This window comes from Amyelois transitella, chromosome 21 (genome assembly GCF_032362555.1).
Source record: "Amyelois transitella isolate CPQ chromosome 21, ilAmyTran1.1, whole genome shotgun sequence".
Lineage (NCBI taxonomy): Eukaryota > Metazoa > Arthropoda > Insecta > Lepidoptera > Pyralidae > Amyelois > Amyelois transitella.
The window spans coordinates 8220038-8345025 of NC_083524.1; the positions used below are offsets into that span (position 1 = coordinate 8220038).

At 36.7% G+C, this 124988-nt stretch overlaps 2 protein-coding genes across 13 annotated transcripts; one reads left to right on the forward strand and one right to left on the reverse strand.

Moving 5' to 3' along the window:
• Positions 1 to 57434: 57434 nt before the first annotated feature.
• LOC106138390 (yemanuclein) lies at positions 57435 to 79879 on the forward strand. Of its 5 annotated transcripts, none has more exons than XM_060950317.1 (18): positions 57435 to 57683; positions 61125 to 61226; positions 62615 to 62725; positions 65867 to 66001; positions 66373 to 66501; positions 67069 to 67159; positions 67862 to 67973; positions 68806 to 68955; positions 69857 to 69975; positions 70681 to 70837; positions 71181 to 71261; positions 72188 to 72317; positions 72784 to 72872; positions 73512 to 74481; positions 74959 to 75016; positions 75501 to 75561; positions 77737 to 77786; positions 78411 to 79879. In XM_060950317.1, the coding sequence occupies exons 1-18, from the start codon at positions 57525 to 57527 to the stop codon at positions 78413 to 78415; spliced, it is 2709 nt and encodes a 902-aa protein (XP_060806300.1). In that variant the 5' UTR covers positions 57435 to 57524; the 3' UTR covers positions 78416 to 79879. The 5 variants fall into 5 exon arrangements, with proteins under 5 accessions (XP_060806300.1, XP_060806301.1, XP_060806302.1 ...); XM_060950318.1 differs by having other exon boundaries at positions 77742 to 77786; XM_060950319.1 differs by lacking the exon at positions 77737 to 77786.
• A 7135-nt stretch (positions 79880 to 87014) lies between these two features.
• LOC106138389 (protein Fe65 homolog) lies at positions 87015 to 121494 on the reverse strand. 8 transcript variants are annotated; one of them, XM_013339523.2, is made up of 13 exons: positions 121388 to 121494; positions 112174 to 112348; positions 103110 to 103251; positions 96035 to 96073; positions 95368 to 95582; positions 94068 to 94302; positions 92452 to 92647; positions 92006 to 92133; positions 91104 to 91315; positions 90336 to 90538; positions 89695 to 89871; positions 88940 to 89098; positions 87015 to 87203 (listed from the first exon to the last, which is right to left on the reverse strand). In XM_013339523.2, exons 2-12 carry the CDS (start codon positions 112193 to 112195, stop codon positions 88961 to 88963), a joined length of 1707 nt encoding a protein of 568 aa, XP_013194977.2. In that variant the 5' UTR covers positions 112196 to 112348; positions 121388 to 121494; the 3' UTR covers positions 87015 to 87203; positions 88940 to 88960. The 8 variants fall into 8 exon arrangements, with proteins under 8 accessions (XP_013194977.2, XP_013194976.2, XP_013194978.2 ...); XM_013339522.2 differs by having other exon boundaries at positions 112174 to 112367; positions 121388 to 121487; XM_013339524.2 differs by having other exon boundaries at positions 112174 to 112451; positions 121388 to 121487.
• Positions 121495 to 124988: the final 3494 nt, after the last annotated feature.

Consider the following 124988-nt stretch of genomic DNA (forward strand, 5'->3'; position numbering starts at 1 on the left):
CGTATAAACTTGGGATTCTTCAATCAATCAAATACCATTGTAAATCCAAGACCAATAGACAAAGGAAGACAAAGCTTTTTGGATCAAAATTTTTCTAATTCAGTCCAGTAATCGATAAAAATACAGGTCATGTAAAGGTACAGTTAAATTCAGCGTTAAGTAAGTGAATGAAGTAAGGGAATGTTTCAATTTAGAAAGATCTGGATAATCAAATTGAGAAGAGAAGTTTGTTGTTGAAATTTTGGTAAGAAACTTTGGAGCTAGACTTACAAACATACATTATAGTATGTAGTCACGTCTATATCCCTTGCAGGATAGACAGAGCCTACAGTCTTGAGAAGACTGAAAGGCTAAAGAAGCTAGACTTGAATATTTATTTATACGTAATCACTTAGGCATTAACTTCGCAGCCCCCGTAGCACATCACTTAAAATTTGTCATATATTTTTGATTTACAATATTGGTTGTGCTTAAAACTAAATTTACAGCCGCTTCCGAAGCGTCAGCGCAGAAGAAGCGGCAGCAAACTGCACTGCAGCATTTTCTTCAATAACGTCACCTAGATTTAAGATAGATTTAAATTTTCATACGAGTAATTTCTCGTTAGAACTTTCCAGAACATGGATTTGGTGAACTCATGTTAGCAAGTAGAGCGCAAAGCAAATTGGCACTGTAGGAATACCAATTTGTCCAAACGATTCCTCTGCAGACGAAGTTCTATACAATTAACTGTTAAAGTATAACTTTGGAACTAGGAAGCCACGACGGCGAATCTTGGGAGATGAGATTTTATACAAATAGGTACAAGCTGTTCCGGCAAACGTTGTTTTTCCATATAAATAATTTTTAAGTAATTTCTAGTAAGTAATTTTTCATAACCCTTATCAGTGCGGGGTATGAAAAATAGATGTTGGCCGGTTCTCAAACTTACTCAATGTGCTCACAAAATTTTATACAGTTACTAGCTGTTCTGGCAAATGTTGTTTTGCCATATAAATAATTTTTAAGTAATTTCTAGTAAGTAATTTTTCATAACCCTTATCCGTGCGGGGTATGAAAAATAGATGTAGGCCGGTTCTCAGACTTACTCAATGTGCTCACAAAATTTTATACAGTTACTAGCTGTTCCGGCAAACGTTGTTTTGCCATATAAATAATTTTTAAGTAATTTCTAGTAAGTAATTTTTCATAACCCTTATCAGTGCGGTGTATGAAAAATAGATGTTGGCCGATTCTCAGACCTACTCAATGTGCTCACAAAATTTCATGAGAACCAGTCAAGCTTTTTCGGAGGAGTACGGGAACGAACATGACAATGACACGAGAATCTTATATACATATACATATAATCACGTCTATATCCTTTGCGGGGTAAACAGAGCCAACAGTCTTGAAAAACAGAATGGCCACGTTCAGCTTTTTGGCTTAATGATAGAATTGAGATTCAAACAGTGACAGGTTGCTATACCATCGCCTAAAAAAAGAATCCCAAGTTTATAAGCCTATTCCTTAGTCGCCTTTTACGACATCCGTTGGAAAGAGATGGAGTTGTTGGCTCTTTCTTCCCCGTAAGATCCCGTATTATGTATGTAAATTAAGTAGATACAAGTGAAAACCATTACCCTCCTTCCGAGATCGGGTAATTAATGTGGCCGCTATACATATGTAGAGATACGAAATCTGCATCATAACAAAGGCAGGGGAAACTACTTAAACTTTGCGACTAAAAGCCACGTGTGCGCGATCAAGGAGGTTCGTGATAGCCCGCATATATCACATGCCTTATGCTAAGGGGCGTTCACATTGTCGTGTGGTTCTCTACACTTAAGAACACTTAACAGATGAGATGAATGGATGATGTGCAAAGATTTGAAGCGATGATATAATTATGTTATGCCGTGTGGTTCCAGGCACCAATACAAAAAAGAATAGGACCACTCCATCTCTTTCCCATGGATGTCGTAAAAGGCGACTAAGGGATAGGCTTACAAACTTGGGATTCTTTTTAAGGCGATGCGCTAGCAACCTGTCAGTATTTGAATCTCAATTCTGTCATTAAGCCAAATAGCTGAACGCGGCCATTCAGTATTTTCAAGACTGTTGGCTCTGTCTACCCCGCAAGGCATATAGACGTGACCATACGTATGTATGTTAGTAAGTCAAAAGTCTCTGCCTATCTTTGGTTTGGCATCAGGTTGGCTGAAAGAGAACCCATTTAGGGATAAGCCCGCCTTTATAATGAACTACTGTTTTATATTTGTAAATTACTCGTTTAGGGAACAATAAGGCATTTAATTACTTACTTACTTTATCTTTAAGTAGGTAACTCGTCGGTTTCGGGTAGGTAGTCTTGACCTGATGTTTTACCACGATTTATTTCAGATGCGAAGGTTAGACCTCCCCGCTCCAACGTTCTACTATTGGCTCTGTCTAACCAGTAAAGGAAAAAACGTGATATGAATGATACTTAATACAGTGGCATCTATCAAGCTAGGCATTCCCCGGAGACAGTCTAAAAGGGGACCACTGAGAGTAATTCTAGTTGAAACTTTTTTTAGGTATTAACTACATTGTAGTACAGATTATATCACCCTAATCTAATAAACATGCAGTGCGGACGGCCCCTTATGAGAGGTCCCGTCCGTGCCGTAAAGCGTAATGTACAAAAGTTTAGCCAACGCCCAACGCCGCTCATGTCATAATGTTAAGGTACAAATCCGTATTCTATGCAGATCTGGTAAATAAACACACATACATACATACATATAAACATGTCTATATGCTTTGCGGGGGTAGACAGAGTCCAATCTCGAAAAGACCAATAGGCCACGTTCAGCTGTTTGGCTTAATGATAGGATTTAGAGTAAATTAGGCACAGGTTGCTAACCCATCGCCTATACCTTAGTCGCCTTTTACATCCATGGGAAAGAGATGGAGTGGTCCTATTATATTTTCTATTAGTGCCGGGAACCACACGGCACATACAACATACAAATAATCACGTCTTTATCGCTTACGGACTAGAAAGCCAACATTCTAGAAACGACTGAAAGACCATTTGTGCCATGTGGTTCCCGGCACCAACATAAAAAAGAATAGGACCACTCCATCATTTCGCATGGATGTCGTAAGAGGCGAATAAGGGATGGGCTTATAAACTTGGGATTCTCATTTTAGGCGACGGGCTAGCAACCTGTCACTATTTGAATCTCAATCTATATATATAAAAGCGAAAAACACTCACTTAGGAATCACGAAATCTCGAAATCTACTGAGCCAATAAAGATGAAATTTGGCAGGAAGGTAGATTTTTATTAGGAGGGATCCACTAAGAAAGGATTTTTGGAAATTCTATTCCTAAGGGGGTGAAATAGGGGTTGCAAGTTTGTATGAAACTTCGTCATTTTTATTGTGGGATAATTACTTGAAATTTTAGATTTAAATTTATGGTTACGTAAAAATAAAATAATAATCCGCTAATTGGATTTTGAAAATTGCATTTCTAAGGGGGTGAAAGAGGGGTTGCAAGTTTATATGAAACTTCTGCATTTTTATTGTTGGACACATGAAATTTTTGATTTTTTACGATTAGATTAAAATAACAATTCGTTAATTGGATTTTATAAATTGTATTCCTAAGGGGGTGAAATAGGGGTTGCAAGTTTGTATGAAACTTCGTCATTTTTAGTATTGGACACCAGAAAATTGTGATTTAAATTTACGGTTAGATAAAAATAATAATTCATTTATTAGATTTTGTAAATTGCATTCCTAAGGGGGTGAAATAGGGGTTGTAAGTTTGTATGAAACTTCGTCAGTTTTAGTATTGGACACCATAAAATCGTGATTTAAATTAACGGTTCGATTAAAATAATAAATCATTAATTAGATTTTGTAAATTGCATTTCTAAGGGGGTGAAATAGGGGTTGCAAGTTTGTATGAAACTTCGTCATTTTTAATGTTGGACGCATGAAATTTAAGATTAAAATTAACGGTTAGACTAAAATAATAATTAATTAATTAAATTTTGAAAATTGCATTCCTAAGGGGGTGAAATAGGGGTTGCAACTTTGTATGAAACTTCGTCATTTTTAGTGTGGACACATTAGATTTAAATTCACGGTTAGATTAAAATATTAATTCATTTATTGGATTTTGAAAATTGCATTCCTATAGGGGTGAAATAGGGGTGGTAAGTTTGTATGAAACTTTGTCATTTTTAATGTTGGACACATGAAATGTTAGATTTGTTTAGTGAAAAATTCCAATACAGTAATAAGATTTTAAGAATTGCGTTCCCATAGCTATTGCGAAATAGGGGTTGTAAATTTGTATGAAATTTCGTCAATTTTAACGTTGGGCACATGAATTTTAGAATTAAATTTTGGTTAGTATGAAATAATCATTAAAACATTGGATTTTGAAAACTGCATCTAAAGGGCAAAAAATAAGGGTTGGAAGTTTCATACAACTTCGTTTTTTGATGGGTGTCGAAGTGCGAGAAGTCTTAAATATTGGTTAGTAAAAAATACGTATCAGTTGCGGAAAGCAGGATGGCACTAAATAGGATGGGATGGGACAGGATAGGACCGGACGGGGCAGGACGGGACAAGACGGGAGAAGCCATATGAATTTCAATCAAATATAAACTTAAAACAGTCCCGCACGATACGGGATTAATAAATGGGTGAAATTTTAAGGCGTATCCTTATAATCTAAAATACATTGCGCGGGCGAAGCCGCGGGCAAAAGCTAGTTCTATTATAAAGCCATACCGAAGTCGGCCTAACATGTCATCGGAACTGACCCTTAAATAATGTTACGCTGCATATTTCATGACCGCGGCTTCATTATTATAATTCAAGAGAATGTTGAATACGAAATATAGAATTAATTGAATTTTAATTTAAGGTGGCCACATCAAAATTAACGCCTGATCTTCACAAATAAACAAAACTGACTGAACAAAAATCACATCTCTTATTTATTTTTTTTACCCTGGCAACATCGTGGTAGTTTTTTACTTTAGTGGTAGATAGTGGAGCTATCTGGCTGTAAAAGTATTATTCGTACAAAAAAAAAGAAATAATGCATGTCACTGACACTTTGTATGACTTCAATACTTCATTCTTTTACCAAACATTTATAAGTAGGTAAGTTTCTTTGTTGCGTTTAGTTTTGTGTGTGTGTGTATTTTTGTTACTCTGTAAAACTACTAAAGGGTATTTTGATAAAATTTTGTTTGCGGGTAATTAAAACTGGAATTACTTATAGGACACTCTTTATCCCGATATTCCCAAAGTAAAGAAGCCTAGGGGCGCAGCCAATTTATAAATAAAATATCACTCTCTTATAATTCACCGAAAATTCAATTCACAATTTCAACAATCTGAGTGAAAACGGGTTATAATCTGCCAATTAGTCACCCTCCCTTTCCAATTGAATGCCGGCCCGATCAAAATGGCCGCGGCATTGTCTATATTCCGCGATTATGGGGGGAGCAGTTTGTTTTAACCATGGAATTCCAAGACATTCCCATGGTTTGCATTCCAATCTGTAAAGGCTTCTTTCTTTTGAAACATTCTTCAGATTTAAACCTATTTAATTAGTTAAATGGCTCCTTTGCGAATGACGGAATTGAGATTTAAAATGACAGGTTGGTTGACCTGACAAAAGAATTCCAAGTATAAACTTGGTAACGTGTAGAAAGTGTTAGTTTGAATACAATGCTCTTATGGTGAGGGAATCGTGAGGTAACCTGCACATTCAGGCAACTGGATGTGTAACCGTGATCGATTCAATACTAGTTAAGGTCCCCTGAAAAGGTTGCAGAGGTAGCGGAACCTATGCCTTCATACGCGTATCAATAAGAGTATTTTTAAATCGGTATTTTTTTAACCTTAACCGATTAGACCATCAAGGCTTTTCGACTAAAGGTTATTACTATTACACTAACATACATATAATCACGTCTATAATCCTTGCGGGGTAGACAGAGCCAACAGTCTGGAAGAGACTGATTACCACGCTCAGATGTTTGGCTTGATGATAGAATTGAAATTCAAATTGTGATAGGTTGCTAGTCCGTCGCCTAAAAAAAAAATTCCAAGTTTACCAGCCTATCCCTAGGTCGCCTTTTACGACATCCATGGGAAAGAGATGAAGTGGTCCTATTCTTTTTTTTTCATTGGTGTCGGGAACCACACGGCAAATTAGACTAACCAAGGGCCTATATCTAGTTTTTTATTACTTAACCACTCCACATCCCGACTGACCTGTTGTAGTCAGTTAGAAAAAAAACAAAAATCCACCGCACGAACTGTGAACTCATTTTAACGTTTTAAAGTTTTTCCAGGCTGTTTAAGAATTCCACCCGCCTCTGTAGCACTTGCAATTTTCCCACAAACTTAAGTAATGTGCCATTTAACTCACTAACTTGGGGTTCATGAACTATTTTAATTGTAAGTATATGTACTATGATTTTGTACTTGGCACCGCTGTGGTATGTATGTGTATTTATATGACTCTACTATTGCTCAATGTGGCCTATCAGTCTTTTCAAGACTATTGGCTCTGTCCACCCCGCAAGGGATATAGACGTGATTATATGTATGTATGTATGTATGCACAATATTATGTCACAGCTTAGGTATCAAAAATAATTTAATCTATCATCTACGACATAAAAACTATATTTATACAAAAGAAGCACAATATTATGTTATCATTATTTACGAAACAAACGGCACCTAATCGTGCGTTAAAAACATATTGTTACAATATAGACGCCATTTTGTTTCATATTATCTCAGTCATTTCTGACTCAATAAGTTCCTTCGTGTGCCAATAGATAGTATAATATCATGCATATATCACGTCTTTATCGTTTACGGTGTTGACAGAGCCAAAGTTATAAGAATTGAAAGCTGGTTTATTGAGATTAAGAAATAATGATTCGTGGCTAAGCTAGCCCATAACTAAGACTTAGAGGCCGCCCCCGACTTCGTCCGCATGGAAACCCTATCAATCCCGCGGGAACTCTGGGATAAAAATTAGCCTATATGTTATTCTGGGTCTTCAGCTACCTACATACCAAATTTCATCGTAATCGGTTCAGTAGTTTTTGCGTGAATGGGTAACAGACATCCTTACTGACATCCCGACACACACTTTCGCATTTAAAATATTAGTAGGATTTTTGAGTTATTTTCGAAGACCACCATTGATAGACTTTCTCAAGTCTTATCACCATGAATTTTATACGATCTATATAAATAAGATTTAGAATAAATATATAGAAAATTAATAAAGTATCTATGTTTCATCGCGTCATTATAAATGAAATAGAAACCTATATTTAATCCAATAAAATTACTTTTGAAGTCTACAATACATACATATAATCACGTCTAATATCCCTTACGAGGTAGACAGATTCAATAGCCTTGAAAAGATTGATAGGCAACGTTTCGCTGATTGGCTTAATAAAATAATTAAGATTGATACAGTGATTGCTAGTCCGTCGCCTTAAAAAAATGCCGTTTATAAGCCAATCCCCTAATCGCCTTTTACGACAACCATCTCAAGTATTAAATCGAGGAGACTTTTATAGTTTTTTACATGACACACGCGCCTTACATATTGTGTTATCGTAAATATTTTCATTCCTATATGTAGTTAAATGATATCTAATCTAGATATTATAAAAATAACCTGCTCGTTCTATTAAAAAAAAAGAATTATACAACCTCTGTTTAGTCTGTTGTAACTTACCCAACTTTAAAATTGATAAAAGTTAGTTTTCACAGCGGCTACCTGATAAATTGCTTTTTAACTAGCCATTTTGTGAGCATCCCTTCGTTTTTTTCGTATAAAAAAATATAAAAAAAAATATACACCCTTTTGTTTATAGTTACCTATTCCCAAGATTATAAGCATGTCCCTTAGTCGCCTTTTACGGAATTCATGAGAAAGAGATGGATTGGTCCTATACTTTTTTCTATTATTGCCTGTGACCACGCTGTACATTATTGCATTACAAAAACAATATTTCCCAAATGCAATAAATCTTGCGATTTGCCACAATACCTATTCAGGTAGCAGCCTGCAGAATTAATTAGTGCCGGCGCGGTAACGGCATTGTGTATCCGGCTCGTAGGACCAAGTTTACACATTCTATCGAAATACGCCCCCGCTTCGTGAATATGGGACGGGATGAAACATTGTGGGAAGAATTTTGGGGTAAGATGTAGGTATCTATGTCTCTTAACCGGTTGCTACGGAAGACGAACTTGTCTTATGTATTGTAATTTACACCTATTATAATAAAGTAATACTTGATATTTCTACTTTTCATTCTAAACTTGGGAGGGTTCATGGCAAACATTTCTGTTACTTTTCATTTCATCCACTTCTTAACATACATACAAAAAAAAACAAAATTTTTATTCATTATTATAGGATACTATATATCGCTTAATAATTGTCAAAACGTATGGTTTAACAACATTGATTGACGTCAAATAAATTACTCAAAAACTAAGTTTACTGCCGCTTCCAAGGCGTCAGTGCAGAAGAAGCGGTAACAAAACATACATACATATAATCACTTCTTTATCCCTTGCGGGGTAGACAGAGCCAACAGTCTTGCAAAGACTGAAATGCCACGTTCAGCTGTTTGGCTTTATGATAGAATTGCGACTCAAACAGAGACAGGTTGCAAGCCCATCGCCTAAAATAAGAATCCCAATTTTAAAAGCCTTTCCCTTAGTCGCCTCTTACGACATCCACGGGAAATGAGATGGAGTGTTCCTATTCTTTTCTATATTGGTGCCGGGAACCCCACGGCACTGCAATAGATGAATGTACTATTTATTACCTTAGTCGCCTTCACCACATCCATGCTAAAGGTCTTATCCTAATTGCGACAACAGAACAGAACTAGTTATATAATACATTTGTATAATATTAATATTGAATCTCAATCTCATTTGAATCTCAATTATATCATATGCAGTGTGGTTCCCGGCACCAATACCAAAAAAGAATAGGACCACTCCGTCTCCTTCCCATGGATGTCGTAAAAAGCGACTAAGGGATAAGCTTACAAACTTGGGATTCTTATTTTTAGGCGATGGGCCAGCAACCTTTCGCTATTTGAATCTCAATTCTATCATTTAGCCAAATAGCTGAACTAGATATGTATGTATGTATTAATATTTGCAGTATGCGATTGTTTGCATAGTGAAATTGAGTCCATTCTTGTTTGCTATAACAGCTTACTGCGGCCGGATGTGCTTGGGAATACAGCTTTCGTTGAAAACTTAACGAGCTTATATGCAAAGCTTCTTTGTCTGTATATAGTTTAGTTTCATGCTTTATGCTTCAAGAAGGCCCGGATTCATTGCCGGTCAGGTCATGAGGAAAAGATACATACATACATACATATGGTCACGTCTATATCCCTTGTGGGGTAGACAGAGCCAACAGTCTTGAAATGACTGAATGGCCACGTTCAGCTATTTGGCTTTATGATAGAATTGAGATTCGAACAGTGACAGGTTGCTAGCCCATCGCCTAAAAAATAATCTCAAGTTTGTAAGCCTATCCCTTAGTCGCCTTTTACGACATCAATGGGAAAGAGATGGAGTGGTCCTATTCTTTTTGATTGTCCTATGATTTTGATACAAATGCAGTATTTTAAAGCCAAATAATAGTCAATTAGCGTGTGGTTCTCGGCACCAATAGAAAAAAGAATATGATTACTCCATCTCGTTCCCATGGATGTCTTAAAGGCGACTAAGGGATAGGCTTATTTACTTGGGATTCTTTTTTTAGGCGATATGCTAGCAACCTGTCACTATATGAATCTCAATTATATCATTAAGCCTAACAGCTGAACGTGGCCTATCGGTCCTTTAAGACTGCTGACTTCGTCTACCCCGCAAGGGATATAGACGTACATACATACATACATATGTTCACGTCTGTCACGTCACGCTCAGCTATTTGGATATAGACGTGATTATATGAATAAATGAAAAATAAAAGTCACTGAACGTAGCCTTTCAGTCTTTTCAAGACTTAGCTCTGTATACCCCGCGAAGGATGAAGTCGTACAAACACGCCTATCTGCATCGAAGTCACAAAACGTTACCTAGATTTCATGAAAATCTGTTAAGCGGTTTTAGTTATTTCGAAATTCCCACCAAAGCGTGGTCTCGTAAAAGATGTTATGAGAATTTAATACAAGCATTATAACGTTTACGCGGCAATATTTGTTCAACTACTTGAAAAGTTCACTTACCATTTGCTTCATGTCGAGAGCTCCCTATTTCTATAGTCGATAGCGACTATCGCAAAATAGTTGTATAATAATTTTTAAGTATCAGTAAATCTTCGGATAAATCAACGTAGGTGAATTAGGTAGGTAATTTATCCGAAGATTTACTGATTTATTCATTAACTAGCTGTGCCCGCGACTTCGTCCGCGTGGAATAGTTATTTTGGGTATCATGGAAGCTCTCAAGGATGAATAATTTGTAGAGAATTTTTTAGTTCCTGAGATTCCTAATTAGTTCCTGAGATTAGCGCGTTCAAACAAACAAACAAACTCTTCAGCTTTATAATATTAGTATAGATGTTATTAGGTATAATGCTGTCGTACAATGATAAATGACTTTGAATTTTAAATTTCGTAACGTATCTTGCCTTGAGTTCATTCAAATGACGATACCTTTTTTTAAGTGAACCGATTTTGCTGAAACAAACTTGTAATGTTTTTCTGAGTTAAAATAAAGCAAAGTTTGAAGTAAATCGGTTAAGTACTTTCGGTGATAAGCGTGATCATACATACAGACAGACAGACAGGCAGACAAAAATAAAAATAAAAAATTTTTGCTCTCTATTATTCATTCTAAGTGTCCCTCTATCCATTTCAGTCAAAAATACTTAATGTACAGACATAATATTTTTACTGTTTTATTATATATGTATATAGATATAATTGTTACATACTTGAAGTATAAATATTTTTTAAACATTAAAATACGCAGGTACCTGTGCAATACTGCGCATAGTTTGGCGTGTGGCTCCCTGCACCAATATAATAGGACCTCTCAGTCACTTTCCCACTGATGTCGTAAAACGCGACTAAGGTATAGGCTTATTAATTTGGGATTCTTCTTTTAGGCGATGGGCAAGCAACCTGTCACTATTTGAATTAAGCCTAACAGCTGAACGTGGTCTATCAGTATTTTAAGACTGCTAGCTCTGTCTACCCCGCAAGGGATAAAGAGGTAATTATATGAATGACTAAATTAATAGCTTATAAAATAACATTTTAAAAATTTAATTTACGGGATGAATGTATTTTATATACATAAATATAATAAATATTTGACCGAATAAGCAAAACGAGAGAGGTCTTCCAATCATCTTTAGGCGAATTAACATGTTTTGTATGTTTGTAACGTGATAACTTTCCAACCGCTGGTCTGATTCTGATTAAATTTAAAAGGTATTTAGAATTTATTGACAGAGTTTTTAAGTTGTTTGGGCAACTTTAACTAACTAACTTACTAACTAATTCTAACTTTTTTTTTTTTAAATTTGTGAATTTTCCAAAAATGATGTAACCGATTTGGTTACATCATTTTTGGAAAATTCACAAATTAAAAAAAAAAAAACGTCATCCCGAAGTGTACGTTCGTGGCGATCGATTGGTTTACTACAGCCGTTATCGAACATCGCTAGCTAGAACCCGTGGTACTGTTGCAGGGGTCGTGTATGAAATGCGTATTTATTTGATATTCAGCAATGTGTGTATTTCTACTCAAACAGCCCTTGACACATAGGGGTCAACGACCTTTGAAGGGTTGTTGATATTCTGTGCGAAACGGCGGTAAGAAAAATTGACGTATCTACATAATATATAGATGCGTATCTAAGCAACGCAGAAACTTCGGAGTTTTTTTAAATTTCATGGCCAAACGATTACCTTGCCAGGAATTGCTTTTAAATTTGCACTATAAAATCACGGCTCCTTTCCGGTGGGGTAGGCAGAGACTATATCTTTCCACTTACCACGATCCCTGCATACTTCTTTCGCTTCATCCACATTCACAAGTCCCTTTGTGGAAGCTCGTCGGTTTCGGGTACCCTTGCCCTTTCGCCAAGATATCCCTGATTTGATAAATTGTAAGACTACAATTATTGTCATTTTGTGACTCAGAATTACTCCTCATTATTGGCCATCACACAGACAGACTTTCCCAGGCAGTATGAAATTTTTCATAAATATATAAGGGATAGATTACACAGATTTAGTTATCCTACAAATAAGTTCGAGACGTGTTACGAGATACTAACTCAACGATACAATATTTTATATAGATAAACATCCAAGACCCAGGTCAATCACAGAACGTTAGTGTCTCGTCGTGCCCAGACCGGAATTCGAACCCAGGACTCCGGTGTCACAGACAAGCGCACTACCTCTGCGCCACAGGTGGCGATCCATCCAAATCTAAAATATAATGGTTTTATATTCTTTGGAATATACCGGTTATGTTGAAATACAAGGAGAAAGTAGAGGGAAAGGTTGGAGTGGGAAGGCCTAGACGAACGTATCTTGATCAAATTACGAATGTCCTGGCAAAGGGTCAGATCAGAGTACCCGAAACCGCCGAGCTTGCATGAATGTGAATGAAGCGAAGGAAGTATGCAGAGATCTTGGCAAGTGGAAAGATGTAGTCTCTGCCTACACCTCTGGAAAAGAGGCGTGATTTAATGTATATACATACATATGTATGTATGTGTTGAAATATTTCACAGATCAAAATATTGATAGATACTTATCGCCCAAATAGGTGTAGCTACCCATTGAACTGAACCACCGTCCGATTTGTACCCCTTAAACATTCTTTCATCCCCAAATTTCTTAGCCATTGAGGGCCGCGACCCTCAAACTTTCGAGGAAGTAAAAACGGCGTTGTTACAAAGTACACAATGCTATAGATATTCATATTCGTAAAGGACCATGCGGCTAAATCGGCCGGGGAATGTACTGTCGCGTATAAAAGAGTATTTACATACATATGGTCACGTCTATATCCCTTGCGGGGTAGACAGAGCCAACAGGCTTGAAAAGACTGAATGGCCACGTTCAGCTATTGGCTTAATGATAGAATTGAGATTCAAATAGTGATAGGTTGTTTGCCCATCGCCTAAAAAAGAATCCCAAGTTTGTAAGCCTATCCCTTAGTCGCCTTTTACGACATCCATGGGAAAGAGATGGAGTGATCCTGTTCTTTTTTGTGTTGGTGCCGGGAACCACACGGTAAAAGAGTATTTATTAATTTTATTCTATTCCAGACCAGCATGAAAGATGGTAGCAAGAGAAACATATTGAGTGCCAGCAGTTCTCTTTCTGTGCAAATTGTAAAAGTCAATCAAAGGAAATATGAATTTGAGACCCTTCTTTTAGGCAATGGGTTAGCGACCAGCTAACGTAATATAATTTTAATGTATAGAATAGGTATATAATTATATATATAGAATAGAACAGATTTATTTAAAAATTGGATACAAGGTATCACTTTTTGACGTCACATCACTTAAATCTAACTTATTATATAATAATAATCTTAATTATTTGTAGGTATATACTACAACAAAATATTACGTTGCGCATTACTGTTTTTGTCATATTATATTTTCAGGAATTCTGTTATCTATACATATAAAACTCTTCCGTTACTGAGTGACTGACTGACAGACAACGCACAGTCGAAACTACTGGTCGTAGACAGCTGAAATTTGGAATGTAGGTTCCTTGGGATATGTAGGGGAGCACTAAGAAAGGATTTTTGGAAATTCAACCCCCAAGGGGGGGAAAAGGGGTAAAAACGTTTCTATGAAAAATCTTATTCCTTGGGTTTATAAACTTGAAACTTGGCATGAACACGTACATAGGCAAGTAAATATGTTTGACATTATAAGTTTTTTCAAACTACCCTCCAATCGTGATTTAGGGGGTGCGATTGGGTGACTGATTTATTAACGCACAGCCGAAACCGCTCGGTATAGGAGTCTGAGATTTTGAACAGAGGTTCCTTTAGTAACATAAGTGAGCACTAAGAAGGGATTTTTGAAATGTCAACCCCCAAGGGGGGGAAACGGGATAAACTGAGCCGGGGCTGCGGGAAAGTTCTAACGAGATAGCGTGGCCCCGGAACGCAAGGGGCAACTGAAGGAACGAGGTGGGTTTTAGTCAGTAAAAGTCTGACACTCCCTTCCGTTCCACCCAGAGCGGGAGAGGTCATTTGATGATTTCCCATCCTTAAAAAAAAGACTTTGTATGACAACTTTCAGTCGTCTCTTTAACATACATAATAACATACATAATTAAAAAAACTAAAAATATTGTTTACAAGGAAATCCTGTAAGGCCTCTTCGTCCTATAAATCCTGTTTTTTTTTCTTTTGAGACGATGATTTTGTCTCGCTTTACTTTTTCTATATAGATTTGTATGTATACTAATATTATAAAGAGGAACAATCTATTTTTTTATATGTTTGTTTGTTTACACATGTAATCGATAAACTCCGAAACTACTGAATCGATTTCAAACATTCACCATTAGAAAGCTACATCATCCCTGAGTAACACAGGCTATATTTAATTCCAGTTGTAACAAGATTTCAGCCTGTGGAAGAAAAAGCCCTGTCGAGATCATTAAAAACGCTATATATAACCGAATTACACGTGGGCGAAGCCGCGGGCGGAAAGCTAGTCTATATATATAAAACTCTTCCGTTACTGAGTGACTGACTGACAGACAACGCACAGTCGAAACTACTGGTCGTAGACAGCTGAAATTTGGAATGTAGGTTGCTTGGGATATGTAGGGGAGCACTAAGAAAGGATTTTTGGAAATTCAACCCCCAAGGGGGGGAAAAGGGGTAAAAACGTTTCTATGAAAAATCTTATTCCTTGGGTTTATAAACTTGAAACTCGGCATGAATACGTACATAGGCAAGTAAATATGTTTGACATTATAAGTTTTTTCAAACTACCCTCCAATCGTGATTTAGGGGGTGCAATTGGGTGACTGATTTATTAACGCACAGCCGAAACCGCTCGGTATAGGAGTCTGAGATTTTGAACAGAGGTTCCTTTAGTAACATAAGTGAGCACTAAGAAGGGATTTTTGAAATGTCAACCCCCAAGGGGGGGAAACGGGATAAACTGAGCCGGGGCTGCGGGAAAGTTCTAACGAGATACCGTGGCCCCGGAACGCAAAGGGCAACTGAAGGAACGAGGTGGGTTTTAGTCAGTAAAAGTCTGACACTCCCTTCCGTTCCACCCAGAGCGGGAGAGGTCATTTGATGATTTCCCATCCTTAAAAAAAAAGACTTTGTATGATAACTTTCAGTCGTCTCTTTAACATACATAATAACATACATAATTATGTACATACATGCATAACATTGATAACATCACGCCTTTAAATCCCTATTTTGTGTTAACACTACCCATACAAACAGCTACGAAATTTGTCCGCATCCATTTTCACCTAAATTCTTAACGTTAATGAGATTTACTTTTTATTATCAGGTCAACCTAATAGCCTCACATGTACGTATAACTTCGTAAGAATTTTCTTTCAACTCCTAACCGTTGAGGAGTTGTACCTTCCATCATCAGCTCATTCACATGGGATGATGACTATCAGACGCAAATACTTAAACAGATCTATGAAATTGTCAAAAACGTAATTGCCTGTAAATTTGAGGTTTGCCCTTGATTTCCCTGGAACACCATCATCAGATCCTGACTAGGTAACAACGGGACGAACTTGAAAGTATACTCTACCGAACAAAAAAAGAATCACGTAAATCGGTCCATAAATCTCGGCGTAATCGGTATGCATAAATAAAACACACGAATTTTATTTTCTATTAACTATCATTAAAAAACGCTATATATAACCGAATTACACGTGGGCGAAGCCGCGGGCGGAAAGCTAGTCTAAGATAAAGTATTAGCAAACAAACAAACAAAAACATACACAACTGACAGCTGCAACACAGAAAAGTAAAATTTATATTTTTTTTTTTATTAAATCACTTTTTCACGCGACAGTACACACAGGAAGCCCGACCTTTCGTAGGAAGCGAGGGGTTCAGTAAGTGTTCCACTAACGATCTCCGAGAGGGACACTGCTTTGTGGAACCAGGTCACTGGGTTGGTCATTCCACGGGGGAAGATGCTTTTTAATGGGAAAAGATTGGGAGCATTTCCTTTGTTTACGCCAATAACAACATTGTCGTTTTAATTTTTTACATATATAGTCACGTCTATATCCCTTGCGGGGTCGACGGAGCTAACTGTCTCGAGAAGACTGAAAGGCCACGTTCAGCTGTAAAGCTTCATCATTGAATTGAGATTCAAATAGTGACAGGTTGCTAGCTCATCGCCTACAAAAGGAATCCCAAGTTTATAAGTCTTGCCTAATATCACGAAATTATATGCAGAGTAACTAATTTTATAGTGCCGTGTGGTTCCCGGCACCAATACAAAAAAGAATAGGACCACTCCATCTCTTTCCCATGGATGTCGTAAAAGCCGACTAAGGGGTAGGCTTATAAACTTGGGATTCTTCTTTTAGGCGATGGGCTAGCAACCTGTCACTATTTGAATCTCAATCCTATCTTAAAGCCAAATAGCTGAACGTGGCCTATTAGTCTTTACAAGACTGTAGGCTCTGTCTACCCCGCAAGGGATATAGACGTGATTATATGTATGTATGTAACTGATTTTACACTTTCGCGTTACATTATACTATTTATAAATACTACGGCCTCTGTGGCGCAGCGGTAGTACGCTTGTCTGTGACACCGGAAGTTTGAATCCCGGTCAGGGCATGATGAGAAACGAACTTTCTCTGATTGAACTGGGTCTTGGATGTTTATATATAAGTATTTATACTTTATGTATAATGCTGTAATGTTTTTTATTATTAAATTGAATATTAATGAGTTAGCATCTTAATACACAAGTTTCGAACTTCATTCGAGGCTAACGAAATCTGTATAGGTAATTTGTCCAGTATAGGTATATTTATTTAAAGAATTTAATTCATTTGTTATTGCAACATGATATTATTTTCACTTCCACTATGGTATTTATTGTGAGAAACTCCAAAGATGTATACAATAGTCAAGTTTTAAGTTTTAGTTTAATTGTTTTCAAGTGCCGGGAGAAATGTTTGCGAAAACGCCAATTGAATTTATAGCAATTCTTGTATTGTTTACAAGAAAACTTCTGTGTGTGCGCACTAGCCTCGAACTCGAAACTAGTGTGATTTGATCAGCGCCATCTAGTGGTAACGCAATGGCACTAATGCACTTCTATACTTACAAATTCGCGATTACCCGCACTAACCTCTCTGAAAGGTCACGTTCAGCTCGATGACTTAATGATAGAATTCAGATTCTGCTAGCACATCGCCTAAAAGAAAGAGGAATCATAAGTGTTTATTAGCCTTTACATACATACATCTCACTCACGTCTATATCCTCTAAGGGGTAGACAGAGCCAACGGCCTTAAAAAGAATGATAGGCTACGCTCAGCTGCTTGGCTCAATGATAGAATCGAGATCCAAATAGTGACAGGTTGCCAGCCTGTCGCCTAAAAGAAGAATCCCAAGTTTATAAGCCTATTCCTTAGTCGCCTTACGACAGCCATGGGAAAGAGATGGAGTGGTCCTTTTCTTTTTTCTATTGGTGCCGGGAACCACACGGCATTAGCCTTTACATTGATTGGCTTTTACAATCTGGATGGAAAGAGAAGCATCAATATGTGTTTTTCTTACCTTACCAGACAAGCATAGAAGCTTGCACTTGATGTGCCTATTCCCTTAATCGCCTTTTATGTAATGGTAAACGAAGTGGTCTTATTCTAGAGTCGTTATTAAATAAAAATAAGTGACGGTCGATCCAATAGACTGGAATGGTGAACAAAAAAAGGGGAAAAATCTGGTACGAAATGAATCATCTCTCGGACATTATAATTCACGGCCCAAAAGCGGTCCGGTGCTTTGCTCGACATAATATGTGTCGTATTATTTTGTCTTCAAGTGTACGTTTGAAATAATTTAAATTCAATTCAATACAAAATCTTTATTGCATAACATGAAGTATGTACATCAGTTGAATTACAGTTACTGCTTATACATACGTACATATACATCATCACGCCTGTTTCCCATTGGGGTAGGCAGATAAACATCCAAGACCCAGGCCAATCAGAAAAAGTTCTTTTCTCATCATGCCCTGGCCGGGATTTGAACCCGGGACCTCCGATGTCACAGACAAGCGTACTACCGCTGCGCCACAGAGGCCGTCAAAGGATGTAACCTCAAATTCCCAGAAGATCTTAACTAAAGCCGGAAACATTGGAAATCGATGAAGGCTTCCACTCGAATGTACCTGAACCTGTGGACTTGAGTTACAACGACTGCATACAGATTTATTGACTGTCGGGATAAGTATATATTGTCCGTTTGAAGGTAAAGGGTCAGGTCAAGAGTACCTGACCGCCGAGCTTGCATGAAGAGAGTTATGAATGTGGATGAAGCGAAGGAAGTATGCAGAGATCGTGGCAAGTGGAATGAGGTAGTCTCTGCCTACCCCTCCGGGAAAGAGGCGTGATTTTATGTATGTATGTATGTTGAAGGTAATATTTCTTGCAGTTCAGCTCATTGGACTGTTCTATCTTCTTCGTAAGTTTATTTTCATCCAATGGCAGATATAATATATGTAGTTCATTTTGGTACATAAACTTAATTTGATAGTGTAAAGAATTTAAAAAAAAATCATGATTTTCTTGTGCAAAGTTATTCTTTCGTTTTTTCCGTTTTGGTGCTGGAAACCACACGGCACTGGCTTTGTCTACCCCGTTAGAAGACATAATTATACGTATGTACGAGTAAAATACGTATGTACGAGTAAAATACGTTAAGGCTTTTCTTGCAGCATTGCACTCCATTTTTATATTTCGAGTATGGCAACCCTACGCACCATAACGTATTCAGACATTTCGCTTTAGTACTATAAACAACATAAAATCAATATTGCCTATAAATGCTCTTATATACCATTAAACCTTTAACGGCGTATCTCTTTATAGCGTATATGGTTTGCGCTTTATTCTGTGCATTTGCACAAATCAACGAAATTCCAGAACTAAAGGTGAAATATTCTACATAATAGGGGATGATGACCAGATCTTGATACAATATAAATTAGTTTATAACATGATAGAATACACGTAATTAAATACATTATGTAATACATACATTATATATATATATATATATATGTGTGTGTGTGTGTGTGTGTGTGTGTGTGTGTGTGTGTGTGTGGGTGTGTGTGTGTACTTAACATATAAATGCATGTAAGATGTCAAAATTTAAAAAGTGTTCGAACATGTTTTCCCGACATGACAGTGTGCAAATGTCAAAAAAATATGTTCATGAAGAAGTTTGATTGCTTTAACGAAAAGAAAAAAATATGACGTACCTCGGTCTCAGCTTTAGTAAACACGCAACGGGTGACTTACCTTGGAACTAATACCAAGACAATGATGATACATACATACATATGGTCACGTCTATATCCCTTGTGGGGTAGACAAAGCCAACAGTCTTGAAAAGACTGATAGGCCACGTTCAGCTGTTTGGCTTAATGATAGAATTGAGATTCAAATAGTGACAGGTTGCTTGCCCATCGCCTAAAAGAAGAATCCCAAGTTTATAAGCATATCCCTTAGTCGCCTTTTACGACATCCATGGGAAAGAGATGGAGTGGTCCTATTCTTTTTTCTATTGGTGCCGGAAACCATACGGCTAATGAATGATGATCTATACTTAAAATGTTTTTAACCATTTATTTAACGGCCATCTTTATTTCCACACGCGGGTAACGCGTACGCCAGTTATAAACGACTGCTTATTAAAATTAATATATTTGTTTTCATTACCTTTATAAAACGGATGGCGGTTAATATCAATTATTTCCGCTCCGCATTATACAGAGGATAATTCGTTCAAAACAAGCTGACTTTTGCAATTAACGCTTATCGCCGCTATTTGTAATTTTATACCCCATTTCTTTTTCTTTGTACGTGTATACTTACAATCCTAATATTATAAACGTGTGTTAATTTGTTCTTCCGTCACGTCAATACCACTGGACCGAATTCAATGAAATTTTGCATGCATGTAGTGGGGACTACGGAGAAGGCTATATGGTACTTTTCACGCGGGAGGAGCCGCGAACTTTAGGGTAGTAATAATGTTAAAGGGAAACACGCATGGTCATATTATGACCACGTCTTGTCCGGCGGTATCGAGAATAAATACTTATATACATATAATCACGTCTATATCCCTCGCGGGGTAGACAGAGCCAAAAATGTTGAAAAGACTGATAGGCCACGTTCAGCTGTTGAGCTTATTGATAGAATTGAGATTGTAATAGTGACAGATTGCTTGCCCAACGCCTAAAAGAAAATCAGGCAAACTATGTTCTCATAGTCAAAAAGGTACATTCATAAAATCGTGTACACTTAATCAACACACATACGTATGGTCACGTCTATATCCCTTGTGGGGTAGACAGAGCCAACAGTCTTGAAAAGACTGAATGGCCACGTTCAGCTATTTAGCTTAATGATAGAATTGAGATTCAAATAGTGACAGGTTACAATCCCATCGCCTAAAAAAAGAATCCCAAGTTTGTAAGCCTATTGCCTTAGTCGCCTTTTACGACATCCATGGGAAAGAGGTGGAGTGGTCCTATTCTTTTTTGTATTGGTGCCGGGAACCACACGGTACAGTTCCACACTTAATCAATAATTGATTTTGACGGTTCACCATATAATTCTTATACAGCATATATGTACTACCTACTCGTTATTAAATATGGATGTCGTAAAAAGTAGTCAAGCTTAAAAGCTCAGTATTCGCAGGCGCGTCATAGTAAAAATACAATGTACAGAAAGTGCTAAAGAGGGTAGTTTTAGTGATATAGTCATAGTATTATCATTTATTACACGTAAAAGACAATGGTACTATGTAAATGATACCGCAATGCGGCGAATATAATAATTTTCTATGTAACTTGCATTAGCTTTATTACCAATCGATGCTACTTCTTCCTATCACAACTATCATTTAATTATCACAACATTCCCTTAGTATAGGGAATGTAGTGATAAAAATTATTGTGATACAAGGTATCTGTTGCCGTTAATGTCAAATTTTACGTAAACTATACTTTGTTAGTTATGAATGTGGATGAAGCGAAGGAAATATGCAGAGATCGTGGCAAGTGGAAAGATGTTGTCTCTGCCTACCCCTCCGGGAAAAAGGCGTGATTTTATATTTGTAGACGGCCACTGTGGCGCAGCGGTAGTACGCTTGTCTGTAACACCGGAGGTCCCGGGTTCCAATCTCGGCCAGGGCATGATGAGAAAAGATCTTTTTCTGATTGGCCTGGGTCTTGGATGTTTATCTATACATACATACATACATATGGTCACGTCCATATCCCATGTGGGGTAGACAGAGCCAACAGTCTTGAAGACTAAATGGCCACGCTCAGCTATTTGGCTTAATGATAGAATTGAGATGATAGATTGAGAGGTTTATCTATATAAGTATTTATTATAAAATATAGTAAGGTTGAGTTAGTATCTCGTAACACAAGTCTCGAACTTACATCGAGGCTAACTCAATTTGTGTAATTTGTACCGTATATATTTACTTGTTTTTTATTTATCGATGCTACTTCTTACGGGTAGGAAATGTAGTGATAATGATATTATAATATATTAATTGATGCCGTCTCTCGGTGACCACAGATCATCATAACATGATTCGAAGCATCTGAGATAAAATTAATGTACCTACGTTACGTGCGCGTTTGATACCTAGTATATTATTTATAAACATACATACATACATGCATATGGTCACGTCTATATCCCTTGTGGGGTAGACAGAGCCAACAGTCTTGAAGAGACTGATAGACCACGCTCAGCTTTTTGGCTTAATGAAAGAATTGAGATTCAAATAGTGACAAGTTGCTAGCCCATCGCCTAAAAAAGAATTCCAAGTTTGTAAGCCTATCCCTTAGTCGCCTTTTACGACATCCATGGGAAAGAGATTATTTAGAAATAACAGTTGTTATATTATTGATGTGCTGATATCTGAGCCAACACTATTAAAAAGACTGAAAGGCCACGTTTAGTTTTATGTGACTTAAAAATTTAATCGTGATTCAAATAGTAGCAGGTTGCTCGCCCATCGCCTTAAAGAAGAATGCTAAATTAATTAACCCATCCCTTAGTCACCTTTTACGACATCCATGGGAAAGATATGTAGTGGTTCTAGTATTTTTTCAAACGACACAACACTTGTTAAACAAAAATGTATAAAATGTAATTTGTTTTAATTTCCGTAATGTAATCAGAATTCAAACTTTCCTTCGGAGAAACAAAATAAAGCAATCAGTTATCTGCTGTTTGTTTTGGATAAAAACGTTAAAGCGTTTACTTTGGTTTGGCCGGGATTAAATATAACGCGGTACAAAAATATGCTTCTATGGTGGACTTGTGACGTTTAGTTATTTATTTATTTAACCTTTGTTGTACAAAATACAAATTTATAGCACAATTGGCGGACTTAATACTAGAAGCATTATTGGCTCTGTCTACCCCATGGTCTATTAGCTAGGTAGGTGACGTTAAATACTTGCTGAGATTTAATGTTACTAACATACATTCATTGTAATCACGTCTTTATCCCGCAGCTTTTTGGTTCCGTGTACCCCACACGGAACCAAAAAGCTCGTCGGCCTCGTTCATCTGTATTGGCTTGTTGGTGTAGAGGGAGTAATGATTCGGCTTGACCGCCACCAAAGGTGAAGAGAGAGCCTTTTGGCTCCGTGCACCCCGGACTTTTCGCCAGGGTAGGTGATATGCCTGGGGAACCGCAGCTCAAAAGATTTTGTGTCGAAGATTGTATACATGTACTACTCTGTCAAGAAAGTAGCAGGAAAAGATCAATAATACACAAACTGTTTGTTATTCATCCAAATTTATTTTATCACCTTCAAAATATGCTCCTTTAGAAACGATACACTTACGCCAACGAATAACGACGAATAAACAAAAAAAAATAAACGACGGCCTCTGTGGCGCAGCGGTAGTACGCTTGTCTGTGTCACCGGAGGTCCCGGGTTCGAATCCCGGCCAGGGCATGATGAGAAAAGAACTTTTTCTGATTGGCCTGGGTCTTGGATGTTTATCTATATAAGTATTTATTATAAAAATATATATAGTATCGTTGAGTTAGTATCTCGTAACACAAGTCTCGAACTTACTTCGAGGCTAACTCAATCTGTGTAATTTGTCCCGTATATCTATTTATTTATTATTATTATTATTAATAATCCAATCATCAAAACATTTTTTAAACGCTGTTTCCGGAATTGAGGTCAGTTCTCGCCGCGAATTCTCTTTTATGTCTTCTACCGATTGAAAACGGGTGCCACGAAGTGGTAATTTGAGTTTAGGAAAAAGAAAAAAGTCGGCTGGAGCCATATCTGGTGAATATGGTGGTTGCTCGATGGTATTTGTTGAGTGTTTGGTTAAAAATTCGTTCACAATGATGGCCTTGTGCGAAGGTGCATTATCATGGTGCAAAATCCAAGAATTTTCTTTCCACAAATCTGGCCTTTTTCGTCGGATTTGCTCTCTTAAACGCCGCATAACACTCAAATAATATTCCTTATTTACCGTTTGACCTTCCGGCAAGAATTCCGAGTGCACAACACCGCGATAGTCAAAGAAAACAGTCAACATGACTTTGACTTTTGAACGACTTTGGCGTGGTTTTTTCGGTTTCGGTTCAGTTGGAAGGCGCCACTCCGAAGCTTGTTGACTAGTTTGCATGTCAAACTCGTAAACCCACGTCTCGTCACCAGTAACAATGCGTTTCATGAATGTTGGGTCGGAATTGACTCGTTCTAGCATGTCCTCAGCGACTCTCATGCGATTGAGTTTTTGAAAAAAATTCAGGTCTTTTGGGACTAGCCGAGCGGCAACATGTTTCATACCCAAATTATTAGTTAAAATGGTACGGATCGACTCGTGAGATACAGAAAGTTCGGTGGCTATCTCTCTCAAAGTTGAATGAGGAGTTTCAGTCACTATTTCCTTCACTTTTGCGATGTTAACTTCAGTTGCAGACGTTGATGGCCTACCAGAGCGAGGCAAATCTTCCATCACATCTCGACCGCTTTTGAACGCTTTGTACCACTCATAAGCACGAGTTTTTGATAAAGTCGATTCACCGTAAGCCTTCTGTAACATTTTCAGTAACTCCGAACACGATATTCCATTGGCAATGCAAAATTTAAGACAAACTCTTTGTTCGATGTTTTTATCCATTATGAAATTAGCAATACACACTAGATATGATATAACTAAAAATAGCACTGTATTTAATGTAAACAACAGATGCAACTCAAACTCCGCGCCAAAATGGAAAACAGTTGTGCCAATCTAACAACAACAAAAAAAACAAACATTTGAATTTGGATCCATAAATAAATAATCCATTCCCGATACTTTTCTGACTGAATGTATATCTTTGCTTGCGCGATTTAGACTCTTCACTGTTATTGGCTGAGCACATCACGTGATTGTCTGAACATTACTCTCTGTTTTTTGTAGTTCAATAGCCTTTCCCTCAATTGACTTTTACAATCTGCAATAAAAGCTGCTTCAAAAATTTTCTGCCTCAGTAAAGCCCCTTCAAAAGTTAGCTTCTAGAAATACCACAATTTTTGTACCGAGCTTTACCGCGATATCCGCTAAAGAAATTTACATTTTAATTTTGTTCCCAAGTGACTGGTAAAAACTTGGAATGATACTGTTAAGCATCAGAAAATGGGTATTCTATATTTGATTTAATCCATGCCGTTGCCGTGTGGTTCCCGGCACCAATAAAAAGAAGAATAGGACCACTCCAACTCGTTCCCATGGATGTCGTAAAAGGCGACTAAGGGATAGACTTATAAACTTGGGATTCTTCTTTTAGGCGATGGGCTAGCAACCACTGTCACTATTTGAATCTCAATTCCATCATAAAGCCAAACAGCTGAACGTGGCCTATTTAAGACTGTTGGCTCTGTCTACCCCGCAAGGAATATATAAGTTATTAGGTATATGTATGTATGTATGATTTTATCTATAACTTAGAAGGATAAACAATTATCACCACCTGAGTGCTAACGGTGCCGAGACGTGAACTCTAACTGTGGGCCTCTTAAATAGGCCACTGACCGAGCTACGGAGAGAGTCATATTGAAATAATCAGTTTTAAATTCATTCATGTTTTTTTTTAATGTACACAATGTGCATTCGTCCACGATTTAGATTTAAGATATCTATATTTGTAAACTGACGTCCGATGAAAATGCTGCAGTGTAGTTTGTTCCGCCGCATCTTCTACACATACGCTTTGGAAGCGGCAGTAGTTGTAATTAGATTTAAGTGGTGTGTCGTCAATAAGTGATACATTGTATCCCATTTTGAAAGGAAATCTATTGTATTCTATTCATACTCGATATTTCTCTGCGAGATCTACTCGAGAATGAAAAGATCCGTAGACGAACGAAAGTAATTGACATCAAACTGAAACGACAATGGGCAGGCCATATTTCACGAAGGCCAAATAGCTGAACGTGGCCTATCAGTCTTTACAAGACTGTAGGCTCTGTCTACCCCGCAAGGGATATAGACGTGATTATATGTATGTATTTCTCGAAGAGCTGATGGCCCATGAGGCCAAAAAGTTCTCGAGCGGAGACCTAAGACGGCCTACTAAACTCGCGAGACGGACTGACGATCTGATGAAGTCCGCGGGTAACGTTGAATGCAGGACTTCTTCAACAGACTCACTCTTCACAACTCAACTCAGGAATCCTTCAACAGAGCGAGTCAGTCGAGTGGAAATCATTGGAGAATGCATGTTCAGTAGTGTACGTCCTACGGCTGACATGATGATAATATGATGACGATAATTTGAAACAGGGTTGAGAGTCGTATATCGCTGCCTAATAGACATTGTTATACGAAATCCATAAATCGGCCAATATGAAGTGTGCTGGTTGTATGAAAACTATTAAGGATCATAATTTTGTAAAATGTACATCGTCTTCCTGTGAAAAAAGTTTTTGCTCTTTATGTATAAACATAACAAATCTCACAGCGGACCGTAAAAAACTATGGAAATGCCCTGAGTGTTGTGCCACTAGCAAGAAGGGTGGTGATAATAGCCTCACACCAGTTCGAGCCAACAACGAAAATGTGACGACTCGTAAGAAGTCAGACTCAGCGGGAAATGAGTTGAGTCAATTAACTGATCAACTACGCACCTTAACTCAAGAATTCTCTTCCGTAAAATTAAATCTGGAAGACCTTACCCGCTCGTTATCATACACTAACGGAAGGATGGATGAGATAATGTCCAAAATAGTTGAAACCGAGGGACGAATTAGATATTTGGAGAAAAGGGACTTAGAAGTGGACATCCTGAAGGCAAAAATTAATAATCTCCAGAACGAATTAAATTCTCAAGCGCAGTATAACCTTTCCAATGAAATGGAAATTGTGGGAATACCAGAAAACACCAATGAAAACCTGCATCACGTTGTCCTTTTGGCGGCAAGGAAGGTGGGAGTATCTTTGGAGGAAAACGACATAGACTGGATTGCCCGGGTGGGTCCCAAAAGACCCCCTGTAACCGCAGCCTTGCCTGAGGACAGGCTGCTTGCCCCTCGTCCAGTTGTGGTTAGACTTCTGCGTCGTACAAAACGCGACCAATTTCTGAAAGCCTCGAAGTCTCGGAAAAATCTTTCCAGTACTGACCTGGACGTCCTAGGAAGTACCAGAAGAGTATTTTTTAACGAGCGATTGACAAGAGAGGGCAGATTACTTTTTCGTGATGCCCGGGCCAGAGCCAAACAGCAAGGATATGCTTTTTGCTGGTGTAATCGTAGCACCATCTACATCAGACAGCGAGAGGGACAGGGGGCTGTACGCATATCATCGAAAAGCGATTTGGACCGTGTTCTTCCTGTGCAATCTCCATCCGGAACTTCAGAACATTAGGATTTTTCTTGTGCTTGTGTTGATTTTTTCTATATTGGGCTATTCTAAGAGGTTATGCTACTATCAGAGCAACGTAGTTTATGCAAACAAAGCTGTTTTGAATAAATTTGTAAAATTAAGCTTTCCAAAGGAATACTTTCTGGGTTCATACAAGGTGACACTCTCTGCAATGTATCTATGTTCAAGTAATGTTTGTGTCAATGGGTTTACTGTAAGTTTAATACTGCCAATTATGTTTTATCCATGTGTTTTTGACGCGTCAAAAAACAAAATGTTAATTTTATTCTGTTCGAAAATATATGTATGGCTTACTGGAGGTATAATAATATTCATATATTTTTTTGATACTACTAACACATCCAAAATTGGAAAATTACCATATTAAAAGGCCTGGTTAACGACGAAATCACATCGAAATTGGATTCTATAAAAGTTAACTGTGAGATATTTGACGACGTTACCAGTTGCAAACGGTCTTTTAAACCAGTTCACGATTTTAAACTTCTTGCTTTTAACATTAGAGGAATAGGAAAGAATATCGACGCTATGCTTGTGGCTCTTCAGTCTCTTGACGTATCTTTTGACGTTATGGTCTTAACAGAGTGTCAGCTTTCTGCTTCAACAATTATACCTCACATCCCTAGTTATACTCACCACAGAACAAATAGATCTCACAACAAAAATAGTGGAGTTGTAGTTTACATCAAGGATAACTGGTGCGCCACAGTATCTGAACCTCCCATAGAAGAGGCTGATAGTTTAAAAGTCCACATTCCCAATGTCATGGACATTCTTGCCATATACCGTTCGCCTTCTTTTAAACATCTTGAAAATTTCCTTTCTTCTCTCCAAAATTGTATTGTAGACCATGGTATACCCTTCTTATTGGCAGGCGATATTAATGTTAATATATTGGATAGTCTGAGTACTTCAGATGATTTGGTATACATGTGTTTCATGGCGGAACACGGTTTCCTTCCAGCTATCACAGAGAGAACTAGAGGCTCACGTTGCATTGACCACATATATATCAAAAATATACGCAATCCTGAGGTCGCGAAGGGTATTGTATGGAATAATGCTATAACTGATCACTCTATGGTAATGGTTGGTATATGCGTCCAAAATCAAAAACCGGCCAGACCAAGTCGTGTTAAGTTAAGGCGCGATTACGAAGCTATAAGATTGGAACTAGCAACTGTTGACTGGAGCTGTGTTACCGTTATAGATGATGTTAATATCGCGAATGATAAGTTTATGGAGCGACTGAATGTTATCATTAATAAACACTCTCGAGAGATAACAGTAAGCAGATCTAAATTTAACCTTAAGCCATGGATAACTCCAGGGCTTATACGTTGTATGCGGCATAGAGATAGTTTACATTTGAGTTCAAAAAATGACCCTTCTAACATAAATGCCAAGGTCATATACAAACGCTACCATAACTTCTTTGTAGACCTTTTGAGAAAGGTCAAAACAGAATATGAGGATAAGAAACTTAAAGAAAATAAAAACAACCCTAAAGGTTTATGGCGTATCATTAAGGAAATAAGTAATTTAACTAACTCTAAGAAAGAGCCAACCGAACTACTTAAACAACCAGGGTGTCGCGACGTGCAGCAGTCTCTTGATAGCATTAATTTGCATTTCTCAACGGTAGGACAAAGACTAGCAAACGACATACTTTCTATAACTAACAAGACAGAGGCGGAACTTGTGGCAAACGTTAAAATTAAAAATAATCCCGTAAATTCATTGTTTCTTACTCCAACAGATACTGAGGAAGTTCAAGGTTTTATATCTGGTCTTAAAAATGAGAAAGCCCCGGGTATCGACGGTTTGGGAAACTCTTTGATTAAATATATTAAAAATGAAATTGCTATACCTCTCGTACATATATTTAACCTAAGTCTCCAGAGTGGCGTCTTCCCAACTGCCTGGAAAGTTGCCTGTATCTCACCAATCTATAAGGATGGAGTTAGAGACTCAGTAAATAACTATAGACCTATAGCACTTTTGGTTACTTTCTCTAAATTACTAGAAAAGCTTGTCAACAAGCGGTTATTAAAGTTTATTGAATGCCACAATTTACTATCCCCAAAACAATTTGGTTTCCGAAGGGGTAAGAGTACGGAGGATGCAGTCTCTCTCTTAATAAACACGGTTGCATCTCACCTTGATGAAAAACGGAACTGTATTGGTATGTTTTTGGACTTAACCAAGGCATTCGATACCGTGTCAGTGCCTATTCTCCTTGGAAAGCTGGAGTCCATGGGAATCCGTGGCCTCTGTCTTGATTGGTTTACGAGTTACTTGACGAACAGAAATCAGTGTGTAAGGATTGGTCAGGTCTCTAGTCAAACTAAGCCGGTACGATTTGGAGTTCCACAAGGAAGTATACTTGGACCAACCTTATTCCTACTGTACGTCAACGATATATTTGATATTGAAATTCCAAACTCCGTTGTTCTGTGTTACGCAGACGATACTGCACTGATTTTTCACGGTGCTACATGGGCTGAAGTTCATGATGCCGCTGAACGTGGTATGACTCTTGTTTCTGAATGGCTTCATAATAACCTATTAACCCTGAACACAAATAAGACCATGTATCTGTGCTTTCACAGGACTGCTGCGTCTGCCCCTAACCTAGATCTAAAAATACAAATTCATAGCAGGTTATGCAATATGCAGCACTGTTCTTGTGACGTTCTTACACGCGTTGAGTACATGAAATACCTTGGTGTTCACGTAGATGAAAATCTAAATTTTAAGAAACATATTGAGATTCTCTCCGCTCGAATAAGAAAGGTGGTTAATGTAATGCGTAATCTTAGAAATGCTGCGAGTATTGATACTCTGAAATCTGTGTACTACGCGATTTGTCAATCAATAATTATGTATTGTATTTCATGTTGGGGAAATGCTGCTAAGACTACTATTATTCGAGCTGAGAGGGCTCAGCGTTCGGTGTTGAAAACCATGCTTCGTAAACCATATAGATACCCGACAGATGATATTTATAGGGTGGCTGGTGTGCTTTCCGTGCGCCAACTTTATGTATTAAAAATGTCTGTTGCTATGCATAAATCAGTTCTTTCTGCCAGTAACTACAAAAATCTTGCAAATCGAAGAGTTTTTAGAGTACCGGTTCCCCTAGTTAACACAAGATTTGCGCAAAGGTTAGGCATCTTCATTAAAATATATATTTACAACTTTGTAATCAAATTCTGCAATATTAAGAGAAAATCTATACGTGAAGCCCAGAGGCTTATTAAAAATTGGTTGTCTACTCTAAGTTATGATGAAACAGAAGAAATATTAATCATTGAAAGTTGAGTCGAAATATTCCCTACCCACTTACTATCTAGTTTTTAATTTAAGTTTAAGTAACTAATTATTTTTAAATTCCGTCTGGCTCAGAAATTGTATGTTGAATTATTGTAATTGACTTCCTCGATACAGGCTTGCCTAGTGAGGAAGTCATAGATATTAAGCATAAAAGGCAAATATTCTGCAATATACATGTAACCTTCTCTGTAAATTATGTTTATGGTCATGTTTATGTTTATTGTAGCAAATAAATGCATTTTCATTTTCATTTTTCATTTTCATAATGATGATGATATGATGATTATATGATGAGGATATGATGATGATATAATGATGGTATGATTATGATATGATGATATGATGATGATGATATGATGATGATGATATGATGATGATGATATGATGATGATGATATGATGATGAAATGATGATGATATCTGTTCCTGGTTTGAGTTGACGTGCAGTTAAGCGTCCAGTGTGGAACGGATCTGATCCACTTATCTTGTGGTTCTATAGCCTCTAAGTGTGCCATCAATCTTGGCTCTGTCTACCCCGCAAGGGATATATACGTGATTAGGTATATGTATGTATGATTGATTGTTCAAGTTTGTCACCCAATTGTCTGAAAAAACTTAATATCCTTTTTAACTTTTGCATTGCATGATTATTATACACGCATACATAAAATTCATTTCTGAGAATCACAGATCTGGTGTTCGATAATAAGACCTGATTCCAATGCCTAATTCTGATTGACCTGGTTCATGTAGCGCGTGGGAGTGGTCACTACTTGTTCATATAAGTTGGTAGAATATAGACCCAGCTCGTCTAATGAAAGATCCTGTTGGAAGTTTCTGGAAGTTTTGACTGTAGACTCTGTAAGGGAGATGGTTTATTGATAAGCGTCGGCGTGGAGCGTTTATAAAAGACACTCGGGTTATATGTGAATTTTCGTTGAAAAGTTAAAAACCAACAAGTAAGTACTAGTTAATATGAATAAGCTTGTGCCGTGTGGTTTCCGGCACCAATAGAATAAAGAATAGGAACACTCCATCTCTTTCCCATTAATGTCGTAATATGCTTATACACTTGGGATTCTTCTCTAAAGGCGATGGGCAAGCAACCTGTCATTATTTGGATCTCAAATCTATAAATAGCTGAACGTGGCCTATCAGTCTTTACAAGACTGTTGGCTCTGTCTACCCCGCAAGGGACATAGACGTGAATATATGTATGTATGTATCAATAAAGCCATACAGGTGAACGTGGCCTTTCAGTCTTTCAATACTGCTGACTCTGTCTGTCTGTAATTTATTTGACGGCAACCAATGTTGTGAAAACAAAAGAAATGCCAATTATTCAGTGAAATGAAGTGTCCCATGACAATGAATAAAAATTTTGAATTTTGCGGAACTTTATTTTTACTCTTTAAATTTGGCGCGTAGGTACTTTATGCGGAATTGTGGAAACACAAAGGGAGGATTTCCCTAAATTCCCACGCGAACGAGAATAGGCTATTTTACACCATGTAAAAAAAATATAAAAATGCACGTATCTTATAGATTTTGTAAAAAATAAAAGAAAAACATCGATCATTATTCATAAAAGTGCAATATGGATTTTATAATTCAATTTAAAAAATCCTCTTTTTTAATCTGTTCTTCAAAAGTCGAAAACGCTATCCGCCATGTTGGGTACTGACGTGACGTCATACTTTTAGTAAACAAATATCGAATCGAAAACATATTGATGATGTCAGGCTCTGTTTATTTTGAAATTTTAAAATTTCTATCACGTTTTTGGGTTTTTACTCTTTAATAATTTAATAGAATCATGGAAGACGGTTTTGTGAAAGCAGACAATATAAATCTACCGAGGATTAATACGTTGATGGTGGCGAAATTTTTTGCGTCCAATCCCGATTTCTGTTCTGCTGAGTTAAGAAATGTTAAAACAGCGATGTAAGTATTTATTGTATTAAACATTCTCTTACAATACACAATTATAATAGGTAAATTATTACACAACCAATCCAACATAACCTATTTTTTGTATTGTTTACTAAAAGTATGACGTCACGAGTCAAAACAGCATGGCGGATGGCGTTTTCGCGCGAAAATACAAAATCATAAATAATAAATCGTTTTAAGAGCACTTTTCGGCTTCAAAAAATTTTAATAAAAATTCTATAGGTATAACACAGTCTCAGGATTGATTTAAAACAGTTTTCAAAAAAGAGTGTAATAGCCTATTATGATGATATGTCGTTATACGCGGGCGTCCTCTAGTTAAATTAACTAGAAGACGCCTGTTTTTAACTAGACTACTTTTATTCATTTAATAAAACTAGTCAAGTTAAAAATAAATTAATAAAAAATACAGCTTACAAACAAGAAAATCAAATTAAATTTCACAATGTCACCACCCTTCTTAGTTCGCGATCTCACAAGAACAATCCAATCAAAATGGACATTTCTTGTTGAAATTGTTTCTTGACTAGTTTTGTTTTCTAGTTTCACTCCGATCGGTCGAAAGGGATACGCATTTTTGACCTTTGACCTTTCTGACCAAACTTCTTTACTCTTATTGATCATGACAACTATTTTTGAAGAATGTTTAATTTGATTTTGTGAAACGGATACCGATATTGTTTTCCCTTATAAAAACATTACAACATAAATACAAACGAAAACACACAACAACAACACAAATCACGTCTATATTCTTTGCGGGGTAGAGCCAACAGTCTTGAAAAGACAGTGATAGTAACAATGACAGGGTTGCTAGCCTATAGCCTAAAAGAAGAATCCCAAGTTTATAAGTGTATCCCTTAGTTGCCTTTTACGACATCCATGAGAAAGACATGGAGTGGTCCTATTCTTTTTCTATTGGTGCCGGGAACCACACGGCACTTCCAAACTTTCAAAACACACATTCTAATAAATTTTTATTCTTAACTAGAGGCCGCCCGAGACTTCGTCCGCGTGGAATCGATCCCGCGGGAACTCCGGGATAAAAACTAGTCTGTATGTTATTCTGGGTCTTCAGCTATCTACATACCAAATTTCATTGTAATCGGTTCAGTAGTTTTTGAGTGAAAGAGTAACAAACATCCATACTGACATCCTGACATGCTCACAAACTTTCGCATTTATAATAAGTACTAGAGGCCGCCCGCGACTTCGTCCAAATGGAAACCCTATCAATCCCGCGGGAACTCGGGGATAAAAAGTAGCCTATGTGTTATTCTGGGTCTTCAGCTACCTACATACCAAATTTCATGGTAATCGGTTCAGTAGTTTTTGCGTGAACGAGTAACAAACATCCATACATCCATACAAACTTTCGCCTTTATAAAAGTAGTAGGATTAGTAGAATAATTAGAATGTGACGCACAAGGCCTTATTAGCAATATGATAACTCAATTACAAAAACAACAATTTAATTCGGCAAATTGTTAATTTCTTTGGTGTAAATTGCGTTACTTGGTTATAAAGAGGCCACGTGTTCACAGCACTCAGCTCAAATGATGATTTGTTACAATGGCGCTCTAGGGCGTTAAGAGTTCCTACAATGGAGATAAATTAATAAAATACACGTTCACTAATATGATCTAACTACAACATAGGTATTTATTATAAACAAATATATTCTTATATCAGTAAAGAGTGGCGTGTCGTGTGGTTCCCGGCACCAATAAAAAAAAAGAATAGGACCACTCTATCTCGTTCCCATGGATGACGTAAAAGGCGACTAAGGGATAGGCTTATAAACTTAGGATTCTTCTTTTAGGCGACGGGCTAGCAATCTGTAGATGAAAAAGATGTTGTGTCGAAAGTAGTATTTATTACGGATTGGAGCCGTGAAATCTTTGCTTGCGCGATTTAGACTTCTCGCTGGTTTCGACTGAAAACGTCGCGTGATTTTGTTTTTTGGAACTTGAGGCGTATTGATGTTGCCACATACTCGAAGAGATATTCCGAGCATAACTCGTACCATGGCTAGTTGGGTAACCTTTAGTCAGACCTAAGTAAGTCGGATAGATCCAAGTTATTCGGATAGACCCAAGTTAGTCGGATAGACCCAAGTTAGTCTGATAGACCCAAGTTAGTCGGATAGACCCAAATTAGTCCGATAGACCCTAGTTAGTCGGATAGACCCAAGTTAGTCGGATAGACCCAAGTTAGTCGGATAGACCCAAGTTAGTCGGATAGACCCAAGTTAGTCGGATAGACCCTAGTTAGTCGGATAGACCCAAGTTAGTCGGATAGACCCAAGTTAGTCGGATAGACCCAAGTTAGTCGGATAGACCCTAGTTAGTCGGATAGACCCAAGTTAGTCGGATAGACCCAAGTTAGTCGGATAGACCCAAGTTAGTCTGATAGACCTAAGTTAGTCGGATAGACCCAAATTAGTCCGATAGACCCTAGTTAGTCGGATAGACCCAAGTTAGTCGGATAGACCCAAGTTAGTCGGATAGACCCAAGTTAGTCGGATAGACCCAAGATAGTCGGATAGACCCAAGTTAGTCGAATTGACGCAAGTTATTCAGATAGACTCAAATGACTCGTACGAGTATACATGCTTCATACTTAAACACTTGTTCCTAACAAGTGTTTTAGTGTGAAGTACAAAGTGCGCTCTCACAAATACTACCAAGGGATTATAACATGTAATACGTCACCTAACCCGAGATACAAGAGCACAAACCCACATCAAATAGAGCGCAATAAAATACTGTTCACGCAACACCCCTTTCTGTATTGCATCTTGCCTAAGAGTTCATAATAAATGATGTGGCATACAATAGAAGCCATACAGCCGAACATTTAAGTCTGTTTAAGACTGTTGGCTCTATCTACCCTGTAAGGGATAAATATACAAACATATTAACACGTCCCCTTTCCCTTGCGGGGTAGACAGAGCCAACAGTCTTGAAAAGACTGAAAGGAATTGAGATTCAAATAGTGACAGGTTGCTAGCCTGTCGCCTAAAAGAAGAATCCCAAGTTTATAAGAGTATCCCTTAGTCGCCTTTTACGACATCGAACGACGAGTTAGAGATTACATTAATCTATAATTACAGTAACAGATTGCCAGCCCATCGTCTACAAGAAGAATTCCAAGTTTATTACCTTATCCCTTAGTCGCCGCTTTAACGACATCTATCGGAAAGAGATGGAGTGGTCCTATTCTTTTTTCTATTGGTGCCGGCGACCACACGGCACGGCATGATAAACATACATACATTCATATTATCACGTCTTTATCCCTTGCGGGGTAGAAAGAGCCAAGAGAAGGCAGGGAATGCCTTATGGCATTCAGTCCACCCGTCGTACATTTAACGTGCATAAAGTTTAAATAAAAAAAAAGGATAAAATGCCGCATCCATCTAACTATAAACTCCATGGCAATCCGCGGTAACCTTAGTAGAATAAATTGTACCGTCTCAGCGGAGAACTATCTGCACTCACCTCCGTGGTAGAACGTTTCAAATTCTAAGTGTGTACATATAGACATACATTATTATCGCGCCTTATCTCTTACGGGGTAGACAGAGCCAACAGTCTTATGAATATTATTTGACAACTGTATGGATGTAATCCCAAATTCGACGAAGACATTTGACGTCAGCCAAAGAACATAAGATGGGTAATTTTCCATAAAAAAAACTCGGGATTGTGATACGATTGTTACCGCTTCTTCTGCACTGACGCCTTGGAAGCAGCAGTAAACTTACTTTTAAGTAATTTATTTGACGTCAACCAATGTTGTTAAACCAAACGTTTTGACAATTATTAAGCGATATAAAGTAGGTATCCTATAAAAATGAATAAAAAATTTGAATTTTTTTTTGATCTAAAAACACTTTTTTTTACTTAATTCTATCAAAGTCATCTTAACACCTCAATCTGCCGTTAACGGATCAATCTAACGTTCTTAACCACGCATCTGTCATCCCACACATATGACCCTAAATACACTTCGATCCATTTTCATGGGCACAAAAAAGATATTATATCACTGCAATAATTTCTGACACGACGGAACGTATTACTGATATTAAATTCCAGAGAATATATGTAGATTCTACCCCTCAATATAGTAATCCAGTGTAAATAATTTTCGGAGTAGTTGCCTACCCCGTTTGCTTCGCTACACATTTGGGCCGACGACGCTCGAACTCAACCGACTGTCACACAGTTTATCATGTCATCTGGATGATTTTCAGACATACTTTTTAAAATCATAATGATCAGACATTATTTTTTTTAAATCAGAAGCTGGCTGGCTGGTCAGGAGTACCCGACACGGACGAGCTTGCATGAAAAGGGTTATGAATGTGGATGAAGCGAAAGAAGTATGCGAAGATTGAGGCAAGTGGAATGATATAGTTTCTGCTTACTAGCCCTCTGGTAAAGAGGCGTGATTGATACATACATATATCCTGATATTTTTCATCAGAGTAAAATTTCAAATATATGTAGGTACTTCAGAAATTATTACAAACAATTAAATTTTTTCACTTATGCCAATCAATTTAAGGGCATTACATTACTACAATTAATCTACAAATTTGGGTAACTGAATGAGTAATGAGAAAAAAATTGTAAAACAAAGTATGATTACCAAAAATCTTATCATCTTATTGTTCATTTCGCATTTTATTCTCATGGCTAAAAATAAATTTCAACAAAGAGAAGTATCAAGATTACCTTCATTCTGACGAACATATATAGTATATATCAATCGTTTTTCGAGACTGTCTAACAAAGTGGAATATACGAATGTTCGGTGTGACAGTAGGCCGCGGCTGCACGGAATCTCCGCGAGATCTTTACGAGTATATTATGCAGCATTATGCACTTCGCATGCAAAACATATCGTATCGCGTCTCATTTCGAGACGTTTCGAATATTAGGCTCTTATTAACTCACGTTAATAATATCCTGAGAAAACAGCTTTTGTTTGCGATTTACTAATACATATTTACAAATAAAATAAAGTGCTGTGTGGTACCCGGCAATGCTGTGTGGTACCCGGTAAAAAAGAATAGGACCACTCCATCTCTTTCCCATGGAAATCCCATGAAAAGGCTTATAAACTTTGTATTCCTCTTTTAAGCGATGGGCTAGCAACCTGCCACTATTTGAATCTCAATTCTATCATTAAGCCAAGCAGCTAAACGTGGCGTATCAGTCCTTTCAAGACTGTTGGCTCTGTCTAGTCTACCCCGCAAGGGATATATACGTGACTGTATGTATGTATGTTTGTATAGAGACAAATTACACAGACTGAGTTAGCCCCGAAATACTAACTCACCGATACTATATATTATAATAGATACTTATATTATAGTTATATATAGCAATTAGTTAGGCCTGCTTAAATGAAACTCGTACCTAATGACACCATTTTGAATGCACAAAAATTTCTGAACCGCGAACCCGATCCAATGAGTTGATAGCAAACCCAATATCGATGTTGGGTCATTCTGAAACTGAATTACATCGTGCAATTGGAACCTCACACGGGCGTCGGTCGCATCTGGTCCACGCATCCGGATATAACCGGTTATGCCCGGTTCTAACTGCTAGTAATGGCCCGGTTAATCGTGTTAAGGCCTATTTATAGGGCGATTTGGTGTGTGCGTCACATTTATCCAGATATCTTATGGTTGTATTTCATGCAAATATATGTATATGTGTGACATTTCAAGGCACAGGTTTAACCGGGTCTAGCCTATTTAATAATTTTCTTAAAATTAAGGTTCCTCATATATAAATATATATACATATATAAATTATCCCTTATAGCAGAATTTATTTTTTAAATATAATGATATTATCAAATATCAACATATGTACTATTATTGACTTTGAACTTTGACCCAAAACTATATCTATGATATGTAAAAGAACTTTAAAAATCTTTTAAAATGACTAAACCTTACGATAAAAATTATATTTCTTTTTATTATTCAAAATTCGTATAAGTTACATATCACAACAATGTATTCTCTCGTCCACATTTCGATTCTAATTTTTGATAACTTAAAGTTGACGTTGTTGAAGAAAATGGTGCAGTGCAGTTTGTTACCGCTTCTTGTGCACTGACGCTTTGGAAGCGGCAGTAAACTTAGTTTTAAGTAATTTATTTGACGTCAACCAATGTTGTGAAACCAAAAGATATGACAATAATTAAGTCATGTTGAAGTGACCCATACTAATGAATAAAAGTTTTGAATTTTTTGAATTTATGATAACGAGAGTTTTATTTTTGCAACAAAAATATTATTTAAGCATTTTTTGTGAGAATTTGTATAAGTACATGAAGTAATCTTCAGTGGAGCACTATTCCACAAATTTTATAAACACGACTTAAGCCGAAGCAAAAACATAAATAGGTTAATAATAAAAATTATTTTTAAAATATTTTTCTTAGTACATTACATACATACATACATATGGACACGTCTATATCCCTTGCGGGGTAGACAGAGCAAAGTCTTGAAAAGACTGAATGGCCACTATTTGCTATTTGGCTTAATGATAGAATTGAGATTCAAATATAGTAGCAGGTTGCTAGCACATTACCCAAAACAAGAATCCCAAGTTCATAACTCACCTTTTACGATAATTATGAGAAAGAGATAGAGTGGTCCTATCCTTTTTTCTATTGTAGACTGGCACCACAAGACACACGATATTAAAGTTGTATTCAATAAAGTTTCATTATTCTATACTAATATTATTATTATTATTTTTTTTTATACGGGACAAATTACACAGATTGAGTTAGCCTCGAAGTAAGTTCGAAACTTGTGTTACGAGATACTAACTCAACGATACTATATTTTATAATAAATACGTATATAGATAAACATCCAAGACCCAGGCCAATCAGAGAAAGTTCGTTTCTCATCATGCCCTGGCCGGGATTCGAACCCGGGACCTCCGGTGACACAGACAAGCACACTACCGCTGCGCCACAGAGGTCAAAAAATATAATATATAAAGCTGAAGAGTTTGTTTGTTTGTTTGATAAATTACTAATCTCAGGAACTACTGGTTTGAATTGAAAAATTATTTTTGCATTGAATATACCATTTATCGAGGAAGGCTTTAGGCTGTATAACATAACGCTGCAACTATAAGAAGCAAAGAAATAATGGAAAATGTGAATAAGAAAATTATTCATCCTTGAGGGTTTCAATGATGCCCGAAATAACTATTCCACGCGGGCACAGCTAGTTCTACAATAATATTACATGTGAAGTAATGTTTAAATTATTTGTAGGCACTCAATATAAAGGGGTCTTATACGAACTCTCTGGTTTTACACGTAACATAAATATACAGATACGTTAATTACATTCACGTTACATCGAACGTTTTGAGATCTTTGTTTCGAAGAGTTGGGCTAGAAAACATTGAAAATTTTCCATTTTTTATGTACCTACACGAAATTATATACAGGAGCATTTAATACAGTAATTGTAGTACAAAGGTGCTACTTATTTCAACAGAATCTCTTCCATTATACCCGTGAGAGGAGAGATGAATTTTGGAGCGGTATGGCGTGTGCATAATTATCGTTTAACATATTTAACAAACATACATACATGCTATAATAATAAAAGGGGTAGGCTTATAAACTTATGGGCTAGCAACCTGTCACTATTTGAATCTCAATTCTATCTTAAAGCCATACAGCTGAACGTGGCCTATTAGTCTTTACAAGACTGTTGGCTCTGTCTACCCCGCAAGGGATATAGACGTGATTATATGTATGTATGTATGTACATGCTATAATACTTACATAATTAATATTTTCTTTAATAAATATTTAACTTTTTTACTTATCTCCAGAAACTCCTCTCTCCACGCTGCAGAAGCTCTTCGGGAAGAACTTGTCGTGGTAGTCACGCGTCACCTACTTCAGGGTCAAGATCGACCGTTGAAGAACTTCGTCGACTCTGTGGTGCAGTCGACTAAAATGGGAAGTCCTGGACGCAGTTCATCACGCGTCTGGCCAGTGACATGTTCGGCAGGGTGGTAAGGTCAGCGCATCCTCACTTCGTGGGGATCGCGCCGCTCCACGCTCGCCCACCAGACCGAAGACCCTGGCTATTACCAAGAGAAGACAACGAACAAGTTTTTAAACGATAGAAATATTGACATTTAAATTGTTTTTCATTATTATATACATATAATTTTATCAATTAAATACATGTTATAAATTATATTCATTTTAAATTACTTATTAATGTTCGCTCCAAATATAATACGACATTTTTTTTATTTTTATATTCAACCTAATAGTCGACATAAACCTGCCCGCCGTTCCATATTATTTTATAATTGCGATGCCCAACAGGGTTCATATTGTACCTATTTATAAGCAGCAAACTAATTGTAATTTAGCTGATGTACTATATGATATGCAATAAAGAATTTTAAATTGAAATGGAAGCCATTATCACATCGAGCATCACTGCAGTGGACCCCAGGGTGGGAGGACCAAATAAGTGGCCGCCGCCAGCGACTCTGCTGAAGCAAGCAGTGAAGAAATCCGCTCAAGAGGGCCACATGCCTAAACAGCATTCTCACGGAAGAAAAGTATCGTTGAGTTAGTATCACGTAATACAAGTTTCGAACTTAGCTTACCATGCAGGCAGATAACTTACCTTTATTTTATACCGCGTGGAATAGTTATTTTGGGCATCATTGAAGCCCTCAAGGAACCGGTAGTTCTTGAGATTAGAGCGTTCAAACAAACAAACTCTTCAGCATAGGTATAATTATGTTTCGAATCATGTCACAATGATCCGTGGTCACCGATCGACATGTCCGAGATAAAATAAGGTTCCCACATATTTTAATACGATTTTTGTTACACTGATAAAAGTAAATCTTTAACTTACTCACTTCATGTATATTATCTTAAGATTTCCTTTTAATCTCTTTAAACTTCAAAAATGCTGTTTACAAAACATATACATACATATACATTCATATGATCACGTTTATATCCCTTGTGGAGTAGACAAAGCCAACAGTCTTGAAAAGACTGATAGGCCACGCTCAACTATTTGGCTTAATGATAGAATTGAGATTCAAAGTGTGACAGGTTGCTAGCCCACCGCCTTAAAAAACGAATACCGCGTTTGTAAGCCTAACCCTTAGTCGCCTTTTACAACATCCATGGGAAAGAGATGGAGTGGCCCATATCTTTTTTGTACTGGTGCCGAGAACCACACGGCACCAGTACAAATTTCGGTGTAAAATGGTGCACGTGGTAAACTAAACGTGGCTTATCAGTCTTTTTTTATTGTTGGCTCTGTCTACCCCGCTAGGGATATGGACGTGATTATATATATGTATTTATTTATTTATTCATTAGGAATAACAATATTTATTCATTAGGAATAACAATATAACTATATTATAAAGACATATTAAAAGTTATTATATGCTTAAGTAGTAACAATATAGCCCACACCGTTATTCACAAAAAAATTGTAAAATGGTGCATAATTCGCATTTCGTGGCCACACAAACAGAGCTTTAATTACTTACATTCAGGTAGGTGAGAAAATTTCACCTGTTTTCATTACATTAACGACCTCTCCGATTAATAATATATTATACTCCAAGTAGCTTTTGCCGCGTAGTCTTTTAAACGAATCCCACGGAAATAGAAGATGTATTTTTTTGGGAAATCAAATTCAAATTCAAAATTTTTATTCATTATTATAGGATACTATATATCGCTTAATAATTGTCGTATGGTTTAACAATATTGTAATAAGTAATTAATAAAATTTTATTTTTAGTATTTCTGCAATCATAAATATCTAAGTATGTTTGATTATCTTTTTCTATTGGTTTGGAGTAGAGATAACACGTTAATGATTTTAGTCCGAAAAACACGTTTTAACCCTTTCTTTTTTTGATTGTAGTTTGGTTATGTTAAGAAATACAAGTTAAAACGTTAGAAGGAAAATACCTAGCTTGAAATCTCCACTTTCTAAAATCGGGGATACACACACGCATATAATCACGTCTATATTCCTTGCGGGCTAAACGGAGCCAGCAGTTTTAAAAACACTGAAAGGCCACGTTCAGCTTCATGGCTTTATGATGGAATTGAGATTCAAATAGTGACAGGTTGCTAGCCCATCGCCTAATAGAAGAATCCCATACATACATATGATCACGTCTATATCCCTAGCCGGGTAGACAGAGCCACCAGTCATGAAAAGACTGATAAGCTACGCTCAGCAGTTTGGCTTAGTGATATAATGGAAATTCAAATAGTGATAGGTTGCTAGCCCATGGCCTAAAAGAGGAATCCCAAGTTTATAAGCCTATGCCTTAGTCGCCTTTTACGACATCCATGGGAAAGAGATGGAGTGGTCCTATTCTTTTTTGTACTGGTGCCGGGAACCACACGGCACTATTTCCAATTTTATGAAAGCCCAGGGTAAAGGAAAGAACAGCCGACGAGTTTACATGAAAAAAACCAAGCCCTGACAAAATTAAACTTCTTCTCTTAGAAATCAGTTTGTCCATTTTTTTTCTTTTTTAAAAGATTTCATTTACGCTTGAGAAAATAATCTGCGAAATGGTTTTTCCTTGATATTTATTATCCGTCCTGAAAACGAATACTTAAACAGCGGTTGGACTTTAGTTTTTTTCAATAGCTTGATTAATGATTTGTAAGCATTAGCCCCATTTTTGACGTGTGGCCCAAGTGCAAGCGAGTCGCGTGTTCTTGTACGGCCACGTGGAGTGGAAGCCTGCAGGTTATCTTGGAAACTAATCCGCCGAGTAATAGTCCACTAGCTTTTTTCTGCAGCTTCCCCCGCGTGACTTAAGCGTGATCGACAAAAAGCATCTAATTTTAATTTAACGCAGCCTAACATAAACGCGACGAAATTAGCATTACTCAGCGTTTTGCACTTCAGTTAGTGCAAAAATTCCGCTGAGTTATGACCTTTTCTACTTGCTGCAGTACGCAAATGCATCTCAACTGTGTTTTTATAATGTTTTGTTTAACTCTGTATTTTGTGTCTGTAGCAACTGAATAAACGTTTTTATCTATCTATCTACAAAAAGCATCAAATTAAACGCCACCTACAAATGAGTACAGATTATTCTCAAACCCCATACATCTCAAGTAAGAAGATTCAATAGATAACCAGTAAATAGTTAACAAACAAACATATAAACTTACTTTCGTATTTATAATTACTTGGGGTTAAAATTTTCTTACCCAGACCCGTTATTATATAAATGCAAAATTTCAAGTACATTGGTTCAGAAGATAACGCGTGAAGTGGTAATAATCAAACTTATTTTCGCATATCTTATATTAGATGGGATTGAGATTCTCTCATAACTTGTACCAATCATCACGGCTCCAACAAAAAAGGATTTCTCAAAGGTCAGGGCTGACTTCCACTCTGTGGTATCTTCAGCAACGAAGACTGATGAACTTGAAACGTTCAAATGTATATTAAAATAATAGCTTTTCTAGCTCAGCTAGAATCCCAAGTTTATAAGCCTATCCTTTAAAGACTGTTGGACGTGACGTGACCATATGTATGTACATACATACATACATATGGTCACGTCTATATCCCTTGCGGGGTAGACAGAGCCAACAGTCTTGAAAAGACTGAATGGCCACGTTCAGCTTTTTGGCTTAATAAGATAGAATTAAGATTCAAATAGTGACAGGTTGCTGGCCCATCGCCTAAAAAAGAATCCCAAGTTTGTAAGCTTATCCCTTAGTCGCCTTTTACGACATCCGTGGGAAAGTGATGGAGTGGTACTATTCTTTCTATTGGTGCCGGGAGCCACACGGCACGATAGAAGATTAATTCAGAAGATAACACTTGAAGAGGTTACAAACAAACAAACTTACTTTCGCATTCATAATATTAGTTGGGATAAAGAGACACTTTGCCATAAACTTCTGAAAAAAAATCCCACCTTAGAACACAACGCGCAACGCAAATAAGAATATAATTCACCTGAATCCAGTTAATACTGGTCATAAACCGGCTCGAACCGGATCTAGCTGGCTTGGGAGACTGCGTTCCGACCGCCAGGGTACTCTTGAAACCAGAGCTTAAGCTGCATGCTTGCTTATCGATAGGGTCAATTGAAACACAAGTTGGTACATACGTATATACATACAAACACGTCTATATCATTTGCGGTGTAGATAAAACCCAGTCATAAAAAGACTGAAATGCTACGTTCAGGTCCATACCTGAACGTAGCATTATGGTTTTGAGATTCAATTGCAATTCATTTCTTTGTACAATTCAAATCTATACTAATATTATAAAGCTGAAGAGTTTGTTTGTTTGAACGCGCTAATCTCAGGAACTACTGGTTCGAATTGAAAAATTCGTTTGCGTTGAATAGACCATTTATCGAGCAAGGCTTTAGGCTATATAACATCGCGCTGCAACTATTAGGGGCGAAGAAATAAATAAAAAATGTGAAAAACAACGAGAAAAATTATTCATCCTTGAGGGCTTCAATAATGCCTAAAATAACTATTCCACGCGGAAGAAGTCGCGGGCACAGCTAGTAGTTCATATTGTACAATTCAAATCTAATTAATACAAAAGTCACTGACATATTAAATAGATACAACATACTTATTATGAACCTTACCTTTCGGGAGCACCATATTTCATGTCTATTTTTGTACATATTCTTGTTTTTTTTTTTGTTATGGTGTTTTATGAGTAAATTTTTTTTTTCATTTACTTTACTTACATACCTGTAGCTAAAAGTTAGATGGAAAGGCAAGCAGTTTCATTCAATTCGTTTTAATAGGTGACAGGTTGCTAACCCAACGCCTAAAGTAATCTTATGAAGAATGTCTAAAAATTTTCTTAACCAAAATTCTTTGTCTTACTTTTCTAAAAGTAAATGTTCGGTATAATGGTACGTATTACCGATTTGGCTTTTATCTTTTTTTTAACACTACAAAAACCTATATCATTCCTATCTTTAATTCCAGTTCCATCCTCAATATGGAGAGGATCCAACAGTGACCATGATTCTGTTTTCCTTAACCATACTGCATCATGGCTACTCGTTCAGTTCTCAATGTACAGTTCATACATACATAGGTACGGTCGCGTTCATAATTGCAGTCATAGTTCGCAAAACTTTATAGCTTGCACCGCTGCTATCACTCACACATTCACACAAATAACACAATAAACAACAAGCGGTGAAACGTTGGGTAACGCGCCATCAAGAAGAGGGTAGTGTAAAAAGTCGACCGCGCAGCGGCCGTCGTCCGCTAATCAACACAGCGACACGCCGCACAGCGGAGATCCATGGTGGAACAGTACGAAAATAATGGCTTCATACCGACCAGAATATTTGCGGAACAGTTCGACACATTAGTGGTTACTGTTCGTTGAGTTTGCATCGTGAGGGACTACACCACAGACAGCCAGCAAGAAAGCCGTATTTATCCGAAATAAATAAGCAAAGACGTTTAGAATTTGCTGGGCAGTATTTGGATTTTACCTGGAAAGAAGCGATTTTTACGGACGAAAAGTTCGTTTATGTCATCACTACACGGTAGGCTTCATTTATGGCGAAGAAATGCAATATTGTGCCAAATATGGAGTCTGGACACATATCTGTAAATATGTGGGGCTGGATGAGTGCTGCTGGACCTGGGGAACAGGTGTGGATAGCAGGACGCGCTACAGCTGCTGCTGTAGATGTGCAAGTGCTGGAAGAAACCATGTTACCAACTGTGCGGTATATTTATCCGATTGATGATATGCCAACAATATCATTTGTGTCATGTGCATCGAGTCCATATAGTGCGTGAAAGATTCTGCCAGTTTATATTAAAACTACTAATTGCTTAGATAGTATTTAAGGACAGCTTCAATATCTTTTCTTTATGAAAACGAATAATTAAGCTGTAACCTTAATAACAGGAGATAAGTAGATGATACAATTAGTGTAATATGCTGTATGTATAGCTTTATATAATCATCAATATGTAAACAAAACTACAGGTAAACTGTTTCAATAAAATTTACTAATTTTAATTACTTATTGAATGTTTCATTTTCTCCCTCTTGTTTAATATTTCTTGCTGATTTCCGTGTTTGAAGACAACTTTCCGTGTTTGTAATTCTTAGATATCAGTTAGTTAGTCAGTCAGTTACTTAGTTCAAATGGCACCTTGAAACATTAAAAATTGTCAGTAACACAATTTTTTTTTTAATAGGCAGAAAAAATCCTTGGATAACTTCGAAATCCAAGTAACGCTAGTAACTAGAACAAACGAGTGTGAGCAAGCGAGATTATCTAATATATCTTAGATCTCACTTGCTCACACAAGTAATAAAATTGCTACCCAATAACTTTCAAAGGAACCGCTACCTATGTTAGGGTCGTGTGCAGATAAACTTTCAACCTTATTGAAATGTCATAAGTCTGGCAGTCGCAGGCTTCCCTCTATAGGCAAATCTTATGCAAATAATGAGAGACGACGATATCTCGATCGACAATTATCGGGCCCAGTTCGGCCATCGTTGATTACCGTCTCTTTCTGTTTTGTTATGTTATATGTCATAGAATAATAAACTGTTTTACTTGGTAATCATTGGTATTAAAGACCGTATTCATTTGATGGAATATTTATTCTTTTTAAATATGCATGTGTGTGTGTATCTATTGGATCCACAGTGCACGCTATTTTAACCCGTAAGAATTTTAAAACTATGACTGCAGATATGAACGCGATCGTACATACATATAGTCACGTCTATATCCCTTACGGGGTATACAGAGTCAACAGCCCCGAAAAGACTCAATGACCACGTTCAGCTGCTCGACTTGATGATGGAATTAAGATCCAAATAGTGACAGGTTTGCTAGTTCATCTCCTAAAAGAAGGATCGCAATTTTATAAGCCTATCCTTTAGTCGCCTTTTACGACATCCATGGGAAAGAAATGGTCCTATTCTTTTTTGTTTGGTGTCGGTGGTGCCGAGAACCACACGGCAGTACAGTACAGTTCTCCTCACAATATTTTCCCTCACTGTAATAGTATCGGTAAGGAATTAAATTAATGTTTATAACTCAGAAAAGGACTAATTAAGGACGTCCTGGTAAAGGGTCAGGTCAAAAGTACCCGAAACCGCCGAGCTTGCATGAAGAGAGCTATGAATGTGGATGAAGCGAAGGAAGTATGCAGAGATCGTGGCAAGTGGAATGAGGTAGTCTCTGCATACCCCTCCGGGAAAGAGGCGTGATTTTATGTATGTATGTATGTAACTCAGAAAATGATTAGAAGTACATGGCACCTTGACTGTTCAACCACCGATGCTCTTAAGCTTATAAGCCTCTCCTAGCTCTCTCTTAATACAAAAACCTCACAAACTATGAAATAACTCCTACCAGTTGAACGCAATAAAATATAATCCATAATTCCCGGATCCAATCAAACTTCAATACGGGATCCGATTCAATAAGCTGACAAAGTTGCTAGACGTTTTATATCGACACAGAGTTACGACTCTGTCGAACTAAATCATTGGCGCGTGCGAGACATTTCGGTTTGATGGCTTCTGGCTGGTTTCATCTGGTTTAATCTGGTTAAAGGTTTCCTTAAACTTTCTTATTTAGCTAAAAAATACATGTAATCGTGTCTTTATCTCTTACGGGTCAGGCAGAGCCAACAATCTCGGAAAGACTGAAATGCAACGTTCAGCTGTAAGTCTAATGATGGCTTTAAGATTCAGATAGTGTAAGGTTCCTAGCCCATCGCTTACAAGAAGTTACCCAAGTTTATTAGCCTATCCTTTAGTTGCCTTTTACGACATCCATAGGAAACAGATGGAGTGGTCCAATTCTTTAATGCCGGGAACCATATACGTACACATTCCCGTTTCACGACATAATAAGAAGCGAATCAGAAAAAAAAATCGCGAATTCACGCGATAAATAAGGTTTCGCGCGAACCACGTGTCTCTGCTCCAAATATCATCAAAATGGTCCGATAGTTTCGTAGTTTTATTAGTAACAAACAAAAATCTTTGTCCTTACAAATATTATATGTATATTTAGTATTGTATGTATATTTATTTTCAATATAAACCAGCAAGATTCCTCACTAAGCTGACTGAAGGCCAAAGTATCACGTATTGAGAAGCATCTTCGGTACACGAAATACTTGTAAGATCATGCCAAGTTATTTGTATATATAATACTCACGTCTGTATCCCTTGCGAGGTAGATAGAGCTATTAGTCTTGAAAAGACTAATAGGTGGCGTTATGATATATTCAAATAATGACATTCTGCTAGCCCATCGCCTAATAAAAGAATCCCAGGTAAATTATTGTTTACTAGTTGCAGCGCGCAACTTCGTCCGTCTAAAATCTTTACGAAAGTTATTAACTTATTACCTGTTTCAATATCTCAGCTATATAACTACAAAGTTTCATGCAAATCTGTTCAGAAGTTTTTGAGTGAAAGAGCAACAAACACACAAACTCACATCCTTACAATCAATCGCATTTACCTACCTATAATATTAGTGGAATTAATAAAACATTACTTATTTTTTCATCGTTGATTATACAAGCAATGGAATCGAGTATCCGCTTTGAAAACGTTTTGCCATCGATTCAATTCAAATCGATCACCTGAAGGTTTTTCAAGTCAGTGTTTCTCAACCTTAAAGCCATTAATAATGCTATCGTAATCTATCTTTGTCTAACACCTTGTTCGAGAATTGCATTTAAATAATGATTGGAATGAAATTTAAAAAATGATGGAATGAAAATAATAATAGGAAATCGCACAGATTAAGGTAACAAAGTGTTCTAATAGGATCAATCTATTTATGCCTTTAAAAGCGACTAAGGGATAGGTGTATAAGCTTGGGATTTATTCTTTTAGGCGATGGGCAAGCAACCTGTCACTACAACTACTGTGGCCTCTCAGTGTTTTCAAGACTTGGTTCTGTCTACTCCGCAAAGGATATAGACGTTACTATATCTATGTATGTACGCCTTTAAAAGAGGACACTGACTGAAATATAACGCACACTTTGCCTACTACTAGATCTGGTCAGATTTAAAATGTGGCATGTTTCTTTACATGTTAAATAGAGGTTCACTTAGAGAGGATAAACATGGCCGTGTGGTTTTGATTATCTGGGCTCTGTTTACCTAGTGTTTTGTACAATCTGACTATATTTATTTATTACTAAATTTTTCCCGTCGCTTCGTCCGCGTGGTCTTCTCCCCCTTTTTAGCAGTAAATGTATATCTGTATCATATTTCATCGAAATCGGTTCAGTTGTTTAGACGTGAAAGCGTAACAGACAGACAGAGTTACTTTCGCATTTTTATATTAGTTTGGCCTATTAGATAATGAATTCAAAATTCATAGCTTTGGTGTTTTCTTTTTTTTTTTGTAGGTTTGTTCAAATGGTTTTTTGTTCCTGAAGTTTGAACACCGCTGCCCTTTAAATATAACATCCAAGGTACGTATTTAAATAAATTTCACTTGAGAATAAAATACACTTGCGTCCGATTACAATATTTATGAGGTTCCCTTAGTTGAGGCGTGACTGAAATTCCACCCTTTCTTCTAAGATCGGCGGCACTTCGCAATTATTGTGGATATACGAAGAAATAAAGGAGGTTTCTTTGGTTTTTTTTATAATGTTTTCCGTAAGAGCACGTCTCTTCTGCATTATATGGTACAAGTACTAGCGGAGATCCTTGAGGATATAAAAAAGTTGATCTATTCTTTGATTGATGTTATTAAGAAAATGCTGCAGTGGTGGACCGAAGCGTTAGCGGAGAAGCAGCGAGTAAACTTAGTTATAAGTTATTTATTTGACGTCAACCAATGTTGCGGAACCAAGGGTATTTATGCCAATTATGAAGTGATGTTTGAAATATCCCATATTATTATGAATAAAAATTTTGCAATATTTCTTTTTATGCGCAATAAAGTGTTTACAAACAACAAACAAACAAATAATAATTTTGAATTTTGTGCGGTCAATAACACAAAAGTCTCGTGAAGAGTAATCCTATTCATGAGATTGTATAAAAAATATATAGATTTGTATGAAAAAAAAGGTATGCGGAGGACCATGCCGCAACTGGAAAATGTAAACTCTGTCTATCGCTTAGGGTAAATAAGTGTATGTTTGTAAGGTAATAGATACTAAAACCTTCTAGTACGATCGTCGGTGGTAGAATCGGTAAAGTAAATGCGTGATGCGCACAGAAAGGCACAGGTTCAAATCCCACGTTGGCAATGTCCCAAATAACTATTTTTGAATTTGTAGACATTAGTTTGAATACTAACTGATACTCTTAAGGTGAGGGAAAATATCGCGAGGAGACCAGCATATTCAGACAACTGGATGTGTAACCATGGATCTAATATGGGTTAGGGTTACTTGCAAAGGCTGCGGAGGTCAGATGGGAGTCGCTTCGTGTCAAAACTTGACTCACCCAATCTAAGATCCATGGTCAAAGGCATACCCCGGGCCCCGGGCTCCTCTCCAGAGTGGTGAAGATGCAACCGGGACTAAAGCCAGGTGGAAGATCAAAACGGCTAGTACCTATCTACACTTTATCACAATGTGCTAAGTGCCGTGTGGTTCCCGGCACCAATACAAAAAAGAATAAGACCACTCCATCTCTTTCCCATGGATGTCGTTAAAGGCGACTAAGGGATAGGCTTACAAACTTGGGATTCGTTTTTAGGCGATGGGCTAGCAACCTGTCACTATTTGAATCTCAATTCTATCATTAAGCCAAATAGCTGAACGTGGCCATTCAAGACTGATGGCTCTGTCTACCCCGCAAGGGATATAGACGTGATTATACATATGTATGTGTGCTAAAAGGCTTAACAGAAATCTTTAATTGCCGCTTCGCTTTATTAACTTGACTTACAGTCTAAATATACCTACGTGAAATATCCCGAACGAAGGCGCCAAATCCGAAGAAATCCTTTCTTAAATCCTCGGATAGCCCGCGGGATATTTGCATTGGATATTTTCCAGTTCAATCTACTTTGATCCAGATAGGTGCGCATTGGAAACTAACCTCCAACTATATTTTATTTATCATATCGTCCAAGAATACTCTTGAATTATTGAATGAATTTTGTGAAGCCGTAGAGGTGAATTGGGATCACACTGTATATTAAAATAACTTTAATATTTGTATAGGACTTATTTAAGACAAACAAGTAAATTGAACCCTACTGATGATGAATGAAAGCAGGTTGACTAAGCAGATATACAAGGAGAGTGTGGAGGGAAAGGAGTGGGAAGACCTAGACGAACATATCTTGATCAAATTAAGGACGTCCTGGTAAAGGGTCAGGTCAAAAGTACCCGAAACCGCCGAGCTTGCATGAAGAGAGTTATGAATGTGGATGAAGCGAAGGAAGTATGCAGAGATCGTGGCAAGTGGAAAGAGGTGGTCTCTGCCTACCCCTCCGGGAAAGAGGCGTGATTTTATGTACGTATGTATGTATGAACCCTACTCTACACTGTTTCAGGGTCTGGGTCCGCTTTCCTACATTTATTTTCCATTTGGCCCTATCTGTAGTTTTTCAGTTTTAGAATCATTGTAACGAAATAAGTAAAAATGCTGCCAGCTTTGTGGGCACACTCCCGCAGGTTGATGCTATGCAGTAACTGTACATTTCGTAAATTTAATTTTAGTTTGTAATCATTAGGATATTTAGATATTGTATCATTAATTTAAGTTACATACATACATATAGTCACGTCTGTATTGCTTGTAGGGTAGGCAGAGCCAATAGTCTTGAAAATACTGAGAAGCCACGTTCGGCTGTTTGGCTTAATGAGATTCAAATTAGTGACAAGTTGCTAGCCCATCGCCTAAAAAAAATCCCAAGTTTATTAGTTGACCGGAACGAGGTGAAATGCGTCTCCAGAAAAGTAAAGAAGTACCTAACCGGAATTAAAGCCAGGATGATATGAAGACTTAATTAGCTGAATAACCAATACAAAAAAGAATAGGACCACTCCATTTGTTTCCCATGGATGTCGTAAAATGCGAGTAAGGGATAGGCTTACAAACTTGTAGGCGATGGGCTAGCAACCTGACACTATTTGAATCTCAACTCCATCATAGAGCCGTTCAGCTGAATGTGACCTTCGAGTCTTATCCGCACTATTGGCTCTGTCTACCCGGCAGTAGATAAGGGCGGGATATATGTTTTATAATCTGTATAATGTATGATTATAACCACTAACTATTGCGAGAATATTACTCAATATTGCATTAGACCGGCCCATTACCCGAGAGATTCCAAATGGTTTCTGAGTTAATGTCTCGGAATAAGTTTTATTATTATACTTGCTATAATGATTGGACAAGGCTATAAGGTTGTTGTCGAAGAGGTTAAATGATTTTTCTTTTGTTTTTCTAATAAACAAATAAATATCTATACACGGGACAAATTTCAAAGATTTAGTTAGTTTTGGGTCAAAAGTACCCGAAACCGCCGAGCTTGCATGAAGAGAGTTATGAATGTCGATGAAGCGAAGGAAGTATGCAGAGATCGTGGCAAGTGGAAAGAGGTGGTCTCTGCCTACCCCTCCGGGAAAGAGGCGTGATTTTATGTATGTATGTATTAAGTTAGCCTAGAAGACTATTGTTACGAGATACTAACTCATCACTCAAATATTTATATAGATAAACATCCAAGACCCAAGACAATCAGAAAAAGTTCGTTTCACATCATAACGCCAGGCTAGGTGTTATGCCTGGGGAACCGCGGCTCCGACGATGTGGTTCAGCTTTTTTGAAGACTGTTGGCTGTCTACCGCGGGAGACATACACGCGCGTATGTATGTATGTGTGTATGTTTGGTGCAATGATATTGTAGTCTCGGCAGAACTCTGAACCAAGGGTTCCGGGATCGATCCCTGGTTAGGTCAATTTTGGTTTTGAATATTTGTCTAATTACTCGCAATAAGTGTTTATTATTAAGTACTAAAGGCTGCCCGCAACTTCGTCCGCGTGGAATCAATCCCGCGCGAACTTCGGGATAAAAAACAGCCTATATGTTATTCTGGGTCTTCAGCTACCTACATATCAAATTTCATCGTAATCGGTTCAGTAGTTTTTGCGTGAAAGAGTAACAAACATCCATACTGAAATACAAACTTTCGCATTTATAATATTAGTAGGATATAATATAGTATCGTTGAGTAATATCCTGTAAAGTCTTAAACTTACTTTGAGGCTAAATCATTCTAGGTAACTAATTCGACCAGCAAAAAAACCTTGCCAATAACGACCATAAACCACTAAACAAAAGCTGATAGCGTCCATAAATTGAATCTTATTCGAATAGTTCTAAACAATAATTGTCTCCGCCAACTCTAGCCATTAATTGTGGTACAAAAGAGCTCTGATTGGAAAAGTTTCCCAACTACGCCCACGCGACTAATAGTTGGTCACATTTATAATGTGCCGTAATTATAAAGGAGTATAGGACGGCCGCGGCTTAGCCTGGGAAAACGTAAGATTCCCGTTCCCGCGGTAATGTCAGGAAATCGTCTTAGTTAGTCACCCGTAGACCACATAACAGGCGGACAGTGTAACAGTTTTAACATACATGCATACATATGATCACGTCTATATCCCTAGCGGGGTAGACAGAGCCACCAGTCTTGAAAAGACTGATAGGCCACGCTCAGCTGTTTGGCTTAGTGATAGAATTGAGATTAAAAGTTTTAATGGTACTTTTTTTTTATTTGCATATATGTATATTGCTATAATTGTGCCGTGTGGTTCCCGGCACCAATACAAAAAAGAATTAGACCACTCCATCTCTTTCCCATGGATGTCGTAAAAGCCGATTAAGGGGTAGGCTTATAAACTGGGGATTCTTCTTTTAGGCGATGGGCTAGCAACCTGTCACTATTTGAATCTCAATCCTATCTTAAAGCCAAATAGCTGAACGTGGCCTATCAGTCTTTACAAGACTGTAGGCTCTGTCTACCCCGCAAGGGATATAGACGTGATAGTATGTATGTATGTATTGCTATAATTCGAATGGCACGCGCGAAGGCATTTTTATCGCGCAAAAAACTATGGTCATCCCGTTTCACGTCATAATTAAAAGCGAAACAGCGATAGTTTTTCGTGCCACGCTACGGTGGCTGATTCGTGAATCCGTACGAATCGCAAAAAAAAAAAGACGAGGCAAACGCACACCTCGAGCAGCCAAAGAAGAGGTCAAATTCCATTTTCCCTAATGAATAATATTCTTGAAGAGCCCATATATCTTTGGATTCGTTATATAATACCTACTTGGAGCCGCGTTTGAATTTTTGAATACTCTGCGGGAACATTTCTTTATTGTATTTTTAAAGGGATCTACATTCGCCGTGTGGTTCCCGGGATAAAAGAAAAGGATCACTCCAACTCTTCCTCGTGGATGTCGTTAAAGATGAATATGGAACAGGCTAATAAACTTGGGATTCTTCTATTAGATAATGGACTTGTAACCTGTAACAATTTGATTCTCAATTCTATCATTAAGCCGAACAGCTGAACGTGGCCAATCTGTCTTTTCAAGACTGTTTGCTCTGTTTACATAACATGTGATTATATGTATGACATTTACATTAGCTACTTGCTTCCTCACTCACCAACTAACTCGATCTAAACGGGGCTTAAGCGAGACTAATGCCCAGTATCTTAATAGGAATCTCGGTCTTATAATGTCCAAGTCATCAGCGTTTTCCGAAAATACCCTTCTTAAGTACTATCAACCCAGTTTTTGCTGATAGCCTTATATTTTTAATATCTTTAAGTTAAGAGAATTGGTTTGGGTGGGGTTGAGTCTCCAATTTCTTCTTATAGGGGGCCGTAATTAGCTTAAGTTCATTGTTAAGATTTCGTTTCACGTTAATCGGTAAGATAACTTACCTATACATACATACATACATATAATCACGTCTATATCTCTTGCGGGGTAGACAGAGCCAACGTTGATAGGCCACGTTCAGCTATTTGTTAACTTACCTATACTTAGGTACTTATGAATTTGTTTGTTTGTGTGTTTGTTAGCTCTTCACCGGAGTTTGAATTATGGAGAGGGACAGACAGACGCAGGCGGAGCCCGGGTCAAAAGCTAGTAATCTATTATTGTCTCAAATTCTATGCAACTAACACTCTACTACATGTTTATTTCTTCCTACCCCTCTGAGGAAGAAGCGTGATTTAATGTATGGACATATAATTTACACGCGAGCGAATCCGAAAGCAGCAACTAGTAATAATATCTAGGTACATAAAATCGCGCCTCTCTCCCTGAAGGATAGGCAGAGACAATAGTACCTCTTATAAAAAACGGCCAAGTGCAATTCAAACTCACGCACGACGAGTTCAATCCAAGATACCTACTGGAGTATTACGTTTTTATCTCTAACGGGGAAGACATGAGCCAGCCGCCTCGAAAAAACAGAAAAGCCACATTCAGCTGGATATTAAATGGTAGAATTGAGATATCCAGATAGATATAGAAATTGATTAGCCTATCCCTTGATTAACTTTTGATTTATAAAGCTTTTACACACAATATAATTTTTCGTCCGCTATCAGCCCAGCATGTAAGTGTGCACTAGATAAATGTGTGTACCTTCCTTTAGTCGCCTACAATGATTTCCATAGGAAAGATATTGAGGGGTTCTGTTCTAAAGTTCTGGAACCACACGGAACTGTATGAAATAAATCCTATTGTGTAGATGAATTTCAATTTCGTCATTATTAGGCTATACAGCTGAACGGGTCTTTCGGTTAGCGCGAGACTGCTGGCTCTGTCTACCCCGTATGGAATAGCGACGTAATTAATTAAATGTACGTAGGTATTAAATTCAGATTCCAACGACCACGATCCTCAGTAATGAGGATGCGTTTAGAGAGAGAATAAGAGAGAACCTATAAACCGAAAACTAATTGATTGATTTTGTTCACATTTTATTTAAAAAATTATGAAGAAAATATTTATTGACAAAATTATTTTTTTACGTACCTAATTATTTTTTCACATTATTATTTATTTACAAAATTATTAATTTACTTAAATTTTTACTTACAAAATTATTTAATTATAAAAGGCTGTAGTTTATAGAAGGGAAGGAAGGGGAGGGAAAAGGGCGAAAGACTTGAAAGTTGATCGTCTGTCATCTGTAACTTATAAGTTACCAAATGCCCTAATAGATGGCGTTAATATTTATTAAAAGTAAAGTACTTTAAAACGTATTTTACTTTGTAGAAACAAAAAAACGCAAATTCCGTTTGAATAGTTTACGAATGAAATAATAGGTACCTACTTACGTTTTGGGAATTTCTTCAAGTTTTCATGATTTGTTTTGTTTTTTTTTTCTTTGACATAGTCGGTAAAACGACCTTTACACATGACAGATTAAAAAATATGTTCAGCGCCACCTCTGTTATTTTAGTAACATCATTTAAACTGTAATAATAACGCTCTTAAATTAAAATATTTATTACATTGGTTTGATATAATTTTTTCACCTATGTGAAATAAATATTATATTGTTATAAATTTAGTTCACTTTTGATAAAGTTTCAATTAATGAATCTTATCTAATTATTAATAAAAAAATTCAATAAGTAGTGACATCTGTCGGACATGTCGAGCAATGTAACTGCCATCTGTTGAAAACTTTTGGAAAATGCAAAATAGTTCTCATTCCTTCCGTGGCGCTCACAACCCAAACAATGAATTCCAACATGGAGGCAATGTGCTACACTGTTTGAAAATGCAGGTCGTGTCATGCTTTGAAAAAAATCATTTTATACTAGAGTTTGGTGGAAAATGTCGGACCCTAAACGTGCTACTCTTATAACAGTAGGTGCTCCAAAAAGTGGGAAAAATAATGTGAATAAAACAGTGAGATTAACGATAAATTTGGTTGAAAGCAACGAAAGTAAATATCCGGAGCTGAATTACAAAGAACTAGTCAATGCAGAAGAGGTAAGTTATAACAGAAAATCATAGCAATTTACGCAACCATACTGGTTTTCCAGCTCTTGACGATTTAGGGAATGTGTTAAAAAAATCTTGCAACGAAATGTTTAACCGTTTATCATCTACAGGCGGTTTTAGTAGGGCACTGTCCAGATGGTTTGGGATATTTTTTGCTTACGTTACACTGCTTTGTATTAGGTTTGTGACATGAATTTGCTTCCACGAGCTGCACGAGAAGCCCAGATAGCGGTCGCCATGTTTGCAACAATCATAGGAGAACGTTGTCAGCCTAGGAATCGTTTGACGAGGCAATGTTTTGATTCCTAACAGAAGCTTATCAGAGATTGTTTTTACACCCAGATTGTGTATATTCTTATTGTAACTAGAGTAGGAAAGTACTCGGAATTATACTAATGAACAGGGCGTTATTCGAGCGATAAAATCATATGCGAAAGTCAGGTTTCAATGACCTAGGTTAACCTGCCAATTTTGTTGTCGTTCCGGTAAGAACGAGGCTACATTTTAGGTTATTTTCTTTTCATCAAATATAATTATTTCTAATTGAGAGTGCTAATGCATAAAATTGTATAAGTATATAATGTATAAATAATGTTTATCATAAATGATAGGGATTGGCGCGCAAAGGTGCTATGTATGCTGTACTACTCTAGCATACTCGGCTCGTTAGGGATTCGCCTACAGGGATTATTTTTGCATTATGTATACATTTTTCATTTTGTAATACTTTTTTGTTTGTCTATATTAATGCGTACCTACTTAAGCATGTTTGCTAACTTTATCTACAATATTTACCAAGGTGGATTAATTCGCGGAGTGACAGACAATAAACATTTTATGCTTAGCCACACTTTGATGATTTTATGGGTTCCATATATCGATTTGAAAGTAAATAAGTACTTTCAGGTTATGTATTAGGCGCGCATCCGTAGGGTTATGTACTGCGCGCGCGTGTGTGTGAATAATTATAATATGTATTATGTTTGTGTGCGTTTTCTTTGATTCGAAAGTGTTTGTGCATTTTGTTTGTGCGAATTTATTGCTTGTGATTGCAATGTAGGTAATAGGGTTAGTTTAAATATGAATGAGTTCCGTAGAGTAGATTTCGTTTGACGTAGTAGGTAAGTATAAGATATTAGTGTTTTCTTACGTAATTTCGCGATTGTTTGAATTTAGTTATTGTTGAATGGCTATTAGTTTTGTTTGTTTGAATGGTTCCGTTTTGTTTTCATTAGCTTTCTTTTATTTAGATAGGTTAGGTAGGTAGGTTTATAGGTCTCTTTATTTTTATGCATGGAATGTTTTAATTTCAAGTTAAAATGAAAATAGGTACCTACCTACTTACCTAACATTAAAATTTCAATAGAACACCTATATCTACCTAGGTAGTCAGTAGAGGTTAAACTCTTGAAACGGGCCACCGCCGGAGAGGGGTGGGGAGGGGGCAGGGGGATGGGGGAGGGGTTAACACCCCCCCTCCCGTGACCCCCCCTTGCCGGAAGCCTATAGTTTTTTTTTACGAATTTTTAAAGTTTTCATATAAAAAGTGTGCTAAAGGTCATTAACCGCCAGATGGGCAAGGGGGGGGAAAGTCAGAAGGGATGAAAGGGGTGAAGGTGAGTTAAACCTAACCTAACCTATACGTACTGTCTATTATACTTTTTTACTCAGTTTAAACGCTCCGCTCGCTTCGCTCGCTCCGCTTTGGTGGTTTACACCAACCTAACCTAACCTAACCAAACCGAGTTTGATTTGTGACTAATTAGTTTCTTTTCATTGCGGGGGGCTACCGCCCCCCGACCCCCCCGTGCGGGGGGGCTGCGCCCCCCTGCACCCCCTGCTGTCCGTTTACCGACAGCTACTTTCGAAGTCAGTAGATAAGATGACAGTAGCACATAACCAAAACGGCGGATTGCGTTCTGTTCATAGTTAGTGTCTTTTTTGTTTTTACTTTTAAGCAAAGTTTTTGACTATATTTTTAGTGCTAAAATATATTAATTAATGTGTTGTACATGTTTAATGGACAAACTAATTATTTAATACTAAATTAACACAGTTTACAATGACAAACCGAAAATATTGCGTTGTTTAGTGCAATTTTTAAGATTTTCAAAAATTCGTATAAAAAAAGGGGGGGCTTCCGGCAAAAAAAAATACTTGGGGGGGGTCATACAAACCCTCCCCCACCCTCCCCACCCCCTCCCCAACCTCTCTGGCGGTGGCCCGTTTTAAGAGTTGAGCCACATATTTTTCTTTATTCAATTTTTTTTTAATTTAAATTTTTTTTTACTTGTCCGCGACTTCTTTTTTTCTTTTTAATTTCCAGTTTCAACCGGTTTTCTCGATAAAATGTACTTATGCCTATGTTTAGCTACCTAAGTACCTTCCTAGGTTAGGTATAATAAGTACTTTCCCAATATCTTACTCATATGCTCGAAAATCCTATATTGGCTTGACCTTTTAGGTTACCTAGGTTTTAGGACCTAGCTTGTAGCCCAGTTGTAGGTAGGTAGGTTTACACACCGACACAAAAAAAGGACAAAAGTTTTTTAGAATTTTCGAATCGCTATAAAATATCGCGTCGCATCTCGTTTCAGTGTGAACGGACCCTAATATGTGTTAGAAAATATTAAACGAAGGCAAATGCTTTTCTTGTAAATAAATACAGGTCTGTGCTTACCTTCTTGAGCTTATTTATCACACCCAGGCTAGGAGTTACCATTTTTAAAAAGTGGTTTTCAGTTTGACCTGTATGTACCTATGTTTGTAGGTATGTGTAGTGTATGTATGTTCATCTGCAATAATTTCGTGTTTCGCTAAACCGATTTTGATGCGGTTTTCAGGAAAGTGTTTGTTTTTTTTATTTATTAATTATAATACATATTAAATTTAACCGACTTCAAAAAAGGAGTATGTCTATTGGAGGCGGCTCTCTTTTTTACAAAAGTAATTTTTTTCTATTTCCACCATAATCATCGACCTAACCAGGGTTAAGATCGCGCAGTAGTTTAAAAAGTAAATATTTGTATGGAAATAGGTATGCCGGTAGACTAAAGACCACTTCATTGAAAAATAACATATTTTGATGCTGGGACACATGCCTACATACATATAATTACGTATTAATCCGTTAGATGGTACACAGAGTCAACTACTACAAAGTCAATTAAATAGAGTCAAATACCTACCTAATCCTACTACTATTATAAAGGCGAAAGTTTGTATGGATGTATGGATGTTTGTTACTCTTTCACGCAAAAACTACTGAACCGATTACCATGAAATTTGGTATGTAGGTAGCTGAAGACCCAGAATAACACATAGGCTACTTTTTATCCCAGAGTTCCCGCGGGATTGAAAGGGTTTCCATGCGGACGAAGTCGCGGGCGGCCTCTAGTTACCTAATAAATGTTTGTTCAAATTTTTCAGAGAAAGAAAAAGGTGGAAAATGGCATAACCCCAGGACTGGATCCGTTTTCAGACAACGATGATGATGTCGAGAGAGTGGCCAGAAAGTTTGAACAGAAATATGTAAGTAGGTAAAGACGGCACATAAATTGAACCAAAATGGCGGTGCTCGGCTGATGTGGGCCTTGATAAGTGAAGTTCCTACCTATACTGTGCCGTCTGGTTTAACTTTAGACTTGTACCACTCCATCATTTTCCTATGGTTGTCGTAAAAGGAGACTAAGGTGGCGCATTCATCTAGTGCAGCTTTGAACATGCTCCATCATTGGTCAGGTTCCCCTGGAATGGTTGGTGAAGTCAATTGGGACTCGTTTCGTGTAAAAACTTGACTTACCCATTCCGCCATCATGGCCAAAATGCGCACCCTGGACTACTCGCTACCACCTGCAGAGACCACAAAAACAGAGAGAAAAGGAACGTCTTAGGACTTATCTTGCTTCACCACCAGACAGTTTTCAAATGCAGTTATATAAAAAAAAAGCAGCGCTCCCGCTATAAATCCGCTCGTATAACTTAAATATTGGAAAAGCCATGAGGGATTATGGGGGAGCTACCCCCATCCAATGGCCATCGCCTTAAAGAATTCCAAGTTTATAAGCCTGTCCTTTAGTCGCCTTCTACGACATCCATGGATAAGAGATGGAGTGGTCCTATTATTTCTATTGGTGCCGGGAACCACATGCAATTACATAATGCGGCGAAAATTAATTTTTAGTACACAAATACCTATATGTGCTTTTGTAACGCGGACAACTTTCAAACCGTTGGTTTGATTCTGATATAGTTTTAAATGTATGTGGGATCTTTCAATAGAAGTTTTAAGTTCGTGATGCATCAAAATTGCATAAGTCGTTTTTGAGATACTCAAAATTATGTAAGTTAATTCCCGATATATGATGACTTTCAATGCAGCCAAAGTCCGCCGCACGCAGCGTAATTGGAATATTAATACATATTCCGTAACAGTGCAGTCAAATTGACCGTTTAGTTGGTCAGTTAATTAATTTAACACGTCGAGGAAAATAATGGTCAAAGTGCGTAATACAAAAACACGTAATTTTTATTTTATGACGTCCTTACATGAAATACCAGATAACAGTATCTTCTGTTCTAAACACTTATCAGTTGGCAGTGAGTGACACATCGAATTGAATAACTTTACGTTGACACGGTGTTTTAACCGACATGAAAAAAGGTGGTTATCAGTTTAACTTGTATGAAAAATTATACATACAAATGTATGCATATATGTATGTGCCGCGTGGTTCCTGGCATCAATTGAAAAAAGAAAAGAACCACTCCATCTCTTTTCCATGGATGTCATAAAAGGCGACTAAGGGATAGGTGTATTTATAAATCAGTCTTTTCAAGACTGTTGGCTCTGTCTACCCTGCAAGGGATATAGACGTGATGATATGTATGTATAAAATAATTTGTATTTGTTCTTCCAGGGTGGCAAAAGTACATACGGCAAAAAAAGAGGCAGGACAAAGCAGGATGATTTTGCTGATATCGGAGCGGGCTACGATGAAAATGACTCCTTTATTGATAACACGGATGGCGTAAGTAATCTGAACATCTCTCTTAATTTATTAATATAAAAATATAGTATCGTTGAGTTAGCATCTCGTAACACAAGTCTCGAACTTACTTCGAGGCTAACTCAATCTGTGTAATTTGTCCCGTATATATTTATATTTATTACAATTTGTGACGTTGAAGACATAACATGACTCTCCCGGGTGAAGACCGGGGGGATTGTCCGTAAAAAGAATATCCCCTTCGATAACAAAAAATAAGGTAAGTGTGTTCAGAGACAATTTAACTATTAAAATAACAACAATATTTATGAAGGATTGGCAGATAAATAAAAATATGTCTTCACTTTTTACTACGCTTTTATTAGCTTGGGTTGTATGTATGTATGTATGTATGTATGTATGTATGTATGTAACGGAATCTTTGAGCTTAATTTTCACTGATTTCTAAACGTCTGATCAACTTGGAACTTTGCACACGTATCAAGGACCGATGACAATGCAATATTTTGATAAGAGTTTCTCATTATCCTTATTAAAACTGCCAGGATTAATAAATTCATTTTTAGATCCTTCGTATGAGAGTAAGAGAGACAGAGATAGCACCAGTGCCAGTAATCTCCATACAAGAAACCAAGAAGTTCTGACGTATAATGAGTCAAAAAGAGATGTAATATATTTCCATATAATGGCACTATTAACCTGAGGCTTCTTTATTTCATCGCATTGCTCCATTTAGAATTACCATTAGAAACCATAGTAGAATTAGTAGAATATTTTAAAACAATAAAAAATATATAAGTAATAAAACAAAAGTAATAAATGAAAATTGAACAACTAAATTTACAAAAATACAAGAATAAAGTTACTACCTACAGAACTTTGCGATATTTAATACGTATTTAACATATTAATGCAATTCTTGAATTAACATTAGGTATCTTTTGCCTATTTATAATAGCAACACTGTAATACTCGTTTGGAAAATGAGTGACAGTTTTTTATGTCAAATAAGTTTTGCAGTAAGTTTTGATTGAATTCGATTCGAACACCTGTAAACTTACTTTCTGTTGTTTTTTACCGGTGCCTGTGTATTTACCTATTTGCACTTTGTTTTGTGCTGATAACTTGTCGTTATTTGGAGTTTGGAATCTTCCGTTGAGTCGAGCTTTGTTCTTCCGGATATTCGTGTGATTTTATCATCTGAGATTGGACTCTGACTGTGTTTACTGTGTTGTGCAGATATTTTGAGATAGGACTCCTGTAAAAAGTACCTTATTATTTGAGATAGGAGTCCCAAGTTTGTGTTTGTTTTTGTGAAAGACAGATTTTACTACAAAAGTGCCACGATGTCTTCAGATAAACTTTGTTGCGTTCCTGGTTGTAAAGGCAGTGGAGGTATGTTTGAAATATTTTTGTTCCTGTATTAATCTGCCTCTTAATCTTGTGGTTTGATTCCTGGCAAGGCCACAATCGAAAATTATTACGTTTGCTGGATAGTCAAAAATATTATTAACAGTGATTTATCACTATAAAATTCTTTTCAACTGGGTTTAACAATCATCATACATACATATAATCACGTCTATATCCCTTGCGGGGTAGACAGAGCCAACAGTCTTGTAAAGACTGATAGGCCACGTTCAGCTATTTGGCTTTAAGATAGAATTGAGATTCAAATAGTGACAGGTTGCAAGCCCATCGCCTAAAAAAGAATCATCATTATGAGAATATTATGAGATTTAATCCAATCAGGCCACATATAACTTTAAGAAAGTTAGTTGTGAAAACCTCCGGCGATGGGCGCATGGTTGCGGAAGTTTTTTCTAGTAAGATAGTTATACTAGAAGTGTTAACTTCCAAAAAATAATTGTATAAAAAAACTAAAAAACTACGCGTTTTATTGCTAATCGAACTAAAAAATAGAAAATAAATAATAGTTTAAAAAAAAACTAAAAAACTACGCTTTATTGCTAATCAAACTAAAAAATAGAAAATAAAAATTAATGACAAAGGAATTCAGTAGTAGCAAGTCGAACAATCAGTTATAGTCAGTTGTAGTAGTAATTACCTCGGATTAAAATTATAACAAAATTAAATTTATAAACAAAACAATTTAAATCAGAGTAAAAAGCGTGGGGTGCATTTTACTTCATTTTCATAACTCTCTTGTCATAAATATATGCTAATAGAATGATTTTAATATTTACTACATCAGGCACCCCACGCTTTTTACTCTGATTTAAATTGTTTTGTTTATAAATTTAATTTTGTTATAATTTTAATCCGAGGTAATTACTACTACAACTGACTATAACTGATTGTTCGACTTGCTACTACTGAATTCCTTTGTCATTAATTTTTATTTTCTATTTTTTAGTTTGATTAGCAATAAAGCGTAGTTTTTTAGTTTTTTTTTAAACTATTATTTATTATAACTGTTATTTTATTTCTATATACTTCTTTACACACGCCTTTTCCGTTTTACCATATATCCGCCAACTCACATTCTTATCTGTCTCACTCACTCATACCAGTTTCTTTCAATATTAGGCTTGATTCACCTCTCTTATTTATCTTGCTCTGCGCCAACGCCAATCTCCTGTTTGGTTTCCTTCCACCCAAAGGTTGACTGGAAGAGATTGCATTAGCGATAAGTCCGCCTTTGTAACGCGTCTTCATTAATTACCCAAGTTTTGTAATTTTTACTACTTAAGATTCACCTTCAATACACTAGATCCAGCAAAAACTGCTTGAGAATAGCGAGCTACTTGGTAAGCGCTGGAGTAGACCGGATTGCATCAAAATCGGTTTAGTGTTTTAGGCGTGAAAGCGTTACAGACAGACAGACAGAGAGACTTACTCATAATATAAGACGGCTTTCGTAGGGATATAACATTTTAAATCCATACTTTTAATAAAGAGAAAAGATTTGTATTTTTGTTACGGATAAGCTCAGAAACAACTGGACCGATTTTCACTAAATTTGGCACAGATTATATAGAATACAAGAATTCGGGAATGACATGTGCTGCGTTTTTTCTGAAATCTCCCACGGGAGCTGAGCTCCGCGCAAAAGCTAGTTGATTCATATAGTATTCTAGTACTCTATTATATTATTATTGCTTATAAATTTATTAAATGTATTGTCATTACATTTTCCAGTATGATGAGATGATACCACCGGAGTGTGACACGCTGTATGGAGGTTTCTACATCAACAGCGGCTCACTGGAGTTCAAGAATGTTGACAACCAAGCCGTGTTGTCTGATGCTGAACCCGGCTCGAGAAGGAATAAGGTTCAATTCATTCGTTCATTCATTCATATGATAAAGAGCCTGCAGTCTTGAAAGACTGATAGGCCATGTTTAACTGATAGGCTTGATGAAAGAATTGGGAATCAAATAGGTTGCTAGCCCATAGCCTAAAAGAAGAATCCCAAGTTTATAAGCCTTATCCTTAGTCGCCCTTTACGATATCCATGGGAAAGAGATAGAGTGGTCCTATTCTTTGTTATAAAATAAGTATTCCACGCGGACGAAGTCGCGGGCACAGCTAGTCAATATTATAAATATAGCTTTTGCCCATAGCTCATCACAGCTTCACCTCTCTATTAACCGTTCATCAGATGGAAATGAATATTCATTCATACATTTATTTGATTTTCCAGAGACGTATATCTTCAAGCAGCAGCGAAGTGGACTCCTCGGAGAGTTCCTCGGAGTCGAGTCAGGATGTGAAAGATCCTAAGGCAGTCACCAACGGAGTGGTCACACATGACACTGAGCATAGGAAGAAGGTAACATTCATATCTCTTCACTACCAGATATGTGGAGTCTCCGGAGAGTTGCTCAGAGTCGAGTCTGGATGTAAAGGATCCCGAGGCAGTCAGCAACGGAGTGGTCAGATGACACTGAAGAAGGTAACATTCCTATCTCTCTCCGGAGACTCCACAGTCTCCGGAGAGTTCCTCAGAATTGAATCTGGATGTAAAGTCTCGCAAGGCAGTCACCAACAGAGTGGTCAGATTACACTGAATGTAGAAAGAAGGTAATGATCATATATCTTTACTACCAGATAAGCGGAGTCTACGGAGAGTTCCTTGGAATTGAGTCTGGATGTAAAGTTTCTCTAGAATCTCAATTCTATCATTAAGCCAAACAGCTGAACGTGGCTTATTAGTGTCTACTCCGCAGGGGATATAGACGTGATTATATGTATGTATGTGTTATTTGGTTCAATGTTTGTTTATTTTATTTGTGTGCAGTGCGTTACCTATGAAAGAGTATAATACTTAGTTCATATTATTGCCACATCATAACTGTACGTCTTTGAGGTTAAACTTGTTAATTTTCTTTATTTACAGAAGAACAAAAAGAGCGATAAGAATAAGAAAGCGAAGAAGATAAGAAGAACCGACTCCTCTGCTGCTACTTCTGGAAAACAGACTTCGGATGGTGAGGATGAATTTAAAAAGTCATTCACATTGTATCATAGTTCCCGTGGGATTTGCGAAAAAGCCTGTAAATTTCTCGCTTTTTGTAGGTGGCGCTAAATAAGCGCGGGCGGAGCTACGGGTAAAAGCTAGTATTAACTAAAGTTATTATACTTTTAGAAAGTGATCATACTCTCTTCAAAAATAAACTGTTTTATTATTATTTATTAACCGATTCATTGCGGATGACGTCAATGAGCGTCATGTTTTCTTTCAATCAATGACGCTCATTGGCGTCATCCGCAATGAATCGGTTAACAGTTGAACATGGCCTATTAGTGGGCTCTGTCCGCCCTGCAACGGACATAGATGTGCTGTGTTCTAAGCAAGATTTAGACGGGATAAATTTCCTTTAAAAATTTAAAGAAACAAAATTATGTTATTCGCTGTATGTAATTTTATTGATTTTCAGATATATAATTTTATTTTGCAAAGTATATCGGAATATCTAAGACTAAGGGATGGGATTATAAACTTGGGATTCTTCATACAGGCGATGGGCTAGCAACCTGTCACTATTTGAATCTCAATTCTATCATTAAGCCAAACAGCTGAACGTGGCCATTCAGTCTTCGAGACTGTCGGCTCTGTCTACCCCGCATGGGATATAGACGTGACCATATGTATGTATGTATGTATGTTTAATCTAAATATAATTTTCCAGATAACGGGCACGCGGGCGGCGACAGCGCGGACTCTCGCACTTCGCAGTCCGACTCGCTCGCTTCCAAACCGGCGCCCAGCTCCGAGAACGCGGTCACTTCTGACAGCTCCAGGTCAGTCAGTCAGATTTTACAGCGGTTCTCTCGTGCCGATACAACGAAAAAAAATTAATAGGACCCACTCCATGTCTCTCTCATATATGTCGTAAAAGGCGACTAAGGGATTGGTTTATAAACTTGAGAGGGCTAGCAGCCTGTCACTATTCGCATACATACATATCATCACGTCTATATCCCTTGCGGGGTGGACAGAGCCAACAGTCTTGAAAAGACTGAAAGACCTACGTTCAGCTGTTTAGCTTCTTGATAGAATTGAGATTCAAATAGTGCCAGGTTGCTAGCCCATCGCCTACAAAAAGAATCCCAAGTTTGTAAGCCTATCCCTTAGTCGCCTTTTACGACATCCATGGGAAAGAGATGGAGTGGTCCTATTCTTTTTTCTATATATAGTATATTATATGTTTACTGTACATTATTTATCAGCCACACAAAGGTTATCTGCTTAAAACAATGTTAGACTGTTACCTGATGCTTTTAGCATTAAGTCCCCCTATTGTAGGTACTTTACAAATCGTAATTGTAACATGCATACATAAAATCACGCCACTTTCCCGGAGGGGTAGGCAGAGACTACCTCTTTCCACTTGCATGCATCTCTGCATACTTCCTTCGCTTCATCCACATTCATAACTCTCTTCATGCAAGCTTTGCGGTTTCGGATACTCTTGACCTGACGTCCTTAATTTGATCAAGATACGTTCGTCTAGGTCTTCCCACTCCGACCTTTCTCTCCACACTCTCCTTGTATCTGCTTAGTCAAACTGCTTTCATTCATCCTCTCCGCATGAAAAATAATTGTAACAATAAATAAATATTCCAATTCCAGGGATGCAGAGCCGAAAGTAGAAGTGAAACTTCCGCCATCAGTGTTGTCCATAGTTGAAGAACTGGAGGCAACTGTGGCAAGATTATTGGCTGAGAATCCCAACTTGCCTCATAAGGAGTTAGAAACTAACACGGAGGTGATTGTAAGCAGGTCCGTGAAAAACATATTCATTACATGCAACCACGTTCACAACCCTTGCGAGGTAGAGAGAGCAAACAGTCTTGAATAGACTGTTAGGCCACATTCAGCTGTTAATAATAGAGTTGATATGTAAATAGTCATAGATTCAGTGGAAAGAGATGGAGTGTTCCTATTTTATTTTTCTATTGAGACGCTGTAATATTATGTTAGCAGAAAGCACAGGTTAAAATCCCACCTCTACCATGTATGATGACTTTCAAAGTTATATAATTAGTTTGAATACTAATCGATGCTCTTACGGTGAGGGATAAACATCGTGAGGAAACCTGCAAATTCAGGCAACTGGATGTGTAACCGCAGATCCAATACGGGATATCCCCTGTGAGGTAGACAAAGCCAACAATCATCAAAAGACTGAAAAGCAACGCTCAGCTCTTTGGTTTAATGATAGAATTGAGTTTCAAATAGTGACAGGTTGCTAGCCCATCGTCTTAAAGAATCCCAAATATAAAAGCCTATATCTAAGTCGCCTTTTACGACATCCATGGGAAAGACGGAGTGGTCCCATTCTTTTCTCTATTAGTATCGGGAACCACACTGCACTGATGATAAATATATATTGTATTTTCTGACGGCCTCTGTGGCGCAGCGGTAGTAAACTTGTCTGTGACACCGGAGGTCCCGGGTTCGAATCCCGGCCAGGGCATGATGAGAAAAGAACTTTTTCTTATTGCTCTGGATGAGATCTTGGATGTTTATCTATATAATTATTTATTATAAAATATAGTACCGTTGAGTTAGTATCTCGTAACACAAGTTTCGAACTTACTTCGAGGCTAACCCAATCTGTGTAATATTTATATTATATTGTCCCGTATATATTTATATTATATTGTATTTTTGTTTACAGACTGGAATCAACTCTATCGACAATATCAGACGGTTCAATTTCCCACGCAGCTCGGAGCAGAGTATCGCTCGCGTTAAGAGTGTCACGCTCTAAACTACTTCAGCTTCAAACTGACACAGGCATGTAGAAATTCATAATCATATTACAAACAAATAGGCATGTCTGTATTGACGGGCCACGATCTCAATGATGGAATTGAGATTCAAATAGTGAGAGATTGCCAAGTTTATTAGCATTTCTCTTAGTCGCCCTCTACGACATCAACCACGCGGCACATACGAAATGAGAACAATTGAAAAACATGTCTATGCAGGTACCCTTGCAGGTTAGACAGAGCCAATAGTCATCAAAAGAATGATAGGCCACGTTCAGCCACTTGGCTTAATGATAGAATTAATGAGATTCAAATAGTGACAGGTTGCTAGGCCATCGCCTAAATTAAAAAGTATCGCAAGATTATAAGCCTATCCCTTAGTCGCCTTTTATGAAACCCATGGGAAAGCCATCCCATAGATGTCGTAAAAGGCCAATGCCTAAAGCCAATCGTCCTATTCTTTTTTCTAGAACAGAATAGATTTATTTTCAAAATTGGATACAAGGTATCACTTATTGACGTCACATAACTTAAATCTAATTATAACTACTACCGCTTCCAAAGCGCATGTGTAGAAGAAGCGGCGGGACAAACTACACTGCAGCATATTCATCGGACGTCAATTGACAAATATAGATCTCTTAAATCTAAATCGTGGACGAATGCACATTGTCTCCATTAAAAAACATGAATGAATGTAGAACTTATTATGTCAATACGAACATTTCAGGAGTGAACAACAAAACGGTTGCTCAATCTACAACCACCACGATAACAACCACAAGTAGCAGTACCAAACGGAAGGCAGACGACAATAAGGAGAAGGTGGACGTCAAAAATATGACGCCCGAAGAGATTGAGGCGGATATTGTTAGTACGCTGAAAAGGTATATGTCTAATATTTGTACAGCTGTTGATATTTTGTTGAAATTTGAAATATATTTATATATACATGTATATATAGGTGCATACGGACGTATTAAACCGATTTGGCTGGCTCCTTTCAGAACCATAACCTATTATCACGTCTATACCCTTGCGGGGTAGACAAGAGTCAACAGTCATCGAAAGACTGAAAGACCATGTTCAGCGGTTTGGCTTAATGATAGAATTGAGATTCAAATAGTGACAGGTTGCTAGCCTGTCGCCTAAAAGAGGAAATTCAAGTATATAAACCCCTTAAATCTGAGCCTTTTTTCAGATCATTCATTATCATTGTATTTTTTTCAGACTGGCCGCTTTGATCGATGAACGAAAACCCGGCATGATAGCTAGTTATAATGCCGAATGCGCAAGAGTTCAGGAGGAGAAGTAAGTTTTATTGATATTAATACTATCCTATGCTCTTACGGTGAGCGAAATCATCGTGAGGAAACCTGCACATGCAGGCAACTAGATCCCATGCAAAACCTTGGTTTAAATCCTGACTCACCCAATCCAGGATCATGGGATCCTTTCCTGATAAGTTAGGACGCTAATGGGACAGGATTAATGCTCGCAGAAAACAAACTTAACATCCCTTAATCAGAGGGTTAGTCAGAGACTACATCTTTCCATTTGTCACGAGGTGTATAATTCTATCGCTTCATTCACTTTAATAGCTCTCTTCGTGCAAGCTGTATGGTTTCGGGTGTTCTTGACCTGATAATTTGCCAGGAGAATGATGATAATAAAATACACAGTTATTTTTAATAAACTAAATCCTATTAACATGTCAATAAGTATTTCGAACTGAATAACTTTTACTAGGCGACTAAAATTGAAATCGCGAAAAAAATATCAACTGCTACATACAGCCCAAACTTACTAACAGCTGATTTTATTTTCAAAGTTCGTGGTTGGTTCCATAGCAAATGTTTTTCAATTTTACTGTACTAATTCACTTGTTAAAAAAGTTTAAAAATAACGCTGTTAAATCATGTCTCTAATTTCGGTAGACGTTTGAAGATTAAACATTGAACTGTAGTCGTTACTAAATTCATAAGTTAGACCATAGACTTAGAAAAAATGCAGACAGAATAGTATGCCGGCCCACTGTATATAGACACGCCTCACGCACACGCTCACCAATAGTGACAGTCGGACGCCATTACGTCATAGATTACTTCACGGCAATGGCAAGTTTTCAGTCACTCACACATGCGCACGATTCCGCCATTACGACGCTTCACTTTTTATTCAAGCCACACTCCGTCCGCCTTTTTTCTACGTTCATAATTATTCATTACAACTTTCAGGAAGAAAATACAAATAGCGTCAGCGGACGGCGCGCCGCATATTGAGAAGCGGCTGCCCAAGCGGAGGTTCCCCTGGTGTCCGCGCACCAGGGCGCTGCTGGCCCGGCTGAAGACCTTGGCTGGGGATCAGGTAATGTCATCACCATGTTATCATTTTGAACGGACAAACGTGCCGTGTGGTTCCCGGCACCAATACAAAAAAGAATAGGACCACTCCATCTCTTTCCCATGGATGTCATAAAAGGCGACTAAGGGATGGGTTACAAACTTGGGATTCTGTTTTTGGGCGATAGGCTTGCAACCTGTCACTATTTGAATCTAAATTCTATCATTAAGCCAAATAGCTGAACGTGGCCATTCAGTCTTTTCAAGACTGTTGGCTCTGTCTACCCCGCAAGGGATATAGACGTGACCATATGTATGTATGTATGAACGGACAAAGTAAGAACACACATTTGTCAAAAATGTCACAACAAAAAAAGTGTAGGCAACCCTAAAGTGTGTGTGTTGGCTCCGTCTACCCCGCAAACGACATAGACGTGTTTATATGTATGTGTGTATGTAGTGTCTAATACTTTTGTTATTGATGTTTCCAGGAATCTGCAGCCAAATTGCTCGCGAACCGAGCGCTTCCACTGTTCCCAAGAGGTTTTGTTAGGATGCCGACGCTACTAAGACAAGCGGAGTAAGTCGTTTTTATAATCATTATGATGTACATATATAATGTATCAGAATACGTTATGAGGAGTATTATATTATAGTTATTATAAGAGGATGTATGAAAGTAGCGCCAATAAATGAAAAGCTTAATGGTAATAGGTTGAGTTGGTACGGTTAAGTCATGAGAAGTGAGAAAGGTCACGTTACTAAAAGGGCCTTAAATATGGAAGTGGAAGGTTTTAGAAATAGAGGAAGACCGAAAAAGAGATGGATGGAGAGCGTAAAAGAAAGTATGAGTAGAAAAGGAGCGACCAGTGAGATGGCAAGTGACAAATGTAATTGTAAAAAACTAACATACTGTGCCGATCCCACTTAAAGAGTGGGAATAGGTAACAACAAAGAAGATGTATGTAATTATTAATTAAAATAAATTAGAACATGTGAACAACACACACTAGCCCAATTATTTCCTTGTGCTATCTCAAAGATCAAATCAAAGATTTTTATATATTGATCAAAATTTTATTCTTTTCATCAATACAGATCCTTTTCCTTCTATATGGTACATCTTAACAACTGGAAAGCTACAAAAATATTGTATAAGTTTTTACCTTCTTTTGTTATGTTATGTTAAAAATTAACTTAAATGCTTTCCAAATTTCAGTCTCAGCAAAGAAATCAAAGTGACCGACCTGAAACGGCCGCGGCTCGGTTCGTTCAACCAGCAGCCGCCGCCGCTGCCGTTCACTGAACCCATTCAGTTCCCGAGCTCTTTAACCGTCACCGCTACAGTCAAAACATCACCAGAGAAAACAGAAATCGCCCCAGGAACAGATGAGAAATCAAAAAATAACTCTGTATTCGGCAATATCATCAATAGTTTCTCATTATCCAAAGATTTGATTGTTGAAAAGCCCGACGATAGAAAAGATACGGTTATAATCGAGAAAGGAAAGGAAGATTTGTACATTCCGCCTAATAATATCGGCAGTATAACTATAACTCCTGTTGTAAGTAACCAGAAAGATAAAAAAGTTAATAATACGTTATCTACGGACAAATATAAGGAGCCCGGTTTAATAAGAGTGAAAACGCCTGAAGATTTGAACGATATGGTCAAAAAGGATAAACATAAGAAAGATAAGAAACGTGTTGAATCACCGTTACACGTGGACACAAACATTACTCAGAATAAAAAAGAGCCCAGTCCAAAATCAAAGGAAGAATCACATAAACAAGTAGAAATCATGCGAGTCAATGAGAATGATCTGCCAAGACCAGCCTTGATTCCAGTGCATCATTCCCCAACGTTCGCGAAACCCGATAAAAGACCACCGGAGACTAAGAAGAAGAAAGAAATAGTGATAGTGTCTGATGTTGATCCGTTAGGTGACGTTCATAATGAACCCGTAGCCGTTGATGACAGTAGTAGTGACGTTGAAGTGATAGAAGAGAACACAAGTAAAAGTGAAAACGGTGATAAAAGTGAAGTGCCTTCAAAGGACAAAGTGTCTCGGGACAAAAAAGTGAACAGTGTGAAACATAAAGGAGTTAGGGATAAAGAACATAAGGACATTGAGGAGGCGACTAAGGAGGATATAGATAAACTTATGAAGAATATCAGTGAGATGGAGGTCAGTTGTTGTTCATTGTTTTTTTCTACCAACTATAAAATATAGTATAATTAAATATATACAAATTACTAATATTGAGTTAGCCTAAAGTATGTTCGAAACTTGTATCACGAAATACTAACTCAACAATACTTAATAATAAATTTGAAGTAAGTACTTACACATCTTAACGAGGTTTATATTGTTATAATTAATTGAAATAAGACTAGAGCCGTGACACAAAAACAAAAGGAAAATGATTATTAAGTCTCGATAAAAAATCTATTTGTTAGTATAGAAATATTCACTCTTATTCTTCAATTTATTTATTTATTTATGTACACAAAATTATATACAGGAGCATTTATTACAGTAATTTAAGTACAAAGGTGCTACTTATTTCAAAAGAAATCTCTTCCAGTAGACCCATGAGAGAAAAGATGAATTTAGGATAAATTAATTTATCACAATTACTTAGATTTGTGTCATACTTTTCAGCATGTGCAGGAGCCGCATAAATTAAATAGTAATCCATTTGGAGGGTTGTTAAATAATGGTAAGTTTTACATATTCATTTAAATATCATAATTTTAAAGATATTATTGTCAGGTGTTTGTTTTAAAATGAAGCGGGTTTCACTTGGCAAAATTTCAGTCATTGTAAATGATTACAATTGTCTAATTTAAGCTGTTTATAAATTAATAAGGACATCGTTAGTTTAGTCAAATGGAATATTGTGGAGTAGATTAAATTTATTTTGTTCTTTTATACTCAAATTAAACCTTTTTTATTAATTTGTTTGGGGCATCAAACATTAGGTAATAATATCATATCTTTTGGTTTCACAAAATTGGTTGACGTCGAATAAATTACTTAAAACTAAATTTACCGCCACTTCCAAAGCAGAAGAAGCGGTAACAAACGGCATTTCATAGTTCATATCCCAAAATTATATTGGAGGGCAACTTTTCATAGGCCTATGCTCAGCAGTAGGACTATATAGACTAAAAAACAGCAAATAACATAATTTTCTCAATCAGCGAGACACGATAAGTCTTCCTCGTCGCTCAACCGCGTGTACGTCGAGCCTCGCGACAAATTGTAAGTGATGGCGCCCTAACATCATGACCATCGCTTGCTCTTGTAGATGTTACACAGACATAGATATAGATAGATATGTTGAACCAGTAAATTCGAAAACTAGGTTATGTAGTGGACCAGTGATGTCGAAACATAGGTGCTAAAAAAAAGAGCTCTTTGGGCCGAATGCTTACATATTTTTGTGTCCCGAACAACTGGTTTGTAGTTGATGTTGGCTGTAAGATGGTCTAGTTTCAGATCCTAACGTTTTTATTTAGCATTTTGTTATGTCAACAGAATGATTTATGACTTATTTCTATCAACTTTTTCGTTGATTTAAGATATAATTACTGCACCATATCAATTTTTTATATTTCGTCAAACGACGATTACTTCTTATTTCAAAAGAAGCTTTTTCGAAAAAGTTTCAATATACTTAAGCGAAGAACAGCTCGCAGGGTCTAACTATATCTATGTCTGTGAGATATTATATGCTTTGCGACTTAGTGGCTGTGCGTAAATGTATAATGAAACCATTAAAATGTAATTTCTCGTGACTTTTCATTTTCATTTGAAATTTTTTCATAACGCTGGCTGTAATTAAAATTTTGTGCCAATTCGCTATTCCTAATAATAACAACTTAATTGTACATTACTTCCTTAGTATTAAATAATTTTCATCAATGTCACAGTCAATACTGCAATTTAAAAAAAAAAATTAAAAACAAACGTTTTAAATATTTTGTGTTCTATTTTCTTTTTTTTGTTTCTTTGAGCACTGAAATGACAATCAATACTTTAACTTACATTATTAATCAGAAAAGTGTGTTTGCTTGCAAGATTTTTACACACTAACTAATTTTAAACTTTCGCGTTGAATTATACTATATTTATCAATAATACAGGTATTAAACGCGCACGTAACGTACCTTTATCTCGGACGATTCGAATCATATTACAATGATCCGTGGTCGCCAAGAGTGATAGTAACATAAAGATACGTGCACGTGGCGCGTTTAATACCTTTATGATTGATAAAATAGTATTTTTATATACTTAAAATTGCCTTAGAAGCGGGAGTACCTTAAATTTTAGTTTTTCACAGGCAGAGTTGTGAGTTATCGTGCCTTAGTAAGTTATCGCGTAAAAAAAAAACTTAAGTGTTCAACTGCCCGACAGCCTACTCACGTCTATTTTCCACGCAAAATAGTCTTGTCACATTTGCGGGTGGTGGTAGCACACACAAACAAAAAAATTACTAATAATGCAATTTATATATGTGTATTCCAATTTAATAACCAATAAACACCCTGCATTTAATTGACCCATAAAGACGAAATGTCACCTTAGATGTGCATACAATACCTTCAATTCCGTTAATAATTGCTTCCTATGAAGATTGTATTGTGTATGCACATATGTAGTCACGTCTGTATCCCTTGCGGGGTAGACAGAGCTTGTATTTTATTTGAGGCGTAGATTGTGTGCGCTTTGCAGAATTAGTTGTTAAGCGCAATTTGTACATAGAAATAATTGTAACCCATCGTAGAATTTAAATAAATTGTTTAAAATAATTTGTAAGCCGTGTTATCACGGCACCGTAGAATATGACAACCTCATCTATTTACCATGGATTTCGTCAAAGACGACTAAAGGTCTAAAACTCTCAGTTGTTCAATGGTTTCGGTCATATTTTCCTGCAATATCAACATTTTCTTAATATTCTTATTATATTTTATCAATTAACCTTTCCACCGTGTAAAATAAAAAATTAATTCACCAATAACTGTGACCGTTTTTACCGTTAAAGTATTGTATGTGTAAAAATGATTTTAATACCATTTAGGTTTCCCTGCAAAAAAAATCTTGTCTTACCCGATCCGTTTCGTGTAAAAAAATCTTGTCTTATATTTTTTTGTATATACGAGACAAATTACACAGATTGAGTTGGCCTCGAAGTATGTTCGAAACTTGTGATACGAGATACTAACTCAACGATACTATATTTTATAATAAATACTTATATAGATAAACATCCAAGACCCAGGCCAATCAGAAAAAGTTCTTTTCTCATCATGCCCTGGCCGGGATTCGAACCCGGCACCTCCGAAGTCACAGACAAGCGTACTCCCGCTGCGCCACAGAGGCCGTCAAATAGTGAGTGATGGATAACTATAGTTTGAACGTTTGTTTCAGTACAGAACGAACTTCTTTGAACAAAATGGATGGCTGTAGTCCGGTCACGGGTAAGATTTCTTGTTAATTTCAAGTAGGTACAAATATCTACTATGTTTGACGGCCTCTGTGGCGCAGCGGTAGTACGCTTGTCTGTGACTACGGAGGTGCCGGGTTCGAATCCCGGCCAGGGCATGATGAGAAAAGAACGCTTTCTGATTGGCCTGGGTCTTGAATGTTTATCTATGTATAAGTATTTATTTTGAAATATAGTATCGTTGGGTTAGTATCTCTTAACACAAATCTCGAACTTACTTTGAGGCTAACTCAATAAGTGTAATTTGTACTGTATATATTTATTTATTTATAGCCGTCAGGTGCCGTGTGGTTACCGGCACTTACAGAACCACACCGTATCTTTCCCGTGGATTTCGTAAAAGGCTTATAAACTTGGGATGCCTCTTGTAGGCGATGGGAAGCAATCTGTCGCCATTAGAATCTTAATTCTTAATGTCTGTTGGCTCTGTCTACCCCGTAATATAGACGTGACTATACGTTATGTAAAAAAAAATGTTGGCCACGTTCAGCTTTTTGGCTTAATTTGGTTGCTATCTCATTGCGTAAAAGAAAATAAAAATAATTTTTTTTTTTTATTTATTCATTCATTCATTCACAATTATTTTCACTCTTTTCAGGGTGAACCTCTTTCAAAGACGCTGAAACATTATACACGGATGGTAGTTTTGTGAACCGCCACGTAGACTCCAAAGGGCGGCGGTGTTGCTAGCGCTTTACGTTTTTTTATATCTGAAATAATCTGGGTTTTTTTTTTTTCAATATGAAAATAACAGCTTTTTCTCCAAACGATATTTCTACAATTCTAATAGAATGTATTTACACACTTGTAACAAAACAACATCGTAATAAAAATTACGTAGAAATAGCAAATCCTCGATATGAAGACTGTATATTTGTATTTTATTTTTAAATTTCTTTTTCACATCATTCGACGGCCTCTGTGGCGCAGCGGTAGTACGCTTGTGTGTGACACCGGAGGTCCCGGGTTCGAATCCCGGCCAGGGCATGATGAGAAAATAACTTTTTCTGATTGGCCTGGCTCTTGGATGTTTATCTATATAAGTATTTATTATAAAAATATAGTATCGTTGAGTTAGTATCTCGTAACACAAGTCTCGAACTTACTTCGAGGCTAACTCAATCAGTGTAATTTGTCCCGTATATATGTATGTATTCAAAGCTCGGACACCGTCGCCCTACACCATACGGAAACTGTTCTCTTAATTGGTTTGTATAGACTCATATATTTTATATACATACGTACAGTTGAGTGCAAAAGGTGAGGTAATTTTCTATGAAAAAAAAAACAATGGCCTTTAATACTTGACTGTTTATTAGTTTTTAGTTTTGATAGTTCTGCTCCAACGGTACGTCTAGGAACGTATATGAACTCTGTGATGATTTAATTATAGATTTGCCGATGGTTATTTAGTACATTGTCAAGCATTCTCTTTTTATCTAAATTTCTTTTTGTTTTCAATAAATGAAGCTTAAAAAATATTTAATAATATAAGAAATTAAAAATTACTTTTCTATATAAAATGCTCAAGTTTTTAAGACAGTAGATATTGTTGAATTGTATGTATAATAAATAGTATAATATGTTACACATAGCCTGTGTGATCTTCGATGGTCATATTCATAAGATTATTCGTTAAAGTGGTCAAAAAATAAGTAAGAAATAAATATACATGTTAAAAAAAACTTTAAATTACATTTTAGACGTAAATTACATTTTAACATGGCAACACCTACACGTGCCGAGTTTTTCCTTTAAATTTGCTTAATTTTGGGGAAATTTATCGCGGCACAGTAGGCACTACTACTAAACAAATTCATCGAAATTTGGTACACAGGAAGTTCAACGTAGGCATCGATTATGGAACTTCCGATGGCTAAAAAAACCTTGAGTAAATGCTGATTGAATGGTATTTTTATCACTAAGTGCTTATTTTTTTGATGCCCATCATCTATCACTGCCATTAAAACCGCTTTTTTAATTGGGCATCATAAGAAAAAATTTAAGCCTCGAGGTTTTGAACTAAAAACATTTAGGCTAGAAAATGTTTGATTCTCAAATGATACATAAAAATGTTTTTTTTTATTCTCAAACACATATTATTGAGTATGTTTTAAGATCAATATATTGTACTAATTAATCATCGGATAAAGAAAGCAGACGTCGATATTTTAGTATATAAAATATTAAATGTATATACTATGTGGCTATATACAAAAAAATTAAAAATATGTTGTGGGTAGCTGGCTTATTTTCGCAATAAAATATTTTTACTTAATCCTTCGGGGATAATTTTTTTAATATAAAACTTAACAATAATAATTAGTTTCTTAAAACGAGTGTTTTTCTTTTTTGTTTTGTTAAAATTTTATAAAAGTCATTATTCAGAGATATACCAATCCAAACACTACAAAAAAAAAATTTTTCTAAGCTCAAAGCTCTCTTGTTTCAATAATTTATTTTTAATTATTTAAACTTCTTTTTATTTTATAAGTTCGAAACTTTTTTAGACAAACCTTAGTTACTGAATACCTGTTAAATATATTAGCTATTTTTTTTTAGTCACACTATATTCGGAAAAAGAACATGCTACATACATAGACGAAGAAAAAAAGGCGGACGCAGTTTTACTCTACGGCAAAATGAAGCACCAAGACTATGCCGGTTCGCGTCACGCACACATTCGTACCAATATTGTGACAGGCGGCCGCCATTACGTCGTAGGTTATCTCATTTTCTGTCGCTCACACATGCGTACAATGCCGCCATTACGTGGCTTCACTTTTTTCCAAGCCACACTACGTCCGCCTATTAAAAAGTCCCCATATTTTATCAGTCTGTATATATTGCTTTAATTTAGGAAACTTGTGAACGGATTTCGTTCCTGTATGACATGTTAGAAAACTTCTCAATTTAAAATTATCATTGCATGAAATTCAGGCTGCAATTGTTTTTTGTTTTTTTTTTGTGTATTGCCACAACCCAATAGTATTTAAATAATTATTAAACTATATTGTGGAGCAGTTTTACGTAACCCCTGTAAATTTCATAGGCTATTCGTTTTGTTGTGATTTGAGTTTGCGTTGAAAATTTTAATCCGAAATTCCAAATTATTCGCCAATGTAATAATTATGAATAAATATTTATAATGAATAGAACTGATTCATGTTTTTGATTTTGAAGATCCCGACTTAAGTTTCCTAACCTACGTATTTTCTTGTTTTCTTCGAAGGTAAAACTGTATTTAAACTGAGCTTCCTAAATCACTCAAAAGACAAGACAAGAACCTTCTACTTTTTGAAGTTGTTAAAAAGGAGCCATTTAACATCCATGTCACCTGTTCTCGCAAAGAAGAGAATATATTGATTAAAATGGACAGTTGCACGAATAAAACGCCAAATGTTATTGTGTTTATAAATATTTTTTTATTAATTTCACAAAAGTCATTAAAAGCCACAGTTTGAAGGCTTTTAAGCTGTCGAAGCACAACACTCCAATTTAGACCCAACGAGCTAGAGAATTGGGTCGGAAGCTATCTACAGCCTTGGCCAAAAGTATTAGGCACCCCCAACTTTTATTAAAATAATGAAGTAAAACAACTTTTATTTTCTATATTTATTTATTTCTTAAAAATTAGGTTAATATAAACAAGAAAAGCTTAAAATCTAGTAGGTCCACCTTTAGATTTTATTACTGCACTGATACGAGCCGGCATGCTGCATACTAACTTTGTACACTCATTCCTAGAAATACTGTTCCATTCTTAAACTAATGCATTTTTAATGCACTTTTTGATGAAATACTATGCTCCTTGATCCTCTGCTTTAAAATACCCCAAAGATGCTCAATTGGGTTGAGGTCTGGAGACTGCATCGGCCAATCCAGCACCTCAATATTATTTTCAACAAACCAACGCATCACAATCCCTGACTTATGACACGGTGCGTTGTCTTGCTGAAAAATGACGCCGTCTAGGTTGGTGTCACCGTAAATGCTTATTAGCGATGGTATTAGAGGAGTTTTGAGTACTTGGATGTACTTTTCACTGTTCATACGACCTTCACAAACAAACATTTCACCAACGCCATCGGCAGCCATGCAGCCCCAGATCATAATGCTACCTCTGCCGTGCTTGCCAGTAGGTACAACGCAATCGACATGGTATTCTGCGTCCATACGTCGCCTCACAAAGGTCACACCCGGTGTCCCAAAAACCTGGTTGAGGAAAAAACAATACCTATTAGGAAATTGATTATAATTTGTAATATTAGAGTGGAACTAAAAAGGAAACGTTCTTAATTATAAGAAAACTACTAGAATTGACTCACCTTAAAGTTAGATTCATCAGACCACACCACATTAGCCCAATCTTCCTCTGTGAAATGTTGGTACTGTAAAGCTATTCTAGGCGCTTTTTTTAATTAGTTTCTGACAGCCTAGGCTTCTTCCTGGCTTTGCACCCTTTTAGGCCTGCTTCCCCGAGTCTTCTTGTGTCGGTTCGCGAACTTATTGACTTTCCAGCTTCATCTGACAAGGCAGCAGCAAGCGCGGATGAAGTTTTCTTCCTATTTTTCAGTGACTCTCGAACCAATTTTCTATCTTTGCGATCCGTAGTCACACGTTTTCGGTCTGCTCGTGGTTTGTCGTCGTGGATACCGGTCTCAGTAAACCGTTTGATGGCCGACTGTACAGCGCAACGCGAACATTTCACCAACTTGGCGATTTCTTTCTGGGATCGCCCTTGTTCGTGTAAAAGTTAAATTTTCACTCGATTTTCAATAGTAATTTTACTTTTTTTGGGCATTTTAGAATTAATATGATGTCAATTTGTCGCTCAAAAAAAATTACAGCTCGTTTACTAGTTGAAGTCTAGAACACAACTGGTCATGTAATCACTGATAAGATTACAAAAAACTGAAATCTTTTGTTTTCGGTGACCAGGGTTTTTCATGACCTTAAAATATGCCACCTACTGTGCCAGGTAACGTTTTATGACCCTGACAATACATTAAAGATAAGTATTTATTCATTGTTTCAATAGTAAACATGCATTGTGTATTTTTAAGGGGTGCCTAAAACTTTTGGCCAAGGCTGTATATCTACATAAAACGTTTACATTTTATAGAAAATATCCATATTGAAAGGCAGTTGAAGCTTGCGTCTCGACTATGGGCTACAGCGCATACATTTTCCACCATTTTTAAAGTGTGCGCTATCACTTTGAAATTCCAAAGGCATTTGATATTAAACTATTGCGTCACATAATACTATTTATAAATAATACAGGTATTTAACGCACGTAATATACCTTTAGATATTATACGAGAGTCGCTCGGTGACCACGGATTATTGCAACATGATTTCAAACATTCCAAATTAAATAATGGTACGTTACGTGCGGGTTTTATACTTGTTTTATTTATAAAAAGGCTTTAATTTGTATTAAGGTTTATCCATTTATTTTTCTTTATAGAGTTTTTTTTTTACAATTTTTTGATTTTTTTTTTATGCTTGAGAACCACTTTCAGTTTTGTAGCGTGTTTTGTGGAGTACTGGAAAACTTGAATAAAAGAAATAAGCTACAAAAGCCATTTGTTTCATCAAAGTAAGAGCTCATACCCTCTTTTTTTGTGTCCGGTATCATAATATTAATAAATTGATCAGTCAAATGATGAAACGACCATTGATTTATGTGTAAACTAAATTTGTACCAATATAAGTTTGAACAATATTTCGTAATAAATTTTGTTTCGTTTTAAAGATTGCAAAATACTCAGCGTTTAAGGATATATTCCCATAAACAATATGATTCATTTATTAGAAATATTACCAATTCGGCCAGCTTGTTGCCTATTTCAAATCTATTTTTTTTTCTTACTGGCAAGATCAGTTTGACGGATCAATATAAAATTTTGATAATGTGGAAATTCTTACCCCAATATTCAAACGTGTATGCGCCACCGATTACCATTTATATAAATTTGTATAAATAATGATTTAATTCTTAACTTTAACATGTGAGTAACTCTATTTTACGTATAGAAGAACAGCCCGAAAACAGTGACATTCATATATATAATCGAAGCGACACTGATTCTAATATCTTGAAATATATTTTGAAGCTAGTTTGTGACCTAAACTTACGCTATGGGGAAGAAATTGACCTTTCCCAGCTAATATTGCTGTGACGTGCGCCAGCAAATCGAATTTTAATAAACGTCAAATAATTCTTGAAAGGTCTACTTCTCCCCTTTTCGAAAGTAATATTTTACTTGTCTTGTTACAGACACATTTTACACACTTTATATATAGTTCATCTCCAGAACTTCAATTCGTGTTGGTGGGTCCCAGTTCCCTTATTAAAAAACCGTTGCATAACAAAATCTACCCACTACGCGTCCGTTCCAAATTCGAAACGCGCAGCCATTTTGATTATCCTTATTTACACAAAATGGCGACCTGTTTTCTATCTAGTTAAGTGGATTATTATGATATTATGTGGTACAAATATAATATTTATTGAAAGCTCAATGTGTTTCTAACACCCTTGTTATAATGAGGTTTGCATATCGTTGTAAAAGTATTACCAAGGGTGTAATCTAACCTTAAAATAAGCTTAAGCTTCCTAATGAAATACTATTCCAAGATGTCCGCCATGGTAATACTAATTCAACGACAATTAAATACGCTTAAAAAAGCTTCGGTCCATACTTTGAACAAATTTTCACGCCCAATAAGCTTATATTACACTATAATTTTAATACATAATGCGGTGATATACAAAAAATATTCATCTTTCGCAATCGAACTCTCAAAAATTTATATTTCTTACAAGCTTAAGCAAAAATAAACTCTTTATTTTAATCAATAGGGTCCTATACTCTTTAAATTAAGCTACACCGTGGAATTATCCAGGTTTCAGATCATCGAAGTCTTACCACTAGTTTATACCGTGCTCAATACCAAAATACAGGCATATCCAATCTCTAAACACAGTGCTATTTGTTACAAAAAACATTTACGTACCTCGTGAAATCGATAGTTCTCACTCGCACTCAAGGACTCATCCATAAGTGGAAAAGAGCACGCTGTATATTCCGTTTTTCCCCTTCACTTCACGAGCGGTATTTTACTTTTTTTAAACACGGGTATTAGTTTTTTTTTAATAATTATTGCAGCATCAAACAGTTTCTATTTAACATTTTACAGTCGTATGAAAATTAAACAGGAACGATTAATTAAGGTTGTAGATTAGTTATATATTGTGTGCAACATTCATTTTTATATACTTACCATAACTTATTAAGTGACTATACACAGATTATTATCATTTTCTTGCTAATAATCTAATACTTAGTACGAGTATAAAACAGATCCACTTTCTCATTCTAATCAATGAAGTATGCCCAAAATTAAATAAAATGTTAATGTCAGCTTTGCGCTTATATTTCTCAGTAACTTTAAAATTTGTTAGAAATGTGAAGGTAAATTATAGTGATCAGGTTGAAAGTTTATACTGAATATAAAACCATGTGGGCTTTTCTAGTCTTAAAGATAAATTTATCGATAGTGAGTCGATAGAATCACAATGAAATGCTTTTTTGTAATTTGGACCTACCATATACTTTAAAAACAACTTCATTATAACTCTATCGACTATACCTAATAAAATTATTAACGACTTGATGCCATAATGCTGATTTCCTTAAAAATCCTTGGTATAGTCACAATATAGGTATACTTACTATCTTCCAACATTCAATTATCTACCTTAAATCTAACACAATAGAGTTTATTTACAAACCAACGGCCCATTATTCTAACCTTAGCTAAATTACATCAATTTCTATTTACCATCAATAACTTTAGTATCAACACGCGAATGACTTTTGCGTTAATTTACACAAGCAAGTAACTAAATCTATGGACTAGGATTGGAAAGGTAACTTTAAATAAATGATATATTAAAACTTATCCGATTTTGATTAAGTATTTTGAGAAAATTTCAATTAAGCTCGAAGCTTGCTGTTTTTTAAAGCATAATAAAAAATTCTAAAGCATATTGGTAATTTGATATATTATACATATATAAATATTGACTGTGGAACGGGACAGCGATAGTATTTCGCGCGTCATTCTACTACATAAAATAATTAGATAATTTTTAAGTAGTAACCCCAACACACATTATACGCTTACAAATAAATTTTTGGTATATATTCCGATTACAATCAGGATGGATTACTTACAGATGATATTATTATTTACATTGGGGCAACTACATAACTTTTCATATTTTATTATTATCTTAATAAAGAAAATGCCACTTAAAAATTCACCATTTCCCTATAGTTTGTAAAAATCTGAAATAACTCACGACTTCAATGTGGATTTGACGCGTCTCTTAGCTCTATAACTGTCTCTTTCATGTTACCATAGGCTAAGCAGAGATAGTTATAGTTTGATATTTTGACACGACAACACATTCTTACTGCGAGTTATTCCAAATTTTCACATTCACTTAGTACAAATTTAATTACTTATAATATCTCAATAAAAACAAAAATAATCGTATAAAATCCAATATCAATGTAGATTATTGTTATATATTATGTGTCTGAATTTTCTAATTATTTTGTAAGAAAAATCTGTTCAGCGGATATTTTGTATATCATCATCCTTGTCTCACTTTCCGTGTTAAAGAGGACGACATTAAATAGTCCGTTGAACAGATGTTTTCGTTTCAAAACAAAGTATAATTTTGTTGATACAAAATAACCAGTTTTTATGTTGGTTGGTTGGTTATTATTTGGTAATGATATTGCTCTCTTTTTTGTTGCTCCAAATTAAATCGTAAGTCCTTACAAAAACTTTTTTAAAGTCAGTGGAACATTATTATAAAATGGCTTCAATATAATCTTCTCGTTTTATATTGTAGAAGAAATAACTAAACCAAAAATAATTTTAGTAAATTCGACAAGCCATTGCACATCGGTACATTTCTGAGCCCATCATCCCATTTTTTCATGTGAAAATCTTCCTTGCTAAGACTATTTAGATATTTTGTTGTAGCTGTTGTTAGTTCCAGAAAAAAATTTCTAGCCTTTTCATTTTAATTTTCACACTCATAAAACTTCAAAATTAAAGCAAGTAAATACCTTTGCTAGACTTACTAAAAAAAAATTACAGATTTTGAGAAATCATAATTAGGAAATATCAAGCCCATATAGAGGTCAAAATGTGCAATAGTTATGGCACAAAAATTGTTGGCCAAATGAACCCGCAGTGGAATAAAGTTGTGTCGTGTCGTGTCGTGCAAGCGATGCGGTGCGATGCGAGACTATGCGCGCGCGGCGCTTGAACTCGGCGATTCTTCGGCCGGCGGGGTCGTCTGGAAGATAAGAAATAAATATATTATTTATCATTAGAATAGAAAAGAATTATTTTATTTTCAAAATTGGACACAAGGTATTTCTTATTCTCCTGGATTTAGTTTCTGGTCCGTCCTCACCCTTCTAGAGAGGAGCCCAGGGTGCATCTATGACCACTACTCTGGATTGGATCAGGTTTTTACGCGAAGCGATTACTATCTGACCTCCGCAACCTATTCAGGGAAAACTAACCCATGTTGGATCATAGCTAACACAGTTGCCTGAATGTGAATGTGCAGGTTAGCACAGCCCTAACCTCTGGGTATTTAGATACGTAGGTTCCTTATGTGGTCTAGAGGATTTATGAATGTGTACGTAGTGATCGTGGCAAATATTAACCCTTTCCATGCGGAAGCATTATTTCAATTTCGCCGTCTCTGTACGGGCGGCTTTGTATTGAGGCCCTTCTATAATACGATGGGCGAGATATTACGTCCTAACCAAAATGGTTCTACTGTACGGAAGGCGTATTATTGCGTCCTGTAATTTTTTTCGCTAGACGCGGTTGGCGTATTATTTCGTTTTCAAAATTATATAGACAATTTATAGGTGTTGCCATACCTTGAAACAATAACGTCTTTATTAGCAGAAATGAGCAATATTGAATTATGATTAAGAATAATGAACATTTGCTGCAAAAATAAAAAAAGTATCTCAAATATTTATATAAAATTTCTTGCATATATATTTTTTTATAAAATACTGGATTATGTAGTATATTGAAATCAAATTTTTATTAATCATAATAATTATTTGGGCAACTGGGTATGAGCAAGCATATAAGCAAATAAACACTCAGTTTTTTACATACTCATTTTAAATTTTTTAATATTATTATATAATGCTTTTAAAAAAAATCTATGGTTATAATAAAATGTAACGAGGGTAGCTTAAAATTTAATTTATGAGGGTACAAAAAGTAACTGGCTAGTTGACATATCTTGTACATTGTATCGTGTTTGTATTGGACATGGTGTTATCGGATTTTGAGTCATCATAACATTTCACTTTATTTTGTAAAATTCGTTGCGGTATCTTAAATACTTGAGATTCTTTGACCTCGTCAATAGTTTCGGGAGAAATTTCATTTTCTTCCTCGTTTTCTAGATGAAATACTTTGCGACATCGCATCATCGTCGATAAAATTTGGTTGCGAATATGGTTCATGCTCGTCAATTTGAGTCTCATCTGAAGATTTATCTTAAAAGATATTATCGAAATCAAAAGGATTCGAGGTAAAACACATTAAGAATTATAAGTAATAAACTTACCATTCATATTATTCTCCTTTTATTAGACTTATGAGAATATAATTTAAAAAGCTTACAACACTATCGGCGTAAACCATGCACACGTATCTACATAATAATAAGTAAGTATTTTTCCACCGTTTCACGTAAGGTTGTTGAGTGTATAACTACCGTACAGGGGAACCAACTTTCATATTGGTCTAATCGTTTAACACAAGGATTTGTTTTGGACGCAATAATGCGCCCACCGTGTGGCCAACGGTTTTTAGTTATACGTGATATTACGCCAGCCGCATGGAAAGTGTTAAGTTAAGATGTCTGCCTTCTCCTCCGGGCAAGAGGGGTGGGTGATTTGATGTATTTATACCCAGCAAATGGCGTGCATTACTAGAGGCCTACATCTCGAATATGGGCTGAAGAAGAAGAAGATACCCAGCAAAACATACCTCTGTCCCGTCGTCCCCGGTTCAGGAAGGCCGGCGGCCGGTGAGCGAGCCGACGAGCGTGCGCAGCGCCAGCCCGAGCGACGGGCGCGCGCTGTCCGCGCTGGCCGCCGCCGCGCACGCGCCGCCGCCGTGCGCGTCCAGGCACTTCTGGTAGCGCAGCTGTTAAAGAAAGAATCAATATTGTTAATCATCTGTTGATCAATATTAATACAAATATACGGGACGGCAGAATAAAACACAACTTGAGTTAGCCTCCAAGTAAGTTCAAGTCTTGTGTTACGAGATGGGTACTTACTTACTCGCGGGCGGCCTCTAGTTATTAAATTTAATATAATACTATATTAAATTTAATAACTAGAGGCCGCCCGCGACTTCGTCCACCCGGAAACCCTTTCATAACGTAACAATCAATTATATTCGTCATAAAAAGTAGTCTATGTGTTATATATATTGGGTCTCCAGCTACCTAGTTAAGTTACATACCAAATTTCATCGTAATCGGTTCAGTAGTATTTGCGTGAAAGAGTAATAAAACATCCATACGTAAATCGCGTTTTGCTTTCAATCTGGTAAAAGCATATTCAAAGAGGCATTATTTTATACATTTATGTACCTTGCAATAAAGTCTTGAAAAGCTCTTCCGAAGAAGACTGACTTTAAATATGTACCTACATGACATTCAGAAATCTCATAAGAAGTCAGTATAACACAGGAAAATCATTTCAATGGTAAAAACTAGTAAGTAAATCAGTTACTTTGCAAGCAGCCTCAATAGTCTTGCAGAGCGCGCCCGAGGACGGCTCGGCGTGGAAGGCGTGCGCCACGAACAGGTCCTGCGCCGTGTGCACGATGAACGCGCAGCGCCGCACGTCGCGCCCGATACCCAGGAACGACAGGTAGCGCACGCGACATTCCACTATTGGGCTCGTCTCCTGAAATCAAGTTTATAGTCATCAGTCGGGACTTCAATGGAACAGAAGAATCAATGGTACCGTGACGAACTCTAAGAGTTTAGTTAACAATGATAAGCTTCTTCCTCCTAGCGTCTCGTTTCCTGAAATCAAGGTTGGTTTGTAGACATCAGTCGGTACTTCGATGGAACAGAAGAATCAATGGTACCGTGACGAACTCTAAGAGTTTAGTTAATAATGACAATCTTTTTCCTCCTCGCGTTAGTCCGGTGACAATCTCTCTGAAGAAGAACCCAGGATTCGCAAACAATATTCTGGTTTACCGCTTTGCTTATTAGAGCCAGCTAGTTCAATCTTGCCCAAACACTTCCATAATAAAACTATTTTTTGAGCTTCAGTCGTCTTTTTTTTTGTCATGAAAAATATTTTTCTCTGTTGACCTTACTACTGAACCGTTCCATGGGCAAAAAGCTTTTAAAACTTACCCCTTCCTCAGTAATAGTGATCATTGACGGCGCAACTGCCACAGCTACGGGCCTCCACGCACACGGGGCTCTAGCCGCGGCCAGTCTGTCCAGGGCATCATTCAGCACGTCCATACCCGTGGCCCGGGCCACTTCAGCACTGCCCAGGTACCTCGCGCGAACAGTCTTCCTTGGTTCCTCCATCGGCGTGGGGAACGATGCCCCTGATGGGATAAAAGTTGGATATAGATATCATATGAGGGTATTTTCAAATTGTGCCGAAGAAGTAGCATCAAGTATTCATTTTTAAATAATGATTTATACAAAATGAAATACCTATCAGGTATCTATTTGGATTATACAATCAAGAAATCGGACTAGTTTTATTTTATTTTTGTTCTTAATCGATGTTTATATTTGTTCGTTACGTCGATGATTTGCTTTTCTTCTTTAAAGTACTATTTCGAAATATGCCACTTCTTAGGTACGTGCGATAAGTAAACATGAGTTATGAAATATCTAATTCAATTCTAAGCTATGAAATAATATTTTATTAAAAAATTTTCGTGAATGATTAAACTACCTACTGAAAATGACTGAAAATCAAATCAAGTTTCTAGTTATAGAACAGCTATTTACTCATGTAACTTTAAAATAAAATTATATGAAAAGTCTAAAATGGCATTAAACTAATGGCAGAATAAACTCAAACTAACATCATGCCATCACTCAAAAATTGTAAACACGTCTCTTACTTGCGTCACGATTCTAAATAAGAAAAGACATTACCTTGCAACGGAAACGTACCGGACAGCGGCCGTGGTCGGCGCGCGGCCGGCAGGTCCGTGGGGCGCGGCGGCGGCTGCAGTGACCGCTCTATCATGATCCTCTTGCAGATGTCCCGCAATGCGTTAGCGATGGTGCGGGCCGGGGCTTCGCAGCGGAACACGTGGCACATGTGCTTGCGGGTCGCTCGGTCGCGGGCCACGTAGGCGAAGTCCCTGGATACGATAGATGAGGTCAGTTTAAGTGTGTAAAGTCGATAAAAGTAAAGTGAATAATTGATTTGTAGATCGTTATAGGGGAAGGTCTTATCGAGGATCATGATTATGAGGCGCACTTCGGGCTCCTAACTAGAGAAGCGAGTATGTAACCGGGATGAAACCAGGAGGAAGAATAGGAGAAGTTGAAATGTGAAATTGTGAAGAATAATGAAGATGAATGCGAATTTTGTAATGTACATTTTAGTGTCATCTACATAAGTACTTAGACTGTTTTGTGAAAACTCGCAAGCGACAATTGTTTTAAAAATTTGTGAAAAAATTATCTTTTCTCAAAGCATATAAAACAATACAGATACTATACCGATAAACTACTTTAATCATACCTTTCACTGTTCCCATTCCAAGAGCAGATAGAAGAAAATACATATTTTTTTATTAATTGATGAAATACTGATTGGTTTGAAGTTTTATGGGACCTATTCCCAAAATTCGTCAGTAATAAAAATTAAACGACTAAGCACAAAGTTCAAGCGCAGAAACAAGAGGCAGTAAGTATAGCATAATGCAAGTTTTCGTTTTTTCTTTAGTTGATTTGTTAAGGCACAAGAATAATCCAAGTCATTTGTCAAAATTTGTTTTCTATACATTTATATTTGCTCCTGTATCAAGAAGGAAGTTCAGTCTTACCGTCCATTGTCTCTGCCGACTCCCCACACGCGTATAGTGTGTATGGGTTGAGTGTGAAGTGTTGTGAGGCTCTCCGGGTCGATCAACTTCAAAGCTCCGTCGTCCAAGTCCATAAACAGGTCCTTGCCCTGGAATTTACTTACAGCATCAATTTAAGATACATTTTGAAATTGCAACTATACAAAAAGTTCTCAAGTTAAATCAAAAGATCCAGTCTATAACAGTGCCATAAAGATAAAAATTAATCAGATTATAGAGGCTATATAATCTTTCACACTGACTGCAGAGGCAAAATATAAACCATTGAATAATTAAGACTGCCAATACAACCTACGGTCTTGTAATTAATGGACAAACCAAATCAAAAAAAACAACAACATAAATTGTCCAAACATTGAGAAACAGACCACGTACACGAGGAATAAGACTAGAATTTTTAAACTTACATCACCCCAACGGCCGACTTGGTCCAGCAAGTCATTACGGCCCAGACTCAGGTCCACGATGCACTTGTTGACGGCGCGACTGGACCGCTCCGGAGTCAGGTCAGCTTCAGAGATCTCGACCCAGCCGAGCGAGCGGACGAAGAAGCGCACCGCTCGCACCGAGTCCGGTTCTGGACGGGCTGGGAAACTGCGGCGTCTGAAACGAGTTGAATTACATTATTTATTCCATTAACATGGAAAACAGTAAACCCGGCACGAAGGACCAAATATGACAATGTTTTTCGCACTTCAGCTGAACTTGGTCTTTCTATTCAAGACTGTTGGCTTTGTCTTCACCGCAAGAAATATAAACGTGATTATATGTATGTTACAGCTTTTCAGGATGGTGTAAAACACATCGACAAATGTCCATTTCTGGATTAAGGCTCATACATTATTAAACCACCCTAGAAATTAGTGAGTAGACTCAATGTGTCCATCTTATTGTCAGAGGGAAACACGCCTTTGAGATTCACGATAAGACGTCGACGGATGTGTCAAATTAGCATGTGCCGATAGTCGTTACCAAGTTTAATATTTTTCGGTACTCACCTAAGTGGACTATTAAACTAAGAGATGTCCATGAAAATAACGAGATTAAAACCGACTATAGATAAAAAGACTCACGCTTTACCCACTGGACCATGGAGGCAGTTAAATACTTTGTTACAAGATATAAAACAACTTCCTCGAACATAACACCTTACGGAAAGGGAAACTACGCCGTTTAAATATTAATTTATGTGCGTTCAAACATGTATTAGTACAAGTCACTGCAGGATTATAAACTTAGTTTGGATGCTAACCGATGCGTTACGGTCAGGGAAAGCATTCTGAGGAAATCTGCGTACATACATACAAATATATGGTCACGTCTATATCCCTTGTGGGGTAGACAGGGCCAACAGTCTTGAAGACTAAGCGGCCTCGATCAGCTATTTGGCTTAATGATAAAATTGAGATTCAAATAGTGACAGGTTGCTACCCATCGCCTAAAAAAAGAATCCCAAGTTTGTAAGCCTATCCCTAAGTGCTTAGTCACTTATCTGCGTGATGTAGGAAATTGGTTGTGTAATGTAAACATGATCGAATATAGAACCCTTCAAAGATTGCGGTGGTTAGAGGAGTCGCTTCGTGTAAAAACTTGACTCAAATCTAGAATAAAGTTTTGACTAACCCTAGATGCTTCTCTAAAAACTCTATGCTTCTTTAAAGGGCCAAACGATGATTTATAACCTCATCTGCATTTCACCTCTCTGACCTAAATATTAAGTGAGAAAAATGGGCAACATTCATTTAAGTACACTTCTTCCTCCTGGCTTTAGTCCCGGTTGCATCCTCACCACTCTGGAGGTATGCCTTTGACCATGGATCTTGGATTTGGTGTGCCTTTCTGCGCATCACGCTCTTAGACCGGGCACCATACCGATTCAACTACCGACGGTCTAATTAATATTTCAATGCACAATTAACACAGAAAACAATCGAATGTATCTATGGGACAACTCAATACGGGACTAAATGCTATTTCCACCAAAAAGTTGTCGTGAGTAAAAATTTGAAATAAGACCACTTACTTATACGACATTTCCTCTTTCCGTTTCCTCTCCTCCTGGTCTACATTGTCCAAGGCACCACTCGTGGTGCTCCTCGTCACGGACGTGGTCATCACCCCCTCGTACTTCACGTCAGACATGGAACAGTCCCGCACCATGGAGATGCGGGTCTCCTTGGCTTCCACTGGCGGCATTTTGGGAATCTCACGCTGGATGGTGCCACTTTTTATGTGCCAGTAGTACGGGCCGTCGTTGTCTGGAAAAAGTAGAATAAATACATATTACCACGTCTGTATCCTTAGCGGGGTAGACAGAGCCAACAGGCCTTAAAAGACCACGTTCAGCAATATGGCTATATAATGGAATCGTTATTCAAAAAGTGACAGGCCGCTAGACCATCGCCTACAAGAATCCCAAGGTTAAAATAATGCCGGAAACCACACGGCATAGCAGTAATACAAGCAAGTGAATTTCATCATAAAAATACACAAATGAGGGTAGTTAAGTAAAATTTTGGCATTATCTTTGCTCCCATGTTAACACCAAACCACAAAATAAAACAAACAAACAATGTTACAAAATCTATATGTCCTATTATCTAAAAAAAATCCATACCAAAGAAAAGGCAGAGTGCTAAAGTCAAGATTAGGTACTGCCTACAAGACTGGCATCTGATTCATATTTTACTCTAGAAGACTTTATCGTTGCGTCTTATTTGTTTCATTCTTTCTCTCAAAATAAACCTCAGCTTGTAACAAAAAATATACTGATCTGACATAACTGCAAATGACATTACCAGCTCCTGCAGCATAGCACGCGCGTCGCCGTTTATATCGCGCGAAAAACTATCACTGTCCAGTGTCACGTCTAATAAAAAGCGAAACAGCGAGAGCGACAACAATACAGGCTGACAGTTAAAACAACTGCATCCTTTTAAACATAGACTATACCCATGCTTCTGAGCCGTTTGAGCCTATTTTTATTTAAATTAAACGTCATCATTTTCACGTTTAAAAACCCTCAAAAACTACGTCACACGCTTTAATACAGACCAATACTACAAAAAGCAATTAAAAATAAATTATTATTCTAGTATCAAGATTAAGTAAAGTACAGAGTTGTCGAGATCGCTCAGCTGAATTTTTTATACTTTATTTTTTTCGTACTTACTGAAATATGAACCGATAGTTTTCTTTTAACGTTTTAAAATATCCTTTAGATGAGTACACTTAACAGTTAAATTTATGCAGTTGAATTAAAAGTCACCCTGTATAGTCGTTACCCACATCATCTACTACCTGAATGGTTCCAGTCTACTCACCCTCATGCTTCTCCCATCCGGGAGGCAGCTGCGGTTCCTTCTTCGGCCTGAGTTTTACAGGTATCGCGTACAAGTCATCGTTGGGTCCTTCAGCCGAGTGTGGCACGGGGCCGGAGTGATTTTTCTCTGTGTCCTCTTGATCTGCCCTCTCTTTCTCGGGCGGGGGAGACTCTTCGCCCCCATTTTGGGTCGGTGTGATGAGACCACTTTTTTCACTGTAAGATTTTTAAGAGTTAATTTTTAATTCTTGTTTTAATGCTACTTATGTACTCGTTGGCGTAATTATTTTCTTCACTGTTAACAACGTATATATCTTTTTTAACGTTGTACCTTCATTCTACGTGCTGTCAAAAACCTCCTCCACCTGATAATTTCCCTATTTTTTGTGCACTTGCCACATGTTACAACTCTGATAATCATGAATGAGAAAAATAATCAATGCTCACATACATACATATAATCACGTCTATATCCCTTACAGGGTAGACAGAGCCAACAGTTTTGAAAAGACTGATTCTTGGAAAAAATAATTAATTATTAAACTAAGTTACCTACCTACGATAGCGGAAATACTTAACTGTTTTTTTTTTTTAAATACCTATGAAAAATTAATTTTGATTATCTGTTTTTGATACGAATACTTAATGCATCTGAAAATGGTACTTACTTTGTTTTTGAAACAGGCGATGACGGCTCATCTTCGACTCTGGAACAAACGGATACAAAATTATGTAAAATTTTAACAAAGCTCTATCGACCTCGTAAGGGATAAGAACGTGAGTGCACATCACATGTAAATGATATCTTGCCTTACCATGATATGATAATTTTTCGCCTATCCCCTTGTCCCTTTGAGAGATTACTGGGACAAATCGTCGAATTTGTCCCAGCAGTGGTAGTACGCTTGTCTGTGACACCGGTGGTCCCGGGTTCGAATCCCGTCCAGGGCACGATGAGAAAATAACTTTTTCTGATTGGCCTGGGTCTTGGATGTTTATCTTCATAAGTATTTATTATAAAATAGTATAGTATCGTTGAGTTAGTATCTCGTAACACAAGTCTCGAACTAACTTCGAGGCTAACTCAATCTGTGTAATTTGTCCCGTATATATTTATTACGAGTATTTATTTAGTAAAAACTTAAGCTACAGCAATTCCCAAGGTGGGTTTTGAACCTGTGTCTTTCTGCGCACACACATTTTAACCGGCCAATTTACCGATTCGACCACCGACGCTATAATCAAATAAAATCTTACGTTTACATAAAAAAATATGAGAGAAAGTATTCGTTGCTTTAAGAATAACTAACTCACTAGTGCAAGAAATTAAACATACAACAAAGAAAGTGATATGATAACCATTTTCTTCGCTCCATATATCATCGAGATCAAGGTAAAATATCATTTTACTCGATTATCAACTTTGTCGTTAAATAAAATTGTACCCTTTTAGCAATGACTGTGAAAGTCTGATTAATTTAGTTAAAACTAGAATATAGAGATTTAGACTTAGTTTAACGAAATGTCTTATTCTTAGTTACTTCAACAGTCTTTGTTGTCAATGTTATAGTTAAGAGTTCAGTAAATTTTATATAAGCTGTAAAATTATAATAGTTTAACTTTTACTGATAAGAAGGATGTTATGAATATGTTTATGTCGCGTCACTATTGTTGTGTAACATCACTAGTAGAACAAAGATGGCGTCCCAACCGGGTTGAGGGCTAGCCATTACTCGCGGCAAACTTGTATTTCTCATGTTCATTTAATAAACTCAAATTACCTAATTCAAGTCTAATCATTTATATGAATCCAAGACCGACACAGATATTGGAATAACGAAGTTTCATTTCAGAAAGATTTCAAGCGAAGGAAGTCTTCATCAGGGGCAAGTTTAAAAAGAAACGTGTAACCATTTACGCATCTTCTATACACTCCACACTAAAAAATCATTTTCACACAATTTCTCATAGTCAAAGAACTCATATTCCAAAAACGTGCGTTCGTTAAAAACTTCATGGCCGTCTCTCACCTAGCAGATAGCCCATAAAACAGATGGCAGGCTAATTTAGCACCAAACTCGAGTTTGGGACGGCGTGCCAACGACCAAAGTTTGGGAGCCTCTGGCCGTCTTCACTGTCCGAGGGAACTTGATAGATATAACCATCAATTTATACATAAGTTAACTTTAACCCGTGTGGAAATAACCCTATGTCGTTTTGCCCACTCCTCGACATGTGTATTCAAAATTTGATTAATATTGGTTACAAGAGGCCGCTCGCGACTTCGTCCGCGTGGAATCATTCCCGCGGGGACTCCGGGATAAGAAGTAGCCTATATGTTAGTCTGGGTCTTCAGCTACCTACATACCTAATTTCATCGTAATCGGTTCAGTAGATTTTGCGTGAAAGAGTAACAAACATCCATACTGACATCCTGACATACTCACAAACTTTCGCATTTATAATATTAGTGTAGACTAGAGGCCACCCGCGACTTCGTCCGCATGGAAACCCTATCAATCCCGCGGGAACTCTGGGATAAAAAGTAGCCTATGTGTTATTCTGGGTCTTCAGCTACCTACATACCAAATTTCATGGTAATCGGTTCAGTAGTTTTTGCGTGAAAGAGTAACAAACATCCATACATCCATACAAACTTTCGCCTTTATAATAGTAGTAGGATTATAATATTAGTTGGAATTATATATTGTCTTTAACCCGAAAATCCTAACTTACAATGATAAGGTATGAAGGCTTTATCTCCTACGGGGTAAAACAGAGCCAATTCTCCACGTTGATGGCTATGGTAAAGGAATTGAAATTTAGATATGGTATGGTAAAGGAATTGAAATTTAGATAGTGACAGATTGCTAGCCCATCGCCTAAAAGAGTACCTAACGGCTAACCCATTTTTACCCAACGCTACATGACCAATTAAAGACATTTTGTAGGGAATCTAAAATGGTACGTGATCATCTGTCTACCCCATAAGGGATGAATGTTATCATTTATACCATAACAAGAAGAAACTGTTGTAAATTTCCTGACAAACGGAAAAGCGTTTTCCACAAACGATACATTTTGTGCAAATAACCTTTGTGTCTAGATTCTAGAATTCTCAAATGTTTCCGAGAAAACAAGATATTTCTTGAAACAAACAACTACAGGGTGAGTTTTGAATTGAATCCAAATTTTCATAATAAATTTTGTTGGTTATTTTATTGGAACGGTGCTAGTAACAACTTAACCTAAAAATATTGGACTACTTAAAACATAGACTTTATTCCAGTTACATTTTCACCTCTTTAAAGAGTCTTTTGTGGTTCCCGGCACCAGTACAAAAAATAATAGGACCACTTCATCTCTTTCCCATGGTTGTCGTAAAAGGCGACTAAGGGATAGGCCTACAAACTTGGGATTCTTTTTTTAAGCGATAGGCTAGCAACCTGTCGCTATTAGAATCTCAATTCTATCATTAAGCCAAATAGCTGAGCGTGGCCTATCAGTCTTTCAAGACTGTTGGCTCTGCCTACCCCATAAGGGAAATAGACATGGCCATATGTATGTAGGTATGGTGAAGAGTCCAGGGTGAGTTTGTGACCACGATTGTAGATTGGGTAGGTCAGGTTCCCTGTAGAGGTCAGGTGACCTGACCTCTACATAAACCTATATGGGATCATTGTTACACATCCAGTTACCTGATGCAGGTTTCCTCACGATGTTTTTTTTCATCGAACGAGCATCAGGTAACAATCTAAATTAATCTATACTTACTAATATTATAAAGCTGAAGAGTTTGTTTGAACGCGGTAATCTTAGGAACTACTGATTCGAAATTCTTTTTGCGTTGAATAGACCATTTATTGATGAATGCTTTAGGCTATATACCATCACGTTGCAACTATAAGGAGCAAAGAAATAATGGAAATTTTGAAAAAAAAAACGGGTGAAAATTATGTATCCTTGAGGGCTTCAATGTCCAAAATAAATATTCCACGCGGACGAAGTCGCAGGCACAGCTAGTCACTATATAATTACTTAGCAGGATCTTCAATGTTATAAAAAAAGATCTAATTTCAAAGCAATTTTAAATTCAAAACAATAAGACAGCCAATACAATGCACTTTATATGCAATTTCATCGAGGCGTCGAATGCAGTCAGACGCTCCGCGGACGTGACTGCAATCGGGAAGCGCATATTTCTGGATTAAACCAGTTATTTCCAGTCTGGCTACCTTTGTAATGAGTTTTGGTGGTTACATACATACATACATATAATCCGGGAAAGAGGCGTGATTTTATGTATGTATGTATGTATACATATAATCACGTCTATATCCTTTGCGGGGTAGACAGAGCCAACAGTCTTGTAAAGACTGAATAGCCACGTTCAGCTATTTGGCTTAATGATAGAATTGAGATACAGATAGTGACAGGTTGCTAGCCCATCGCCTAAAAGAAGAATCCCAAGTTTGTAAGCATATCCCTTAGTCGCCTTTTACGACATCCATGGGAAATACATGGAGTGGTCCTATTCTTTTTGAACCACACGGCACCCCTACAAGTTCACTTTTTTTTTTCACAGATTTAAGTGCGCGTGATCCGCTTGACTACATCCACATTCATCTTCTCTTCAACTCATCCGTTTCGGGTAGGATGGATTAGAAATTTAAACCCGTGAACAACAACTTCGACAATCTAGAAGTTTCTCGAGTCCAAGATTGTATTTTTCACAGATTTTCACCATTCACCGTTTCTTGAATAAGCAATAGGTAACAGTTGTCGGAGATACGTGGACGTTTTAAAGCGTATTGTGCATAATACATGTTTAGTATTCTCGGCTGCTTATTCAGATACATATGTTACTACATATAATCACGTCTATAGCCCTTGCGGCGTAGACAGTCTTGAAAAGACTGATGGCCACGTTCAGCTGTTTGACTTCATGATAGAATTGAGATTCAAATAGTGACAGGTTGCTAGCCCATCGCCCGAGAAAAGAATCCCAAGTTTATAAGCCTATAACTTAATCGCCTTTTACGATATCCATGCGAAAGAGATGGAGTGGTCCTATTCTTTTTTGTATTAGTTCCGGGAACCACACGGCAATTTCATTCTATAAAAATTCATACACGACTAAACAATTTTTTAAGTGTTGTCTGTCAGTCTAAAAAACAACTACTACAATTTCTGAACTGAAGAAATTTAAATAATTAAAAGTTGCGAAGTCACAACCTGCACTTACCATGTCGTCCACATATACACTTTCACTGAGTGATGCATCCGTGATGGCCTAACTAATCTGTATTCAGTTACCGATACAGTTTTGCAACATTGTATATTTTGCGTCTTGCATTACTTTCCTATCCATCCCTAGGAAGATGGCAAGAATTCGGTCAAAACTTTGTCAAAAACATACATAGGTACATACATGTAATCACGTCTATACCCCTTGCGGGGCAGACAGAGCCAACAGTCTCGAAAAGACTGATAGGCCACGTTCAGCTGTTAGGCTTAATGATAGAATTGAAATTCAAATAGTGATATGTTGCCAGCCCATCGCCGAAAAGAGGAATCTGAAGTTTATATACCTACCCTTAGTCGCCTTTAACGACATCCATGGGAACGAGAAAGATCATGCATAAAAAAATAACATCTCAGCTTTGAACCGAACTAAAACTTCGCAATAAACACAGCTATTACAGTCGTTAATATCCAAACTTTGCAAAAGCGAAACTTTTTAACAGTATTTTATGATAGCTCGTTAAATAGGTATGTTATTTTTTGTTCGTGTTGCTATAAACGGTCCAACTTCGCGACAGATAAATCTATTTCTGATAAAATGTTTGTTTTCGAACTGAACTAGTGTTTTTCAATTGAAATTGTTATTTTTTTTTTTTTGCTCTGAAGCACTTATTTCAAATAAATTTCAGTATTATACCTACATATTCGAGCTCTAAGCTAATATGAGCCCCAATATGATTTCAAAGTTCAACATTTCACAACCATATTTAGATATTTTTATTTCCATTTTTAGAAAGCTCTGGTACCAAATGAGAAGTTAAGGTCATGCTTTGTTCTCAAATGAAAGCTTGTGAGAACTTCTGAAAAGCTACTCCACATGAGAGGGGTATATTTTTAAATGTGGATGAAGCGAAGGAAATATGCAGGGATCGTGGCGAGTGGAAAGACGTAATCTCTGCCTACCCCTCCAGGAAATAGGCGTGATTTTATGTATGTCTTATTGATTCCGTGTGGTTTCCCGTACTTAAGAATATAACCACTCCATATTATTCCCATGGATTTCGTAAAAGGCGACTAAGGGATATGCTTATAAACTCGGGATTTCCCTTGTAGGCGATGGGCTAGCAACCTGTTACTATTCGAATCTCAATTTCAGTATAAAGCCAAACAGCTGAACGTGGCCTTCCAGTCTTTTCGAGACTGTTGGCTCTGTCTTCTCCGCAAGAGATATGGACGTGACTTAAGGTATGTATGTTCTTATTTTAAAATTTTATCTCCTTGTTACTCCTATAATGTCCCTTCATGGACATTTACAATAGGCGCGTGCTTTTTTTCATTGCTACCTGCATGTAAGTTTGCACAAGATGCGTTCATTCCTAAGTCTCCTTTTACGACATCTACAGTAATCAAGATCGTATTCTATCACACGGTAAATCGTTACCAATGTCATATATTTTTTATGTTTTTTCATTAATAACGGCACGAATTGTTCCACCAAAAAAAATATTTCCCCTTCCCGGTTGCATCCGTTGCATTGGATCGATGGCACGGCTGCGCACTGCACTCCCGGGTCAACGTCCTGTGACGTAACGGGATGTGTTTGAGGTAAAGCGGATTTGATTTGTTGTGACCCCGATTTGAACCCTCATCGCTGAGAGGGTATTAAAAGTCCTGAATTTGGGGGAATTCGGTCTTATATATATATGACTTTAGTGTGTTCCGTAGAGATTGTGGTGACATCTCATACGTCACACGACATGGGCCAATCACAGCGAAGAATGGGACGCGCTCAGCCAATAGCAACAGTCTAAATCGCGCAAGCACAGATTTTTTTGGATAAGTGACTTTTAACGAAACAGAAATATGAATTTATCTTTCACTATTCTTTCACTTTCTTCAGTCTTTAAGACGATGGGCCAATCACCATTTAAATCTAATTCAAACATTTAATTCAGTCTCTGCGAAACTGTTGGCTCTGTCTTCTCCGTGAGGGAAAAATACGTGATTGTATGTATGTATGGGATTATTCCCAGTTACTCCCTCACCTCTGAGGAGAAGAACCCGGGGTGCTTAGACCAATATCCTGGATTGGGCATTTAAGTAAGGTTTTTAACGAATAACCTCCCATCTGACTTCCACAACTTTGCAGGGGAAACTAACCCATATCAAACTACGGTTACCATAGCAGTTGCTTGAATGTGCAGGTTTCCTTACCATATATTCCCTCACCGTTAGATTATCATTAACATTTAAAAACTACATACAGTCACGTTTATATCCCTTGCGGGTTGGACAGAACCAACAGTCTTAACAAGACTTTCAGTCTTTTGACTGTAAGGCTTAATGATGGAAGTGAGATTCAAATAGTGACAGGTTGCTTACCCATCACTTTCAAGAAGAATCCCAAGTTTAATTTATTTATTTTAATTCTTCCTACCTCCCTGGAGCGGAGCCCTGAGGTTCGCCTTTGACATAAAAGTTCTGCAATCAAAAACCTACCTTCTGTTATCGAGATAAGCGTCGTAATCGTCTGGCAGATTCTTGTCCTCGTGCATGTCGTAGAGGTCGCTGTATATCGCGGATTCGAGTCTGGATGGGTCCAAATGGTAGTTGGGGTTCTCGTACGAGAGCAGACCATTCTCTGTGGGCAAAAAAAAAATACATATTAATACAAACATATCTTTACTAATATTATAAAGCTGAAGAGTTTGTTTGTTTGAACGCGCTAATCTCAGAAACTACTGGTTTGAATTGAAAAATTATTTTTGTGTTGAATAGACCATTTATCGAGGAAGGCTTTGGGCTATTATAACGTCAAGCTGCATCTGCTATTAGGAGCGAAGAAATAATGGAAAGTGAAAAAAACGGGGTAGATTATTCATCCTTGAGGGTTTCAATGATGTCCAAAATAACTACTCCACGCGGACGAAGCAGCGGGCACAGCTAGTACATACATATAATCACAATGTTGAAAAGTTCAGCTGTTTGTCTTGGTTGCTAGCTCATTGCCTAAAAGAAGAATCCCGTTGATAACCTTTTACCACTAAGTCGCCTTTTACGACATCCATGGGGAAGAGATGGAGTGGTCCTATTCTTTTTTCCATTAGTGCCGAGAACCTGATCTGATCAGTCTTTTCGAGACTGTTGGCACTGTCTACCCCGCAAGGGATATAGACGTGATTATATGTATGTCAATATAATTATTATTAGGACAGTAGTATACACCGCAAAAATCAATCAAGCCATCACAAGAGGCGCCAGTACTCGTGGGGCTTCGGTAACATAATCCGAAGCCCGACAATGATCGTAATCCTAATAAATTTTAAACTAGATGATTCACGCAGTTTCTCCCGCCTAAAACTAGTGACCCGACAAACAGAGTACCATGTCATTTGACGACCTCTGTGGCGCAGCGGTAGTAAGCTTGAAATCGGAGGTCCCGGGTTCGAATCCCGGCCAGGGCATGATGAGAAAATAACTTTTTGTGATTGGCCTGGATCTTGGATGTTTATCTATATAAGTATTTATTATAAAATATAGTATCGTTGAGTTAGTATCTCGTAACACAAGTCTCGAACTTACTTCGAGGCTAACTCAATCAGTGTAATTTGTCCCGTATATATTTATTACTAGCTGTGCCCGCGACTTCGTCCGCGTGGAATAGTAATTTTGGCATCATATTTAGTTTTGCAAACATCCTCCTCGGCTTTATCAATTATAGCTGCTAATTATTATGCGACTTGGCGACGACTTGGCCCACATCATTACCCGCGACCGAACGGAGACCGTATATATGCGTTTAGGGTGAGAGGTTGTGCGTTTGTGTGTTTGTTTGTGCAAACCAATGTTAGCATATATCTCCAAAACTACTGGTCCGATTTTAATAAATAAAAGGTCAGGCGGTCACGCGTATTAGAAAGAACGCTGGTTCGCCGTATTAAATGTTTCGCTGCAAATTGCTTATAACGACTATATCTCAAAACCTATTCGTCTGATTTATATACTGTAAATGGCAATTTTAGTCTACATGAAAAGCCGAAAGTAATAAACATATTTATTTGGATAAGGATTAATACTGAATTAAAGAAAATTGGTTTCAAAATAACTCATGTTTATAATGAAAAAATAATCTTAAAAAATGAACATAAAAGTGGTTATTGTAAGTAAACCTTAAGAGATAGATATATGCTCTCGCGGATTTTTTTGTGGCAAAAAATGAGTACTTCACATCTTTAGTACATTATTTTACTATATCTTTGTTGGTTTGCGCAGCGTTCGCGTGGAAAGCTCGCAGATGGCCGACTCATTCAACTTTCACCTGCATTGTTGACGTTTCCCGTAGGAAATCCGGGATAAAATGTAGCCTATAGCCTTCCTCGATAAATAGACTATCTGACAGTGAAAGAATTATTCAAATCGGTTCAGTAGTTTCTGAGATTAGCGCGTTTAAACAAACAAACAAACAAACAAACAAATAAACAAACAAAACAAACTCTTCAGCTTTATAATATTAGTATAGATTTATTTTTTATATTTATGTGTGCCAGAGAAAGATACAACAGACGTGTTGTACTTATGTGTTCATTTATTTTTTAATTTATTTGTAGCTTTATTTAGCTAGTGCATTTTGTCTTAATACTCCGAAGCAAATTCTCTCTCAAGAAATGTTCTGGTGGTTGCCTGGAAGAGATTGCATAATGCGATAGGACCGCCTTTTATACATTACTTTAACATAAGCTTAGAATAAATTTATTGTTATAATTTTATGTGCGATAAAGGGTAGGTATTTCTATCTATCTATCTTTATATCGAACGAAGTTTTAATCAATTGATTTGAATATCTATAGGTAATAACTATTGAAATACTATCTTATATTATATATTAAAAAAAAAACAATTCTAAATCACAGACTAAAAAGATTATTATTTCAATTATGACCGCTATGAAGGGTTCCCATCTCGCAGGCAGCATTCCAGCGCTGCATTGCAATAGCAATACGCTGCGCAGGTCACTTGATGCCTCCCTCAGACGTTTGCTGAGTGCTTTGTGAAGCTCTCATCTATTTAACCATCATCTCTTGCTAGTGGTCGATGGGGCGAAGCACCAGCATACTCTTGGGGAGGGTGTCCATTTTTAGAGGGGCGTTTCGTTCTGTTCTTTAAAGGGATTTTGTGACCGTTTTGAGGAGTGTTTCGTTCTATCCTTGTAAGGGACGCTAGGGGGTTAAGTGCTTGGGGTGTTTATAGTTTTTGACATATACTAAGATATAATACAATATGAAATGTAAAATGACGCCATTAAATGCCTAGGAAGGCCTATTTTCTGAACAAAATGTTGATTTTGAGTTATGTAATAGAAGGTGGTGAAGAACTTCGTGCTAACAGCATTCTCATTTCTCAAGGGTTAAGTAATTTATTTGACGTTAACCAATGTTGTGAAACCAAACGTTTTGACAATTATTAAGCGATATGAAGTAAGTATCCTATAATAATGAATAATTTTTTTAAATTTGATTTTGGTTAATATGAAGATCTAGTATACATATAAATTTAAGACCTTGTTGTTCTCATAATAAGTAAATAAAAAAAAATTGATAATTTGAAAAAAATTAATAAATTGAATTTAGAAAATGGCAAGCTGATAAGAAATTTTATATATGTATGTATGTATGTCTGACTGGCAAAAACTAGCCATTACTTCGCCAATAACAACACGATCCCTACCACGTACACTAATACAAAGTAATGACGAGCCCACAGCGCCCTTTGAGCCCTACACGAACGGTTATGTAGCACATAACAATACAGTCAGTATGGTGATGTTAAACACGCGGCAATTATAAGGCACAAGTGAGAAGAGAGAGGAGAGATAGCTATTCTTCTAATGTTAAAAGAAATTTATTCCTTAAAAATAAATCTATACTAATATTATAAAGCTGATGAGTTTGTTTGTTTGTTTGAACGCGCTAATCTCAGGAACTACTGGTTCGAATTGAAAAATTATTTTTGTGTTGAATAGACCATTTATTGATGAAGGTTATAGGCTATACAACATCATGCTGCAACTATTAAGAGCGAAGAAAAAATGGAAAATGTAAAAAAACCGGGGAAAATTATTCATCATTGAGAGCTTCAATGTTGCCCAAAATAACTATTCCACGCGGACGCACATCGCCTAAAAGTAGAATCCCATGTTTATTAGCCTAATTTTAAACTATTCATTTATAAGATTTACGTACATAAAGATATACATACATTACATATGGTCACGTCTATATCCCTTGCAGAGTAGACAGAGCCAACAGTCTTGAAAAGACTGAATGGCCACGTTCAGCTATTTGGCTTAATAATAGAATTGAGATTCAACTAGTGACTGGTTGTTAGCCCATCGCCTAAAAAAGAATCCCAACTTTGTAAGCCTATCCCTTAGTCGCCTTTTACGACATCCGTGGGAAAGAGATGGAAGATATAAAGAGATACATAAAGAAAATAGGAAGACTATAGTCTGGTGCTATTCCGTAAAGTTAAAATCTTCTGTAGCTGAGGTGTCGACTTTCAAAACATCAGGTATTCCCGTTTAGAATGATCAGGATTGCAACGACTGAGGCGTGTGGTCAGGTGCCAAGTCGACGATAAAGTGCATAAAGATTTCAGAATTATGCACCCATTGGAATGCGGTTTTGGATAGGTCGATGCTATCTCTTAAGTATTTCTAATTTATTTAACAAACCGTTTCAAGACTAATTCTACAACTGTGCCGTGTGGTTCTCGACACCAATACAAAAAAGAATAAGACCACTTCATCTCTTTCCCATGGATGTCGTAAAAGACGACTAAGGGATAGGCTTACAAACTTGGCATTCTTCTTTTGGCGATGGGCTAGCAACCTGTCACTATTTGAATCTCAATTCTATCATTAAGCCAAATAGCTGAACGTGGTCATTCAGTCTTTTCAAGACTGTTGGCTCTGTCTACCCCGCAAGGGATATAGACGTGACTGTATGTATGTATGTTAAAAATAAATCTTTCATTCATTAATTCATTCATTTCACCTTTATTTCAAGCAACGTTTTTTTTAATTTGATGTCCTAATTAAACATTGGATGACATAGTGATAGTTGATTTACGAATTTTTTCTTGCATGGCACGGAATATAAGCGGTAAAATAATGATCTTAACATACCTACATACATTTAATCACGTCTCTAACTCTTGTCTCTAACACATTCACGGTATCGCTTCATGGAATTGAGATTCAAATAGATTTTACAGCTAGCAGAAAAATTTAAAATCTTTGACGACTCTTCGTTAAAGATTTAACATATTCTTTTTTAATTTGTTAAATGAAAACTTTTGCCATAATAAGCTAAGAAATCATTTAAAGACAAATTTTTATACCACATGTTATCCTACTACTATTATAAAGGCGAAAGTTTGTATGGATGTTTGTTACTCTTTCACGCAAAAACTACTGAACCGATTACCATGAAATTTGGTATGTAGGTAGCTGAAGACCCAGAATAACACATAGGCTACTTTTTATCCCAGAGTTCCCGCGGGATTGATAGGGTTTCCATGCGGACGAAGTCGCGGGCGGCCTCTAGTTTAAAATTATTTCATGCATAGAATAAACGACACCATACGATTCAATATTTACTTTGACGCTAGACCAAAAGTAATTGTTTAAAAAGACTAAGTTTTACTTTTGATGTCTCCAAAGTTTGATTTCAGATATTTTAGATCCGAAGACGCCTTTATTGAGAAGTCTCCTCAAAAGTGTGAGGTACTACTTGAATTTCAATAGGTCTCTAGACAGAGTGCTAATAAAAATTCAACGCATCTTCACAAGTTATTAAATATTTTTCAAACTTTATGAGATATTTATCGGTATTTTTATAGTTGTCATGTTCGTACTTTATGAGATATTTATTATCGATAAATTTATAGTTGTAATGTTAGTAAGTAATAGAATAATAATATTTAAAATAAACATCAAAACATTAACTTTACTTAAATCTAAATTATGTTCTACACATTTTATCATTTCCTATGACGGCGTCTGTGGCGCAGCGGTAGTACGTTTGTCTGTGACACCGGCGGTCTCAGGTTCGAATCCCGGTCAGGGCATGATGAGAAAAGAACTTTTTCTGATTGGCCTGGGTCTCGGATGTCTATCTTTATAAGTATTCATTTTAAAATATAGTATCGTTGAATTAGTATCTCGTAACACAAGTCTCGAACTTACTTCGAGGCTAAATCAATCTGTGTAATTTGTCCCGTATATATATATTTATAAATTTTCATCTAGAAATTTTATATCTACAATAGACTTCACGCAAGCAAAGCATTTGTCGCCGTATACCAGTGTTTCTCATGTTCTGTAGTTATGTATGTTCCACGTATGTCGGTAACTATTGGAATTCGACGAATGTTTGTTGTCTATTGGTATGAAATACTTGATATGTCATGCTTATGACACTGAAGTACCTATGTAATTTCCGCGTTGAGTAAGATTTTTAATTTTATAAATTTCAATTGAATTAGTCAATCATAACAATGTATTCTTTCATCCACATTTACATTCTAATTCAAAATTTGGATATTTGTAAAGTTGATGTTATTGTTGAAGATGCTGCAGTGAAGTTTGTTACCTCTTCTTCCCCACTGACGCTTTGTAAGCGGCAGCAAACTTAGTTTTAAGTAATTTATTCAACGTCAACTAATGCTGTGAAACCAAAAGATATGACAAGTATTATGAGATGTTTGAAATGTCCCATAATGATGAATAAAAATGTTGAATTTGAGTTACAAGATGGAATATTGAAAATTCTTAACATATTTACATACATAGTAGATTGAGCTAATCCCAAAGGAAGTTCGAAGGATGTCTCTATAGGAATATACCGCTTACACGCGCGAATTTAGCGCCAAATACAAAAGAATACAAGCTTTTCGGAAATTCCACGGGAACTTTAGTTACCCTATGTCCCACTCCAGACTCTTAATTATATAAACGAAGAATTTCAAGAACATTGGTTTAGAAGATAACGTATGAAACACAAAACTAAGTTCCTTGCGCATTAATAATTTAAATGTTAAAAATACTTATATTGGTTTTTCGATCGTGTGGTTCCCGGCACCAATGCAAAAAAGAATAGGACCACTCCATCTCTTTCCCATGGATGTCGTAAAAGGCGACTAAGAGATAGGCTTACAAACTTCGGATTCTTTTTTAGGCGATGGGTTAGCAACCTGTCACTATTTGAATCTCAATTCTATCATGAAGCCAAATAGCTGAACGTGGCCATTCAGTCTTTTCAGGACTGTTGGCTCTGTCTACCCCGCAAGGGATATAGACGTGACCATATGTATGTTTATTCGGTCAGCAATCAGGCAGACAGTAATTAAATAAGAACACAGAAAACGCTACCCTCTCCTAACTTGCACGCCTCCACATAAACCCATGTCCACACCGCGCACAAAACGTAACGGTAATAGCGATCACTTCCGGCGGATAATGACCGTGTATACATAGCCGTACAGTGTACTGCATGCCACTGAATCATTCATACTATCAGATAAACGTTTTTCTAGAATTTGTCATGTTTTTCTCAATTTTTTTTTACATTCATTTTTTTTTATTGTAGACAATGTGCATTCGTCCACGATTTAGATTTAAGATATCTATAGTGATGTGACGTCAATATGTGATACCTTGTATCCAATTTTGACACTAAATCTATTCTATTCTATTGGGAAACTTGAAAACGCCCGCATAGATAAAAAAAAAACTCAGTTAATTTCAGTTGGGCTAGCAACCTGTCACTGTTTGAATCTCAATTCTATCATTAAGCCAAATAGCTGAACGTGGCCATTCAGTCTTTTCAAGACTGTTCGCTCTGTCTATCCCGCAAGGGATATAGACGTGACCATATGTATGTATGTATGTAGATAGCAGATAATTCCGTCCCCAATGACTTAACAACAATTAGTTAAGCAAATTGATGAACTATTTTCTTTATCTCTCTCTCATTTTTCCGGTTGCCCTCTCCACATCACAAGGTTCACATTCAATAGAGCCCGGGGTTCGCCTCTTTTCAATTCATTATTTTGTTAAACAATAACAGCTGATATAATCAGGTCATACTGCTTAGCAGCTTGTGACGTCACAAAATCGATCGAGGCGACCTTCAGACACTTACCGACGTCTTATAAGTTGACTCATTTTAACTCAGAAAAACATACACGCCTTTATGCGTTACGGGTATGACGGGACTTGCTCGAGACTTACGTAGGTACAGCTCGATCGCTTAATGACGAAAATCGGAAAAGGAATCTACACTAATATTATAAAGAGGAAAACTTTGTTTGTTTGGTTTTTTAAAAATTCTTTCACCATTCGAAAGCTACATTATCCACGAGTAACATAGACTATATTTTATTTTGGAAAAAAATAGGGTTCCTAATATATAAAAATAATTGGCAAAACAGCGTTTGCCGGGTCAGCTAGTCGTTTATAAATAAAATGCAAAAACATTAAACGTGACTTTTGTTCTTAAAAAAAAATTAAAGACATACATATGGTCCCGTCTATATCCCATGCGGGGAAGACAGAGCCAACACACAGCCACAGTTTTGAAGACTGAAGGCCACGTTCAGCTATTAGGCTTAATGATAGAATTGAGATTCAAATAGTGACAGGTTGCTAGCCCATCGCCCAAAAAAAAGAATCCCAAGTTTGTAAGCCTATCCCTTAGTCGCCTTTTACAACACCCATAGAAAAGAGATGGAGTGGTGATGATTCTTTTTGTACTGGTGCCGGGAACCACACGGCACGGCAAAAAAATAAACAATGAACTAAATAAAAAAAAAACTTTGTTACTAAGTAAAATGATGGTTTAAAATTAACGACACGACAGACCAATTGTTATAAATCTATTACACGACAAAATTACGGAGTTCTGAAGTCTCATTTAGATAAGGCACCTTTCTATGTCAAATAAGATAGGTAAATAATGAGAGAATGTGCTACCGAATTGCAACATAACTCATTTGTAATTAAGTACACATGTCAGATTCATGAATATTCAAGACACATTGAATCAGTCATTTTGTATGTTTTGTACAGTGAAATTTATGTTCAAAACTTGCAATAGATGAATGTGCTTCTATTCCCTTATTCGCCTTTTACGACATGCATGGTAAAGAGATGAAGCGGTAGGTACTAAAAGTGCCGAGAACCATCACCATTTCATAAAATCACGTTCATATCCCTTGCGGGGTAGACAGAGCCAACCAACCCGGAAAGACTGAAAGGCCACACTCAGCTGTATGGCTAAATGATGGGATTGAATAGTCACGGCGTTACTACAAGAAGGAACCCAAGTTTATAAGCCTTTCCCTTAGTCGCCTTTTACAACATCAATAGAAAATATATTTGCTAGCCCATCGCCTACAAGAAGGATCCCAAGTTTATAAGCCTTTCCCTTAGTCGCCTTTTACAACATCAATAAGAAATATATGTCCTGTATTTGTTATAAATTAATTAAAAAAAAATACTCACTTCCACGCTTATGTAGTCCCATGATTCTGAATAAGGGCGTCGTCACACGGACGACAACGTCACATACTAAGCTCAGTACACACACTTTCTATCACATTTCACTTTTAACAGTTTCGTTTTTTTGTCTGATTGTTCACACTGCACCGTATTGGATGATGACTTATTGCGTGCGAGTCTAAAAACGTGCGATTTTTCTTGAGTCGAAGTAATAAGAGGCGAAGTACATTCAAGGTCAAAAGTGTTATATATATATTGTCGGTTGATAGGATTACTTTTGTCTGTGTAACATATGTTTTTAGTTATGTAAATTATTTAATTAAACTTATTTATACTTCTACATACTTAGATACAGTAATAGAAAAGATTCATTTTCAAATTAACAACATAACATAACAACAAATTAATGACAACATTATTTAAGTCTAATTAGACCTACCTTACATACATACATATAATCACGTCTATATCCCTTGCGGGGTAGACAGAGCCAACAGTCTTGTAAAGACTGATAGGCCACGTTCAGCTATTTGACTTTAAGATATAAGAATTGAGATTCAAATAGTGACGGGTTGCTAGCCCATTGCCTAAAAGAAGAATCCCAAGTTTATAAGCCTACCCCTTAGTCGCCTTTTAACTTTTACGACATCCATGGGAGAGTTATGGAGTGGTCCTATTCTTTTTTCTATTGGTGCCGGGAACCACACGGCACTACCTACCTTATTTTTTTTAAAGATTTTTAGGCTAAATTGTCATAGTACAAAAGTACCAATATGATTGAACAATCATTCTGCATTACTAATTTAGGCCAATAGGTTCGGCGAAGTGAAATTAGGAAAAAAAATTTTAACGAAATGAACGGCACGTATCATTATGCCAAACAGCTGAACATGACTTATTAGGCAGTCTTTTCAATACTGTTGGCTCTGTCTACCCCGCAAGCGATATAGACAGAAATTAGGTTCGTAATGATTTATTTTATGATATATCAACACCTATCAGTTATGATAAATTCAAATTATTTTTATACAAAGTTAATTGTTAAACGTAGACCAATTAGTAAATCACGAAATGATTGTCAAAAACATGGGAACGGTAATTTTGAATGAGATGAAAGTAAAAACTTTCATTTTTTAATTCTGAAAGTGAATGGGTAGTTTCTCAGACTTTTCAAAAACTTGAAACGAATTTCATAAATAGTGGATCGCCGAATAAAATGGCTATGACATTCGAACTGTATGAAGATAAATGGACATGACGAAACTAATATATGGATTCCGTTTTTTCTACGAAACCCTAAAAAAGCATAAGTACTTGTCACATCACTGCAACTAATTCCGCTCTTACTTTTGCCTCGATAAGTTACGTAAAGACAAACAAACATTGGTTTCACGGATGACTTGATTTCGCGCACGCGCATGGTAATTGTTAGTTAAACATCGGAAGGAACCGAATTGAGGTTGCGCAAGAGTTGCGTAAGGCTACATCCAATTTGGATACAATGTAAGTACATCAGGATAATTTCAGATGATTCTACTTCATGGAATTGAGGATCTAAATAAACAGACATACACACAGGTATTTTGTCTTTATACTTAACCGTAGAAAAGTGACAAGACTCTAACGTTAAGCTGCATATAAGAATAATCGTTTTTGAAAGCTAATTCCTTGGTTGACTTTTACAATTCACGTGGGAAGAGAGGAAGTCGGCAAACACTGTTAGTTTTCATTGCTCTCAGAACAGTATGGAAGCTAGCAATATATAGATGAACACATTCATGAGGCACGCATGCGCGACGCCATTTTTATCTCGAGAAAAACTATCGCTGTTTCGCTTTTTATTATGACGTGAAACGGGATGTGACAGCGATAGTTGTTCGCGCGATGAAAACGGCGTCGCGCGTGCCATGCTAAGGGGTAGGTATAGAATTTATAAATATACTACCTGTCCCGGCTAACGTTATTTTGCCATATAAAAACATACATACATACATAAAATCACGCCTCTTTCCCGGAGGGGTAGGCAGAAACTACCTCTTTCCACTTGCCACGATCTCTGCATACTTCCTTCGCTTCATCCACATTCATTACTATTATATATATAACATATGTATATTCAAATGCCATATAATTATTTTTACCACCCTTATCACTAAGGGGTATGAAAAATAGATGATGGCCGATCCTCAGACCTATGCTCACAAAATTTCATGAGAATCGGTCAAGCCGTTTCGGAGGAGTACGGGAACGAACATTGTGACTGAGAATTTTATATATACGAGTAAGATGCTATCATACAATAAGCTGGCCTTCGAATCTTTTCGAGACTGGTAGCTCAGTCTACCCCGTAGTGTTACTATGAGATGTAAAGAAATAATAACTAAGTACATATATAGTTACTCGTCTTTCCATGACACACGCCTAATAGCGACTTAGCAAACTCACATCATTCCGTTCAGTGGGCATGTCAGTGTTGAAATCAGCGGTGTACAAATACTACATTAGTAACATTAACGGTTCATTAAATTGGTACGTGTACTTTGAATGTGGAATGGACAAATAACACGCTAAGTGCTTTACTGTCTCATTTGAAAAATAAGACATACGAGTAGTAAGTACGAGTATCATGGAGTAAGATACATACATACATATATTCACGTCTATATCCCTTACGGGGTAGACAGAGCGAAAAGTCTCGAAAAGACTGAATGGCCACGTTCAGCTGCTCGGCTTAATGATGGAATTGAGATCCAAATAGTGACAGGTTGCTAGCCCATCGCCTAAAAAAAGAATCCCAAGTATGTAAGCCTATCCATTAGTCGCGTTTTACGACATCCATGGGAAAGAAATGGAGTGGTCCTATTCTTTTTTGTATTGGTGCCGGGACCACACGGCACTATGGAGTAAGATACTTTGTAAGAAACTTACTTCCGCAGCTCTACCCTAGCGAATTTAGTCCCACCTACAAAAGCATACAGTTTTTTCGCAAATTCCTTGGGAAATGTAAGTGAATGTGATGAAAAGTACCCTATGTCCTTCACCAGATACTAAATTATATACGCAGGAATTTCAAGAATATTGGATCAGAAGATAACAAACAGACAATTTTTTTTTTATAAATTGATATGGGAATGTTGTGATGTGAAAGAAGATATAGTAACAGGAATGATGATGGTTTGGTCATGTGTCTTGAGCGTGAAGAAAGGCACACACTGTTTTTTTAAACTAACAGACCAGCATAAAGTTAGTTTGAGATAAAAATTAATTAAAATTGTAGAACGTGATCTTATACCATAAATATTTTTAAATTCAATTATTCTGCTTATTAAAAAGTGATTCAATTACATTTTGGTCGTTAATTGACTACTCGTACATTATAACAATCATGAGCACTTCGCGTGGTCATTACGAAATCAAAGAGTGAATAAACAAAAAAAAACGCATTGAACTGAAGGTTGAATCTGAGTAGCGATTAAATCTAGACAAATGAAACATCTCGGTATTTATCTAAAGCTTAAAATGGAGGCAGTTTTAAACTACGCAAAAGATGTTGTTGGTTCAAATTAATAGGACTTATTTGTAAATAATCTTAATGATAAGTAAGTTTTGGATTATTTTAACGCGATGGGCTGTCACCTGTCACTATTTGAATCTGAATCATCAATCATCAAACGTGGCCTTCAGTCTTTTGTTTTTCAGTCTACTCCTAAAAAACCTGATTATATGTATGTAGTATTTCTAATGTAAGAAGGAGGACTTTGTCCTTTAAAATCCGGCGATACCAAAGTAAAAATAAAATCACAAGGCTGGTCACCAACACGATGGCATGACCAAGTGAAAAGTACTACAAACCTATTCAGGTTCTACTAAGTGTTTAGCTATAGCTGTCAAGAATCAATGAAGAAAGAATGTGCACTTAATAAGTTCCAGACGATCCTTAGTAATGAGGAATAAGTAAGAGAGAATAAGAGAGATAGAAAATTTACTGATTTCAGTGAATTATAATGTCGCATGGAAACAAAGGCACATTAACCAAATTATTCATTAAACAAAAATCGGGATTGAGGGGGTCAGAAGGAGAGTCGCTCTGTCTTGCAGGTCTTCCCACATCCTTATATGGTCAATAAAATGCACTTCTCCCCAGAGAGGACGCATGAGGGCAAACGCCAGAAGGATAAGCTATACAAAAACTGTTCTAAAGCGTTAGACACTTCAATTGAAATTCAATATCAAAAAATCTATTTAAAATTCTAATAAACTAATTTCAATTTTTCTTTGCTTTAATAGTCAGAATGACTTATTTACATAGGTCACAGTTCTTTTGCATAAATCACAAGATTTGATCGTCAAAGCGTGGGTGTTCCTCAAGGTTCTATTCTCGAGCCTCTGGATCGTCAATAGGGTACCGGACAGTAATCGAAAAGAAATCTAAGTTGTGTTTTAAAATAAAGTTTGTTATACAAGAACATCACTTAATAAAGATTTTTAAGAAATAACAATGATTTATAATTTTAAATCAATAAATAAAGTTGCAAAAATCCAATATTTTTTATCTGTGCAGCGTAAGAACCCAAACACCAATCACAGTGAGTGACGTCATACGTAATGAGTGATAAGTAAACACCACTGCTTTGTATGTTATTTCGAGTTATTCTACGATTTCTTTGCATTTTTCTAAAAATATTTAATTGTAATTAGTTACGAATTGAAGGATTTTACTCATAACAGAAGTTGTCGCAAGTGCTTGAAGCCGCCTATCAAGCTTTTATTATGGAACAAGATTACAAATCGACAATAGAAATCTCCCAAAAGATTGATATTTTCATGGTCGGCAGTTCCTTTGCCACTAATACCGACTTTTATTTTGCTGAATTTAGCAATGTGAAAACATTTGTGTAAGTATTTCAACCTCTTTTTGTTTATCTTAACAACAGAAATGATTGAAGAAATTACAAACGAAAACATAACCTAAAACTAGTTTCATTGTTTACAAAGTTATTTTCACATATGTTTTTTTTTTCTATGATTTTAAAGGTTAGATATTTATGGGTTTTGCATGTTTCTAGATCTGCGAGAAAATACTTAAATTATCCAAGCACTGATCACTTGTAATATGGTTTGTAGTTTGTTTTCTAAACATATGACGTCACGCGATCTGAATTGACGTAAAGTGCTGTTTTCGCGGCAATTTTAAATAAATTACGTTTTTGACGTTTTAAAATACTCCAAAAGATTTATTTATTTAAAATAATATTTTTTATGTATATAAAAATAAATAAAGATTATTTTTAAACACAATCTGAAAAGTTGTCCGGTACCCTATTGTTCGTATTTCCCTTAAATAATGTATGAGCTCTTGTATGAGTGAGAAATGAGCCTGTCGGGTGTTTTACATAATATATAACAGAAACAATGCGCCAGCATATAATTTCTGGGGAAATATGTACTGGAATTCTCGTTTATTTAAGTGAAGCCGTTCAGAGCTTGCAAAGTTATAAATTACAGACTGTATTATCCTTTTACAGACTAACTTTTAGAAAAGCGAAAAAGCCTTTCTGTCTAGGAATAATGAAGTAAAAAAAGAAAAGAATAGAATACTGGCTGTTTTTACATAAGATCATATCCCGTGGGGATAGGCAGATTACACTACATCTCTTTACCTGCCACGATCCCTGTCCACTCATACTTCTTATATCGTCTACATACTGTAAAAATATTTGACAATTGTTGACAAAGTTTAATGTTAGGTTGTGTGACTGACATTCCTTTAATAAACTTTCGCAATGTCAGCTTTTTCGTGTTGATTTCAAAACATAAATCACTTTAAAACTTTATAAGAAAGCTTTGATGGTGACTTTTCGGTCTTTTTAGGACTGTTGGCTCTGTCTTCCCCGTAAGGGATAAATACGTGATTATATGTATGTAAGAAAGCTAGATATAGTTTGTGTGGCATTGTCATATATCTAAATCTTAGGTTCAATGTCCTCACTATGTTGCTTTTGCCCCGTCACCCCACATATCAACATAGTTATATGTTTTTGGGGTTCGTAAGAGGTTACAAATAATCCGTATTATCAAAACTATGTTGGTTCTCTTGACACAATAAGTAATTACATAGTTAGAAGTTTGAGACATATATCTGACTAAAGGCCGCCCGCGACTTTGTTCGCGTGGAATCATTCCCGCGGGGACTTCGGGATAAAAAGCCTATATGTTATTCTGGGTCTTCAGCTACCTACATACCAAATTTCAACGTAATCGGTTCAGTAGATTTTGCGTGAAAGAGTAACAAAGATCTATACTGAAATCTTGACATACTCACAAACTTTCGCATTTACAATATTAGTAGGATGGTTAGTTACATAAACACCTACACAACTTTGTCTTCGTAGCGTAAATCATGGTAATATTCTAACCTTGCGCTATTTCTAACAGACCTAAGCCACTCTATGAGCTACTCTTAAAGCATGGGTTAGCACTCAAACTAATGTACATACGAGTAACTAAGGAAAAAGTCATTGGTACAAATACCGAGGTGGGATTTGAACCCGTTCTATATGGCAGATAAGAATCAACCGAGCAACATTTGACCACTGACGCTCTAAGGCCAAAACACACAATAGACCCATTTTCAAGGGGGCAACGTTCCGTTCTGAATAGGGGTTGGTATCGTGATCAATCACCCAGCCTTACTTTTAGGTTATGTCCCAAATTAACTTTAGCGCAGAAATGAAGCATCATATTATTTGAATGAAGTAAGACATTAATAATTGTATAATGTACTGTTATACATAATTGTGTTATATTTTTCTTAAAGGTATCGTTATATTTTTATAACTTTATTATTATACCTACTGGGGTCACCTATTAAAATAGTTCATGATATAATAATAAATAAAAATATTGTTAAATGAATCATGTTAAGAAAAAGCCAAAATCAATTCTATCATCAAGCTAAAAACCTGAATGTGACCTATTAGTCTTTTCAAGATTGTTGGCTCTGTCTACCCCGCAAGGGATATTATTGTAACAATATGTATGTATTAAGAAAAAAACAACTAACGAGACTGTAAAAATGGCAGAATTTTTTAGTGGGAAAATTTAATTATTTTAATGACATTGACGGGCGCGGAAAAAGTAAAAAAAAATTATGGTACACTTACAATGAGAAATGGAAATCATGGTTTCCTAAAATAACATAAAGGGAGGCTAACAAAATTCCATGTGTATGACAAGATGTTAAAAACAAAAACACAATGACGAAAACGCCTGATAACTTTTCAAAATTCAAAAACCTCCTTGCCAATCGGGAATGAAGGAAATTTTGAAAAAAATTTCATCAGATAACCTAAGTTTGTTATCCAATGTAAGGAACAATTCCTATGAAAAAAACTACTTTTGTACTTTACTGAACAATGATTTCTTTTTTTCATGTTTGTATCTGTCAGTTTTGTGTATTTGTATTAGAAAAAAAAGAAGTACATACATATGGTCACGACTATATCCCTTGCGGGGTAGACAGAGCCAACAGTCTTAAAAAGATTGAATGGCCACGTACAGCTATTTGGCTTAATGATACAATTGAGATTCAAATAGTGACAGGTTGCTAGCCCATCGCCTCAAAAAGAATCCCAAGTTTGTAAGCCTATCCCTTAGTCGCCTTTTACGACATCCATGGGAAACAGATGGAGTGCTCCTATTGTTTTTTGTAATGGTGCCGGGAACCACACGGCACAAAAAAGAAGTAGTATAGAGCTATCCATCTATGATTTCGTCACTTCAAGCCCTTTCTACAATCTATCATGTTTTGTGTTTTCGGGTTAAGTAAGATGCCGTGACGAAGTTGAATTTTAATATCGTGACAGCAATATCCATACATATTAAAGAGAAAATATTTGTAGGTTTGTAACAGAAAATCTCTTAGATTAATTGATGTGGCAGACAGCAGATGTTTTCAGGAGTACATGCATACATACATATAATTACGAGTACAACTCTCATTGACATTTTTATAAAAAGACTAGTCCCGGCTTCGCACTGGTAGCATTAGTATTCTTTTTTTTTTATTGGTGTCGTGTGGTTCCCGGCGGAATCACCCCGTCTCATTCCCATGGATGTCGTAAAATGCAACTTAGGTCTCGGCTTTTCAAGACTGTTGGCTCCTTCTACCCCGCAAGGGATATAGACGTGATACATATAAATGAATGAATGAACTATAACCAGATAGAAGAATTACCAAGTACATAAATCAGTAGCAATTTTTTTAAGTTAAATGAAATATACAGTTAAGTAGTTACCTCCCGTATATTAAACTTTGTTTCAGAAACTTTACTCTTTTTCAGATATCCGGTGATAAACGTAACATTGCCGCTAATTCCCGGGAAATTCTGACACACAAATGTGTGCTGCCGTGTGTTGTGATATGTCAGTCTTTCAGTGACCTCTTCTATACATCTAGATTTGAATATTATGGTTTTTCTAATCGCAAAATATTAGTGGGGCAACTGGTCACCTTAATCAGGGTTTAACTTTAACCCGGGCTTAACCCTAATTAATTGAAAGTTACGCGGGGCCTTTATGTGACCTTTGTCAGAAACTGCGTTGTTTTAATGCTATTTTTATTAATAAGGGTTAATATCATGTTCACTAAGCTAACTGAAGGATAACAAAATTCTGGATTGGATTCCTATTACAGACACACTTAGATGTCGGTAATCGGAAGGTTAATGTGCATACATAAATACATATAATCTATAGTCTTATTATAAGTCTTATGAAAAGGCTTGGGCCGTTCAGGTGTATGACTTAATGACGTACTTATATCTTTATATACACATAAATACAAACATACCTATTTCACGACTTTATCTTGAGGATAAACAGATCCGAGAGTTTCGAAAAAAATTATAAGCTACCTAAGATCGATACCTAAGAAATGAACAAACGCTAATCGAGTTAAAACAACCGATTCAGAAGTGAAACGCGATTAATCGATAAAATCTACGATTAGCTAGCGTTTTTCAATGACCTCTAACTAACAACATGAAATCTATAACGTCCAGTTTATAAACTCTAACACAAACAAACCTCACCTCACACGCTCACCACGTCCCGAAATAAATCCTTAATCACGCAATATTAAATACGCAGTAACCTTAATCAACCTTTGAAAATATCGATTCTCTTTTTTTTCTCTTACAGCACAACACTAACTAACCTTAGAGAAACAAATTACACAAGTCGATTTCAAATTTCGAACACGTCTCGTTTTTGTTTTTAATTCGTTGAGCATAGACGGCGCGTCTATCGCAACGTAGGGCCCGGCGCTAACTGCCGTGCTCTGGGTTGGGTGGGGGTGCCAAACCTCCCAAAAAGGTTGTTCAGACGAGGTTTTATACGATGTGGTCTGTAATGTATGGATTTGTGGCTGAAACAGAAGTCTATTCGGCGTTGTTGTGACGCGTAGATCCAATTAATTCTAGAGGTTCCGACTTTATGGCCATTCGAAATGGATTTATGCGCCCTATAGATACTCGTACTGAAAACGCATATTGCTACGTCACTTCTATAAACACTAATATCTATAAATGCGAAAGTCTGTCTGTCTTTTAGGATTTTACGGCTACATGACTGAGCCGATTTTGGTAGAAATAATAGCACGAACGTAGTTAAATAAACAAAGATAGAAATAAATAAATGCAGTGGCGCAGGAGATTTTCTGTTTTTCTGTGCCTGAAACTATAAATCTTTTTCGTGCTAAATTTCTACTGAAATCAATTTTATATTTTACACAGGAATATTCTATGTCAAGGAAACAGCTAATAAGCTTGCGATTCTTCTTTTAGACAATGGGCTACCATTATTAAACCATATACTTAGCTGAACGTAATCTGATCTGACACTCGGTTACATGACTGTTGGCTCTGGTCTACCCCGTAGGGGATAGATACGTGATTCAATGTATGAACACCATAATCTCATACATACATAGGGTCACGTCTATATCCCTTGCGAGGTAGACAGAGCCAACAGTCTTGAAAAGACTGAATGGCCACGTTCAGCTATTTGGCTTAATGATAGAATTGAGATTCCAATAGTGACAGGTTTCTAGCCCATCGCCTAAAAGAAGAAACCCAAGTTTTTAAGCCTATACCTTAGTCGCCTTTTACGACATCCATGAAAAAGAGATGGAGTGGTCCTATTATTTTTTGTATTGGTGCCGGCAACCACACGGCACATAATCTCATGATAATACAAACAATATTTAGATGTCATTGCCCTTATTATTAGGATACTCGTACGCTATTAAGTTTGATACGCTTCGCAATACTAGGTATTATGATGGCTTTATATACGTAGTTTTGAAAATGTCACGCCTATTTCTTGACCAATTATGGCTCCCTTGTACCTCTTTGATGCGATGAAATTATTATGAACTAGTGAGCTGCCCCGGCTTCGCTCGGGTAGCATCTATACTATAATTACTATAATATATTATAAAGCTGAAGAGTTTGTTTGTTTGAACGCGCCAATCTCAGGAACTACTGGTTCGAATTGAAAAATTCTTTTTGCGACGAATAGACCATTTATCAAGGAAGGCTTTAAGCTATATCACATCACGCTGCAACTATTAGGAGCAAAGAAATAATGGAAAATGTGGAAAATTATTCATCCTTGAGGGCTTCAAAGATGCCCATAATAACTATGTTGTGAAAAAGAAAATAGAAATAAATAAAAATAACTTCAAAAGTAAATGTCAGGGAGCGGTTTCAAACAAAACACACAAAAATATCAGAATTGCAATTGCATCCTTAAGCCATCCGGCTAAACGCGGCCTTTGAGTCTTATGACGTCTACCCCGTAAGAGTTATCATGTGTTTGTTATCATTTTTTCTCTCTTTTTATCATTATAGCATGTCCGATTGCATTCATATTCTGGGTTTAAACCTCAGTGTGTGCACTAAGAGAGGATTTCCTAAAATTTACACAAGTACGAAAATTAACACGCCTACGAAAATTAACTCATTTCTATCAATATGCCAAACAGCCGCAGTGTAGTTTGTTCCGCCGCTTCTTTTACACATGCGCTTTGGAAACGGTAGTAGTTATAATTAGATTTTAGTGATGTGACGACAATAAGTGATACCTTGTGTCCAATTTTGAAAAGAAATCTATTCCATTCTAGTTGAACGTGGTCTATCAGTCTTTTTGAGACTGTTGGTTCTGCCTACCCCGCAGGGAATATAGACGTGATTATATGTATATGTAAGTATGTACGAAAATTAACAGGGTTTTTCATTTTAGGCGTGTGGAGCCACAAGCTCTACTAATATAGAAATCTATCCGTAATCAATCCAAACCCTATTCTCAAAGGCGTAAAGTTCAAATGTCAATTCATCCAAGATCACACCACGCTGGTAATTGCTTAACTGCGCTCACGCATCGCTGGCCATCGTTTCGAGATCTATGCATTGACTATCCTGCATTGCATAACATTGGATGCAACATGCGACGTACCGGTCTACTACGCAGAATATGGGTGACCATGATTTAAGTCTGTTCGTGAAAAAATAAACTATTTGAAAAAGTAAATCAAAGTAAATTTGAAAATAAAAAGAACAGAATGACCCTCTTTTTATTAAACGGTTTTTATTATTATTAAACGGTTTTATTTAGCTCACCCCGTTTGTTTTATTTATTCTTGGGTCAAATTTAGTAATTCAAATTTCACCCTCTTCCTGTCAACCGATTAATCTGAAATTTTGTATACACTTTGGATTTTGGTGACAATATAATTATGTTTATTCATTATCATTATAAATTCAAGATGGCCGCCGTTACAAAATGGCGGATAATTTAGGTTTCATTAATCCCATCAATATGGGTATCAAATGAAAGGGCTCAACAAGCAGAATACAATATACTATAAAAAATTGAAATCTAAGATGGCAGCCTCTACAAAATGGCGGATAACTTAGGTTTTATCAATCCCATCAACATGGGTATCAAATGAAAGGTCTCAACAAGTAGAATACAATTTACTATTCAAAATTAAAATCTAAGCAGTGGGATAAAATGTAGCCTATGTTACTCCTGAAGGTTAAGTCTATCCCTGTGCCAAATTTCATTCAAATCGGTCCAGTAGTTTTTGAGTTTATTCGTTACAAAAACAAAATTAATATAAATGTACTAAAAACCAAAAAATAAAAAATAGGTAAAAAAACTTTTTAAGTTAAACGGTTTTATGTTAAACATACATTGCAATGTTTAATATAAATGTACTAAAAACCAAAAAATAATAAAATAGATACAGTCGTGGGAATTATAAACATATGCATAGACTAGACTAAAATAAAACCGTGGGGCACGTCAATTGTCTACAATCGTTGATTAAAATGTTTGTTTTGTAATGTTACACTATAATTAGGCAGTTGTTCAACCGACAACGATGGACGTGTGATAAGTAGGGCTAGAATGTGGAAACAAGTTAGCAAGCTCGATTAAGCGAGTTTTAGGGTTTCATAATGTTGAGCGAGTAGTACTTTTATCATAAGTTTTGTCGATTAAAGACAAACTACGAGCAGTGAAACGATTCCTCGCTAGCCAGCAAAATAGTAAGTAATTTGCGCACCGTCTGCGGGCCAACTGCCTAAGTCACACACATTAAGTCTATAATTTGTAGACAATTGACGTGCCCCACGGTTTTATTTTAGTCTAGTCTATGCATATGTTTATAATTCCCACGACTGTATCTATTTTATTATTTTTTGGTTTTTAGTACATTTATATTAAACATTGCAATGTATGTTTAACATAAA

Bases quoted from the DNA above. Each gene is read 5' to 3' on its own strand.
- LOC106138389 (XM_013339523.2), bottom strand. From the start codon at position 112,195: ATGGGACTACATAAGCGTGGAA. The intron at 92,648-94,067 runs GTAAGTGGTCTT...AACTCGTTTCAG, and splicing joins AAAGAGGAAATGTCGTATAA to ACGCCGCAGTTTCCCAGCCC. The intron at 91,316-92,005 runs GTAAGACTGAAC...TATCGTATCCAG, and splicing joins GTCGGCAGAGACAATGGACG to GGACTTCGCCTACGTGGCCC.
- LOC106138390 (XM_060950317.1), top strand. From the start codon at position 57,525: ATGTCGGACCCTAAACGTGCTACTCTTATAACAGTAGGTGCTCCAAAA. The intron at 61,227-62,614 runs GTAAGTAGGTAA...TTGTTCTTCCAG, and splicing joins GAAAGTTTGAACAGAAATAT to GGTGGCAAAAGTACATACGG. The intron at 75,562-77,736 runs GTAAGTGATGGC...CGTTTGTTTCAG, and splicing joins GTCGAGCCTCGCGACAAATT to TACAGAACGAACTTCTTTGA.